This window comes from Anolis sagrei, chromosome 6 (genome assembly GCF_037176765.1).
Source record: "Anolis sagrei isolate rAnoSag1 chromosome 6, rAnoSag1.mat, whole genome shotgun sequence".
NCBI classification, from domain to species: domain Eukaryota; kingdom Metazoa; phylum Chordata; class Lepidosauria; order Squamata; family Dactyloidae; genus Anolis; species Anolis sagrei.
In genome coordinates this window covers 47,960,385-48,104,563 of record NC_090026.1, presented here as the reverse complement: position 1 = coordinate 48,104,563, position 144,179 = coordinate 47,960,385, and the positions used below count along the sequence as shown (strand labels likewise).

Genomic DNA, 144,179 nt, shown 5'->3' with positions numbered 1-144,179 from the left:
TCCAAAGAAGGAGCCTCCACCACACTCCGGGGCAGAGAGTTCCACTGCTGAACAGCTCTCACAGTCAGGAAGTTTTTCCTAATGTTCAGGTGGAATCTCCTTTCTTGTAGTTTGAAGCCATGGTTCCGTGTCCTAGTCTCCAGGGAAGCAGAGAACAAACTTGCTCCCTCCTCCCTGTGACTTCCCCTCACATATTTATACATGGCTATCACGTGGCCTCTCAGCCTTCTCTTCTTCAAGCTAAACATGCCCAGCTCTTTAAGCTGCTCCTCATAAGCAGCTCCTCATAAGCCAATAAGCAGGAATATTGCATTCAAAACACCCCTGACAGATGGCCATCCAGCCTCTGTTTAAAAGCTTCCAAAGAAGGAGCCTCCACCACACTCCGGGGCAGAGAGTTCCACTGCTGAACATCTCTCCCAGTCAGGAAGTTCTTCATGTTCAGATGGAATCTCCTTTCTTGTCATTTGAAGCCATTGTTCCGCATCCTAGTCTCCAGGGAAGCAGAAAACAAACTTGCTCCCTCCTCCCTATGACTTCCTCTCACATATTTATACATGGCTATCATATCCCTCTCAGCTTTCTCTTCTTCAGGCTAAACATGCCCAGCTCTTTAAGCCACTCTTCATAGGGCTTGTTCTCCAGACCCTTGATCATTTTAGTCTCCCTCCTCTGACTTGCTCTCACATTCCGTATATACTCGAGTATAAGCCGACCCGAATATAAGCCGAGGCACCAAATTTTACCACCAAAAAAAAAAATGGGAAAATGTATTGATTCAAGTATAAGCCGAAGGTGGGAAATGCAGCAGCTACTGGTAAATTCCAAAATAAAAATAGATTCCAATACTATGACATTAATTGATGCATCAGTAGGTTAAATGTTTTTGAATATTTACATAAAACTGTAATTTAAGATAAGACTGTACAACTGTGATTAAACCATGACACCAACCTTTTTCAGTGTAAATGTGCTTGCTCATTCTTCCAATAATAATAAAGAGAGTAAAATAATAAATGTAATAATAATAATAGAATAAAATAATGGAAATGTAATAATAACAGCAATAAGAGAGTAAAGTAATAAACGTAATAATAACAACAATAATAAAGTAAAATAATAAATGTAGTAATAATAGAGTAAAATGATAAATGTAATAATAATAATAGAGTAAAATAATAAATGTAATAATAATAATAATAATAATAATAATAATGACCGCATCTCCGTATATGAACCCACACGATCCCTCCGTTCATCTGGAGAGGCCCTGCTCACAATCCCACCTGCGTCACAAGTGCGTTTGGTGGAGATGAGGGACAGGGCCTTCTCTGTGGTAGCCCCCCGACTCTGGGACTCTCTCCCCAAGGACATCAGACAAGCCCCAACGTTGGCAGTCTTTAGGAAGAGCTTGAAGACCTGGCTGTTCCAGTGTGCCTTCCCAGAATAGGAAACTCCCAGCATTATGTCCCAAACACACTTTACCAGAGATTTAAGATTGCCTGCACATCGCACCTACCCTAAAATCTTTACATTTCACCTGTCATGTCCAGCACTTTTTAATTTATTCATTACATTTGGCCCGACCCTAGTTTTAAATGTGTCATGATGTATTGTTTTGATGTTTTACTGTTATTGCTTTAATGTTTATTGGTTTGCTTCATGAGTTTTATTGTTGTATTTGTTATGCTGTTGTCTTATTGAGGGCCTTGGCCTTTGTAAGCCGCACCGAGTCCTTCGGGAGATGTTAGCAGGGTACAAATAAAGATAATAATAATAATAATAATAATAATAATAATAATAGAGTTAAATAATAAATCATCTTGACTCGAATATAAGCCGAATGGGATGTTTTCAGCCTTAAAAAAGGGCTGAAAAACTAGGCTTATACTTGAGTATATACAATATTTATACATGGCTATCATGTCTCCTCTCAGCCTTCTCTTCTTCAAGCTAAACATGCCCAGCTCTTTAAGCCGCTCCTCATAGGGCTTGTTCTCCAGACCCTTGATCATTTTAGTCGCCCTCTGGACACATTCCAGCCTGTCAACATCTCTCCTCAATTGTGGTGCTCAGAATTGGACACAATATTCCAGGTGTGGTCTGACCAAGGCAGAATAGAGAGGTAGCATTACTTCCCTGGATCTAGACACTATGCTCCTATTGATACAAGCCAAAATTTATTTCTGGTATTTATATCCCGTCTCTTCCTTACCCCAAAAGGGGAACTCTGGATGGCTTACACAGTCAGCAATTTGATGCCGTTGCATGAACAATTAATACAATAACCATTAAACAAACCACCAAACCATTAAAATACATAAAATACATAAGCCATCAATTAAACATTTGTTACCAAATAGAATCATATCCTCATGTAAATCACCTTTCCAATCCATTTCCACTAAAGTGCTAATTTATGCCTGCTGACCAAAAGCCTGGTCCCATAGCCACAATTTTACTTTCTTCCTGAAAGCCAGGAGGGATGGGATTGATCGTATCTTGCTCAGAAGCTCATTCCACAGGTGGGGGGCCACCACCGAGAAGGCCCTGTCTCTCGTCCCCACCAGCCGCATTTGTGATGTTGGTGGGAGCAGGGGCTCCCCGTATGATCTTAAGTTACGAGATGGGACGTAGAGGCAGATGTGTTTGGACAAGTAAGCTGGGCCGGAACTGTATTGGCTTTTTTTGCCGCCGCATCACATTGTTGGCTCAATGGGAGTTGTAGTTCTATAAAGTTGTTAGCCTTCTCTGCCAAATAGTGATGATGCCGAACATGCACAGAATGACTTTCAATTACTTGGAAATTGTAGTGCAACCTTTTCCACTTGATGAAGGCAGTATAATAGCAAATCCCTTAATCTGGATTTGCCACATTCATTTCTCAGTGTCTGAAAGGCAAATTTATAGTTTTCTGAGTTGTAGTCTATGGAAGAGCAGTAAACTGACACAACTTGCAGCTGACCTCATGCAAACATCTTTATTTACCGTGGACGAGGGTTCTTTGTAGGAGCGGCTCAGCTCTTACAGACAGATTCTTACTTAATATAGAGGAAAGCAGACTACTGAATTTATGTACCATTAAATCTCTTCTTGCTCTTATTAGAGCAGGATCGCCTCTAATGGCCTATTGTTTGTTTAAACTGGTTTTAAATGTACCACACTGTGAACAAATCATGTGGTTTCAAGCTTTCCCGGTCAGTCATATGCATGCTAAGTGCAAAAGCATATTTTGTCGATTCATAAATGCCAGACATGAATGTGCCTCTAGTTTCATTTATGATGGAGGAGGGGAGGAGAGAACAACGACAAGAAATGCTTTCCGGCCGCTCTGGCTGTTTCAGATTCTCTCTTTGTGAATTGATCCTGATTCAGTCTGCAGATTCGCTTCAGAATATCCTCCAATATTTTTTGCTGAGTTTAGAAAGGTTACTTTCTCAGACCACAACTCCCACACTATCCCAGCCAACATGGTGAGGGATTCTAGTTTGATGGATATCAGCTTGCATCTGGAGTTCTTCCTGAACTCGGTAATACAGTCAACCTACATTTGTGGGTTTGACTTTTTGCAGATTTGATTACTTACAGGTTTTATTTATTTAAAACATTTATGTTCCGCCCTTCTCACCCCGAAGGGGACTCAGGGCGGAGTACATCATATACACAGCAAACATTAATGCCGGGACACAAATTGACATACATATTCATAAACATTAAAAAAACATTTATCAAAATATTAAAATACACCATTTAAAACCGTCCTAATCATCCACGTCAAATCATTGGCCTGGTCATCTTTCCTATTGCCACTTTATTTCCCTGTGCCGAAAGCTTGGTCCCACAGCCAAGTTTTTACCATCCTTCTAAAGGAGAGAGGGAGCAGACCTGATCTCACCAGGAAGGGAGTTACATAGCCGGGGAGCAATCACCGAGAAGGCCCTTTCTCTTATCCGCACCAATCGTGCTTATTACAATGACGGGATGGAAAGCAGGGCCTCCCCGGAGGATCTTAATCTCCACGATGGTTCATAGGGGGAGATGCGTTCTGACAGGTAATTTGGTCCAGGGCCGTTTAGGGCTTTATAGGCCAAAGCCAGCACTTTGAATTGTGTCTGGTAGCAAACTGGCAGCCAGTGGAGCTGGCGTAACATGGGAGTTGTATGCTGCCCCAGTTATTAGCCTGGCTGCCTCTCGTTGGACTATTTGAAGCTTCCGAGCAGTCTGCAAAGGCAACCCCACACAGAGTGCATTGCAGTAGTCTATCCTAGATGTAACAAGAGCGTGGACCACTGTGGCCAAGTCTGACTTCCCAAGGTACGGGCGCAGCTGGCGCACAAGTTTTAATTGTGCGAACGCTCCCCTGGCCACCGCTGCAACCTGGGATTCCAGGCTCAGTGATGAATCCAGAAGAACTCCCAAGCTGAGAACCTGTGCCTTCAAGGGGAGTGTGACCCCATCCAGCACAGGTTGCGAACCTATACCCTTGTTGGCCTTGCAACTGACCAGGAGGACCTCTGTCTGGTTTTGATTAAAATATTCTTTCTAGAAATCTCTAGGTTGTCCAGAGAAGAAGTTGACCACAAAGTCATGCTGGATGATCTGGAGCAGGGGTCCACAAACTTTTTAAACAGAGGGCCAGACCACAGCCCCTCAAACTGTTGGAGGGCCAGATTATAATTTGAAAAAACATGAATGAATTCCTATGCACACGGCACATATCTTATTCGTAGTGCAAAAAAAAACTATTTAAAACAATACAATAATTAAAATGAAGAGCAATTTAAAAATATAAACTTACTAGCCGTCGCCTGCCATGCGTTGTTGTAGCCCAGTCTGTGTATATGTATTGTGTGTGTGTGTGTATATGTGCATATTTGTATATATGTGTGATATGTGGTTTTGCGTATGCGTTGTAATGCATTTTTTGTTTTTTTGGCTTTTTGAGTCTCTTCTGCTGTGTTTTTCGGTGTTTTTATGAGTGATGGTCACTCGTTGGCCTGATATCTGTATTGTGCCCAAATTTGGTGTCCATTCATCCAGTGGTTTTTGAGTTATGTTAATCCCACAAACGAACATTACATGTTTATTTATATAGATTAGTATTTTAGTGGGAAGTGTGGGCCTGCTTTTGGCTGATGAGATAGGATTGTTGTTGTTGTTGATGATGTTGTGTGCTTTCAAGTAGTTTCAGACTTAGGTTGACCTTGAGCAAGGGCCGGGTAAATGACCTTGGAGGGCCATATCCGGCCCTGGGCCTTAGTTTGAGGACCCCTGATCTAGCGATTTCTAGCTAGCTGTTCTGTCAAGTTAAACAAATGTTGTTGTTTTTTTTAATCTATGTTTTTTCCACTTTTGCAGAAGTCCTGTGCCCCTCATCACAGTGACTATGTAACAAAATTTGAAAAATGTTATTGATTTGAAATTGTTATTTCCTGTTTAACTGTCTGATACTTTCTTTGAAAGTAGTTGTTATACTATAGAAACTTTTTGTGTCACAAACTATGTTGAATTGGTTGAGACTCTGTGAGATATTCAGTGAAAAGCTATAACAAAATATGCTGTAGGATGTCCAGCAAAAAAAAAGTTTTGATGAACCTTTTCCATGTTTTTATAATAGAACCAATTTGTGACATTTATAACTCAGGAACAAAAATCAAAAGTGTAATCTTGTGTTGAATCATGTGTCATGTCTACCTTAACCTTTATCTTTATTGTTTTGTAGAAATGTGCCATAAGCCTCAGTGGGTTGTAGTGGCACAAAGAGATTTTCCGGATTTTCTGGAGGCAGCGCTGATGGAATCATTCCAGGAGTTGCATGTGACGTCTGTGTAGACTGTCCACATCTCGAAGGCGTATAGCAGGGTTGGGAGGACAACAGCTTATAAACAAGCACCTTGGTGTCCCTACAGATGTCCCGGTCCTCAAACACTCTCTGCTTCATTTGGAAAAATGCTGTACTCGCAGAGCTCAGGCGGTGTTGAATCTAAAAACTCTGGCATAGACATTGAGAACTGGGAAGCCCTGGCCCTTGAGTGCTCCAGCTGGAGGTCAGCTGTGACCAGCAGTGCTGCAGAATTTGAGGAGGCACAAATGGAGGGTGAAAGAGAGAAACGTGCCAGGAGGAAGGAGTGTCAAGCCAACTCCAACCGGGACCGCCTTCCACCTGGAAACCAATGCCCTCACTGCGGAAGAAGATGCAGAGCAAGAATAGGGCTCCACAGCCACATACGGACCCACAGGGAAACCCATGATGTAAGACCATCTTACTCATCCAACGACGGATCTCCTAAGTAAGTAAGTAGGTAAGTACTGGAAGAGCACTTTGGTTTTCTCGATGTTCAATGACAGGCCGAGCTTCTCGTATGCTTCTGCAAAGGTGTTTAGAGTGGTTTGTAGGTCTTCTTCTGAATGCGCACAGATGACGTTGTCATTAGCATACTGGAGTTCTATAACAGATGTTGTTGTAACCTTGGTTTTGGCCTTCAGTCTGCTGAGGTTAAACAGCTTGCCGTCTGTCCAATAGATGATTTCCACTCCAGTGGGAAGCTTCCCATCAACAAGATGAAGTATCATAGCGATGAAGATGGGGAATAAAGTTGGGGCAATAACACATCCCTGTTTGACACCTGATTCCACCTTAAATGGGTCACTTTGGGAGCCATTGCTTAGCTGTATTTACTGGGGGAGGGGGGTGTACTGCCCTGTTGCCACTTACAAGGGGCTTCCTAGTCTCATTTGGAACTTCAGTGTGGCAGGGAGGAGCCCGATGGAGTAAATATGACTCTCGGCTTGGCTCTTTAGACTGTGACTCATTGGTGTGTATGCTGGGTGTGTGTGTGTGAAATGCCATGTGCTTGGTTAATGAACTGTTTGCATCTTGCCCTCCCCAGCTCCCACCCCAGTTGTCATCCTTGTCCAGCAAGAACAGCTGAGGGCCCTCGTATGACCCAACATCAGGGACTGTCCAAAAGAAAGGGGAGAGAGTAGGGATTCAGATCCTTCAGCTGTGCATGTCAGGTTAGGCCCCGGCTGGATGTCCTTCCCAACTAAGGGGTTAGTTGGTGAGGGCTTCCTTAAAAAAGGGAGGGCAAAGCAATGAAGAGAGAAGGGGGGGAGGGAATGAAGAGAAGCAAATCTGCAGTCAATAGCCTTTGACAGTTCTTTGCTGCTGTCTGCTGATTCTTAAAGGAGGCTGTTATCTCTTTCATGTGACTTGGATTTCTATTATAGAGCCTGGGACAGTTACTTTGTTGGACTAAATCTCCTCGGTCTCCCCAGTCAGCATGGCCGCTGGCCCCACTCCAGGGATGGAGGTCCAGCAAAGCAACTTTCCCAAATTTTGCATCTGTTTAGCTGCAGAGTACAGGCGAGACAAGATGTTCAATGAGTCCCTTGGGGAGAAAGGGCAGGTTATACATAAATAAATAGATTATTATTATTATTATTATTATTATTATTATTATTATTCTGACACAAAAACACAGTATGTCACAGTAAACGAGATCTATATGCTGGATTTTGTATCACAAAATGTCAAGTCGAATACTTCCCAAGCTCTAGGACTGTGTGATGTATTTTTGAATGATGCATGCAGATCCAAGTAAGGTGGCCTTTTGCAGTTGATAGATCGTGATTTTGTCAATGTTTATTGTTTCCAAATGCCGGCTGAGATCTTTTGGCATGGCACCCAGTGCGCCAATGACCACTGGGACCACCTGTACTGGTTTATGCTAGAGGCTTTGCAGTTTGATTTTGAGGTCTTGATAATGGCTGAGTTTTTCCTGTTGTTTTTCCTCAATGAGACTGTCACCTGGTATGGCGACATCAATAATCTAGACTTTTTTCTTTTTCACAATCATGATGTCTGGTGTATTGTGTTCCAAAACTTTGTCAGTCTGGATTTGAAAGTCCCACAGCATTTTTGCGTGTTCATTTTACACTACCTTTGCAGGTTTATGATCCCACCAATTCTTTACTGCTGGTAGGTGACATAAGTTCCAGTGAATCATTTGGGCCACAGAGTTGTGCCTTTGTTTGTAGTCCGTCTGTGCGATTTTCTTGCAAAAGCTGAGGATATGATCCATGGTTTCATAATAATAATAATAATAATAATAATAATAATAATAACTGCAAAGACTCGGGCACAAACCAGTAAAGGTGGTCCTAGTGGTGATCGGCACATTGCGTGCAGTGCCTAAAGACCTTGGCCTGCACTTAAACACAATCGGCGTTGACAAGATTACCATCTGCCAGCTGCAAAAGGCCACCCAATTGGGATCTGCACACATTATTCGCTGATACATCACACAGTCCTAGACACTTGGGAAGTGTCCGGCGTGTGATCCAATACAACAGCCAGCAGAGTGATATGTCTGCTGTGGACTCATCTTGTTGTGTTTCAAATAACAATAACAATAATAACAATAATAATAATAATAATAATGCTGTGGACTCATCTTGTTGTGTTTCAAATAATAATAATAATAATAATAATAATAATAATTTCTACTCATCCACTGTTAGCTCATCCCATCATGGCAAGACACTACACCAGTATGTGGAACAAGGAATCAGCGACTCCACTGGTTCTTGGGTTGCGTTCTGCCAAAGCCCAGAGTTCCTTCCCTGATACCTTTTTTGGGTTGATTCTGCAAGGCTAAGTGTATTGCAGTAGACCAAAAGCACAAATGCACTGTTGTTGGTTTTTTATTTTGTGTGTGTGTGTGGTGGGGGGCTTCCCTTTGTGCTGACGGAGAAATTCTGGGAGTAGTCCAGAAAACAGTTTTCCAATCTTAGGATGACAACTTAAGTTGAAAGGGCTTCTTCCTATGGCAGTGGTTCTCGGGCAGTGGTTCTCGGGCTTTAGGATTTCTGGGAGTTGAAGGTCAAAACATTTGGAAACCCACAGGTTGAGAACCACTGCCCAATGGTATGGTGCAAAGTGAAAAGGAATCCCAGATTCAACCTCTCTCATCATGTTTGCTGAGCAGAAAAACTTTCTGCATCCTATCTTCAAAAGAAGCTTACTCCTTGATATCATTATGCTTTTGATGAAGATGTTGAGAGAACTGTGAGATGCTGGTTGCGGAAACAGAGTGTCGACTTCTTCCATGACAGCTTCAGAAAACTTGTTCATCGTTGGCAGAAATGTATCCAATTGCCTGGTGATTATGTGGAAAAGCTAATAGTGGTAGTTAAAGAGCACATTCTAAGGATTATTTCTGCGTTTGATTTATTAAAATATTCCCATCCAAACCCAAGTAATGAAGGTGGAGGCATTACTTTTCATTCAACCCTTGTATATTTTTAAATATATGTTGCATCCTCATACAGTTTGTTATTTCAATTCATTTCTGTGCTCGTATCTCTTAGAACAGGGGTCCTCAAACTTTTTAAACCGGGGGCCAGTTCACTGTCCCTCAGACTGTTGGAGGGCCGGACTATAGTTTTTTTTAAAAAAAAATCAATTAAAAAATTCCTATGCACATTGCACATATCTTATTTTGCTGCGTGGAAGGGCCCTTAGAGGGGGTTCTTTCTAGCCCTCTTTAGGTAGTAATTCCAGGAGCAGAGAATGGGAAATGTTCCTATTTCTAGTCTGAACAAAATCTGGCTACCAGTATTAAAAAAAACTCTAAAATTATAACTGTAAATAAAGAACAACACTCAAACACAGGGGAACTCCAGACAAGAAACAATCAGGGCCAGCTAATCACCTCTCAACAAAGGATTCTCCCTAAAAACTGTCAGGCTATGAAATGGTAATCAAGGTGGCCAATTGAAACATTCATACCTACCTCCAACAGACAAGAGTTCTTTCTCCCACCCTGGATCTTCCACAATTTTCCTAGTTAAAGGTTTTCCTCTGACATGAAGTCCAGTCGTGTCTGACTCTGGGGTGTGGTGCTCATCTGCATTTCTAAGTCGAAGAGCCAGCGTTGTCCATAGCCACCTCCAAGGTCATGTGGCCGGCATGACTGCATGGAGCGCCAGGGCAGCCTCACTTGACTGGCTCACGCTGCCCATCGGGCCCGATGGGCAGCATGAACCTGCCAAAGGAGGAGCAGCACCACACGGCCTACTTGCACGTAAAGCACCTTGGCAAGGTGCTTTATGCTCGAGTAGGCCACACGGAGCAGCTGCCCTTGGCTGGCTCATGCTGCCCATCGGGCCTGACGGATAGCGTGAGCCAGCCAAGGGAGGGGCACTGTGTTGGGGGGCGCTCCTCCTCCGCGCGCCCGATAAGTGCCCTTGGCGGGCCGGAAGTGGCCCGCGGGCCGTAGTTTGAGGATCCCTGTCTTAGAAGGTATTGGTTTAACCTCCAATTTGCTGGTAAAACTGAATTACTGTGTTGCGAAATGATGTATGCCTAAAAAGTGTGTCAACAACATGAAATGTCTACAAAGCTCTGTTATCCACAATGCAAAACCATACCATCAGAGAGACTGAGACTGGATGAAAAGGGAAATTTGGTTTATAACTTTCTTTCAGAATTGGAAAAAGTTACTTTTTTGGGCCACAACTCCCCACATCCCCCAGGCAGTGTGGCTACAGTGGTCTTGAGAACTGGCGTGCCAGTCGGCCTTGGCACTGGAAATAGGTCAGGGGGCTGAGGCTGTAACACAGCCTGCGGAGCAAAATATGTCCGACAAGATCCCTGTGTACCATATGACTGTGTCATGTGCATGTGCTCTTCCTGGAGTTGAAGGGTTTAGCTTCTCTCTGCTCCCCGCAGTACATGACAGGGAGCTTAAGCCATCCAAGCTGAATAGCATGCCACAGATGTTGGCAACGTGTGCCCAGCTGCTGGGACTGCCGGAAACTATTCCAACTCCTCCAGGGAAAAGTGATATTGCAAGGGGGGGGGAAGGGGGGAGACAGGGAGAAGGCTAAAAGGGACGGTAGGTGGGCCAAGCGAGCCTCGGCATCTTCTCCTTGTGTTTCCTTCCCCTCCACCGTCTAAAATTTGCACGTGGCAAGAGAAATGCCAAAGGGGACAGCTATTTATAGGGGTAAGGATCTTCCGGGATGCTATGACAAATTTTATGCTCTGTTAAAAGAGATTTGCTACATGGAAAATAATTAGCTATACACAGCGCCCTGGGGGCAGCAATACCAATCCTTTACTTTCTGTTTTTTACTACATCATCTCTTGCCTTACTACATACTGCAAAACACTTGTATGTTGTTGCTTGAAAAGAAAACAATATTTTAAAAAATACAAGAATGGCTCTTCAAAAGGAAAAACATTCTGAACAGGCAACAAGGTACTGGGTTGTTGTGAGTTTTCTGGGCTGTATTGCCATGTTACAGAAGCATTTTCTCCTGACATTTCACCCACATCTATGGCAGGCACCCTCAGAGGTTGTGAGGTTGAGATACCTCTGGAAATGCCTGCCATAGATGTGGGCAAAACGTCAGGAGAGAATGCTTTTGGAATATGGCGATACAGCCCGGAAAACTCACAGCAACCCTGTGATTCCAGCCATGAAAACCTTTGACAACACAAAGAGGAACTATTTTCAATTCCATTATAGTGATTTCTTCTTGAATGATCTTCCATTCAGATAAGAGAAGTATCAACAAGTTCAGAAAAATATCTATATGATGATATGTAGGAGTGAAGTTTTACTGGGAAACCAAGGAAGGGGAGATCCCAAAATAATCCAGCCGAGTGAGGGCAGGGCATGCTTGTTGAGCATAGGATTCTTGCTGGAATGAAAATGCTACAAGGTAGTAGAATGGCATGGGTCCCATCTATACTGACGATTTCATGCAATAGTTTTATTTATTTATTTACTTATTTACAATATTTCTATCCCGCCTTTCTTAACCCCCAAGGCAACTCAAGGCAGTTTACAAATTGGCAGCAATTTGATGTATAGTATACATCGAATACAATTAATATAATAGTATAGAAACTAATTATAATATAACATACTATAATATATTGTGTATACATAATATTTATATTATAATGTAATACAATATAATACTACTACTAATAATATGATATTATAATTATATATTTTATATTACATGTAATATTACTAATAATATTACAATATAATGGTATAATACAATATAGTAATATATAATACTGATATTGTACTATGCTAATACCATAATATATTGTATGTATATATAGCTTGTAAGCCGCTCTGAGTCCCCTTTGGGATGAGAAAGGTGGCATATAAATGTCATAAATAATAATTAAAAGTATTGTATACATAGTATACAATTAAAACAATAAAACAACATTATACAATCCATACAAAACAATTAAAAGTATATAAAAACCAATGTCTTTCTGTTAATCTCATATTCCAGTAGCATCATCTAGACTGTTCTATGTTTCGTTCTTTCATAGATCCATGTTTATCTCTTACGCTGCATTTCCAAAGGCTTGTTCAAAGAGCCAGGCTTTTACTTTTTTCCGGAAGGTCAGGCAGGAGGGGACCGATCTAATGTCCCTAGGGAGAGAGTTCCACAGCCGGGGGGCCACCACTGAGTAGGCCCTGTCTCTCATCCCCACGAAACGCACTTGCGATAGAGGCTGGTTCATAAGTTTTGCTATGCAGATGATTGCATAAGAAATCATGGAACCAATTTGAGGCCTGGTTGGTGATTATACAAACTGCAGAGCAGTTGGATAAAGAGCTCTCTTTCATGTGTTTTTGTGGGAATTTGTTGTCCAGTCACTGCAATTTGAAGTTAGCTTCAAACTGTATTAAATCGTCAGTGTGGTTGAGGCCGTGGAATCTCCTGGAAGGGAGCATGGCTGACTGGCTGGAGCTCTGAACAAGGCAATCCATGTTGAATTTTTTGTTACAAGTCCTTTGTGTTCATGTGTATATTTCATTCGCAGAGTTCAGAAAAGTTACTCTTTGGCTGACTGCTCTCAGAACCCCCCCCCCCCCAAATCAGCACCATTGCAGATCATGATGGGGGATTCGTGGAGTTCCCGTTTTCCAAAATCCATGTTGTTAATAACAAAATTCCTCCAGTTTTTGCAGCCACGCTTTCTACTTTTGCTCAGCTTTGTTCCTAAGCTTGACTCGCCTGTGCTCGAATGCCTTCCCCCCTCCCTTTTCTGTTCCTTTCGCATTGCATGTGAGCTGTCTGGCAAGGACTGTCTTTTTCAATTATCTGGGCAAACAACACACAGCACTGTGCTTTAAACACTATAGGAAGAATAATAATTCAACAGGGTTTGGAAGCTCCTTGGTGTGACCCTGCTTCCTAAAACACATTCTGGGTCCTGACACTGAACAGTTCTTGCTGAGATCAAGCTCACACTTGGGCTGTTGGGGTGAACCCAGAAAGAAGATGTACACACGTTTAGAGTGTAATTCTGTGCATGCTAACCTGGGGGAAAGCTTAAGCCCGGAATACACTGAGATTTGCTTCTGAGTAAACACGCGCCTGGTCTGAAACTTGGGAATGTTATCTTATTGGAGGTCGAACTGCCAAAAATTCCTAGTCTGTGTGGATTGTCTTGAAAGAAATGCAAAGAATCCCAATTGATAAACCAGCCACATTGAAGAATTTTAGCAGTTTGACGCAAGTTTAGCTGCCATGGCTCCGTGCTGCAGAATCCTGGGATTTGTAGTTTGTTACAGTATAAGAATGAATGAAGCAGAGAGTGTTTGAGGACAAGGACATCCATAGGAATACCAAGGTGCTTGTTTATACAGCTATTGTCTTCCCAACTCCGTTGTTCCAGCAGTCACCAGCCAATCCCTCTCCAATGCCAGAGATACAGCTTAATGGTGTAACATTAGAAAATGTTGACCATTTTCTAATGTTATGTAAATTACCTTGGAGGGCCGTATCCGTCCTTCGGGCCTTAGTTTGAGGACCCCTGCCCTAGACCATGCCCACTAGGAGAGGAGGATGATCCAAATGTACTGCTTCCAAGATGCAAACGTCCTTCTCCTTGGATTTCTTTGAGAGCATCCCAATCCTTGCATATTTCCAATTTCCTATTCCTGGACTGCAACTCCCAGCGATCCTCCAGATAGATAGATTAGATGGAGATAGATAGGTAGGTAGATAGATTGATCAAGAGGACTGCTGGGAGTTGCAGTCCAAGAATAGGTAGAGAAGGAAGAAGGGAGAAAGGGGAAAGGAAAGGAAAGGAGGGGGGGGGGAGGGAAGAGGAAGGAAGGAAGGAAGGAAGGAAGGAAGGAAGGAAGGAAGGAAGGAAGGAAGGAAGGAAGGAGAGAATGAAGAAATGGCATACACACACAGACAGACAATGTTTCAAATTCAACAATCAAAATACAAGTATTTTCCCCAATCCCACCACCTCCCCATTCCCTCCTGAAACCTTCTACCCTTGACTTCTCATTACATAAAACAAAGATACAGGAAAACTATTGAATGTTTATACCTCAGTATGTTTGAGCATTTAATCATTTTTTCTTAGTCACCATCTTATACACATCTATCTGTCTAAGGTTCTCAAAAGTATTCATTTCGTTTTCATCATCATTCTGTATCTCATTTTACACTATTTCGCCTCCTTCTCCCCCCAGGAGACAATTTACTAGTCTTGCTATCTATCTATCTAAAAATGCTCTGTGCATAATGAGTACCTTAAAAACAAAAGATCCAATGAACAAAACCCCACCAAATTTGGCAACAAAACATCTCACAACACAAGGAGTGACCATCACTCAAAAATTTATGATTTTGTCATTTGGGAGTTGTAGTTGCTGGGATTTATAGTTTACTTACAATCAAAAAGCATTCTGAACTCCACCAATGATGGAATTGAACCAAACTTGGCACACAGAACTCCCATGACCAACAGAAAACACTAGAAGGGTTTGGTGGGCATTGACCTTGTGTTTGGGAGTTGTAGTTCACCTATATCCAGAGAGCACTGTGGACTCAAACAATGATGGATCTGGACCAAACTTGGCACGAATATTCCATACGTCCAAATTTGAATACAGATGGAGTTTGGGGAAAATAGACCTTGCCATTTGGGAGTTGTAGTTACTGGGATTTATAGTTCACCTGCAATCAAAGAGCATTCTGAACCACACCAACGAGAGAATTGGGCCAAACTTCCCACAGAGGTCAATGCCCACCAAACCCTTCTAGTGTTTTCTGTTGATCATGTGAGTTCTGTGTGCCAAATTTGGTTCAATCTCATTGTTTGTGGAGCTTGGAATGCACTTTGATTGTAGGTTAACTATAAACCCCAGCAACTACAATTCCCAGATGACAAAACCAATGTTTTTGAGTGATGGTCACTCCTTGGGTTAGTAGGTGTCTTGTGGCCAAATTTGGCGGCAATTCGTCCAGTAGTTTTTGAGTTATGTTAATCCCATAAACAAACATTACATTTTTATTTATATAGATTTCTTATGGTCCTTCCAACTTAGGGCAATTGAGGCTTTAGTAGCACATGATGGATGTAGTTTTGCATGATGTAAGGTTGAATGTCAGCATCAAAAACAGGAGAGGTATGGGCAGAAGGAGATCCAGGAGACAGAAGGCAGAGACATTCCACTGCATGGAGCTGGTGTCTTATCAGCAAGGCTTAGGGCAGGGAAAGAAATCAGGCTGGCTGTCCAGCGTTCCCTCCTCCCTAACTCCTTGCATATCAAGAAATGGCAGGCATGGCGTTGCGAGCACTCCCTGTCCATCAGCCTAGACTCTCCTGTCTCCTTCTGTCTATCACACTCACCGCTCCTCTCCATCTCTTGCCCTGGGGCCTCTGTTGATACCGTGGAGACACTAAGCTCAGCATTGGGTGTAAAAGGCCTTTCTGCTCAGTCTGTCAAACTTCAAAGCTCAACCAAGTCTTTGCCTTTGCATGATACTTTCACAAATCTCTTTTCAGTATGACAGTCCATTCATACACATAGAGGAGACAATGTAAAAGAAGAATCAAAATGGCAGTGGTGTTGGAGGATGGGAGGCTGCAGACAGGCAACTTTTTCTTTTTCCTCCTCTACTTTCTTTCCTCTTTTTTTAAAAACAAAAAACAAAAGCTGATTTAGCATTCCTTTACAAGAGCAAGTTGCTATTTTGTGTAGCGCTGGGGTGTGTAACTCATTTCTTGTTTATATATATGTGGAATATGGAATATTCAATGGAATATGTTTTCCTCAGTTGTTGTTGTTGTTGTTCATTCGTTCAGTCGTCTCCGGACCGTTACCATCATTCCAATGAAAGCATACTTCTCTTGTCTGCTTTCAATAGCTAAGCAGAGTTGGGTCAGATGAATACTTCGATGGGAGATAAGCATGTAATCTCCTTTTTTTTTTGTCGTATCAAGAGTGACTTGAGAAACTGCAAGTCGCTTCTGGTGTGAGAGAATTGGCCATCTGTAAGGGCGTTGCCCAGGGGATGCCTGGATGTTTTGATGTTTTACCATCTTTGTGGGAGGCTTCTCTCATGTCCCCGCATGAGGAGCTGGAGCTGATAGAGGGAGCTCATCCACGCTCTCCCCGAATTCGAACCTGCGACCGGTCGGTCTTCAGTCCTGCCGGCACAGGGGTTTAACCCACTGCGCCACGGGGGCTCCATGTAATCTCCTGAAAGGGCTAAAGAATGACCTAAAAACTTGGCTCTTCCGATGTGCCTTTGGTAAATGAACATATATTCCATGTTTTGTCTGCTCCAACTACAGTTCCATCCTCATGATGCACTTTCCCGCCACTGTCAATGAAGGTCTAACCCAGGGATCCCCAAACTAAGGCCCGGGGGCCGGATACGGCCCTCCAAGGTAATTTAGCTGGCCCTTGCTCAGGGTCAACCTAAATCTGAAATGATTTGAAAGCACACAACAACAACAACAACAAAAACAACAACAACAATCCTATCTCATCAGCCAAACGAAGGCCCACACTTCCCACTGAAATACTAATAAGTTTATATTTGTTAAAATCGTTCTTTATTTTAATTATTCCATCGTTTTAAAATATGTTTTGCACTACAAATAAGATATGTGTAGTGTGCACATTCTCCCACTACTTATCTCATCCAGGGTTTTATCAATTCTATCCTGTGCATTTGGCTCACCCATTGTGTCCTATTTCTCTATCATGTTATTTAGTAACTATTTTATTTTTTTATTTTATGTATTTTATTTTGATGTTATTTTTGCTTTTTTGTGTTTTATTTTGCTGTACTGTAATTTTGGGCTTGGCCTCATGTTAGCCGCCCCGAGTCCCCTTTGGGGAGATGGTGGCGGGGTACAAATAAAGATGATGATGATGATGATTATTATTATTATAGAAAAACACAGCCTGAACATCTCATGAGTGGGGGAAAGTGGGGGGAGCTATCTTACTCTGTTCTGGGGTGGTTAGCTATCCCACGTCCTTTCTGCATCAATGTCTGTCTTTCCCCCACTTTCTCCTGCTTTTCTCCTAAAGATGGATTTAGGGCACCATTTCCATATGCTGCAGAAATGGAGCTCCACAGAGTACTACCAGAAGTGCCCCTACATCATGTGATGGCCTTCATGGGACTCCTGTGGGACTCTGTTTCTGAAGCGCATGGAAACGGAGCTTGAAACCCATGGGATGAAGTCCAAAGAGAGCAATTGATGCCAATCACACTTGACAATACTGGGCTAGGTGAAGCAGTGGTCCGAGTCACCTTAAGGCAGCACCCTATGCTCCTGTTTAAATTAGTCCTCCACATTTGCTGGGGTTGGGGCCACAGGATCTCATGAAAGTGAAAAACCATAAATAACAATATTGTTTGCTTGTTTTTTGCTTTTTTTTAACCTTAGAGAACATTTCTCTAAGAATTTCTGTGTCTTCCAGAACAACTCTGGTCAACTTCCTCTAAAAGCTGACCATAGTGTCACATCATAGACTCATAGCGTCTCATCACATGGGTTTTAGGATAGAGCCCAACGGAGCCCATCACACGATGGAGAGCTACTTCTGGTGGGACTCCATGTTGGCTCTGTGCAAACTGTGTCTCAGTAGCATGCTAGACAGAAGTTTTGAGAACACGGATGATTACCCGTGTTCTCATTCACTATAACAAGAACAGCACAGGATCAAGCCAGGGCCAGATAGAGCCCAGCATGGGATGGTAAAGGGGTGAGGTAGGGTGCTGTCCAATGGTTTACCCTGCTGTCCCATGGATTTGCCACACTTTCACATGGATGCCCCTCTCTTAGGAGGACCATGTGATGAGGTCCTCCTTAGAGAGGTAGTCTGTCTTGGAATTTCTAATTCTTCCAGCACAACTCTATGGTCAACTACTGTTGGATGGAGCCCCCAGTGGTGCAGTGGGTTAAACCCCTGTGCCGACAGGTTCGAATCCGGGGAGAGGTGGATGAGCTCCCTCTATCAGCTCCAGCTCCTCATATGGGGACATGAGAGAAGCCTCCCACAAGGATGATAAAAACATCAAATCATCCAGCCGTCCCCTGGGCAACGTCCTTGCAGATGGCCAATTCTCTCACACCAAAAGCGACTTGCAGTTTCTCAAGTTGCTCCAGACACGACCAAAAAAAAAAACCCTCAAAAAACTACTGTTGGAAGGTGAACACAGAATTGCACTGGAAGACATAGAAATTTCTAGAGAGGTGTCCTCTCTAGAAATATTTAAATTTTCTAGTATGACTGGGATGAAAGTTGATCATAGAATGTCACAACATCGATTCAGTTAAGAGCAAAAAAAGCAGCATGTAAACAACAACAAGAAGAAAATTATACTGGAAGATGTAGAAATTTGTAGAGATAACATTTCGAATCGGATCTGTGAATCATTCAATCCACAAAAGCCAAAACTGCAAATGTGGAGGGATTGTACTATTAGATATTTAGAAAATGTAACAAATAAAAGTATTCTCTCACCAGTGTTAAGCTATTTTTAAGTTTACTGATTTTAACAGGAGAAAGAGTGACATTTAAAACTCATCGTAACAAAATGTGCTTCATTTTGAAACATGCCTTGAAGAATTACAACAAAAGAAAATGTACAAAATTATCTGCAGACAGTAATGAAGAAAAGATTTTTACTTACCTGCTAATAGCAGCAAGAATGTTGTTGTTGTTCATTCGTTCAGTCGTCTCCGACTCTTCGTGACCTCATGGACCAACCCACGCCAGAGCTCCCTGTCGGCCGTCACCACCCCCAGCTCCTTCAAGTCAGTCCAGTCACTTCAAGGATGCCATCCATCCATCTTGCCCTTGGTCGGCCTCTCTTCCCTTTGCCTTCCACTTTCCCCAGCATCATTGTCTTCTCTAGGCTTTGCTGTCTCCTCATGATGTGGCCAAAGTACTTCAACTTTGTCTCTAGTATCCTTCCCTCCAATGAGCAGTCGGGCTTTATTTCCTGGAGGATGGACTGGTTGGATATTCTCGCAGTCCAAGGCACTCTCAGACCTTTCTTCCAACACCAGAGTTCAAAAGCATCTATCTTCCTTCGCTCAGCCTTCCCTAAGGTCCAGCTCTCACATCCGTAGGTTACTACAGGGAATACCATGGCTTTGACTAGGCGGATCTTTGTTGCCAGTGTGATGTCTCTACTCTTTACTATTTTAGCGAGATTGGACATTGCTCTCCTCCCAAGAAGTAAGCGTCTTCTGATTTCCTGGCCACAGTCCGCATCTGCAGTAATCTTAGCACCTAGAAATACAAAGTCTGTCACGGCCTCCACATTTTCTCTATTTCCCAGTTGTCAATCATTCTTGTTGCCATAATCTTGGTTTTTTTTATGTTTAGCTGCAACCCGGCTTTTGCACAAAAACTTTTTATGCAAAAACCTGAAAACTAGATAGTTTACCGGCCAAGGAACTTTGGATAGACAAGGCATTAGAGATGAAGAATATGGATAGACACACTTTTTTTGTAAAAGAAAAATACTGGCAAAAGTATGAAAATGATCTGGTCAAGTTTTGAAGAATACCTGCAGTTGCAACACCCACCATAAGATAAGAAGGGAATAAAACTCCCAAAGTAAAAGTAGACAAATATTGGGAAACGAAAATTGGACACAAAGGTTAAAATACATAGACTAGATTGCAAGGAAGAAGAACGGAAGCCATCCAGCCATTTTTATTTTTAATTTTTTAAATTTTTTTACTTTCTCTTCTTTTCTTAAGTTTTCCTACTTTTCTATAAACACAATGTTCCCCCACTTTCAATGTACTCTTTTTTACTTTTTTTTACTTTTGCTACTTTTTTTTCTTTCTCTTTTTCTTCTCTTCGATCTTTTAATTTTTATCTATAACAATAAAAAGCATTTAACAAAAAAAATATGTACAAAATGGTAGGGCATTGCTAATAGGGAGAAGATGGAAGGAGACAGAGAACAGGGAATGGAAAATGTACAGGCTTTGTTTGTTTTAATGTATAGATAAAACAATCCAGTGAGAACGGACTGTAGTGCGGTACATGCCACGGTATAGGGTTTGGCAGGAAATGCATGAATAACGTCATGCAAATATATCTGATTCCAAAGGCAGAACATCTCATTATTTTTACGTATCCCCCTCTCCTGGTCAAAAGGACCTACTTCAGATATACACACAATAGAAGAGACTCTTTTATGGATTGGGTTGAATTGTTAACGGTGTATGTGTCAAAACATGTTTTTTTCCCATTTTCCTGTCTACTCTCAATCTGTTGCTTCCCTCGCTGTCTATGACATAACAGGTGGCCTGAGAATTCCTCTGTCGTGGCTTCAGTGGGTGACGCTGGAGTCTGGTGGTGGTTTGGGATGGAGGTTAGCAGTTGCATACCAGGCTGGAAGAATGGAGCCATTTCCCCCTCCCGATTTTTCCCCCTGCACAGACCCCTTCAGCTTTGCCTTTGTCTCACACTTAAGAGCCTTTTAATTAAAACCAGCCACAAAAGGCCTGGCTAGCAGAGTACTGCCGGCAGGAGAAAAAGAGGATCATTGCTATGGAAATGAATAGGAGAGGCTGTGCTGCCATTACATACTTGGCATCGCCAACCTGGCAAGTTGTGTGTGTGTGTGCACGGGGAGAGTAACCACATAGCAAAGACCCTCCTCACATATCCCAAAAAACACGAGATGGTGGTTTACAAAGCCTAGGACAGCAAGCTGCTAGCTGAGTGAAGAAACAAGCAGAATCGTGTGTTCACACAAAATGAAACCCGAGCATGCAGAAGGGATGGAACATTTTGCTTTCTTTTATTTCGAAGTTGAGAATACAGGCACAAATTGAAGAAACATATATGGAAAGCATCTAATGTGTTTTCCTTCTCTCTTTACTACTTCCCAGAAAGCTCACAATGCCGGAAAGAATGTGGGGAACGGCCCCTTTGTCTTGCTGTAGGCTAGTGATTCCATAAGCCTTCATATATATAGTTTGGAGTCAAGCAAAAAGTGGGCGCTAGAAACAATATCATACGAAAGCTGACTGGCACAACCTGGGGATCACAACCAGACACAGTGAAGACATCTGCCCATGCGCTATGCTACTCTGCTGCTGAGTATGCATGCCCAGTGTGGAACACATCTCACCACGCTCAAACAATGGATGTGGCTCTTAATGAGACATGCCGCATTATCACGGGGTGTCTGCGCCCTACACCACTGGAGAAATTACACTGCTTAGCCGGTATTGCACCACCTGACATCCGCCGGGAAGTAGCAGCCAATAGTGAAAAGTATCAGCCAGCACGTCAACGACTTAAATTAAGAAATAGTTTTCTTAGATCTACAGAGACACTCGCTGGAACACCTCAGCAAGCGAGAGTTCAAAAGTGGCAGGCTCAAACCCAGCACCTCAATCCGTGGGTGATACCAGATGAGAGACTCCCTCCTGGGCACACATAAGACTAGACGACTTGGAAGGCGCTGAACAGACTGTACTCTGGCACCACGAGATGCAGAGCCAATCTTAAGAAATGGGGCTACAAAGTTGAAGCCACGACATGCAAGTGTGGAGAATAGCAAACCACAGACCACCTGCTGCAATGCAACCTGAGCCCTGCCACATGCACAATGGAAGACTTTCTTGCGGCAACACCAGAAGTACTCCAAGTGGCCAGATACTGGTCAAAGGACAATTAATCAACTACCAAGTTTGCAAAATTTGTGTTTTTTTATCTGTTTGTTTTGTTCTGTTAGAAATGTAATACAATGGTCTGATTGCTGATGACACGATAAATAAATATAAATATAGTTTGGAGAGGACATGGAGATTATTATTATTATTTCGTATCAAAAGCATTGCATAAATTAGTATAAAACTGATAAAAATAGAAGGAGCACAGGCGGCTAAATATCTTTTGACCAAAAACGAGCAACAGCAATGGCATTGTCCGTAGCCTCCAACAATTCTTCCTCTGTACATGAGGCAGGGCATAGTGGACAAGCATACAGATGCAGAGTTGTTTGTTCTGCTCCACAGTCACACAAGGTGGGGGATTTTTTTAGGTAGTGCCATTTTGCCAGGTTGTCTTTTGATCCACCCACTCTACTTCTCAGTCTGTTCAGGAACTTCCAAGTTGCACATTCTTGGTTTGCCCCTGGAGCAGTGGTTCTCAATCTTCCACATACTGCGACCCCTTAATACAGTTCCTCATGTTGTGGTGACCCCCAACCATAAAATTATTTTCATTGCTACTTCAGAACTGTAATTTTGCTACTGTTATAAATCGTAATGCAAATATCTGATATGCTGGATTTATTTTCATTCACTGGACCAAATTTGGCACAAATACCCGATATGCCCAAATTTGAATACTTGTGGGGTTGATGTTGTCATTTGGGAGTTGTAGTGGCTGGAATTTATAGTTCACCTACAATCAAGGAGCATTCTGAACTCCACCTAGGATGGAATTGAACCAAACTTGGCACACAGACCTCCCATGACCAACAGAAAATACTGGAAGGGTTTGGTGGACATTGACCTTGAGTTTGGGAGTTGTGGTTCGTCGACATCCAGAGAGCACTGTGGACTCAAACACTGACCAAATTTGGCACAAATAATCCATATGCCCAAATATGAACAAAGATGGAGTTTGGGGAAAATAGACCTTGCCCTCTGGGAGTTGTAGTTGCTGGGATTTAGAGTCAAAAAGCATCCTGAACCCCACCAACAATAGAATTGGGCCAAACCTCCCACATAGAACCCCCATGACCAACAGAAAATACTGTGTTTTCTGATGGTCTTTGGCGACCCTTCTGACACCCTCCCGACCCCCAGGTTGAGAAACGCTGCCCTGGAGGAAGGCCCTTGTGGGGGGCCATCCTGTTGGGATTTCCTGGTTTGCTGTTGCTGGGGGGACGCCAAGAGAAGTGGTAGTTCTCATAAAACTTTTCCTTGATTTGAGTCTACTGGGAGGAGGCTGAATGGCTTTTTCAGTGTTCAACCTTATTTCTCTCACATTTAGCAGCAACTTGCCGTCACACATCAGGGGGGACAATGCCAGCTAGCTTGTAGAGTTTATCAACAGGTGTAAGTTTAAGACATCCAGTGATTATTCTGCATGTTTCATTCAATGCTATGTTCACCTTCTTTGCATGTGCAAACCTATGCCAAACAAGGCAGGCATACTCAGCAGTTGAGTAAGACAAGGCTAAAGCTGATGTTCTTACTAATTTTAGGTCTGCACCCCATGTGCTGCCAGTAAGTTTCCGCAGGATGTTGTTGCATACAGCTACTTTGTGCTTGGTGTTCAAGCAGTGTTTCCTAAATGCAAGTGTTCGATCTAAGGTGACACTGAGATATTTAGGATGGAAACAATGTTCAAGCTCTTGACCTTTCCAGGTGACTTTCAATTTCCTGCTGGCTTCACGGTTGCGTAGGTGGAAAGCCCACACTTGTGTCTTGGCAGGGTTAGGCTTCACATGGAGATGGAGTGGACAAAATCTGGGTGGCCTCAGTCCATTTCCATCACTCACTCTGCCCTATTCACTGGTGAGATTCCTCACTTGCCTATCCTTGCTGTCCCTGTTATCTACATTCAAGTCAACTCTGATTTATGGTGACCCTAAGGCAACACTTTTCTTGGCAAGACTGATTTGGAAGAAATAATGTCATTGAGGTCATCTGAAGAGGGCAGTGTGTGACCTGCCCAAGATTGTTCAGTAGGAACCTCATCCCATGCATTCTGGGCTCCTCTTCCATTCGCTTCAGAAGCAAAGTCCCATGGAGTCCACCACCTGAAGGCACTTCTGGTGGAATTCCATAGACTCTAGGTTCTTGTGGGTTTTTTCGGGCTATAGAGCCATGTTCTAGAAGCATTTCTCCTGATGTTTCGCCTGCATCTATGGCAAGCATCCTCAGAGGTAGTGAGGTCTGTTGGAATTAGGACAAAGGGTTTATATATCTGTGGAATGGCTGGGGTGGGGCAAGGAGCTCTTCCCTGCTGCAGTTAGGTGTGAATGTTTCAGCTGATCACCTTCATTAGCATTTGAAGGCTTGCCTGAGCCTGGGAAAATCTCTTGCTGGGAGGTGTTAAGATGTGCCTGGTTGTTTCCTCTTTGTTGTTTTGCTGTTGTAATTTTAGAGTTTTTTAATACTGGTAGCCAGATTTTGCTCATTTTCATGGTCTCTTCCTTTCTGTTGAAATTGTCCACATGCTTGTGGATTTCAATGGCTTCTCTGTGTAGTCTGAGTCCATAGACTCTGTTTCTGCAGCGCATGAGAATGAAGGCTGGAATGGGGGAAGAGGGGGAAAGGCAGACCTCAACAGGGATGTGGGATGACTGGCCATCCCACAAGATGAAGCTCAATGAGGAAACCGAGAAAGGGATGAGTTCCTAGATTTCTATCAAGAAGCCAGAATTCAAACCCTGTTCTCCTAGTCCAGTGGTTCTCAACCTGTGGGTCCCCAGGTGTTTTGGCCTACAACTCCCAGAAATCCCAGCCAGTTTACTAGCTGTTGGGATTTCTGGGAGTTGAAGGCCAAAACATCTGGGGACCCACAGGTTGAGAACCACTGTCCTAGTCCAATACTAGGAGAACAGGGTTTGAATATTACTCCACACTGGTTTTCCATCCTTCTGTGTTTTAAAGCTGGAGTAGACAACCTGTGATAGTAAAGCTTGGCAATGTATTTGGGTATGAGATCTACAATTTTTCAGATGTTGTTGGCTCTGGGTTCCCAAAATAACTTTGTCCAAGTTCTGGTGAGCAAACTACATATCCCAGTATTCCAAGCCACCAGCTGCCATCTGCCCACCCGATCCTGTTCCTTCCTCCCTGTTCTTTTTTGTTTCTTTACCTGCACACTTACACATACCTTGGAGAAGAGCTTAGTTATCATCCAGGATGATAGCAAATGTAATCAAAATGCTCAAGATAATGCTCCGATCATTTCCTGTGCATTAGTTCCTAGAGAAAAAAAAACAAGCACCAGGCTATTAAAAACCAAGCTCCATAACAAAGGAAGGGCTGTGTAGCAGAAAATATTATTTGGTACAACTATATTTCTATCAAAAGCAATTTTTTGAAATGTTGTGACACTGTAAAGACAAACAAACTGTATTTGGTCTGAGTTTTTGCAGACCATAGCATATGCAGGCCCAATATAGCCAAAATATATTGTTTTTCTACAGTGTAGATACAACTTACACTGGGGTTGCTGGGGGAAATGGAAGGAAAAAGGAAGAGGGGCTGACCAAGGGCAAGATGGATGGATTGTATCCTTGAAGTGACTGGCTTGACTTTGAAGGAGCTGAGGGTGATGACAGCCGACAGGGAGCTCTGGCGTGAACTGGTTCATGAGGTCACAAAGAGTTGGAAGCAACTGAACGAATGAACAACAGATACAACCTAGGAATGATGGGAATAGTAGTCCATCTCCTCCAACATCTGGAGGTTCAATTGGGGCAGGTTAATCTATATACTCATGCTTGAAAGGTATAGAACACTGATCAAGATTCTGGAGAAAAAGCCCTATGAGGAGCGGCTTAAGGAGCTGGGCATGTTTAGCCTGAAGAAGAGAAGGCTGAGAGGAGATATGATAGCCATGTATAAATATGTGAGAGGAAGCCACAGGGAGGAGGGAGCAAGCTTGTTTTCTGCTTCCCTGGAGACTAGGACGCGGAACAATGGCTTCAAACTACAAGAGAGGAGATTCCATCTGAACATGAGGAAGAACTTCCTGACTGTGAGAGCCGTTCAGCAGTGGAACTCTCTGCCCCGGAGTGTGGTGGAGGCTCCTTCTTTGGAAGCTTTTAAACAGAGGCTGGATGGCCATCTGTCAGGGGTGATTAGAATGCAATATTCCTGCTTCTTGGCAGGGGGTTGGACTGGATGGCCCATGAGGTCTCTTCCAACGCTTTGATTCTATGAGTGGTTCTCAACCAGTGGGTCCCCAGATGTTTTGGCCTTCAACTCTCAGAAATCCTAACAGCTGGTAAACTGACTAGGATTTGTGGGAGTTGTAGGCAAAACCACCTGAGGACTAACAGCTTGAGAACCACTGATATAGGTGGTTTAGGTAAAATAAAGGTAAAGGTTTTCCCCTGACATTAAGTCCAGTCGTTGGCACTCATCTCCATTTCTAAACCAAAGAGCTGGCGTTGTCCATAGACACCTCCAGGGTCATGTGGCCGGCATGACTGCATGGAGTGCTGTTACCCTCCCGCCAGAGCGGTACCTATTGATCTACTCACATTTGCATGTTTTCTTTTTTTAAAATTATTTTTATTGTGCTTTTACAGTATCATTACATAAATAAGAACAAGAAACAGGTGTTTTATAGAGAGAAAGAAAGAAAGAAATAAGAAAAAGAGATAGAGAAGAGAGAAAAGGAAAAAAAAACAGAGGAAAAAGTTTAAAAGACTTCCCAAAAATCTTTGAAGGTTGTTTACAATTTACGTTTTGATTGAGTATTTCTCTTCTGTCTCTCCGTTGGCGCTTCCTTAGGCTGATTCCTTATATGCTGGACAGATCTATCATCATTGGGATTTTCCTTGTCGAGAAGTAGTCTTTGAGCTCAGACCAGTTGGTCTTCTTACAGGTTCTATTCAGTCTTTGAGACAGACAGACCATTTGAACAATCTCAAGGACTTTTATGATCCATGCATCTACTTCTGGGATTTCTTTTTGTTTCCAGATTTTTGCAAGAAGGATCCTGGCTGCAGTGCTTAACAGGAAAAGCATCTTCTCTTGGTTTTTGTTAAGCTTTGGATTTGATATACCTAAGAGATAGATCTCTGGGGATCTGGGGAATTCTGTTTTTAATATCTTTTGGGTAATAGAACGAATGTCTTTCCAATATTTCTTCACTTTCTTACATGCCCACCATACGTGGAAGAAAGTTCCTCTTTCTTTGCTGCATTTCCGGCATGTTTTCAAACTGCTAGGTGGGCAGAAATTGGGGCTGACACACCGCTCCCCGGATCTGAACCTGCAACCTTTTGGGCAACAAGCTCCGCAGTTCAGCGATTTAACCCACTGTGCCACCAAGGGTTCCCTATAGGAGGTTTAATCTTCTAGTAATTGTAGAAACAAACTAGGAAATCTTTGCTACAACAGTAACATTGTGTGGCACCTTAAACACAAACGTATTCATTATGGCCAGAAAATATATGCCACAATGAATCTGTTAGCCTTTAAGGTGCCACAAAACGTGCTGTTATTATTGCAAGAGTCTTCTGTTGTTTTGTTGCAAGAGACTTCTCTCCAGTTTCCCATCTGGAAATCATAATACAGTGATACAACAACAATAATGTTTTCTTTTTTGGTAGTATGGCAAACCCACCAAGCATTACTGACTAGGAAGGGCAGCTCTTATGGAGCAGCTGTCTGTTTCAGTCAAGAGACAGCTTTGCAGGCGCTTTGTGACACTAGGAGTGTTGCAAAAGTGGCATTGGTTTGCATGTGTGGCAGAAGCTAAGCATATTACAGATAAAAACACCCACCAGACTTTTTCTGTAGAGCTTACATAACTGTCTCGACATGGAAAGGATGGGTTAAAGACAGTCAGTTCTCCATATCTATGGATTCTGTATCCATAGCTTTAAAATACTAATAGAAAAAAAAACCTTCATTATGCAATTCAGTATCATGGTGCAGAGGTACAGCAGTTTACATCCTGGGATTGGTAGTTTTCTGTGGCATCAGAGCACTTTCACAGAAAAAAGTATCTCACAAAACAACAAACCCCAGAATCCCATAGCATTGAGCTATGACAGTTAATGTGGTGTCAAACTACTATAATTCTGCAGTGTAGACATATCCCCCATGTGCCATCAAATACTAGCAAGGGCAAACATAGTATAGTCATCCTTCCACATTTGTGTTTTTGCCATTATTATTATTATTATTATTATTATTATTCGACAATACATTATTATTATTATTATTATTATTATTATTATTATTAATGGATTTGAGTTAAAATGTTATCTCTAGGTTTCTTTAAGTCCTCTAGTATATATATGTGTGTGTTATACTATGATATCAGCAGAGACAAATGCAAGATACTCCACTTAGGCAGAAAAAATGAAATGCACAGATACAGAATGGGGGACACCTGGCTCAAAAGCAGTATGTGTGAAAAAGATCTTGGAGTCCTCGTGAACAGCAAGTTAAACATGAGCCAACAATGTGACGTAGCAGCAAAAAAGCCAATGGATTTTGGCCTGCATTAATAGGAATATAGTGTCTAGATCCAGGGATGTAATGCTACCGCTCTATTCTACCTTGGTTAGACCACATCTGGAATACTGTATCCAATTCTGGGCACCACAATTGAAGGGAGATGTTGACAAGCTGGAATGTGTCCAGAGGAGGGTAATTAAAAACATCAAGGGTCTGGAGAACAAGCCCTATGAGAAGCGGCTTAAAGAGCCGTGCATGTTTAGTCTGAAGAAGAGAAGGCTGAGACGACACATGATAGCCATGTATAAATATGTGAGAGGAAGTTATAGGGAGGAGAGACCAAACTTGTTTTCTGCTGCCCTGGAGACTAGGACACGGAACAATGGCTTCAAACTACAAGAAAGGAGATTCCATCTGAACATGAGGAAGAACTTCCTGACTGTGAGAACTGTTTGGCAGTGGAACTCTCTGCCCCGGAGTGTGGTGGAGGCTCTTTCTTTGGAGGCTTTTAAACAGAGGCTGGATGGCCATCTGTCAGGGGTGCTTTGAATGCAATTTTCTGGCTTCGTGGCAGGGGGTTGAACTGGATGGCCCATGAGGTCTCTTCCAACTCTAAGGATCTATGAATGATGACCAAAATTATCAAAGGAATGGAAATGAAGCAGTATGAGGCATGGCTAAGGAAGCTGTGTGTGTTCATCTTGGATAAATTAGGCCAAGACGGGACATGATAGCCATGCTTAAATATTTGAAAAGATGTCACATTGACGAGAGGGCAAGCTTGTTTTCTGGAGATTCGGACACGGAGCAATGGACTCAAATCGCAGGAAAAGAGGTTCCATCTAAACACAAGAAGAACTTGATAAGAGCCATTCAACAATGGAATATGCTGCCTCAAAGCATAGTGAAGTCTAGGACATTTGTGAAGCAGAGGATGGGTGGCCACCTGTCAAGAGTAGTCCACGCTCTGGTTATAACCCGAATAGACTACTGCAATGCACTCTACATAGGGGTTGCCTCTGAAGACTGCCCGGAAGCTCCAACTAGTCCAACGCTCGGCAGCCAGGTTGCTCACCGGAGCGGGATACAGGGAGCGCACAATGCCTTTGCCTATTAGTTTTTGGGAACAATTCAAAGTGTTGGCTTTGGCCTATAAAGCCCTGAACGGTTCTGGCCCAGTTTACTTGTCCGAACGTATCTCCAGCTACGATCCACCTAGGACCGTAAGATCATCTGGGGAGGCCCTGCTCATTGTCCCCGCATCATTGTAATAGCGTTTGGTGGAGACAAGAGACAGGGCCTTTTCTGTGGTGGCCCCTCGGCTGTGGAACTCCCTCTCAAGCAAAATTAGATTTGCTCCATCCCTCCTCATCTTTCAGAAATAAGTGAAATCCTGGCTATGGGATCAGGCCTTTGCAGACTAGGTTGACCTTCTGGCAAAGCAACGGTTTTAATGGACTTGACGGACTGCTTTTAGAACTATGACTTAAATCCACGACTGTTTAACTGTTTGGATATTTTTATACTGTTTTTTATATTGTTTTTATTTAAATTGTATATTTGTGCTTTTGGTTGTTGGCACCATGGTGTGCCGGTTGTTATCCGCCAGCCTCAATTCCAAGATTCCGAGATGACAAAGAGAGGAAAGGAAAAGGCCAGGGGCTGAGTCAGAAAATTACCAATACAGACCAAACTTGGCACACAAAGCCTGCAAGACCCACTCTACATCCTACTGCAGTTTGGAGGAGGATGAACCATAGATGATGGGACTTGCAGTACCATCACTCATATTCTGAGACTGCTGTTAACCTCATCCAATGACAGATCAGGACCAAACTTGGCACATAAACCTCTCATGACCCACTTTACATCCTGGTGTGGTTTGGCCAGGGATGGACTATGGATTATGGGACTTGCAGTACCTTTGCTCAATTTTTGAGACCACTGCAACCCTCATCCAATTACCGATAAAGACTAAACTTGGCACACTGAGTCTCCGTGACGCACTCTACATCCTGGTGCAGTTTGGAGGAGGATGCCCCATGGACGATGGGATTTGCAATACCTGCACTCCCTTCCTAAGACTATTACAACTGCCAACAATGATGGATCAGGACCACAATTCACACAGAGAGCCCGCATGACCCACTCTACTTCCTGGTGCGGTTTGGAAGAATTTGGCAATGGATGATGGCACTTGCAGTCACTTCACTCACTTCCTGAGACCACTGAGACCCTCGCCAATAACTGACCAAGACCAAACTTGGCACACAGTCCCCATGACCCACTCTACATCCTGGTGCACTTTCAAGGAGGACAGACCATGGATGATGGGACTTCAAGTACCTCTACTCCCCAAGAATGCTGCAAAACTCATCTAATGACCAATCAAGACCAAACTTGGCACACAGATAACCCGGGCAGCGCCAGGTCCGCAAGCTAGTAAATAATAAATAAGAGTGTCCTTGGACAGTCCTTGGACACTCCAGGATTCTATATACACAAAAAGCAACAAGAGAGGCCACATTGGCCACTCCGAAGCTATGAGGAACATAGGTCATGATCATGATGGAACTTCCAGTACCTTCACTCACATTCTGAGACCTCTGCGAACCTCATCCAATGACTGATCAAGACCAAACTTGGCACATAGACCTCTCATGACCCACTTTATGTCCTGGTGTCGTTTGAAAAAATTTGGAGATGGATGATGGGACTTGCAGTAACTTCACTCACTTTCTGAGACCACTGAGACCCTAATCCAATGACTGATCAAGACCAAACTTAGCACACAGAGCCCCCATGACCCACTCTACATCCTGCTGCAGTTTGAAGGAGGGTGGACCATGGATGATGGGACTTCAAATACCTTCACTCACTTCCTGAAAACAATGCAGCCATTATCCAATGACCAGTAAAGACCAAACTTGGCATACAGAACCGCCATTGCCCACTTTCTCTAATAACCCGGGCAGCGCCGGGTCCCCAAGCTAGTAAATAATAAATAAGAGTGTCCTTGGACACTCCAGGATTCTATATACACAAAAAGCAACAAGAGAGGCCACATTGGCCACTCCAAAGTTATGAGGAACATAGGTCATGTGGTGATATCTCTCCAAGGCCTATTTCGGAGTCAGGAGGAGCTCCGACTCATTCCCAAGTTTGGGCTGAGAGAGTGGTCCATGCTACTAATGTTTATGGGAACCAAGCCTGGCACCTCGTCTTCGGCCGCCTCCCTTACTGAGGGAAGAGCCGGCCTTTAAGCGCACCTTGACCTTGCTGGCGGGGGACGGATCCCTCCACTTGTCGGACACGTCTCCTGCCAGGGAGAGGCATTGAAAGTGCCGAGAGGCAGAGCATGCCGAGGAAAGGGCCTGAAAAGGCAGCTTAGGGCCTCCCGCAGCGAGGAGCGAGGGATTAGGAAGGAGGAGGAAAGGGGGATGGCAGGCCTCCTTCCTAGGCCTCTTTCTCTCTCTCTCGCCCAAGGAGGGGAAGGAGTGAAGAGGAGGCCCAGGAGGAGCGGCCTCTGCCGAGGGATCCATGCAAGCTCTCTCGCTACAGACTAGGCCCCACGGCATTTGGGAGTCTTGACATCATTCCAGAGGACCACGTGTTTCCTCAACCCTGATGGATAGGATTACAGAGTGGGAAAACTAAAGGAAAAGTTGTGAAACTCACCAAGTCTAGATGGTTTCTAATGGGAAATACAACATTGTGGAAGGAAGCGTCACTATTGAACTAGGCCTGGCTGTACACTGCCAAATAATCCAGTTTCTGGATCCCTATTATCTGTTTTGAACTGGATTGCACGAGTCTACACATATAATAATAATAATAATAATAATCCTTTATTTATACCCCGCTACCATCTCCCGGTGGCGCAGTGGGTTAAAGCACTGAGCTGCTGAGCTTGTTGATCGAAAGGTCGCAGGTTCGATTCCGGGAAGCAGCGTGAGCTTCCGCTGTCAGCCCTAGCTTCTGCCAACCTAGCAGTTCGAAAACATGCAAATGTGAGTAGATCAATAGGTACCGCTCCGGCGGGAAGGTAACGGCACTCCATGCAGTCATGCCGGCCACATGACCTTGGAAGTGTCTACGGACAACGCTGGCTCTTCAGCTTAGAAATGGAGATGAGCACCACACCCCAGAGTCAGACATGACTGGACTTAATGTCAGGGGACTACCTTTACCTTTACTCGGTGCGGCTTACAAGAGGCCGAGCCCAAATACACCAGTAAAAAAGCAACAACAGCAATACAGACAATAAATAAACTCATAAACAAAGCAATAAACAGTAACAATAACACTGCGACGCATTAAAAACCTATGGCAGGGCCAAATGTAATAATTAAAATTTAAAAAATGTTGGGCATGACAAGGTGACATATAACTAGGATAGGTATTTGGAGAGAGATGGAGCGAGCAGACAATCCTAGATCATTAGTAAAGTGCGATTAGGGACATGTTGCTTAGGGTTTCCTTATTCTGGGAAGGCACACTGGAACAACCACGTTTTCAGGCTCCTCTTGAAGACTGCCAGAGTTGGGGCATGCCTAATGTCCTTGGGGAGCAAGTTCCAGAGTCGAGGGGCCACCACCGAGAAGGTCCTATCCCTCGTCCCCACCAATTGCGCTTGCGATGGAGGTGGGATCGTGAGTAGGGCCTCTCCAGATGAACGAAGAGATCGTGTGGGTTCGTTCACAGAGATGCGGTCACGCAGGTAGGCAGGTCCCAAACAGTTTAGGGCTTTGTAGGTGAGCACCTGCACCTTGAATTGGGACCGGAAAATGAACGGCAGCCATTGGAGCTCCTTAAACAGGAGGGTTGACCTCTCCCTGTAAGGAGCACCAGTTAACAACCTGGCCACCGCCTGTTGAATCAGTTAAAATTTCCAGGCCGTTTTCAAGGGTAGCCCCATGTAGAGTGCATTACAGTAATCCAATCTGGAGGTGACTAAGGCATGGACCACCCTGGCCAGATCCGCCTTCATGAGGTACGGTCGCAGTTGGCGCACCAGTCTTAGTTGTGCAAAGGCCCTCCCGGCCACCGCCGACGCCTGAGCCTCAAGTGTAAGTGATGAGTCCATGAGGACACCAAAACTGTGGACCTGTGACTTCAGGGGGAGTGCAACCCCGTCCAACACAGGTTGCCACCCTATACCCCGATCTGGTTTATGATCGACCAAGAGGACCTCTGTCTTGTCGGGATTAATCTTCAGCACACTTCAAAGTTTGCTTTAAGCCAGTCTTCAAATAACTTTCCTTATCCACCAACGTTTTCTGTTCTTAAGTTGAGGATAAAGTAATGGCTTTGGGACGTGGCGATAGGGCATTCGTATAACATGACTGGTCCAAAGAAGTTGATGGCAGAGAACCATTGCTTCAATGCTGGGGCGGGGGAAGACTCCTTTGAGTTGCGAAGCTGATTTATGACATCTCTTGATGGTAATGTAAACATCTTTAGGAGATGTCTTTGGGTTGGATGGCCTGGATCAGGGCAAGGGGCTTAGACCTGCCACTTTTTTAATGACCAGGAAGCCCAGCAGGCAGAAACCACTACCAATCAAAGTGTTCTCCAGCACTACGTGCCTGAAGTTTGAAGTGTGCTGAGTTTTGAAATTCTGGACATTATTTCAAAAAGACAAATATTTATTATATACTTGCCGTCCCTTGCCACGCGTTGCTGTGGCCCAGTCCGTGTATATGTGTTTTTTTGTGTGTGTATATATTTGTGTATCTATATAAATAAAAATGTAATGTTCGTTTGTGGAATTAACATAACTCAAAAACCACTGGATGAATTGACACCAAATTTGGCCACAAGACACATACTAACCCAAGGAGTGACCATCACTCAAAAACATTGGTTTTGTCATCTGGGCTCCACCAACAGAAAACACTAGAACAGTGTTTCTCAACCTGGGGGTCGGGACCCCTGGAGGGGTCGCGAGGGGGTGTCAGAGGGGTCGCCAAAGGCCATCAGAAAACATAGTATTTTCTGGTGGTCATTGGGATTCTGTGTGGGAAGTTTGACCCAATTCTATTGTTGGTCGAGTTCAGAATGTTTTTTGATTGTAGGTGAACTATAAATCCCAACAACTACAACTCCCAAATGTCAAGGTCTATTTTCCCCAGACTCTACCAGTGTTCACATTTGGGCATACTGAATATTCGTGCCAAGTTTGGTCCAGATCCATCACTGCATGAAGCCACAGTGCTGGATATAGGTGAACTACAACTCCCAAACTCAAGGTCAATGCCCACAAACCCCTTCCAGTGTTTTCTGTTGGTCATGGGAGTTGTTTGTGCCAAGTTCGGTTTAAATCAATCACTGGTGGAGTTCATAATGCTTTTTGATTATAGGTGAACTATAAATCCCAGCAACTACAACTCCCAAATTACAAAATCAATTCTCTCTCCCCCTCCCCCCACCACAACCCCACTAGCATTTACGTTTGGGCATATTGGGTATTTGTGCTCAATTTAGTCCAGTGAATGAAAATATATCCTGCATATCAGATATTTACATTACGATTTATAACAGTACTAAAATGACAGCTATCATGTAGCAACGAAAACAATATTATGGTTGGGGGTCACCACAACATATGGAACTGCATTAAGGGGTCACAGCATTAGCAAGGTTGAGAATCACTGCACTAGAAGGGTTTGGTGGGCATTGACCTTGAGTTTGGGAGTTGTAGTTCACCTACATCCAGAGAGCACTGTGGATTGAAACAATGATGGATCTGGACCAAACTTGGCACAAATACTCAATATGCCCAAAGGTGAACACAGAATATTCCATATGTCCAAATATGAATACAGGTGGAACTTGGGGGAAATAGATCTTGACATTTGGGAGTTGTAGTTACTGGGATTTATAGTTCACCTACAATCAAAGAGCATTCTGAACCACACCAACGAAAGAATTGGGCCAAACTTCCCACAAAGAACTCCCATGACCAACAGAAATGCTGCCTTAAGGCCATCCAGTCCAACTCCCTTCACCAGGGCAAGAAAACATAATCAAAGCCCTCCAGACAAAGAGCCATCCAGCCATAGATAGATATTATTGACCTGCGCACACAGAAATATAGTATCATAGATTTGAAAGGGACCCCTTAAAAAAGGACAATTATATGTTGCGTGTTCCAGAGTAGGCAAACCACATCAACAATGACAAAGAAACAGCAACAAATACTGTTTACCAACAAGCACGAAAAAATTACATATATTACAAACCAACACTTTCTCATTATTTTATTTTCCAGATCAACAGACTGGGCCACAGCAACGTGTGGCAGGGGACAGCTAGTATGTATATATATGTGTGTTTGTGTGTGTATATGTGTGTGTGTGATTTTGTGCATGAATAATAATGCATTTTTTTTATTTTTTGGCTTTTTAAGTCTCTTCTGCTGTGTTTTCCAGTGTTTTTATGACTGATGGTCACTTGTTGGCCTGATAGGCGTATTGTGTCCAAATTTGGTGTCGATTCGTCCAGTGGTTTTGTGGTTATGTTAATCACACAAACATTCGATTTTTATTTATATAGATTATTAGTATCACCATGATTTTTCTCTCTTAAGAAATCAAAGCAACTAATGATGTTTTTAAAAAGTAAAATTAAAAATGTACAATGTAAAACCAAAAAACATATAATCATTGAAACAGATTTCAACATAGGAGTATTAAAAATAAATAGTTAGAACTACTAAAGCATTTAAATATATTAAATTAAAATACATCAGATCTTCCTACCAGATACATCCTCCTCTGTTCATGCCCAGCGTTTATTTTTTAAATTTTAAATTATTACATTTGGCCCGGCCATAATTTTTTTAAATCCTTGTGTGATACTGTTCATATGTGAGCTATATTTATTATATTGTGTATGCTTATTGTTTTTTGTTTTATTGATGTGTTTGGGCTTGGCCTTATGTAAGCCGCTCCGAGTCCTTGGGGAGATGGTGGCGGGGTATAACTAAAGTATTATTATTATTATTATTATTATTATACATAAAATAAAAACCAGCACCTTCTGTTTTGACCCATTTTTATGTTAAGAGCAATATGACGAAGGTAGTGGTAGTTGTCTGGTAGTTGTTTTATTCTTCGGCTGCAAAAACAAGAGCAAAACGCCTTCCAGTACCTTAAAACTTACTTTATTTGACATAAGCTTTGGTGGATTACAGTACAGTCCCTGTCTCACCATAAATACATTCCCAGGTTTTGTTTTGTTTTGTGGATATTGTCTTTTTATATTGCTTATTGTATTCATATGTTTTATGTATTTCACAGTGTTGCCATTTGTGTTTTTTGTTTTTATTTTATTGTAATTTGTTGTTTGGGCTTGGCCTCATGTAAGCCGTCCCGAGTCCCCGTTGGGGAGATGGTAGCAGGATATAAATAAAGTTGTTTATTGTTGTTGTTGTTGTTGTTGTGGTGGTGGTGTCAGGAGCGACTTGAGAGACTGCAAGTCGCTTCTGATGTGAGAGAATTGGCCGTCTGCAAGGACGTTGCCAATGGGACACCCAGATGTTTTGATGTTTTACCATCTTTGTGGGAGGCTTCTCTTATGTCCCTGCATGAGGAGCTGGAGCTGACTGAGGGAGCTCATCCGCGCTCTCCCCGGATTCAAATGTCCGACCTGTCAGTCTTCAGTCTAATATTAATACTTTAGTTATACCCCACCACCATCTCCCGAAGGGGACTCAGAGCGGCTTACATGAGGCCAAGCCCGGCACAAGGGTTTAATGCATTGCACCACTGGGAGCTCATTCCCAGGTCATCTGTATCATTTTGGTGCACTAAGTAACTATCTTCCTTTCCTCTACAAACTAAAAAAAAAGAAGACTGGCTTTATTGAGCCACATTGTACTATCTTATCTAAAATGATAAGGCTATCCAGATGAATACACTTTTCCGAAATGGTCAAATACAGCCCTCTGGTGGTGAATCTCAGAAGGTGGTTAAAAAGTGGATTCTGGGTTAATATTTGAAGGAAGAAAGATACAATACGTTACCAAAAAAGCAAATGGTTGAGTCAAATACTTGATTTGAATAAAAAAAACACAGGGCTGGCCTTGTCATTAAGCAGAATAACCTTAAAGTGGCAAATACTAGATAGTAAGATGCAGGCATGTAGCCGGGGGGGGGGGGGGGGGGGGTGGTTTGAGGGGCTCTCATGGTAGTTCGCGAAAAGGCCTTTCTGGTGAATTATTTAAACTGTTATGTTTATTCATATCATGATCTGATCACCATACTCAATATATCCCATATGCATGGGGGTATTGGGGTAATGATACAAAAGGTTTGCTAGGCTAGACCCTCTTTCACTCAGACTCAGCCCCCCCGAAACACCCCCTGAAAAAAACTCAGCCCCCCCCCCCCCCCCGAATCAAAATCCTGGCTACGGGCCTGGTAAGATGCCAACCAGGGGGGAGGACAAAGCTGAAAAGGACTTAGGATGCATCTATGCCAAGTTTGACACCATTTTAACAAACTTATTTCCAAAGCATTGAGTCGTGACAATTAAAGTGGTCTCGAACATAATTAATTTTACGGTGTAGATGCACCCCTAGTACAAAAGGAGGTTTTATTAACTGGGGTATGTCTGTACATGTCAGCTCTGATTCCACAATTCTTTATCACTGGATATGTTGGCAGGAAACTGTTGCTGCCCTGCCTGCCAGTGTTTTAGTTAGTTTTAGTCATTCATGGCTCAAACCCAGCACCTCAATCCGTGGGTGATACCAGATGAGAAATTCCCCCCTAGGCACACAGAAGACTGGGCGACTTGGAAGGCGCTGAACAGACTGCGCTCTGGCATCACAAGATGCAGAGCCAATCTTAAGAAATAGGGCTACAAAGTTGAATCCACGACATGCGAGTGTGGAGAAGAGCAAACCACTGAGCACCTGCTGCAATGCAACCTGAGCGCTGCCACATGCACGATGGAGGGCCTTCTTGCGGCAACACCAGAGGCATTCCAAGTGGCCAGATACTGGTCAAAGGACATTTAATCAACTACCAAGTTTGCAAAATTTGTGTTTTTTAAATCTGTTTGTTTGTTTTGTTCTGTTAGAAATGTAATACAATGTTCTGGTTGCGGATGACACGATAAATAAATAGTAATTCTTTTCAAAAATATATCTTTACTAGCTGTCCCCTGCCACGCGTTGCTGTGGCCCAGTCTGGTGATCTGGGAAATAAAGTAATGAGAAAGTGTTGGTTTCTAATATATGTAATTCCTTTATGCTTGTGAGTAAACAGTATTTCTTGTTGTTTCTTTGTCAGTGTTGATGTGGAGAGTGTCTGGTTTGCCTACTCTGGAATATGCAACATATCATAGTCCTTCTTTAAGGGTCTCTTTCAAATCTTTGATACTATATCTGTGTGTGTGTGTGTGTATGAGAATCAGGCATGTCGCCAGGGGAGGGGGCTTGAGGGACTTCAGCCCCCCCCCCCCAAATTCTCATGGTGGTTCACGAAAAGGCCTTACTGGTGCATTATTTAAACTGTTATGTTTATTCATATGATGATCTGATCACCATACTCAATATATCCCATATGCATGGGGGTATTGGGGTAATGATACAAAAGGTTTGCTAGGGTAGACCCTCTTTCACTCAGACTCAGCCCCCCCGAACCCCTCCCCCCCCCCCCCCTGGAATCGAAATCCTTGCTACGGGCCTGGTGAGAATCATATCTATCTATCTATATTTATGTCTGGATGGCTCTTTGTCAGGAGGGCTCTGATTTACATGTTCTTGCCCTGGTGAAGGGAGTTGGACTGGATGACCTTAAGTATTTCCTGTTGGTCATGGGGGTTCTGTGTGGGAAGTTTGCCCCATTTCTGTCGTTTCTGGGTTCATTCAGAATGGTCTTTGATTGTAGTGAACTATAAATCCCAGTAACTACAAATCCCAAATGTCAAGGTCTATTTCCTCCAAACTCCATCTGTGTTCATATTTAAGCATATGGAATTTTTGTGTCAAGTTTGGTCCAGATCCATCATTGTTTGAGTCCACAGTGCTCTCTGGATGTAGATGAACTACAACTCCCAAACTCAAGGTCAATGCCCACCAAACCCTTCCAGTGTGTTCTGTTGGTCATGGAAATCCTGTATGCCGTGTTTGGTTGAATTCCGTCATTGGTGGAGTTCAGAATGCTCTTTGATTGTAGGTGAACTATAAATCCCAGCAACAACAATTCCCAAATGACAAAATCAATTTTTTTTTGAGTGGAGGACATAAATTGGACTGTTAGGTGTCTTGTGTCCAAATTTAGTGTCAATTCCCCCAGTGGTTTTTGAGTTCTGATGGTAGCACGAACTAACATTACATTTTTATTTATATAGATTAAAGATATGTACTTTTAAATTAAAATATATATATATATAAAGAGAAAAAACACAGAAATTGAATTAACTAATCTATAATTGTGCCAGTTCTTTGAGAAGTCAGATCTGGCTACGGTGGTACATCCCTTAGTTACAGCCCATCTGGATCAGTGTAATGTGCTCTACGTGACCTTTGAGGAGTGTTTGGAAACTTCAGCTGGTCCAAAGAGCTGTGGACAGGTTGCTAACTGAGGCTGGATACAGGAAGCAGACAACTTCCCTTATTGTAGCAGCTCCACTGGCTGCCACTTTGTCTCTGGGCACAATTCAAAGTGTTGGTTATGACTTTTAAGGCCCTAAACGGATCAAGTCCAGGGTATTTGGCTGTTTACATCTCCTCAGATAAGTCTACCTGGTTCCTGAATCTTCAGGAGAGGCTCTTCTCTTGGTCCCACCTTCATCGCAAGCTCGGTTGGTGGGAATGAGAGAGTGGGCCTTCCTTCTCAGGTCCCTTCCACATAACTATATAACCCAGAATATCAAGACAGATAATTCACAATATCATCTTTGAACTGGGTTATCTGAGTCCACACTGTCATATAATCTAGTTCAATGTGGATTTTATACAGCTGTGTGGAAGGGGCCTGAATGGCTGCCCCACAACTCTGGAACTCCTTGCTCAGGGAAGCCAGTATGGCCTCCTCCCTGCTATTCTTCTGGCGGAAGGCTAAAACCTTTTTATTCAGGTAGCCTTTAAAGAATAAGGTATTTAAGATCAGGTCAGGGGGTGTTGTGGTTTTAGCTTTGAATACATTTTTAAAGATTTTAACTATGAATTTTTAATACCATTGATGTTTAATTCTGTTGTAATGTTTGCATATTTTTAGATTTTGAATTGTATTTAAATGCTTTTATTGTGAGCCGCTTTGAGTCTCCTTTGTAGAGAGAAAAAGCAGGGTACAAATACACATAATAAAGATAATACAATAACATGTATCTCTCTCTCTGTGTGTGTGTATAATAATACCAAAGGAAGTATAAGCAATTCACGAACTAAAAATAGATTCAAACCAATATGTAGAAGGATGAAAGGAAAACTATTTTTGGCTGGGATAGGCTAGCACTGGTTACACCTCTTGGTACTTTGTTGTCGGTCTAGCTGAGAAGTTGTGTACCAAGTTCTGCTAAGGACCCTTCTGTTGCAAGAGCAGGAAATGAAACCCTAAGATAGCAATCCACCACACTTGGCTGTGGGAAAAAATAATCCCTTTTTATTGATGAAAAATGGTTACAAAATAGAGGAAAATGCAAAGTCAAAAAGCCACAGTAAAATTCAGCAGTCAGCAATATCCATGAATTAGATCAAAAACCAAAAGCAACACTGTAAAAACCTGGAACCTGTTAGCAATCCACTAACCGTACTTGGAGCACTAGAAGCCTCTTGGGATGTAGGCCACGGGAGACGGGAAATCTGCCAAGGTAATGCCTCAGTCTAAAAGATGACTGATCTAACGAGTCAACCCAGCGGGAGGCACTTAAAGCCGAGGAAACTGTTTCGTGACACGCCTCCAGGCTTTGAAGCCTTTGCTTCTTTTTCTCTTAATCTGGTTGACCTTCGCAGACTCTGCAATTCACTCCTGTTTTTTCCAAATCTGCCTTCTTCTATCCTCATTAAGGATCCCAGGTGTTAGCTTCTCTGGAGAGCTATCACCGCTTGGCTCTGAAACATTCTCATCAGAATGTGTAGTTTCACTTTCCAAGCCTTCCAAAACTGCAGGAGTTTCTTCTACACTGACCTCAGAATCAACATTTTCATTAGCATCAGGGAAAAATACATCTTCAGTAGCATCAGGAAATACAATCAGAGAATCAGGTTCAGGTTCACACCCAGGCTGAACCCCAACACCTTCCCCTCAGCCTAACTCTTGAGTAAAGAATTTTTTTAAAGGTATCTTTGGATTTCATAACCCAAATTTTAGAAGACATGGATCCTGAAACTTTGTGAACATCTGAAGCATACTGGTGACAGTGCTCTATCCAGTAGGCATGTGCAATCCATGGTTCTAAATGTTCTAAAGTACTTACGAAGCTAAAGTTCCAGTGGTGAACACTAGGGGGTGCTGGTGCTTTGCTTCTACAGTGCTGCTAAAGTTCTGATGGTGAAAATTTCAGAACGCAAACAAAATTTTCAAAGTTTCATCATTATTTCATTATTGGCAATTTTTATGACAGACCCAATTTAATGAAGTTTTGAAAGTTTTGTTAGAGTTCTGAAATTTTCACCACCAGAACTTTAGCAGCACTGTAGAAGCAAAGCACCAGCGCCCCCTAGTTTCACCACCAGAACTTTAGTTTTGTAAGTACTTTGGAACCATTTAGAACCATGGATTGCTCATGCCTACTATCCAGCAAATCACAACATTACTTATCTGACTAGACTCTACTTTTCAAGGATCCCACCCTTGAATTAGAAAAGAACTGTCAGATTCTACCTAAAACACCCATTGTGTAAAATAATTGAAGCTTGGAAGGCATATAGGAAAAAGAAAAGAGAGATAAATTTCTTTTTCGCATAGTATAGTGTCAACTAACCAGACACACTAGAGGGCACTATTGAGCTATCTACTGTAGAAGTTTGGCATAGACACTTTAGTCATTTATGTTTTTAAAAGTTCAACATCAGGTAACCATACAAAAAGAGGCACCACAACTGTATATTACTTCAAAGTAGCATAATCTCAAGATAATTTGTTAACCAACAGTATGGAAAAAAGAAGAGATACCTGAAGAAGAAGAGTGGTTGGAGAAAATTGCTGACATCAGAAATATGGATAGATTGACATATTTAATATCTAAAAATAAAGGGACCCCGATAAAAGGAACAGATTGGACAAAAGTAACAGAATATCTATATACCATAAATCTATGGTAAACAAATATATATATACCATAAATAAAAATGTAATGTTTGTTTGTGGGATTAACATAACTCAAAATCCACTGGACAGATTGCCACCAAATTTGGACACAATACACCTACTATCCCAAGGAGTGACCATCACTCCTTGGGGTAGTAGGTGTATTGTGTCCAAATTTGGATGAATTTTGTCATTTGGGAGTTGTAGTTGCTGGGATTTATAGTTCACCTACAATCAAAGAGCATTCTGAACCCCACCAACGATGGAATTGAACCAAACTTGGCACACAGGACTCCCATGACCAACAGAAAACACTAGAAGGGTTTGATGGGCATTGACCTTGAGTTTGGGAGTTGTAGTTCACCTACATTCAGAGAGCGCTGTGGACTCAAACAATGACGGATCTGGACCAAACTTGGCACGAATATTCCATATGCCCAAATATGAACACAGATGGAGTTTGTGGGAAACAGACCTTGACATTTGGGAGTTGTTGTTACTGGGATTTATAGTTCACCTACAATCAAAGTGCATTCTGAACCCCACCAATGATAAAATTGGGCCAAGCCTCCCACATATAACCCACATGACCAACAGAAAATATTGTGCTTTCTGGTGGTCTTTGGCAACCCTTCTGACAGTCCCTCGCGACCCTTCCCCCCCCCCCCCCCCCCCCGGTCGAGAAATGCTGCCTGAAGGCTATTCAATCCAACTCCCTTCACCTGGGCAAAAAAACATAATCAAAGCCCTCCTGACAAAGAGCCATCCAGCCATAGATATAGATAAATAGGTATGATTCTCTCTCTCTCTCACACACACACACACACATTTATATGATAGATATAGCATCATAGCTTTGAAAGGGACCCCTAAAGAAAGACAGTTATATGTTGCCAGTTCCAGAGTAGGCAAACCATACAATCTCTACATCAACACTGACAAAGAAACAACAAAAATACTGTTTGCCCACAAGCATAAAGGAATTACATATATTAGAAACCAACACTTTCTCATTACTTTATTTTTGAATCACCAGACTGGGCCACAGCAACCCGTGGCAGGGGACAGCTAGTATATAAATATATGGATATAGAAAAAAGAGAGGAGAACAAAAAAGAAGAGAGGAAAGAATGGAAAAAAGAAAAAGAAAAGATAAGAAAGACATAAAGATATAATAAAAGAAAAGGAAGAACCCACATATACGGGACCCAGGAAGTCAAGTTTTTATTTTATTTTATTTGTTTGTTTTTGCACTGTTTTGTTTTGTTATGCTTCTCTCTTTCTCTCTCTTCTATACCTGCTTACTACAATTTATTTTCTCTTTTCTTTTCCTTTGGTTATTTAGAGTTTCTTCTTTTTTGTTTTTTTCTTTCTTTTTCTTTTTTAAAGTAGATATTTCACATTGTTTTTAAGGAAAATTTTCAATAAATATTATTATTTTTAAAAAGAGCTTTTTCTTTGGAATATACATGCATGGGTTTTTTTGTGTGTGTCAGGAGTGACTTGAGGAAGTGCAAGTCGCTTCTGGTGTGAGAGAATAGGCCGTCTGCAAGGATGTTGCCCAGGAGACAACATCCTTGTCTCCTGATAACACTGTGTTGCAATGTTGGTGACTTTCAGCTAATGAACTATAATTGAATTTCAGATTTTGAAAAGTTCCTGTCCTTACTCTGTGTCCCTGAGGTTCCTGGCCCTGCTCTACAACGATAGATTCCTCAGTGTTAGACTGTTGCTCTCTGCTTGACTCAAATGCTGGGTGCAGCCCTTCATCTTCGTCCTCATTGTTAGCCCTGACATAAATTACTTGCGCCATTATTTTCAATTTATTTGTGTCAGAAGCAAATTTGGAATACAGTTATAATGTATAGAAAAACCACAATCAAAGTAAAAAACTTGGCATTATACTAAATTTCCTTTGACCAGAAGCTGGCCACTTGGAATGACTCTGGTGTCATTATAAGAAGGTCCACCATTGTGCCTGTGGCAGGGCTCAGGTTGCATTGTAGTCAGTGGTCTGTGGTTTGCTCTTCTCCACACTCACATGTCATGGACTCCACTTTGTAGCCCCATTTCTTAAGGTTAGCTCGTGGTACCATTAATTAATTAATTTCAATAGGTCACTTTTAAGCATGACTAAGTCTTGATAGTTAAAGCAATGGTATTTCCCATAGTCACCTATGGATGTGAGAGCTGGACCATAGGGAAGGCTGAGTGAAGGAAGATGGATGCTTTTGAACTGTGGTGTTGGAGGAAAGTTCTGAGAGTGCCTTGGACAGCGAGAAGATCCAACCAGTCCATACTTCAAGAAATAAAGCCCGACTGCTCATTGGAGGGAAGGATAGTAGAGGCCAAGATGAAGTACTTTGGTCACATCATGAGAAGAAAGGAAAGCATAGAGAAGACAATGATGCTGGGGGAAATGGAAGGAAAAAGGAAGAGGGGCCTACCAGGGGCAAGATGGATGGACGACATCCTTGAAGTGACTGGATTGACCTTGAAGGAGCTGGGGGTGGTGACGGGCGATAGGGAGCCGGCGTTGTCCATAGACAACTCCTAGGTCATGTGGCCAGCATGACTGCATGGAGCGCCGTTACCTTCCCGTCGGAGCGGTACCTATTGATCTACTTACATTTGCATGTTTTCAAACTGCTAAGTTGGCATAAGCTGGGGCTGGCAGCGAAAGCTGATGCCACTCCCCGGAATCGAACCTGCAACCTTTTGGTCTACAAGCTCAGCAGCTCAGCACTTTAACCCACTGCGCCACCGGGGGCTCAACAGGGGTCTCATATTCAGTATATAAATAAATATCGTGACATACACATTTTAAAAATTAAAATAAATGTATACAGCAGTCAGCTGGTGACAATGGAGAGGGGGAAAGCCTGCTAATAGAGAGGAGTAGTGAGAGCATAAGTTAACTAGAGTGAATGAACACAGAAAAGCGAGGCAACTTTCATTACATACATCCCACTCCTCTCAGTGTTCTTTTAAGATTACAAGCCATGCAAAATATATATAGATGTATTTCATGGGTGCCATGTTCTTTGGAAACTTGTTTCGATCAAGTTAATGTTAAGTCCAATTTATCCACCATGTGAATAAATAGGAGTTCTTTTTTTTTTAGCAGGGGGATCAGGATTTTATAGATGCCTAGGTGGGGCATCACCAAAGAAAGGTTCGGAACCAGTAGTCTAGATCAGGGGTCCTCAAACTTTTTTAAACAGAGGGCCAGGTCACAGTCCCTCAAAGTGTGGGAGGGCCAGATTATAATTTAAAAAAACAAACATGAATAAATTCCTATGCACACTGCACATATCTTATTTGTAGTGCAAAAAACACTTTAAAACAATACAATACAATATAATGTGAATAATAATACAATATTATAATTATATATTTTATATTACATGTAATATCACTAATAATATTACAATACAATGGTATAGTAAATTTAGTAATATATAATACCTATATTGTACTATGCTAATAATATAATACATTGTATGTATATTTATCTAGTAAGCCGCTCTGAGTCCCCTTCCGGATGAGAGGGGCGGCATATAAATGTCGTAAATAAATAAATACAGTAATTGAAATGAAGAACAATTTTAACAAATATAAACTTATTAGTATTTCAATGGGATGTGTGGACCTGCTTTTTTGGCTGATGAGATAGGATTGTTGTTGTTGTTGTGTGCTTTCAAGTAATTTCAGACTTAGGTTGACCCTGAATGAGGGCCGGATAAATGACATTGGAGGGTCGTATCTGGCCCCCGGGCCTTAGTTTGAGGACCCTTGGTCTAGATAGTTGATTGCTCCGAAACAGACCTGAGCCAGCTGATCAGGTGACTGCAAAATCCCATGATATCCCATAATTTCCTGGAAATTCAGTAGTGTTCCCCTGACTTTTCCTAAAGCATAGGAAAGTCAGGCAAAGGGCAGAAAAATAAAGATACTTGCTGGAAGTGCTCATGTGTGAGGAAGACTTCCAGGACTCAAGACGCATCCAGGTACGCTTTGCTTCATCCAATGCCTGATAGACTATGAAAAGATTAAGGTTGGAGAAAAACTAGGGAGAATTGTGTACAGTACTGCAATGACAAAAATAGTTATTGCAGTATTTATAAACAGCAGATGGCAGACTTTTACATGCAAACAGGCATTTTACTCCAACATTTTGCGTTTAAATATATATACACATTGATTAAAAGTGTTGCATTGGCCACAAGAACCTTAAGATCTTCTGGGGAGGCCCTGTTCTCGGTCCCACCACCATTGCAGTTGCATTTGTTGGGAACGGGAACGAGAGAGAGGCCTTTCCTGTGGTGGCCTCTCGGCTGTGGAACTCTCTCCCTAGTGAGGTTAAATCTGCCCCCTCCCTCCTGACTTTCCAGAAGACACTGAAATCCTGGCTTTGGGATCAGGCGTTCACAGAATAGACTGATTGTACTGGCGGAGACAAAATTTTATTTGACTGCAATTTGGATTGAGTTGGATGATGTTTTTAACTTGGCGAACTGGTTTTTAATGTATATTTGTAACTATTTTATTATGTATACGGTTGTTTTATGACATGTTTATATTGTATTGGCATTGAATTGTTGCCTGCTGGAAGCCGTTCTGAGTCCTTCCTCAAAAGTTGAAAAAGGTGGGGTACAAATGTTATCTATATAAATGAAAATGTAATGTTCGTTTGTGGGATTAACATAACTCAAAAATCACTGGGGGAATTGACACCAAATTTGGACACGATACACCTAACAACACAATATATGTCCTTCACTAAAAAAAAAAATGATTTTGTCATTTGGGAGTTGTAGTTGCTGGGATTTATAGTTCACCTACAATCGAAGAGCATTCTGAACACCAATTATGGAATTGAACCAAACTGACATACAGGACTCCCATGACCAACAGAAAACACTAGAAGGGTTTGGTGGGCATTGACCTTGAGTTTGGGAGTTGTAGTTCACCAACATCCAGAGAGCACTTTGGACTCTCTGGACCAAACTTGGCACGAATACTCTATATGCCCAAATATGAATACAGATGGAGTTTGGGGGAAATAGACCTTGACATTTGGGAGTTGTAGTTACTGGGATGTATAGTTCACCTCCAATCAAAGAGCATTCTGAACCCCACGAACGACAGAATCGGGGCATCTCTTCCCAAATAAAACCTCCATACTGAAGGCCAACCTTCACCAACTACCTTCACCATGGCAAGAAAACGTAATCAAAGTCCTCCTGTCAAAGAACCATCCAACCATAGACATAGAGAGATATATATGATTCACACACACACAGATATGGTATCACGGATTTGAAAGGGACCCCTAAAGAAGGACAATGATATGGCAAACCAGACAACCTCCACATCAACACTAACAAAGAAACAGCAAGAAATACTGTTTACCCACAAGCAGAAAGGAATTACATATATTAGAAACCATTACTTTATTCTCCAGATAACCAGACTGGGGCACAGGAACGCGTGGCAGGGGATGGCTAGTAAATAAATACATACATACATACATACATACATAAATGTAGGTTAATCATATCTAGGTTCCAGTGGAATGAATGTGTTCAGTTAGGACTTCATCACATGGGCTTTGAGAAGTGTTGGGGATCGTATGTCTAGTAAAGGAAATCATACCGCTAGATCCCCAATCGTCCCATTTCAAGTTCTGTCTTCCTATCACACATGCTTCTCTCTTCAGGTTTTCACATGTTCTTGCCGCGGTTGGAACTATCATATGGGGAATCCTTTTTCCTGCCTTCTCCATACTACTTTTTTTTAAAAAAAAAATAAATAAATCATGGAATACTTCAATATCCGAAAGCCAAGATTACTATGGACCTCATCCCATTTGGGAGGGAAAGCAGGGGAATTTTAAACCCCTTTGCCATGATAAGTCTTTCCCATGCTTTCCTCCCCTCCATTATACCAGTGTAATTATAAACTCCTTTGCCACAATCCTCTCTTGCAAGGCATTGTTTTTCTTCATTATGCCAGTGTAATTTTAAATCCTTTTGCCACAATCCCTTTTTGTAAGGCATTGCTTCCCTTCATTATACGAGGGTAATTATAAACCACTTTGCCATGATCCCCTCCTACTAGGCTTTCCTTCTGTCCATTAGACCAGAGTTATTGTCACGTTGCTAGGGCTCTGCTGTTATTTCCAGCAGAGGTGAATCAAACAAAAACCCAGTTTGATATAAAGCAATTTAATTAAAACAGCACTTACTTGCTGGCTGTTTTAATAGACCAAAATATAAAACATAAAGATAGCACTCGGCCACAGAATAAACAAAAACTCATAGCAAAAGCTACACTGTAGTCAAAGGGTCCAGTCCAGTTGACAAATGCCAAGAGTTCAATAAACAAAGTCCAAGGATCAAGAGTCTATAACGTAGTCAAAAGCCAGTCCAAAAGTTCAAGGTTCCAGGGTTCTAAGATTACATGAGACAGGTCAGGATACCGAAAATCCAACAGACCCGCGGGGGGGGGGGGGGGGGGAAGCAGCAGCATCCACCACCAAAATATGACAATTATGTCAAAAAACTACCTTAATTACTATTAATTTCAAGCTTAATTTTTTTTTGTCGTGTCAGGAGCAACTTGAGAAACTGCAAGTCACTTCTGGTGTGAGAAAATTGGCTGTCTGCAAGGACGTTGTCCAGGGGACGCCCGGATGATTTGATGTTTTTATCATCCTTGTGGGAGGCCTCTCTCATGTCCCTGCATGAGGAACTGGAGTTGCTAGAGGGAGCTCATCCGCCTCTCCCCGGATTCGAACCTGCGGCCTATCAGTCTTCAGTCCTGCCGGTAAAGGGGTTTAACCCACTGCGCCACCGGGAGCTCAAGCTTAATTACTATTAAGGAGAAAATGCAATGAGAGCAAAGTGGTAAGTAATGTGAGAGAATTGGCTGTCTGCAAGGACGTTGTCCAGGGGACGCCCGGATGATTTGATGTTTTTATCATCCTTGTGGGAGGCCTCTCTCATGTCCCCACATGAGAAGCTGGAGTTGATAGAGGGAGCTCATCCGCCTCTCCCCGGATTCGAACCTGCGGCCTGTCAGTCTTCAGTCCTGCCGGTAAAGGGGTTTAACCCACTGCGCCACCGGGGGCTCAAGCTTAATTACTATTAAGGAGAAAATGCAATGAGAGCAAAGTGGTAAGTAATGCCCCCATGTTACTGAAACGATTCAACACAGGCAAATGTATTTTTCAGTGTTAGCAATGGTTTTGGCACAGGCCAGGGGCTCAGAACACAAATTCTTGCCCATGTTCTGAATTCCATCCTTTCAGCACACTTCACCCCCATTTCAAGGATGAAAGGCAACAGATGATGGCCAGAAGTAGGCAAACGTCATCTAATGGGCTCTGTGCCATGTAGTCCTTGAAATGGACCCAAAGTGTCCTACAGTATGGAAAATGCTCCGTGTGATGAGGTCCTTAGTCTTGACTTGTGGCCCTAAAAACATCTGACTAGAAATCAGGGGAAATGAGTAGAGAGATATAGCATTACAACGCTCTGTAAGGACAGACTAATCTCAACTGCCAGATAGTCATAAAGATATGGTTAACCAAAATCTCATTCATTTTGTTACCAAATCCCTAACCTTTTTGTGTCTATGGAAATGTGCTCTCAGCATCATAACAAAATGGCTGCTGTATGTGATATGTCATAAAATGGCTGCCATGGGGTGAGATTAATCGCAAATTTTATTATTTGGAAAGGATATCCATATTTCAGAAATATGAAATATAAGATGGGTAACATGTCCAACAACTTGAGTACAATGATGAAGTCCAATTTCTAAAACGAACATTCTTTTGCAAACAGTTTTCTGATGTAACAAAACATCCATTTGGCAGAGACAAGCCAGTTAAAATGTTTGAAATCACATCTAAAATGAACATATTTCCCTATCCAATATGTATGTTGTTCTGAGAGTGTAATGCCTGTTCCCTGCTGTTCTCTCCTTCTTTCCCACCGCTTTAATCATCCCCCCTTAGTCATCACAGTGTTATCTGAAACCCAGATCCTCAAAAGTTGGAGCCTTCTGGTGCCCCGCTGAACTTCAGAAGCAAGTTTCCCACTATACACACTCCACCAATAATTGATTATAAAACATGACAACAATTAATATACTTCTAACCAATGAGGCAGGGGATGGTAATTTGTACCAATCAGAAAAAAACTAATATTTTCCAATGTCTGTACTGATACCGTTGTGTCAGCTCAGGTCCTCTCTCTTTAAAGATTTCAGCAGGGATCCCATCAGGTCCGCTGGCTTTGTTAATTTTTTTTTGTTGGTTGATGGCATTGCTGACGTCTTCCAAACTAGGCAGTGCTGCAAGCTCTTCCCTGGTTTGTTGTTGTGGGATTTGTGAGAGAACCTCTTCGGCCACATTGGATTTGTGATTCAGGAGGCTTTGGTAGTGTTCTTTCCAACATAGTGCAATTGATTTTTTTGTCCTTCAGAAGTTTGGTTCCATCTGATGAGCGTAGAGGCTGTATGCCATGGCTTTTTGGTCCATAGATGACCTTTGTGGTTTTGAAAAATCCCTGATCAGTATGGGTATCTGCCATGTATTGGATGAGCTCAAAGCCAACCTTAAAATCTCTGGCATAAACACTGAGAACTGGGAAGCCCTGGCCCATGAGCATTCCAGCTGGAGGTAATCTGTGACCAGCAGTGCTGCAGAATTTGAAGAGGCACGAATGGAGGGTGAAAGAGAGGATTATCCTACTCGGACAATGAGGGATCGCTTAAGTAAGTAAGTAAATAAGTACTGATAGTGTTGTCTGTAACTAGGGAGCTCATTCCATGAGTGGAGGGAAAGTGGAGGGAACTGCATTGCTTCGTTCCCTACCTTCAAGGCCCATCTTCCGGAATGGCCAACCATTCCAAACCATTTCCTTGTCTTTTGCCATTTGGAGTCTGGTAGCACCAGACTACGTAAAATGCATTCTGGGCTCTGTTTCCTTGCGCTGCGGGAACGGATTCCCACAGAGTCCCAATGAAACTGTCCTTACATCATTTGATCACATCTGTGGGACTCTGTTTCTGCAGTGCATGGAAACTGAGCCAGACATGGGATGAGGTCCTCGGAGGCATGTCACATTTGGGAAATTTCCCCTGACATCCTTCTTTCATCAATGAAGCAATAAACTTCTAATTCTATCCTCATCTCTGCGTGTCCCAATTGAAAACTGGCTCGCTGGGAACTAAGCCAAGTTTGGGACAAAACTAGGATACACTGGGATCAGCAGCACAAAATATGGCTTACACCAGACTTTCATTTGACTTTTTAAATGTGCTGCTTCCCATTTAATCCATGCTGCAGCGGACATCAGCTGTGTGTGTTTTATGGCTTGAAGCTGCATTATATGGTCAGTGTAGATGAGCCCTAAGACGGAGAAGAAAATAAATAAATAAAACCACCCTCAATGGACTATATCAGTGGTTTTCAACCTTCCTAATGCCGCGACCCCTTAGTAAAGGTTCTCATGTTGTGGTGACCCCCAACCATAACATTATTTCCATTGCTACTTCTTTAATTTTGCTACTGTTATGAATCGTAATGCAAATATCTGATATGCAGGATGTATTTTCATTCACTGGACCAAATTTGGCACAAATACTCGATACGCCCAAATTTGAATACTGGTGGGGTTGGAGGGGATTGATTTTGTCATTTGGGAATTTTGGAGTTGCTGGGATTTACAGTTCACCTAAAATCAAAGAGCCTTTTGAACTCCACCAATGATGGAATTGAATCAAACTTGGCACACAGAATTCCCATGGCCAAGAGAAATACTGGGAGAGTCTGTTGGACACTGGCCTTGAGTTTTTGGAGTTGTAGTTCACCTACTTCCAGAGAACACTCAGACAGTGATGGATCTGGATCAAACTTGGCACAGATAATCAATATGTCCAAATGTGAACACTGGTAGCGTTTGGAGAAAACAGACCTTGCCATTTGGGAGTTGTAGTTGTTGGGATTCATAGTTCACCCACAATGAAATAACATTCTTAACCCCACCAATGATAGAATTGGACCAAACTTCCCACACAGAACACCCATGACAAAGAGAAAATACTATGTTTTCTGATGGTCTTTGGTGACCCCTCTGACACCCCCTCACGACCCCCACAGGGGTCCCGACCCCCAGGTTGAGAAACACTGGACTATATGGACCCTCAATGGTAAATGTTTGTGTAATAATGCCCAACATCCATTGAATTGCTGTCAGCATGTTTGGATTTTTAAAAAAATATTTTGATAAATACATTTAAATTGTTTTGATTGTAAATTGTCAGGCAGAAAGGCATAGTAAACATTGCATAATACATAGTACCGTTATTCATTCTCATGGAATCCCCAACTAGAAAAATCAACATATCAATCTCCTTATCAGCCGCATTATAAGCTGCCATATCAGCTGTGCATGGTGAACATCAATCCGCACACAATGAGACCAGGAATGTTATGCTCTCTGCCAGTGATGTCTCTTTTTCATAAAGGATTTTTATACACTCTCATACACAAATTTAGACAAAAAAGGGAGAAGCAGTGGGAATCAAAACCCGCTATGAGCAAGATAGCATGACTGCCTAAATATATTGATGAGAATACATATATACATACTTGGATAATTTGTGGATTACTTTCCAATTTAAATGAATTCTCAAAATATGCCATCAGAAGGCACCAAACACTGTTAAAATTACAGTCATATTTAAACATTAGTCTAATCCAGTGAGATGAATACTACAGTACTAAGGACCTCATCCCATTTGGGGCAGGAAGTGGGTATCATAGTGTTTCATGTCATTTTAATAATTTATTCACACCCATCACACGTGATAGACTCGGTCTGTTTCTGAACAAATCCTCTGTTATTGACCTATCACATGGGGAACTGTAGTCCCCGTCCATACATCTTTCTTTCTTTCTTTTTCTTTCTTTCTTTCATTAAAAAAAAGGGAAATCTTGCAATTTCGGAAATCCGAAATCAAAATTAATGTCCTATGAAATACTGGTTACTGGTTCAAGGATTTTTTGAAGAACATCCCTATTTTTTAAAAAAAGGAAAGAAAAAAGAAAAAAAGGGGGGGGGGAAGCAACACAGTATGTCCAAATGGAGAAATCCCAATTCTACAAAATGGAAACATATAGGTACAGTGAAGCAGTGATATATCAAAATTGTGCATTTCCTGAAGAAAAAAATGAATTAAAATTTACCTTTAAAACTGCATGCAGGATGATCTATGGCAGGGGTCCTCAAACTAAGGCCCGGGGGCTGGATACGGCCCTCCAACGTAATTTACCCGGCCCTCACTCAGGGTCAACCTACATCTGAAATGACTTGAAAGCACAAAACAACAACAAACCTATCTCATCAGCCAAAAGCAGGCCCACACTTCCCATTGAAATACTAATACGTTTATATTTGTTAAAATTGTTCTTCATTTTGATTATTGTATTGTTTTAAGTGTTTTTTGCACTACAAATAAAATATGTGCAGTGTGCGTAGGAATTCATTCATTTTTTTTCAAATTATAATCAGGCCCTCCAATAGTTTGAGAGACTATGATCTGGCCCTCTGTTTAAAAAGTTTGAGGATCCCTTATCTATAGCAATAAAAGGAGCATCAAGACACATTTCAAGAATGCCCGCAATAACACCCACACTTTCACGTCACTAAAATGATCGAAAACTGATAAATCCGACAGTTCCCATCCCACCTTAAAATGAGCATCTTTAGCTGTTTCTACGCAAATAGGGAGCTCTGGAGTCGATTGCTTCCCAACTCCAAAAACCTCTGTTTCTACACAGTTTAAAGGCATTTTAAAGACAGAGTCTCACACACAGCCAGCAGAAGTAGTCTCACATTGTTGGATGGGCTCTGTGGTCTTATAAATGACTTTAAAGGATCTACTTTACTTAGGTGATCCCTTGATGATGGTCCTCCAAGAGTGGTATCCTGGGGGTGGGTCCGTAGGTGACTGTGGAGTCCTTTTCTTGATCTGCATCTTCTCCCACAGTGAGGGCATCAGTTTCCAGGTGGAAGGCAGTCCCTGTCGAGATTGGCTTGACATGCCTTCCTCTTGGCACGTTTCTCTCTTTTGCCTTCCATTTGTGCCTCTTCAAATTCTGCAGCACTGCTGGTCACAGCTGACCTCCATCTGGAGTGCTCAAGAGCCAGGGCTTCCCAGTTCTCAGTGTCTATGCCAGAGTTTTTAAGGTTGGCTTTGAGCCCCTCTTTAAATCTCTTTTCCTGTCCTCCAACATTCTGTTTTCCGATCTTGAGTTTGGAATAGAGCAACTGCTTTGGGAGATGGTAGTCGGGCATTTGGACAACGTGGCCGATCCAGCGGAGTTGATTTTTTTTTTTTGTCGTGTCAGGAGCAACCACTCCTGTTTTGAGAGAACTGGCCGTCTGCAAGGACGTTGCCCAGGGGATGCCTGGATGATTTTTGATGTTTTATCATCCTTGTGGGAGGTTTCTCTCATGTCCCCGCATTAGGAGCTGGAGCTAATAGAGGGAGCTCATCCGCCTCTCCCCGGATTCGAACCTGTGACCTGTCGGTCTTCTGTCCTACTGGCACAGTGTTTTAACCCACTGCGCCACCGGGGGCTCCCTAGCGGAGTTGATGGCGCAGGACCATTGCTTCATTGCTGGTGGTCTTTGCTTCTTCCAGCACGCTGACATTTGTCCGCTTGTCTTCCCAAGAGATTTGCAGGATTTTCCAGAGGCAACGCTGGTGGAATCGTTCTAGGAGTTGCATGTGATGTCTGTAGACTGTCCACATCTCGGCGGCGTATAGCAGGGTTGGGAGGACAATTTATAAACAAGCACCTTGGTGTCCCTATGGATGTCCTGGTCCTCAAACACTTTCTGCTTCATTCGGAAAAATGCTGCACTCGCAGAGCTCAGGCGGTGTTGGATTTCAGCGTCAATGTTGACTTTTGTGGAGAGGTGGCTGCCAAGGTAGTGGAAATGGTCAACTTTTTCTAATGTTACACCATTAAGCTGTAAACAGGGGAAAGACAGCATATGATGAGGTCCTAAATAACCTTCAAGAACACAAAAAGTAAAAGCTGAAAATAATGAAGCAATTGTGGTTGAGAAAAACTTAGTGAACAAGATGACAAAGATGAAATTACAAGGATATGTTGCAATTATAGGAAGGGAAGAGCTAAGTCATGACTCAATTTCAAGTTTACATTCAACTGTTCTATGTTATGGGCAGAGCAATCTGACCCATATGTAAGATGGTCAATGCTCTGGCAGAGTATACACAAGAATAGTTCATTGATGTCCTTTGCCTTTGCAGCATTAAAATAAATGCGCAGCAATTGCAGGAGAAAAAGGGACAGGGAGGAACCGCCTTAGTCATCCTGATTGATGCTTTGTGCCAGAAAGGTTTGAGGAAAGATGGCTCTGCCAATTTTCCTTTATCTCTCAGCAGCTTTCAAATGGCTTTATAGTTCGTAATTTTGACAGCTATGTCATTTAGGAAGATAATATATTTAAGGCAGAAAACTAAAATTAAATAAATGAAAATGAAACGGAGTTTATGACTATAATGCTTTTACTATATTGGGTAGAACATTATGCAAAAAAAAACCCTAACTACAATAAAGGTAGTTAGTCTTGTTTTTTAAAGCAGGTTTGTGGCATATTAGTGTATATTCCCCAAGCCTGTGCATGTTTACTTAGAAGTAAATCCCACTGTGTGTTTTTAAATTGAAAGTGCATGTCCTGCATTTCATCACAGATGAAAACCAGGACTTGTGCGTCCAGGAAACATCGGACTGTAAGCAAGATGACAAAAGTTATTAATGAGAGGGAACATATAAACTAGGAAAGACTGCAAGGCTTTGCTTTTGCCTGATTATACTGGGAAGGACAAATTCGGCTCTTCACCCAAGAATTTATTGCAAACTACCTTCTGTACTTCGAATTCAGTTTTTAACAATTGAAGTTACTTAAGAGCACTTAAGTTAGTCAAGGACAGGCCCGTAGCGAGGGGGGGTGGTTTTAGGGGTTCAACCCCCCCCCCCGAAATGTTTCAGATTTTTTTAAAAAAACCTGGTTTACTCATGAATTTTAACTGGTTAACCAAATCTAAGTCTATGAGATGCAAAAAATTAAGAGTCCCTCCAGAACTGTAAGCACTATCTCAAGCTAATATTGACAATTTATTCACACTGTCATTACTTGCAGCAATAGCCGATGTAGTGAAGCAACCAAGTTGGGTGGGTGTGTGTTGAATGCTCTCATTAAGGAGGCCAGACTTGGTGGAGGTGGTTGACAGGGGCGGAGCTGCGGGTTATTGAAGGTTGGTTCTTGTGGGGTTTTTTTTGGGCTATAGGGCCATGTTCTACAGGCATTTCTCCTGACGTTTCGCCTGCATCTATGGCCTATGCCTCTAGAACATGGCCCTATAGCCCGAAAAAACCCACAAGAACCTAGTGATTCCAGCCATGAAAGCCTTCGACAATATATTGAAGGTTGCTCTGCCCCCTGCTGTGCTCTTTGCTTCAGCGTGAGCTAGGAGGCAAGTTTCAACCCCCCCCCCCCGGAAATTTTCAACCCCCCCGAAATTTTCAAACCCACCCCCCCCCCACCCGCCAAAATTGTCAACCCTCCCCGAATTTTTTTTTCTGGCTACGGCCCTGGTCAAGGACACCGCTGTATACAATCCCCATTGAACTGGATTATCTGGCAGTGTGGACTCAGATAACCCAGTTCAAAGCAGATCTTATGGATGATCTGCCTCAATATTCTGGGTTATATGGCTATGTGGAAGGGTCCTTAATGTCTTTTAGGGCCCTTCCACACAGCCCTATATCCCATAATATCAAGGCAGAAAATCCCACGGGTTATCTGCTTTGAACTGGGTTTGAACTGGGTTATCTGAGTCTACACTCAGATGATGTGGGATTTCCTGCCGTGGGAAATGAGTGATAGAGTTGGACATCATCTGCGTACAGATGACATCGGACTCCAAAACTCCGGATGATCTCACCCAGCGGCTTCATGTAGATGTTAAACAACATGGGGGACAATACTGAGCCCTGCGGGATCCTACAGGACAATGGCTGTGGAGCCAAGCAGGAGTCCTCCAGCAACACCTTCTGGGTACGACCCTCCAGGAAGGACTGGAGCCACTGCAGAACAGTCCCTCCAAGACCCATCCCAGCAAGGCGCCCCAGAAGGTTACCGTGGTCTATGGTATCGCAGGCCACTGAGAGGTCCAGGAGAACCAACAGGGACACACTCCCCCTGTCGAGCTCTTTGCGGAGATCATCCACTAAGGCGACCATGGCTGTCTCAGTTCCATGTCCCGGTCTGAAACCAGACTGTGACGGATCCAAACAATCAGTTCCGTCCAAGAATCCCTGGAGCTGCGAGGCAACACAGTCAAAGGCTTTAGAATAGTCAATAAAACAGAAATAGATGTTTTTTTTTTAAACTCCCTGTGATATGGATGGATGACGACGAATAATGATTATTGATGACGACTGACCACTGTAATTATATGATTGTATTTTGCTATTTTAATGTTTTAGTGTGATTTAGAATATGATGTTTTAAAGACTGTCTGTAATATTGATGTTGGAAACCGGCCTGAGTCCCTTGAACGGAGGTGAGAAGACCGGTATACAAAACTGCTAAAAAAATAAATAAATTTCTCCATTATTCAGCGGATATTGGGAATTTGGTCTCTTGTTCCTCTGCCTTTTTGTAAACCCAGCTTGTACATCTGGCAACTCTCTCTCCATGTACTGCTGGAATCTTCCTTGCAGGATCTTGAGCATTATTTTGCTATTTTCTTGTTATTTTTCTTTCATTTTTTTAGGTTCTTGTGGGTTTTTTCAGTCTATAGGGCCATGTTCTAGAGGCATTTCTCCTGACGTTTCACCTGCATCTATGGCAAGCATCCTCAGAGGTAGTGAGCCACCTCACTACCTCTGAGGATGCTTGTCATAGATGCAGGCGAAACGTCAGGAGAAATGCCTCTAGAACATGGCCCTATAGCCCGAAAAAAACCCACAAGAACCTAGTGATTCCAGCCATGAAAGCCTTCGACAATTTCATTTTTCTGTTCTTTTGTTACTTTATGATTTGTTCTTTTCGTTCATTTCATTTTTTGCTATTTCCTTTTCCTTTTTTGTTATATATTTTAATTTATTACTTTATTATTTGGCTTTTTTTTGTTCTGATATTTTATTTTGTCACTTTATTTTCTAATAATCTTCTTTCTTTTTGCAATTTTCTTTAAAAAATTGTTATTTTTGCTGGTATTTTGTTTTTTTTAAGTTTGCTTTAGTTGTTTTGCTATTTTTTTATTTCTTGTCATATTTTCTTTCTTTTATTTTATTTTGTTTTTCTTTATTTTATGTGGTGGTCAGGGGAGCTTTTGCACAATTAAAACTTGTGCGCCAGCTGCGCCCGTACCTTGGGAAGTCTGACTTGGCCACGGTGGTCCACGCTTTGGTTACATCCCGTTTAGATTACTGCAACGCTCTCTACGTGGGGTTGCCTCTGAAGACTGCCCGGAAGCTCCAACTAGTCCAACGTGCGGCAGCCAGAATGCTAACACGAGCAAGGTACAGGGAGCATACTACTCCTCTGTTGTGCCAGCTCCACTGGCTGCCAATTCAAAGTGCTGGTGTTAACCTATAAAGCCCTAAACGACTCTGGCCCAGTTTACCTGTCCGAACGTATTCTCCCCTATGAACCATCTAGGTTGTTAAGATCGTCTGGAGAGGCCCTGCTCTTGGTCCCACGGCCTCTCAGGCGCATCTGGTGGGGACAAGGGACAGGGCCTTCTCGGTGGTGGCCCCTCAACTCTGGAACTCTCTCCCACTGGAGATCAGAACTGCCCCCTCCATTCTGTCATTCAGAAAACGGGTGAAAACCTGGCTATGGGGTTTGGCTTTCGGAGTGTGGTGGAGGCTCCTTCTTTGGAAGCTTTTAAGCAGAGGATGGATGGCCATCTGTCAGGGGTGATTTGAATGCAATATTCCTGCTTCTTGGCAGGGGGTTGGACTGGATGGCCCATGAGGTCTCTTCCAACTCTTTGATTCTATGATGTATGCCTTTGGATTTGCTATTTCCCTGTTTTCCCAATTTCCTTGCTATTTACTTCCCTCCCTTTGTGTTTTGTGGCGCTGTCGGCCTTCCCTGGGAAAAAAAGGACCCCTTCCGCCTCCTGCGGGGAGAGCAAAACAAAGCGTCAGGCGCGCGCACCCGGAAGCCAAGTGCCCGGATGAGACGCGGCGGGAGCGCGCACGCCCCTCACGCACGGAGCGGGGCCGCCTTCGTCGCAGTCTCCTGACTGAGGCAGAGCCGAGCTGAAGCAAAATGGCGGACAGGTTCTCCCGCTTCAACGAGGACAGGGACTTTCAGGTAACCGATGCTCACTGCTTCTGCGGAGGAGGGAAAAGAAAGAAAGGAAGAAAGGGAAAGGGCGTTTGCTTCCACTTTGCTTTTCGTCCGCCTTCGTTGTGGGTTTGAGGGAGGGAGGGGGGCTCATTTCAGCCTTCTCCCCCGTCCTCCCCCCATTTTATTCACTGCTTGAGTTCTCTGAGGCCTTTTCATTGACCTCCATGAAAAGGCCTCAGAGAATCCAAGCTGAGAGTCTCTAACCTACAGCATTGACAAAGCGTCTGCGGTGTCTTGTGTTTCTTGCCTTTTTATTGTTCGCCACAGGACTGTTTTTCTTCATTGAGGGCCCTTCCACACAGCTGTATACAATCCCCATTGAACTGGGTTATCTGGCAGTGTGGTTACAATCCTGCTGAATAAAATCCAGCACTGTCTGTTTTGAACTGGAATATATGGCAGTGTGGGCTCAGATAATTCAGGCCAAAGCAGATAATGTGGGATTTTCTGCCTTGATATTCTGGGATATAGGGCTGCCTGGGTTATCTGGGGCCCCTTCCACACAGCTGAATAGGATCCAGCATTGTCTGCTTTGAACTGGAATATATGGCAGTGTGGGCTCAGATAACTCAGGTCAAAGCAGATATTGTGGGATTTTCTGCCTTGATATTCTGAGTTAAATGACTGTGTGGAAGGGCCCTGGGTTATCTGAGGCCCCTTCCACACAGCTGAATATGATCCAGTATTGTCTGCTTTGAACTGGAATATATGACAGTGTGGGCTCAGATAACTCAGGTCAAAGCAGATATTGTGGGATTTTCTGCCTTGATATTCTGAGTTATATGACTGTGTGGAAGGGCCCTGAACTGCCACATATTCCAGTTCAGAGCAGAAAATGTGAGATTTTATTCAGCTGGGTGGAAGGGGCCTGGATTATACAGCAGTGTGGAGTCAGATAACCCAGTTCAAAGCAGATCTTGTGTACGATCTGCCTCGATATTCCAGGTTATATGGTTGTGTGGAAGGGTCCTTAATGTCTTTTAACTCAGAATATCAAGGCAGAAAATCCTACAATATCTGCTTTGAACTGGGGGCCCTTCCACACAGCCCTATCTCCCAAACTATCAAGTCAGAATGTTCCACAATATCTGCTCTGAACTGGGTTATCTGCGGGATTTTCTGCCTTGAGCGTCAGGGATATAGGGCTGTGTGGAAGGGCCCTGGGTTATCTGAGGCCCCTTCCACACAGCTGAATAAAATCCAGCATTGTCTGCTTTGAACTGGAATATATGGCAGTGTGGGCTCAGATAACCCAGTTCAAAGCAGATATTGTGGGATTTTCTGCCTTGATATTCTGAAATATATTTCTGTGTGGAAGGGCCCTGAACTGTCATATATTCCAGTTCAGAGCAGAAAATGTGAGATTTTATTCAGATGTGTGGAAGGGGCCTGGATTATACACCAGTGTGGACTCAGATAACCCAATTCAAAGCAGATCTTGTGTACAATCTGCCTCGATATTCCGTGTTATATGGCAGTGTGGAAGGGTCATTAATGTCTTTTAGGGCCCTTCCACACAGCCATATAACTCAGAATATCAAGGCAGAAAATCCCACAGTATCTGCTTTGAAGTGGGGGCCCTTCCACACAGCTCTATATCCCAAACTATAAAGACAGAAAATCCCACAATATCTGCTCTGAACTGGGTTATCTGAGTCCACACACATACAATGTGGGATTTTCTGCCTTGATAGTCAGGGATAACGGGCTGTGTAGAAGGGCCCTGGGTTATCTGAGGCCCCTTCCACACAGCTGAATAAAATCCAGCATTGTCTGTTTTGAATTAGAATATATGGCAGTGTGGGCTCAGATAACTCGGATAACTCAGGTCAAAGCCGATATTGTAGGATTTTTCTGCCTTGATATTCTGGCAGTGTGGGCTCAGATAACCCAGTTCAAAGCAGATCTTGTGTATGATCTGCCTCAATATTCTGGGTTATATGGCAGTGTGGAAGGGTTCTTAATGTCTTTTAGGGCCCTTCCACACAGCCATATAACTCAGAATATCAAGGCATAAAATCCCACAGTATCTGCTTTGAACTGGAGGCCCTTCCACACAGCCCTATATCGCAAACTATCAAAGCAGAAAATCCCACAGTATCTGCTTTGAAGTGGGGGCCCTTCCACACAGCCCTATATCCCAAACTATCAAGTCAGAAAGTCCCACAATATCTGCTCTGAACCGGGTTATCTGAGTCCACACTCATACAATGTGGGATTTTCTGCCTTGATAGTCAGGGATATAGGGCTGTGTGGAAGGGCCCTGGGTTATCTGAGGCCCCTTCCACACAGCTGATGTAAACCACAACAAAAACCTGACAGGGAAAAAAAACTGCAAGGCTGTCTCAGGGCCCTTCCACACAGCCATATAACCCAGAATATCAAGGCAAATAATCAACAGTATCTGCTTTGAACTGGATTATCTGATGGCCTTAGTCTACTTTGATTGGAACTGTCTTTTACACTTTCCCCCCTCTGTCCTATGCCATAATTTCTCTTAACTTCCCCATCCCACCTCATAATACTGGGGACCCTTCCACACAGCTATATAGCCCAGAATTATCAAGGCAAAAAAACCCCACAATACCTACTTTGAACTGGATTATCTGAGTCCACACTTCTATATATTCCATTTCAAAGCAGATAATATGGGTTTTATTCAGCTGTGTGGAAGGGGTCTAAGTCCTTCTACATAGCCATATGACCCAGAATATCAAGGCAGAAAATCCCACAATATCTGCTTTGTACAGGGTTATCGGAGTCCACATTGCCATGCATTCCAGTTCAAAGCAGATAATGTGGGATTTTATTCAGCTGTTTGGAAGGGGCCCCAGAATATCAAGGTAGATAATCCACAATATCTGCTTTGAACTGGGTTATCTGAGTCCAAACGGCCATATAATTCTTTGTATACATGATTGTATACAGTTGTGTGGAAGGGCCCACTGTGGGGGAAAGAGGATGGAAGAAATGGCTTCGCATTGTTTGATTCCCCCCAGACATCTGATAGATCCGAGGTTATTTTGAAATGACTTCTTCTCTCAGCAGCTCTGCCGCTCCCTCCATCCATAAAGATAAAAGAAGGAATCCTTTTGGGTGATGAGCATTTCCAAGCCCTAGCCACTAAGGGGCTCGTTGTTGTGTAATTTTCCTCTCACAGATGCAGCATAGCCCCCCTCCCCCTCATTTTGCTTATATAAAGGTGAACATACTTTGGTGCATCTTGTTTGTAGTCCTCTAGAGATCCCCTTGTTGCCTTTGGAGTATGAGAATGGGGGAAGGGGGGGAGTTCACTCAGAGAACCCCGTCTCCGCTAACCATTTAATGCAGTTTCAAACCCTTATGGAAGAAAGTGGTTTTTGTTGTGGAGATTATTATATCGGAAATCCTGCAATCCATTGGAGATCAAACCACAGAGCACTAATGTGTATTAACAGCTTTCTTTTGAATGCTTTAGTAGGAGTTTGCTGTCTGTCTGCCACAGTTTGAACTTAGCGTTGTACTGCATTAAATGGTCAGCACAGATGGCCATAATAAAAATCAACTGTATTGAGGTTGAATACAGAAAGAAGGAAGTCATAACAGAATTACTGCCATCACCCAGTTCTTTAAACCTTGGGTCCTTCCACACAGCCATATAACCCAGAATATCTAGGCAGAAAATCCCACAATATCTACTTTGAAATTGGTTGTCTGAGTCCACACTGCCATATAAAATCCAGATTATCACCTTTGAACTGGATTACATTAGTCTACACTGCCATATTTAAAGCAGATAATCCGGTTTTTACATGGCAGTGTAAATGGGGCCTTAGACCCCTTCCACACAGCTGTATAAAATCCACATTGAACTGAATTATATGGCAGTGTGGACTCAGATAATCCAGTTCAAAGTAGAAATTGTGGGATTTTATTCAGCTGTATGGAAGGGGCCTTTGAATAAAGTAAGATCCCTTCTACACTGCCATATAATCCATATCATCAAGGCAGATAATTCACAATATCTGCTTTGAACTGGATTATCTGAGTCCACACTGCCATATAATTCAGTTCAATGTGGATTTTATACAGCTGTGTGGAAGTGGTCTAAGGCCCATTTACACTGCCATGTAAAAACCGAATTATCTGCTTTAAATATGGCAGTGTAGACTAATGTAATCCAGTTCAAAGGTGATAATCTGGATTTTATATGGCAGTGTAGATGGGGCCATAGCTTGGGTCTGGGCCACCTGGGGCCCATTCTACTCTGCCATATAATCCAGTTCAAATCAGATAATCTGGTTTTTATATAGCAGCGTAAATGTGACCTAGGTTTCTTTCTATGGTGTGGAATAAAGTGATACAAGGCACGGAAAAATAAGTGGGGGCAGTTACAGGATCTGACCACATTAATGTGTAGAGGAATGAAAGGGAGGCAACCTCTTTCCTTTTAAAAGCAGGTGGCGGTGTCCCAAGAAATAAAGTTTCCTTCCCTCCCCCCACCACTTTGACACAAAATGAACAGTGACAGCTGAGGAACTTTAGTCACAATACAGCTAGGATGGAACAGTCTTCCATCATTCATTCAAAGCATCTACATGAAGAGTTGTCTCTGTTATGTCTCCTTATAAATGATCTCCCCTTTAACATTTTCTGGAAAAGAAGAGTAATTGAAGAAGTGATCTTTGAGGTATAATTGCCCGCTCTGCCCATCCATATTAGGCAAGGCATCCATCTCTGCAAGAGCTTGTGAATCATTCTTGTTACTTCTTTTGCTCTCCTTTTTATCCTGAATTGATTTTTTGCAAAAGGTGGATTTGAAAACTCAAAGGTGCAACTTAAGTTTTATCCATTTTTAAAAACTAAGGAAGCTGCACTTGGCATGCAGTAATAGGTGATCTGATAGTTGGTTTTAGATAGTTACGTCCTTGAAGGGTGAGGAATAGTCATAATCAGAATTGCATGTTGTGTAATATAGTTGAGTCTTGAGAAGAGGCATGCGAATTATCTCTTGATTGGCATTTGCTTGCAGCCAGCATAAACATAATTAATTCCTTTAGAAGTAACCGCATGCAAAGATATTCAATTACTTTCTTTCAAATTCCAGCCTCTTTCAGAAATCAGCTTTTGTTAGTATGTTGTGGCATATTATCTCTGTTTAACATACTGATTATGAGTAAAGAGTCTGATCACTGGATTAAAGCATTGACTGTTTCTGGAGTCTCCTAAAAAGCACTGCATTACTGCTACATATCTGGATAACAGAAATTTGGGTCAAGGGATGAATATTCACTGGCACTCGTTGATATGTGTGTGTTCTAATTGTCAGGTTGCCGCTCCTTTTTTAAAGCTGTGTGAAAATAGCAGTCTTTTCTGCAACCCGATTAAGAGGGATTTAGGGATCTTCTAGGTAACTGGGACAGTACATGGAAAATGCAGTTTAGCTTAGATAATTTTAAATAAAAATGTTTGCAGGCAAAGATTTGCCAATACAAATGGAGTCATTTTGAAGGGTTGTCTGCAGTAGTAGGATTCTGTTTCTGAATTGGTTTTGAATGCGAAAATTATAGACTGAGGTTTGGATAGGCTACCATTTCTATAGCTTTTCTCTCTGCCCTTCACTCTTCCGCACTGCTTGTTTTCTGGAGAGGTAATTAGAAAAGCCAAGGTGTAGTGGTTTGAGTGCTGGACTAATAATACTGGGGGACCAAGGTTTAAATCCCCACTTGGTCATGGGAACCCACTGGGTGACCTTGAGCCAATCACTCTCTCAGCCTCAAAAGGAAGGCAGGGGCAAATATCCTCTGAACAAATTCTGCCAAGAAAACCCTATGATAGATTGCCTTAGGATTGCCATGAGTCAGAAGAGACTTGTAAGGTACACAAGAAGATGCAAGATTACCTTGTCACAGAGGTATGTTTTTAAATATGGTGTTTTAGTTCAGATAACTTGTAGGATATACATTGAGAGGCTGTAAGGTTAACCCTTGCTGAAGGCAATCAAATAAATTGTTCAAGTTTAAGAAGGAATTTGAGTAGAACTTCCATGTGGGGAGTACCCATAGAATAATTTGTAGCAGGGCTGGGAAAAGTGAGACCTTTCAGATAATAATGTCTCCTGCATTTGCCATCCTTTGGGGACCCCTCCCCCCAGCACCAACTGCCTCTCTGGGCCAGAGTGAAGAGAGGGGAGGCCAGGAGACAATTCCACCTTGTCTCCTGTGCTGTTCTAATAATATGTTATAATATAATGTATAATATATTGTATATACATATAATATTTATAATATTGTAATGTAATGCAATATAATACTACTACTAATAATATGATATTATAATTATATATTCATATTACATGTAATATTACTAATAATATTACAGTATAATTGATATAGTGCAATATAGCAATATTTAAAACTGATATTGTACTATGTTAATAATATATTGTATGTATATATACCTTGTAAGCCGCTCTGAGTCCCCTTCGGGGTGAGAAGGGCGGCTTATAAATGTCATAAATAAATAAATAAATAATGCAGCACAGTCCCCATTATTTGCTGTGCAGCCTGAAGAGACACTTCTCCACTCTGCCTTAAAATTGATGGACAGTAACTTGTCAGGTGTCATAATATTAATACTGTTCAGATTTTTGACTCCAAGGTCATCAGTTGTGTTGTGTTTTTCCCTTTAAATGTAGTATTGTTATGGAAATAGTACACCTAAGCAAGAGCGTTTTTAAACATAAGTATCTGGAGTGGAGTGTGTTCACACACTAGTCTCTTAAGTACCTTATTTTGCCACTTCTGTAAAGTGATAATGTAATTGTGGATTCTCTTGAAGTCCCTAAATAAAAGAAACAATTATTGTGACTGACTTTTATTCATGCTGTATCAGTAATTTTAGTTTGGCTTTCTTAAGCTTTCTAACTGGTTTGCTGCATTTCCTTGAAATGGTACCTGGAAAATAATACACTGGACTGTTTATTGTTTGTTTAGCCTTACGGTGCATTAAAACAATTCGATAGAAAGATCCCATTGTGACTGTTGTGGCAGGGATATATCAGTGGGATATGAAAGATATGCAATTCCTTACTGCTTGACAATGTTCCCAAACTCTCCAAGAAAAATCCAGTTCACCTACTGGTAACCGTTGCTCTCTTAAATAAAAGTATTTTTATTTCAGATGTCTTCACATTCCTGACTATCTGCAAAGACTATTAGACTTTAGTATATGCTGATCAGACTGTGATGTCCTGTAACTGCAGTGCTCTGCATGCCTTCAGTAAGACCCCCCCCCCCCCCAAATGCATACAATATGATAGATCAGTAAAACGGAATACAAAGAAAGCGATTAGAGTGGGGAAGTAAAAAGTATATGGTGCTGGTATGACGTAAACAGACACCACATGGTGAACATTCTTTTGTTGGTGTTCCAGCATGAAGAAAACTATTTCCCCAATAGCCTTTTGCCATGCCCAGAAAGGGCCTCAGTTGACAACAAAATGATTCATATAGGACATGAAAATGCAGGTGTCTTTCAGTTGTCATGGTTTCATTTAACAAAGCACATTTGATGCCGAACTTGGTACTATCAGCTTCCATTTACTTCCATGGATTTACTTCCAAATTTACTTCCATGGATTTCACCACCCCTGGCGTCACACCGTTTACTGTGCCTTTTATATAATGAGCCTTGGGCATCCAGTGATTTTGGTATCCATGAAAGGAAGGGATCTTGTAGCCAAATCTCAGCAGATATTGAGGGCTCATTGTACTTTGAATTTGGACTGGAAGTGGACTGGAAACATATGAATTTAACAAAGCCACCACCATGATAAACTCATGTCACTCAGTCCCAAGTAGATAAGAATGATCTGTGATATACTGCAACCGGGTTTTATCTGTTAGTCAGAATTTAATAACCATAGTATAGTAGTATCTCTATTTGTGCCCTGCTTCCTCCCAGTAGCTGTTCTAGATGTTTTTCTTTAGAATTTAAAATAAAACAAGCACTTATATTTCAGTGTATTTTATGTGAAAAGCCTGGATGAAAGTCCCACAATAATCTGAGGGAGACCTGTAATAATGTCTGTGCATGCGGCAGAAAAATAATTTTGTGAAAACTGCATAAAGAGAGGAGTGAATTGAGTAGTACAGAATGAGGATACTTAAGAACAAAGAGTGTTTATTCACCAAGTAAGCACTTTGTTTGAGATCTTTGAATACCTTGTTCAGATAGGATTGCTATCGGTACTGTCACCTATCTCGGATTTTCCATTCATACCAACAAATATCTCCATATACTTTAGCTTTCATGTCATTATTTCTTCTTGGAAAAAGGACAGTGATTGGTGTGCATTATATATGCGGATATTAATTGCTGTTTTGGCATAAGAAAATGAAAGCAGTGGAACAAAAATTATTAAAAAATGAAACATATTTGTTGAATTACTTGTGTGTTTTGCAGATTACTCGTTACTCATGTATTTTGTGAATGCAAATTAAAAATTAAAGCCCTTCCAACCATGACATCATGGTTGGATTGCTCTGCCCATGAGTGTCTTGTTCAGCTCTTTCAGAAACAGATGAATAAAAGTCTCCTATGTTGTAAAGTAGCTCTGCCTCATTTCCCATTATTTTACTCTGTGAATGGATCTCGCATGGGTCTTTCTCTTCCTTCACTAAAATCATAGGTTTGCATGATAATTCTGTATATATAGTAACATTCATTCATATTCTTGTGGTGTTCTTGCCTTTTTCCTTCATTTTGTCTTTCTCTTTTCTCTTCATCCCTTTTGATTTTTTTAAACAATATGTAAAATAATAAAATGTGTTGGCAGCCCCCTTCAAGCAATGGCAGAAATCAAAATATTATACTTCTATCCTACTCCTTGTATCAACTGCTTCTGAATTCAGACAATGATGTTTATAATGAATACGTACCTAATATTAATACAAACAATTTGAACATCTTTCATACATCATCTCAGTGTTTTTCCTTTTACTCTAAATCAATAATACTGCATTTCAACAGTTTTTTTCTATAAAATATCTTGTCATATTTCATCCTTCATTTGATTTACTTATATATTTATTTATTTATCCATTCAAGTTATTTCACCAATCCACCCCGTTGCATAAAAAACTTTTTTATTTTAAATCTTCCAAAGCTCTAAGTTCCAAATGTTGCCTATTCAAAGATCACTAACCTCCTAAATCTGCCTTTTTAACCTTTAGGAATGTGGTTTTATGAACCTTGCAAAATGAGCCATTAAAACTCAACTAACCTCTCTGCCTTTCCTTTGTGTATTGAAGATTATACATGACTTAATATCTTAGGAGCAGTTTCATTTCTAGGTGAAGTCTCTACGATAGATTAGGGAAGAGAGACTTTTGTTCTCTGAAAGTGACCAGACACATGAATGTTTGCTAACCTGCTAATTGCTGCCCAAATTCAACTGCTAACCCCAACAAGGGCATGCTTGCTGAATCTGAGATTTTCTTAACTTCTAATTTACTGTTGCATTGTTTCTGTGGGTTCCTCTAGTTGGAAGTAGTCATGCTGCCCTAGAGACAAACTACATTGACCTGTAACCTGGGTCTGATCCAGCATGCCAAATGTTGGATTGGCTCTGGGTACAGTGCAGGTAGAAATCTCTACTACTCAGTGGCATTGAATGTGGATTGTTCCATTTCGAACTGACCCAGCTGTTCCTACAGACTAAATGAAAAAAGGTCTGAATTCTGGCATAGAATTCGGACTTTCCCCCCATTTCGGCTAACATGGGGCAAAGCTGTGTTAAGGGCATCTGTTACAGATATTTTGGTTCTGCTTTTCCTGTATGGCAAGGGGTTGGACTAGAGGGCCCATGTGGTCTCTTCCAATTCTATGATTCTAAGGTTGCTTTGACAAAGGGTGTCATTTGGCTGCCATGGGGCTGATCCACCTCTTCACCCACTTAGAAGCCCCCAGTGGGGCAATGGGTTAAACCTTTGTGCAGGCAGGACTACTGACGGGTAGGTGATTGGTTCGACTCTGGAGAGCAGAGAGTCTGTCAGCTCCAGCTTCTGCGGGGACATGAGAGAAGCCTCCCACAGGATGGTAAAACATCTGGGCATCCCCTGGGCAACGTCCTTGCCGACAGCCAATTCTCTCACACCAGAAACGACTTACAGATTCTCAAGTCACTCTTGACATAAAAAAACCCCACTTCAGTGGTCAATGAACATAGGCCTTAGTTTGCCTTGTGATTGTAGTGTAGCCTAAATCAGTTTTATTGGGGTTTATATTTGCTATACTTGTATGCCGCTGTTTCTCAGCCTAGCCGGCGACTCAACGCGGTTTACAACAAAATACAACAGTCAACAGTATACAATTTAAAACCATAAAAGCATAATACACAATATTGGCACATCCATAACAATCCAATACATCTCCTGACTAAAATCGTCATCCAGTTTCGTCGTCCATATTACCAATCCTTTAATCATTACATTCATTGCACCGAATTAACCAAATGCCTGTTCGAACATCCAGGTTTTTAATCTTCTTCGGAACACCATCAGCGAGGGGGCTGATCTTACCTCCATGGGAAGGGCGTTCCATAGCCGAGGGGCCACCACAGAAAAGGCCCTGTCTCTCGTCCCCGCCAGCCGCACCTGTGAAGCAGGCGGGATAGAGAGCAGGGCCTCCCCAGAAGATCTTAGGGTCCTGGTGGGCTGATAGGCCGAGATACGTTCGGATAGGTAGGTTGAGCCAGAACCGTTTAGGGCTTTAAAGGCCAACGCCAGCACTTTGAATTGAGCCCGGTAGCAAATCGGCAGCCAGTGGAGCTGGTGCAGCAGAGGAGTTGTATGCTCCCTGCGCTCCGCTCCTGTTAGTATCATGGCTGCCGAACGTTGGACTAATTGGAGCTTCCGGGCCGTCTTCAAAGGCAACCCCACGTAGAGAGCATTGCAGTAGTCTAAACGGGATGTAACCAGAGCGTGGACTACCGTGGCCAAGTCAGACTTCCCAAGGTACGGGCGCAGTTGGCGCACGAGTTTTAACTGTGCGAATGCTCCCCTGGTCACCGCCGAAACCTGGGGTTCCAGGCTCAGCGATGAGTCCAAGATCACACCCAAACTGCGAACCTGCGTCTTCAGGGGGAGTGCGACCCCATCCAACACAGGCTGTAACCCTATACCCTGTTCGGGTTCTGGAGTGGTCCAGTCTGTTCCTTGATTTGACACCCTGAGAGATTTTCCTTTTTCATCTTTTCTTTGTGCATGGTACAAATATCAGAATCCTCCCACTTTATGTTCTTATATGGAATTTAAAACCCAGAGAACAAAAGGTTCTCTGAGAAGGAACAACGATTGGACATTTATAATTGTTAAATGGTCTATGTCAGCTTCTGGTGGTAGATTTCGTGCATAAAAATAAACATAAAAATAATGAGGTATCTTGGAGATGAGACTCAAGTCCAAACCTAAAATTCATGTATGTTTCATATACACCATGTACACATAGTCTACATATAATTTTATGCACATTATATTTATTAATATTGTGCATGAAGCAAGGTGCAGGCAGTCTCTGTGTTATAAACATTCGATTTAAAAACTACTCATAGTTAAGAACGGGGCTGAGACAACAGGAAGTGGGAGAAATCTACGCCTTGGAAGGGAAATTCACTCCTGAAAGAGTTATCTTGTGGAAAAAGTGTCTCCATTGTATCTTTATCATCGATCCTTGTTTCTACTCCAAGCCATTTTTTAAAAAATTCCAATTATCATAGAGATAGAAAGTGAGGGAAAGTCCTCTGAACAGGGTCACACACAGCAAAACAAACACCACAAAATATTAACCCTTCCTTATGCTATCAAAAACTTACCTTTAGTGATACCTTTAGTTAAGAGTTTAATTTGTTCCATGACTGAGCTTTTAACTCAAATAGCTCTTCTCCCATTGAAATGCTATTAATCTCTTCTGGTCCCCTGACCCCCCTATTTTTTATTACGTGTTTTTAAATAAGAAAATGTACTTTATAAATAACAAATAATTTATCAATGCACATTCACACGGAACAGTAAAAAAGAAAGCTAAACTTTTAAATGGTCGAAGCACAAAGAGGTGGCAAGGAAGCATATTTGAGGCAACAAAATGTGTGTTGGCCCGCGTAACAGCAAGGGAAAACCTGCATATTCATATGGAGCAATAAAAAAGGAAAGATAAACTTTAAAATGGTAGAAGCATAAAGTAATGGCAAGGAAGCACAAAGTACAAAGTGAAGAAGCAAAGCATCATTTTCTTTATACTGTACTCTTTCCAGCCTCCTTCCCTCTCTTGCTCTCTCCCCCTCTCTTCATGAAGCCAAACATACCAGGAATAAAAACCAAACAAAATAAACTAATTGAAAGTTTCTCAAAGTGGACTTAAGCAAAGTAGACAGTCCCCCAAAGTGAACAAGAGTATGAGGCCCAGAGGCTGCTCCCTAAAGCCCTGTACTCCCACGCTAGCACTCCCTCTGATGGTAGCACCTACTCTAGTGCTCCCTCTAGCACTAGCTCTTAACTTAAAATGCTGCCTGTATGTCAAAGCAAAACCAGGGCCAAGCAATGGCTGAACTCAAAATGCTCTTAAGTTGGGGTGCTGTTAAATCAAGGTTTCACTATATATGTCTTTAGCTGGAGTTATTAAAAATGTACCTGTTACAACTTGCATACAAATTCAACTTAAGAACAAACTTGCAGAACCTATCTTGTTTGTAACTTGGGGGCTGCCTGTACATTGAATAATCAGAAAGCAAAGATGCCACTATCTCAGCCACCAAGAATTCTTAACCTGTAATACATAGGACAGCTATTAACTAAGTTAAATCTTCATCAGCAGAATATAGATCTGACATTTAGATTCTCTCTGTCTTTAGATGGTTCAGTAATGCCTAATTGGCTTTTTGCCTATAGCTTTTGGGGAAGGAGAACAACTATGAAATATCCTTGACTATAAAAATAAAAATAAATTTTGTTTTATGTTCAGGCTGCGCATTGCGGGCTCCATCCCAGAAAGGTGCTCTTGAATTGTTTAGTTTTCTCTGTGCTTGTAGATTTTATGCACAAATATCTGCAGTGTCAAGCCTTATTCTGTCCCTTTCCTTTGATCAGGCTATCTAGGAAGAATGTGTAGTAATATCAGAAGGGAGACCTGTCTCCAGCTGCAATATTAAATTATAAATTGCACATGTTTTTCCTCAGATCTAGGAATGAAGATTGTACTCCTGCCAAAAGTAAAGCTTTTGTCACTTTTTGATGCAATCCTGTTAGACAATGAGAAGCTAGAATATTTTACTGTAATTATTCATACCATAACAAATTCTAACAACAGTATGATTGAAGAGTCTTGTCTGTTTTTCTGATAAATCATCTTTTGCAATCCTCTTCTTATACATTCTCATTTTGATTAGAAGACCAAGCAGCAGAAGCTTTTGAAGCTCAGAATGCTGTACTAGTTAAATATTAAATGTAGGGCAGTCATTCCCTCTCTACCCAGAACTGCATATTCATTGTTTTAGTGGTCTTCAATGGGCTATAGATAAAATCAGACCAAATATCCCTTTAAAACCCATATTGCAGTTGGATTCTGAACATCTTGCAGTGATTGGTCCTGAACCATCTCAAGGGCATTCAGTAAGCTGGAAAGAGTTTGTTTCTCCTCTTTTTGTCAAAGGAGTGGAATTGTTTGTGTCTGTCAATTTAGTAATACTGTTATGATCTCATAACTCTTATAGCAGATAATGATGACCACATTATAGATATTGTGACCCTAGATCAGGCATTGGCAAACTTTGGCCCTTCAGGTGTTTTGGACTTCAACTCCCACAATTCAATAGGAGCATAGTGTCTAGTGTCTAGGTCCAGGGAAGTAATGCTACCCCTCTATTCTGCTTTGGTTAGACCACACCTGGAATATTGTGTCCAATTCTGGGCACCATAATTCAAGAGAGATATTGACAAGCTGGAATGTGTCCAGAGGAGAGCCACTAAAATGATAAAGGGTCTGGAGAACAAGCCCTATGAGGAGCGGCTTAAGGAGCTGGGCATGTTTAGCCTGAAGAAGAGAAGGCTGAGAGGGGATATGATAGCAATGTATAAATATGTGAGAGGAAGCCACAGGGAGGAGGGAGCAAGCTTGTTTTCTGCTTCCCTGGAGACTAGGACGCGGAACAGTGGCTTCAAACTACAAGAGAGGAGATTCCATCTGAACATGAGGAAGAACTTCCTGATAGTGACAGCCATTCAGCAGTGGAACACTCTGCCCTGGAGTGTGGTGGAGGCTCCTTCTTTGGAAGCTTTTAAACAGAGGCTGGATGGCCATCTGTCGGGGGTGATTTGAATGCAATATTCCTGCTTCTTGGCAGGGGGTTGGACTGGATGGCCCATGAGGTCTCTTCCAACTCTTTGATTCTATGATTCTATAATTCTAATTCCTAACAGTACCGGCTGTTAGGAATTATGAGAGTTGAAGTTCAAAACACCTGGAGGGTCCAAGTTTGCCCATGACTGCCCTAGATGTATTCTTCTCCACAATACTGTGGTTACAGATCCTTTCTTTCTCAGTTTGCTTACTGGAGCAAATATTTTAATTAATTGTATTTATATTCCAGTATTCTGCCCCATTGTGCTTCATATAGTCTGAAGTGCAATATCCATTAAAAATTTTAAAACATATTATAGTAAGCAACAGTAAACCTCAAAGTAAACCTTCCAATAGCCTTAGAGTCAAGAAGGGATATTTTAAATTGTTTCACCACTCTTAGATTTATGAGGGCAAATATTTCAAAAAGGCAAATGCTCATCCTGTTTCAAATAATGATATAGTATGGGTGTCACTCTCAAGAAGTCTGTGTTCCCCAAAACTGCTGTCTCTCCTGCCAAGAGAATGCAGAACAGCATCTACATCAAAACTGATAAATCTTGTGGAAGATGATAGCTGAATATTCAGAGTATCACAGCACTTAAGTATGTTGTTATATTGATTTCTGTCTTGCCCTTTTCCCAATTCTGGACTTAAAGCAGCATGCAACAAATTAAAAACAGGATATAAAACATTAAAACAAAATTAAACAATAAAAAATCAAAACCAGATCCATACAATACATGTTTCATTAGAAACACACTCATGCACATACAAGCACAGTAATTATATCATCCAGCACATTGTTTGGATGGGATGAGTGTTGTATACTTATCACATGCCTGTTGAAATTAAAAAGCCTTTACTTCTATGCAGAGAAGAAACCAGGGAGGTGTTAGTCTGACTTCTATGGGAAGATAGTACCATGGTTTGACAGCAGCTACTGAGAAGGCCTTTTCTCATGCTCCCATCAAATGTCCCTGTCAGAGTGATAGGAAAAAGAGAAGGATATCTCCCACAGATTTCAAAGCATGGGTTGTTTTGTAAGGGAGAATATTATCCTTCAGATTCCTGAGACTGAAGTGGATATGGCTTTATAGGTCAAAAGCAGTACTTTTGCTTTCGGAAGGAGCAGAGAATAGACAGGCACCTCCCTTGTTCCTTTCAGTAGTAGAGGTTAGTAGCTTGCATGGAAATACAGTTTTTCCTCCAAAAGCTCCCGGAGGTTCTCTTATCAAACCTTTGGGAATGTGGAGGGTCAATTATATTACTAATCTGTTTTGATTTCATGGTAGAAAGACTCAGGCCACTTCTTTGGGCTGATCAAAACTTTGACTGATATCTGTTAGAACTTTATGCTTTCATTTAAAAAATCAAGTTTCCTATTTGCAACATAATTTTTTCTGAATCTGAGTGCATCTTTTTTGTTGGTTAAACATATTAAGGATCATCTAAATAAGATGGCTATTTCACTGAGAAGTATAAAGTAAAACTGCTGATTGTAATTTAGCACAATAAGTGTCATGAGATATGGAGCTGATTGTGAAATAAATGTATTTGTCTTTAATTCTGTACAAATACAAGAGTATTAAGTGGATCATGTGCTTGAAAACATACTTACTGGGTTGTGAATTAGTTTCCTAGATGTTTCCAGAAACAAGAGTGGGAATTATTTGTGTGTGGGGAGGAGGGGGGAGTATTTTCCATGAGTTATAAAATAAATATCCTGTCTGTTTGGCTGATGGTCATAAGCATTCCTATTTTGGCAAGGTAATAGATACAATACATGACCTACTGTATCACTTCCAAAGTGCTTGACTTCAGAAGGAAAATACTGTTCAGAGTTGTAATTTTATTTTTGTGTAAAAAATTCCTCATGGTATAGTTAACATAGTTTTAAGAGTAATGCAGAGTTTAACATTGGTGTTTGAAATCAGATTTCATTTTGAGTTAGCTTAACCTTTAACAAAATAATTAGTTTTTATTTTTAGATTATTATAGTAATTTTCCAATAATTATTTAAAATTAGGTTTTTTTTAAAAAAAATCTGACTAAATGGAACAACACATTGTACATGTCTTCTGTCAGCTCTGTTTAATATTTGGATGGGAGGACAAGGACTACCAGATGCAACGAATACTAGTTGCTGTAGGTTATATTTCAGAGGAAGAAACTGGCAAAACCAGCTGTAAGTATTCCTCGCCTGACAAAACCTTATGAAACTCACAGGGTTGCCATAGGTCAACGATGACTTGAAGGCATGTACAGACAAAAATACTCCGTAAGAAGGACAGAGGTCTAGGGATAGACGGAGCATCCAGAAAACATGAGTTATGCAAACAAGCTGAAAACAAGAGTTATGCTGCTGTAACCTGCCTAGAGCCACAAGGAGAGGCAGATAAGAAATAAAATTATTATGAGCTGTACTCAGTTTAGTTGGAAATTCTGCCATTCTCTCCAAATGAAAGAGACTGTTATTCATAGAGAGAATTCCATTGAACTCATGGCATGTGGCAGTGGAGTGCCCTGCCTTGCCAGACTGGTTTCTCCAAACAGTCGCAACAAGGGGTATGTACTTGGCCTGCCTGGGTTAGTGTGAGCTGTAAGGGTGAGTTTAGTGTACAAGGGGAAGTTCATTTTTCAGTCTAAGACTGGTTTAAGTATGATATTTAAGCCAACAGTTGCTGGGGGAATTGAGTGAGCAACTGTTTCTGCATTCCTACTCAAAAGCATTTGTGTGGTGGCATAGCTCGTTATGTTATACCTCTGTGGAGAAGAGGATCAAATCAGGATAATCCACTCAGAAATATGATGATCATAGACGGAGGAATCTATAAGGCCTGTATTTTACAATGAGTTGGTCATAATAATGGCAATGTGTTACTAATAAGCAACCTTCCATGTTACTTTCTAGACTGCAGTAGCAGTAAGAGGTACTTTTGGGGGTGATCAGAGCAATATATACCATGTTCCTTTTAATAAGTAGTATTTCCACTCCTGACACCAAGTCAGATTATTGTTATGAGTTAAATTTGACACCCTTTTTATGCAACACACACTCTAGCATAGAGTTACATGCTTTCCTGAAGGGAAAAAATCTGCAAGTTTCAGTATGTCCTCACCCCACTCCCAGGCCAGCACCACATTCAGTGCCAGGCTTGGGGAATTCAGTGACTGTATATTCTGTGGATCTACATTCTGTGGATTCTTTAGTCGCAGTCTCCAGATGTTAATCAAATGTATGATTTTTCTCCCCTTCTGCACCATATAGGCGTTCCTGCTCATTAAACCTAGGACTTCACATCCAACAGGCAAATTATGTTCTTAGGACAATGCTATCTCCTAACTGAAGATAGATCCAATTGGGACCATGAATGGTAGTATCAATATGTGGCTTGACTTACTTATCTGAGTTAGCCAGATGTATGACATTACTTTTCAAGACAGTAGCTTTTATGGAACAAATGGCATGTGTTGTTGAGGTCTTAGAATTTCATAAGTGCAGGAAGCATTCTAGCCCCCTTTGTTTCTAAGGATTTCTGTTAAAGTTCTATTTTGATTTACATTCTTACCTTGTCCAGGAATTAATTCTTCAGTAGAAACTTAAACAAAAATGGAATGCTGTCTGTGCAGACCTTACATCTTTCTTTTGTTTAAGGCATTTCTTCTTTTTCAGGGCAGATGGTCACACTGTCTGGGCTCAAGCTATCCATCATCTTAGTTTTCCCAGAGACACCTGAAATTCTATATAGCCTCAAAGGTTATCTGGGAAAATGAAGATGATTGGTAGTTAGAACTTTTTATTTAATTTATTATGGAATTTACATTGAAGCTTTCTCCCAAGATGGGATTCAAGGCAGCTTAAAAATTGTTCTGAGTTGTCTTCCTGCCTAGAATGTATGATCAAAGCAGTTGTTCCTGCAGAGATGTCGCTGACAACCTCACAGGTCATTCAATTTTACCCCCCTTCCCCCTCAGTAGGAGAAATGAACTGATTTCATATAGTCTGCATGATGGAAGGGCACAGTTAACTGCCTTAACCAGGCCAGAGTAGGGAAACATCTAAAGGTACAATGGGCGGTGTGTGCTATTGTTATTTTGTGCTTTCAAGTCAGTTCTGATTTATTGCAACCCTAAAGCACACTTATAATGAGGATTTTTGACAGGGTTTGTCCAGAGAGGATTTTTCCTTGTTTTCTGAGGTGAGAGAACATGACTTTCCCAAGGTCACCCTGTGTGTTCTATGGCTAGGTGGAGATTTGAACTCATCTTCAGAGTCATGGTCCAACAACCAACCACTGCTCCATGCTGGCTCTCCATAGAGCTTTCAGTGGTTTAGTGAACATGATAGGTTCTTTAAGTTTGTTCTTAAGATGAATTTGTATATATTTTGATATAGGTATATTTTAAGTGTCACATTATTTTAGTTTTGAATAGCATTAGGGAAGGATTAACACTCCTGTAACATTTATTTTGCTGTTTGTGTTCCTGCTCAGAAGATTTCACCTCACTTTCTGTCCCTGTGACAATTGGATTTGAATTTTCTTGCTTTTCATGGAAACAGGAATTTCTGATAAAACTTAAATGGCGACACCATTTTCCCACGATAACTCATACAGGAGTGAATGTCTTTTTTCTCTCACTTCGTGTTGTCTCACTTGTTCGCAACTAGAAGCTCAAACCTTTCAATGAAAGAACTGGACTGTTCATGAATTTCCTCTTTTTCTCCCTGCCTTAATTAGAAAAGGGCATTCTTAACCCACAGTGCTCTCCTCTTGTGACACTAATAGATAAATAGAAAGCCAGATGACTTACGTTGCTGGAAGCTTTTTAAGTTCCCACAGCACTTATCTTATCCATCTCTTGAGTAGTCTTCATAGCTTTTATGAGAATCATGCTGTTACTAAAAGAGTTGTTTAAAATGTAATGTAAAAACTATTAGAGCTGCTAGAGTTCAATGCTGGACTCCTTTTGGGGGGGTTGCAAAATTGAATTTAGGTTGCTTAGAACTCTTGAGAGATGTGAGAGATCAAGAGAACACAACACTTTTTTTGGCCCTGAAAAAGAAGAAAATCCTTAAACAGAAGAAAGGGGACATCATTCCAGTTTATTTTGGGTTGAAAATGACACAAAGAAGGCACAGTTTAACATTTAACAGCGTAAAAGTGGGGGGTGGGGGTGGAGGTGCCCGAATGTGATTTTCAGTTGCCAAAATAAATAGAAAAATGTCCTTGATATTTCTGTGCCCACATTTGGAATTATTGTTAGCTGCCTTGAGTCCCCACAAGGGGAATGATGGGGTATAAATAAAGATGATAACAACAACAACAACAACAACCATGTCTGCTGACCTCTATTAGCCAATGCACCTAAAGCCTATAAGTAATGAAGGCTACACATTTAGTTTCTGATACACATGGACATAATCTAAAAACAAGTTGCTGTCCTTTCCCTTTTTGCAGTTATTCTGTTGTGATATGTTGTGAAAGACTTGGAAAGATCTCAGGACTCTGGATTGTTTAGCCTTCTGACAATGTGATACCTAGGAATTGGAAATATGAATCCAGCCCTGGCAGAAAATCCATTTAAGACATGCCCTTAAAGAGATACATACATAGAGTAGGTATATACACAGACATATAGGTATACTTTCCTGTTTTGATAACCTTGCATGGAGGTAGAAATATTAAATAGGGCAGATTGCCACTGCTCCTTACCTGCTTCTGCAGCTTTAGAAATTTCTACTAATGCTTCATGCCAGACCAGAGATAAAAGCAGCAAACTGGCATGAAGTCTGTTTCTGTGAAGGAGGTATGAATTAGTAAAAGCATTTGAGCCCTTTTCCTCAGTAGCCCTCTTCCATTTGCACATCTTTTAGGCACTTATTTTGTCACATGCATAGACTTTATAAATGTGGTAATACCCAGACTTGTTTGTCTTAGTACTTTGTATTGAACTGCTTGTCTTTTTGATAAATTTTCTGTCAAAAAGCAGGAATGATTGCAAATTGCAATGTTCACCTTTTTTGTTAGCTAGATAATTTGGAGGAAAAGTGAATGTTGTAGTCAGGTTCTTGTAGCTTCAGGGTTATTTTTATTTGTCTACAGCTGAAGCTGCATACATCCTTTCTACTATAATGTGTAAATTTGCACCATGCATTTGCACGAATAGCAGGAATTATTTTTGTGTTTCATTTATTTGAATTCTTAAGATAATTTTTTCATGTATAACAATTGTCATTTCTGGTAGTTACAAATAGTGACCAGGCCAGCAAAACCACTGAATTTAACTTAGCAAAGGCAGTGCTATTCTCACAATATGCTTAGTAATCTGTAGTAACTGTTTTGAAACCTTTGGCTACCATTTCTAATTGGAGAATATTTGCTCATAGCCCCACCCACTTACCCCCGCTGCCTCTGCAGAACACTTAGCACCATCACATTATTTCACAGTTGTCTGATCCCAATTTTAAAGTGCCTGTGCCAGCCATGTACACAGAGCAGAGATGGAAATCATGTAATGTGCCAGATGTGTTGGGCTGCAAGTCCTAACACACATCGCTCGCTTATCCAATTCTGAAGAACATCTGGCAGAGCACATGATTCATACCTCAGCGCAGTTTATCAATTCTCCACATTGAACATGTGAAGAGATTATTGCTTTCTGTCACTTTTTTAGCTTTGTTTGAAACATTGTTCTTTATTTTCCCCTTAATTTCTTTCAAATGACAGCTAATGGAAGAAGAATGAATATACAAGTATCAAGCTGTAATAAAAAGATACCGATGAGTCATCTGTGCTTACTGCAGAACTTTTTTCAGTCTCAGCAATCTTGCATTGTGTTAACTTGCTGGTCTTGGCTGAATCTGTAATATATGGAAACCCTCCTTTTTGTCAGCTTCTGATTTATTCAGCTATTTCTGCGCCCATTGCTTCTTATCATATCTCAGTAGGAGATTCTTCATTCTTGAAATATTGTGTTTTTTGTTACATGGCAAGCTTGCTAAAATGTAAAGGCGGTGAGCAATCCCTTTAGGCAGTCAGAATGTCAACCATGCTTATTTGACATACACATGTTCCTCTTAATGATTATTAGCCCGTGAATGGGTTATTAAATTTCAAAGTATGTATTCCAATATTATAATTCTCAAATAAATATTTGTGTTTAATATCCATATTTTTTATTTTCAGTATGTATATACTATATTTAATTTTCAGACTGGGCAACCTCTTCCTCTCTATAGCTTCTTGGTGTTTGTTGTGGTCTTCTCAAAAAGAAACAAGTAAAATATGTAACAATGTGACTATTAGGTAGATTGGAAACTGGTTAACTGACCAAACCCAAAGGGTACTTACCAATGACCTTTCTTCATCCTGGAGAGAAGCGACTAGTGGGGTGCCTCAAGGTTCTGTTCTTGACCCAGTGCTATTCAACATCTTTATTCAATGATTTGGATTCTATCCAATGACTTGGGTGATGAAAAAGAAGGCATGCTTCTCAAAGTTGCAGATAACACCAAATTAGGAGCAATAGCTAATACCCCAGATAAGACTGAAGGAGTCCTGCTTCAGCCACTGAAGAGCTGCTACTACAACTAATACACTGGCTTGGTAAAGGATAATTTCCTAGATTCCAGCCTTGCAAATAAAATTTAAGAAGTATCAATTCATCTCCCTTTTGCCTTGAATTTTTCTTAATTTTTTTCTGTCTTGAACTCTCAAAGAGAGAGAGAGAAATGGAATAGGCAGACTGCCAGTAGCATTGTTCTTTGTTTCTACAGCACAGACTAATAGCTGCTGACATCATAAATCTGAGAGAAAGAGCAATATTGAGAGCAATATTGTGGTAAACAGGAATACATGATGATTGTGGAGCTGTCTTTGCTACTTCGTCTACTCTTAAAGTCAACCACAATTTAAGTCTTAGTTATTAGGAAATTCTTATATCTCCCAAGACAATAACTAATCACCTGTCATATTAGATCTCTGTGGGACCTGAAACATGCATAATGTAACTTCGTAAAATAGAATTTAGACTCTTCTGGTATCCATATCACTTTTTTCCATTTCTGAAGTATCCCATCAGTCTGTATCTTAATACAGACAGTCTCAGAGTTTTGAACAAGATAGCTTTGTTCTTAAGTTGAATTGTATGTAAGTTGGAAAAGGTACATTTTTAAGTGTAACTCCAGCCTTTAAAAAAAAATTTGGATAGCACAGGGAAGGGTGAACAGTCTATAATGTTTATTATGTTGTCTATGCCCCTGTTCAGAAGATTTCACCTCACTTTCTATCCCTGTGACAATTGGATTTTGAAAATTATGGATTCTCATGGTAAAGCTTCAGTAGAGACACCTTTTTTACATGCCAACTCTTATAGGAGTGAATTTCCCTTCCTAGGGGTGGATGGCCTCTCACTTCCTCACCCATGTTTGTAACTAAGAAATGTATGTAAGTTGGAGGTTTTTAATCCAGGGACTGCCTGTAGTATGTATTAGTTTTTGATCCTCAGTCTTGCTTTCCAATGAATCAGATCAGTCACGTAAATATGTGCTTGATCCAAATGATTGAAGGCTGTTCGTGAAGAAAACCTGAACCTGGGATTTCCAAGGTTCTGAATAGTAACCCCCCCCCCCCCCACACACACACACACACTTCACTTTCAAATCTTTGTCAATAAATTCAATCTTCTTAAATGTTGAACATTAGCAGGCTGTGGAAGAGATGCTCACTAGATTTTGGTATCACAGATGTTAGGAATTTTGCCACTGCTTCACTTTTTGGGAAGGCATGACCTTCTATATCGTAGCCTTTTGGAAAAATGATGCCATAACCTTTTGGAAAATGGCATTTACCATAACCTTTTGGGAAATGGAATTTCCCTGAGAAGCGTTAAAAACTTGCTTGAGTCAACCTTCTCCTTAGTGGTAAATATCCACCAGCATTCATGCAAGGCAATTAGGTTTCTCAGCTGTTAAACTGATATACCCATATATCTGTTTGAACTGTTAGGGACAAAGATATGCCAATTCACAAACACACACACATATAGCAGAGTTTCAGAAGTTTTGTTTCAGTTGCCCAAAAACATCTACTACTACATCCCTTAAAACATCGTGGTTTAAATCATGCTCTCAAAAGACAAAAATAAAGTAGTCTTTGTTAAAATAAAATAATTGGTTTACTCACAAACTGAATGTATTCAGCATACAGGTACTTTGCATATTAATCCAGTTACAGATAGGATTTGAAGTAGTTTCTCTGTGTAGGTAGCATAGGGCATCTTTCTTATAATCTTAACAATCCATAATCTAAAGCATCTCTCTGTTCTGAGAGTCTAATACAGTCTGTGTAGTTTGAAAGTCCAATGGTTCCTGAACTGTACTGTTTCTACTGGCGCCTGAAAACATAGTGTTTCTACATTGAAAGTCTAATGGCTTCTGCCTTTCTAAAATGGAGTTTGAGTCCTGAATAGTCCCAGATCTGATCACATGGTCTGCATCCCCTCCCACAACACAGAGTTAAAGAAAACTGCATACCAACACACACATATACAATACAGTAAGCAATCTGAATTATATACATAATTCAGTTAGTGAAGGCTTGAAGAAGGTTGCTATTTCCAATATCACTAGATATAAACCAGTGTACCAGCTAGTTATTTTGAGGAAAAACATGTTGATACAATATTGGGGACCTTGGGTACCACACCTGCAGCAACTCACAAAAGGCCACTAAATGTACCAGAGCCACCTCCTATTTGTAGCTCATGGGCTGGTTATGAACTAAGAATAGAAACTTAGTGAACTGGGAATAGGCAACATTCTCCCTCCAGATATTTCTTTACTTCTGCTCCATGATTCTACAACATTGGTTCCATTAGCCAGGAGTGGTGGCATTGTAGGACAAAATTCTGGAGCATTATAATTGCCCATACCTGTTGAAGACTGAAGAAAAGAACCAGAAATAATGAGTTTGATTTTTTCTAAAGTTTTCATTGTTTATTTTAAGCGTGGACTATCAAATATGAAGATGGGGAATTAGGCTGGAAATCAAGGATTTTGGTCTGCCTGGATTCCCTATCTTTATCTTATATAACATTTGAGATTGCCCTAGGCATGGTCCACATATTCCGCCAATGTTTTCCCTGTGCAGCACAGATGCTAGAAATCTCATTGCCTACTACATCATTTAAAAAACAAACACACACTGATATCCAGAGGATACAAGAGTCTGTTCTTAATGTGAATTGTAATTACACAGATGGCTGGAGCAACTGATTTTTTTTAAAAAAAATCTAAACAGCATGTGAGTTGTTTTGTTTTTCTAAACTGACATGGAAATTGTTGACGTGATCATACAAACGTTTGAATCTGCAAACCTCTCCACTTACTATAGGAACAATTAGCAGCAGCTTACATATTAAAAGTGCTGAATTAGTCTGCTTTCAGGGAGAACTGTTATCAAAATGAATACATCTATGTTGAATATATGGTACACCTAGAGTGAACATTGCTTCATTTATTTCTCTTTAAGACAGTTAATGTTGCTGAGTGATTTGATGTCAATAGTTCAACCATAAAATATTTAATATCTAGTAATAGCCTAAAAACTCAGGCAAAATGAAACAGTGGCAACCTATTGTTGTTTATTATAGTTTGTTATTCTCATTTTAGCTGTGTGTTCCTTCATTAACAACTTTTGATGGCTTCACCACACTGCTTACATATGTTCTGGTTTTCATCTGGAAAATGTAGGAGGGTGCTTAATGATAGGCATAAATACCCTAAAGCTGACAGATCCTGTCAGATCTTGGAAGCTAGGAGGGGTTACACAAGATTGGTACTTTGATGTGAGACTGCCATTGAATACTAGGTGCTATAGGCTATATTTCAGAGATAAATTTGAGAAAACCACCTCTGAATATTCCTTGCCTAAGAAAACCAAATGAAATTTATGGGGTCAGCCATAAGGTAACAGGTAAATTGAAGGCACATAAACACACAAAGCCAGCAGAAGAAATGATGGAAATGTGATGAGTTCTTACTTGATGCTAGTTTAATCATGAAAGCTAGCTCAGATGTCTGGGATAGATTTATATTAAGGATCTGGAATAATCTTGGAAATGTTTAGCAACACTATTGAAAATGGTAGGGTGAAGCTTCCATTGTATCAGCGAAATGAAAATAACAAATCTTGACAATGTAGCACTGATATAAAACTATAGCTTGATCAGTTGAAGGAATGGGTTTCTAAATAACTGGGAAACTATGGATTTTGATTGTTTATGGATCTTAATCAGTTTTAATTGCTTGTGTCCTATAGAAGAAGTAATGCTTGATTTTTCTCTTGCAGGGTAATCACTTTGATCAGTATGAAGAAGGCCATCTGGAAATTGAGCAGGCATCTTTAGACAAACCTATAGAATCGGTAAGCAATCACTTTTGACTTTCAAGCCCCCAGTAGGCCAGATAGTGCTCACGTGTTCTTTGGAAGTTCCACTAGCCAATTCCGATCATATTTTTAGAAGAAAACTGAAGGGTGTGTGTTAATATATTTGGATGTATTCCATTACTTTTCAAGTGAGGCAAGTCACTATCTCGTCTAAGAAGTTATTTTAAACAACAAATAGGAAAATCTAATTCTTATTAAAAGATGGCAGCTTATGTTGTCAAATGCTGAATACAACTCTTTTGAGTATATAGATTTGGTGGATAATATTTGATATATTTGATCCTCTTTAGTTGAAATTCTCTTTGGCATAGGCATGGAAAATACACAATAAAAATGTTAGCATTTGGAAGAATGTAATATAAATAAATGGCCTACACAGAATTTTTTTTCAAAGTTACCTATAAAGGGACAAAAAGGGAGGAGTTACATTTTGCTCACTTGCCCATTTGCATTTCAAGCATGTCAGCTTTTCTTGAGATACATCTATGCTTGTTCTCCCCAATACTGAGTAGCAGCCATTTCTGTAGCCAAAACATGTATTTGAGATTCAGCATTTGCATTGACTGTAATCTCATTGGAGTAGTCATTGAAAAGGAAATGAGATTGATACTTATGAGAAGGCTGTGGAAATGAAAACAAAACATGGAGAGGATGAGCATTTTAGGACACAGCATGGGTTAACAAAGTAATATTTTTGGCATGCACAGTTCCCAAGACTATTTTGAGATCCACAATGGTGTGCAGTGTCTTTATCTGAAAAAGGAACCCCCCCCCCCCAAAAAAAATGTCAGTGTGGAAGAAGCAATTTTGCCATGTTGTGATCCCCCAGACCAGGGGTACGGCCCTCCAAGGTCATTTACCTGGCCCTCACGCAAGGTCAACCTAAGTCAGAAGCGACTTGAAAGCACACAACAACAACAATCCTCTCTCATCAGCCAAAAGCAGGCCCACACTTCCCACTGAAATACTAATAAGTTTATCTTTGTTAAAATTGTTCTTCATTTTAATTATTGTATTGTTTTTAAGTGGTTTTTTTGCACTACAAATAAGATATGTGCAGTGTGCATAAGAATTCATTCATTTTTTTCCAAATTATAATCCAGCCCTCCAACAGTTCAAGGGATTGTGACTTGGCCCTCTGTTGAAAAAGTTTGTGGACTCCTGTCCCAGACTGTTTTAAATTCAGGGGAAACCTTTTTAAAACCAGGAAGTAAAACTTAACAAGAGAGTTCTGCGGGGAACATTTTTAAGGACAAAAACTGGAGAGGTGGTTCAGCCCTCCATAAGGGGGGCAGTGACCCCACCAACCCAGATCTGGATTGGTAGATATATTTAACCTTTAAACATGTCCTGTTTGGTTCTGTCTTTGGACTTGTATGCCACATCCTTCCTTGGCCTGTACTCTTGAGCATTCATAGAGTCCCCTGCGCTTCTGATTTTCTGTTCTTGTAAGCAGTATTTCAGCCATGTTGGCCTTGCCAACATCTCATAATTATCCTTGCAGTTTTCAGTATAGCCACACTGATGACATATTTACTATGATAGGAAAGCTTGGCATTTAGTTGGCATTTTGCACTGTGGTATCCAACATGCACAAGAGGCCCCTAAAGTAACAGTTTTGAAGATCAATTGACTCTCCTTGGTCAAATCTAAGTGAATCTAACACAGCGGGACTTCATGCAGTCCTGCTGTATTGTTAACATATTATTACATCCAAATTAAAGAAGTGTATCTGTAGGCTAGTACTTTAGTATCACATGTGAAGCAGCTTTGTGAGTCCTAATATCTTCTTAAAGAGTCTTGGAACTTCTGGATTCCTTAAAATAGTATACTTTCCTCACTTTGTACTGCTGTTAAAAAGTCAGCATGAATACGTTTGCCTTTAGGGGAGATGGGTCGGGGTATGGGCCTTAGTGAGGTGATAATACCAGAATTACATGAGAAGGTGCTGTCAATACTAGCAATACTTCTGTCCAGTCAGTGCTAGCAATAGTTCAATCCAGTTATCTTGAGATGGTCAAGCATTTTCCATAACACATTCTCCTTTGGCCCTTGTTAGAGAAATACCCACTACATTTCTCATCTCAACACAAAAGCCAGTGTTCCATCATTGGGCTACATAGCTTGCCCTGCTCAGCAGTAGTCTCAGCTGTGAAGTTAACCCAGCCTTGTTAATGTTTGGCCTTGAGACTACTGACTGTAGACTGTTCCCAGTACCATTGCATTTGTGAATGCTTTTAGAGAACTCTAGTGTTAGGAGAAAAGCAATATATAAACATATAATTGCTTTCCTTTGTAGTAGATTGGTGTTTGTGTGTGCGTATTTGTGTGCGTGTTGAGCTGTTCTCAGAAATTTACACAACTTGGGGTGTTCGACATTTTTTCTTCCACAGCAGTTGGCCCAAATTAGCTAAGCAGCCATGACCTGGTTTGTATTTGCACGGTCTGCATTTATAATTTCTTTTCTAGGGTTTCCTCTCCTTTTCCCTTCTTCTCTTCCCTCTCCATCTCTTATTTCTGTTCTTCTGGTCCAGTGAACACTGCATTCAGTATCTACTGTCTTATTGTGCTGGCATGATGCTAGAATTAGGCATGGCGGTCATTGATGACACATGAAATAATGCTGCAGAGGGGGTGGGAAGGACAAGAGTGATGCAGCTGCACTTAACTCTGCTGAATTATTCAGTCTTGTTTGTGCACGTACATAGAGAGACATACAGACACACTCCAATTGAAATGCAAAGCCAGTTGCCCTCTGTGCAAATGTCATGGAATAGGTAGCACTGAGGCAATGTTGGAGACATTGCTACCAGGACAGTTGCCTCAGATTTGCAGCAACCTTATGTTTTGTGTCATGAGTAGAACTCTGTCCCTTTACATAGCCAAGAATAGGAAGGCCCCATTTAAAGGTTGCCTTGTTAATGTGTGATCAATGTAAGACCTAACATTTTGATTCACACTCACAAATTTATGTGATTTGAGTTCAGAACTCTCCCTTCTATGAATAGAGATTTTTTTTACAAGAAATATGCGGTCTATTTAGTGTGAAAAATGCTTTATCCTTGATGAGGTTTTGTTTGTTTTGTTTGTTTTTGCAACAACCTGTGTTTCTTGTTCTCATAATTAGTTGGATCAAATTTGGCTTGTTAAAACTTAATTATCTTTAAAATGAATTGGGGAAGCTGGTTGGATCTAGAAAAATGACTAATTTTAGTAGGAACTTAATCTAGATCCAGTCCATTCTCCTTGGATTTTCTCTTATATGAGAACTTAGTTTAAAAAATAGCAAGTAGGGCAACAATTATATAATCTTCATATTTCCCTAGTCTAAAGCATTGCAGAGTGCATCTTAAACTAATTTTCTGAATAGTTCAGCTACAGTTACTGTAACCATTTGACCAGATTGAATAGACTTGATCAAATGACTGGTCAAGGTTTTTTTTGGGGGGTGGGGGTGGGGGTGGGGAGGGTGCTTTAAGTATTACTTTATTAGAACATGAACAAAGATTTTGGCTTTACTTTGGTTAATGTGTACTTTGTAACTGTATCTTGCTCGTTGTTTTTTCAGCTAGTAACTTCAGTTCTTTCAACAATTTTTATTTTTTCTATTTATTTATTTCAACCCCATCTTTCTCCATCCCCGAGATTCAAGGCTTCTTACAAAAGCTACTAAAGATACAGTTTAAAAAGTACACATTGTACAAAAGTTAAAATGCAAGTAAACTATAAATAGAATTGAATGCAGTTAAAAGCATTCTCATTTCAAAGAAAAATAACAAATGTGTAGTTGTATGTCCCTTACAACCAGTTCCATTTTTGGAATCAGCAGGGGAGATATACTCAGAAACAGATCTAACATTTGAGGCACCAAAATACATCCTGGCCAGTGTTATTCGTAGAGTTGCATTTGGGCATCATGGTTAGTTGGCCAGTTTGCTGAGCCCAGTTGCAAAAGAAGACATTAAATCTTGCAAATGCATTGAGAGGTCAACCACTTTTACAAAAAAAATTGAAGAATTCTTAAATCACTCATAGTTTTAACCTAGTAAGTATGCATAAAACCATGCCTGTGGATTTATTTTATAAAGGTGGCTTTTTGAAAAGGTGGTTTTTTAAATGTAGCTCAATGTATATTTTCTCAGAAATAAGCCATCACTCAATGCAGTAGGACCTGCTCCCAATTAAACGTGTACTGGATTCTCTGTTTTAATGCTAGGGAATTGATTAGGAAGATGTTATATGGAATCTCAACAACTCTGGACAATGTTTTGAAGAGTTTGTTTTTTTCAGTCTGGATAGAACAGCTGTAAGCTGATTTGCGATCTACAAATCAGCCAAAGTAAAATCTTTTAAAAGGCCTAGTGTTAAAATCTTCTCTGATCACAGTTCTACCTCTCATAGTTGTAAAATAAGGACATATAGCATTTCTTCCCACCTTCAGGAAACTATATAACACCAAATACAGCCTTTTATTTTTCAATGCTGAAAGATAGTTTTTTTCTTTCCAACAGCAAATAAAATACAATTTTCAACTGGAAATGTAAAGTGGATTTACCACAAGGGCTTAACAGTAGTAAGTAAAGCCTTCTAAAACATAAGTGGCTTTAAGTTTCTAAAAAGCTGTTGTGATCTCTTCTTGGATCTAGAAGCTATATAAAGCCCAAGGGGAAGCATAGATTGAAACCTTTTTAGGGAATGTTTTTGCTTGGGAACACAGTTGAATTCACACAGTGGCTCTGCAGCATTATCTTTTGGAGGGGATCCTGACTTGTATTGCTACAACATAGAGCTTGAAGGAGGGTGGTAAAGGCTGGTTGGGAGTCTACAGATCACAGCACTTAAAGAACACAAGATAGTTTCAATTTTTCTTCAAGAGCTGATGTCCATACCCCCCCCCCCCCGGGCTTTAATTCAAGCTTTTGTTTTAAAGCTCTTCCCCTTCCCAACTACTATATCCTGTAGTCTGAAGTTTGGAAACGGAATCATGGCTGCAATTCTGGTAACTGGAATGAATTCCTCGTGAGCCATATACAGAACTTAGAGAGCCCCTATGTCATTACCCGCCTGCCAAAATTCTTTCCTTTTAACAGTTATTTCACAGAGGAAATGAATTATTCCATATTCATTAGACCTTTGCATTTCTGGGACCTTGACCCATCTCTAGATTTTTCAGGCTAGCTTTGGAAGTTAGACTTCCATCCTCTTGTGTGATGTAAATTTCTGTGACGTCCCTTAGAAGGTAGGTTGAATAAGACAAAAACAGCAATTCACATTTAAAGTTCCCAAATGAACCAAGCATTAGAAAATACCCTTCCTGAAGAAGTGTTTGGGGTGTGAAGAAAGGAATGTTAGATTTAAGTCTTGTCCAGATGAGAGATGTGAGTAAAACTGATATGTTATTGGGAATATAGCTGCAGAGTCCACACCTTGCTTAGGACCAGCCCAACTTGGAAACCTGTTAAGGATGAGGCAGCTACTTTGACTTACTAAATTGTGAAGTGAAACGTAATTATTTCAGGATCTGCCAGTAGGTTTAATGGGGGAGGGCTGCAGAGATGCAATCCAAGTATGTGGGACCATTCTTAAAGAAAAGAGTCGATTTGGTCTTGATTTTTAAAGCGCCTTGAATATTTCAGGCAAATTAATTTGGGTCAGTTCAGTCCAGGCTCCTGAGGGCCAGGGAGAAAAAGAAGAGGTGATCATCAGTCACTCAGGCAACTTGGTTTTTGCCACGTTGCTTCTCTATATTGATCTGTGGACTCCCTTTTATCCAAAACATGTAACTTGACAGGGCTGCCAATTTGACATTTAGCAGCAGCCCAGAAGTTGCCAAGCACTATAAATACTGTGCTTTCCAGAGGCGCTGAATGATGTAGCACTACTCTTGGGGCTTTTCTCTCTTGTCTTCATTGTGTCATACGCAGTAAGCTCAGGTTCTTGTTTTGGGAATCTTTTCTTCCCCTTTTTAGTTCCTTTTTTGCCTCCTCTTTTGCATGGGATCACTCTCCGTAGCACCTAGTCTTTCAGCTTATGGATTCCTTGATGCACAGTCAGCATTCCTTATGGAGCCACTCAAGAGATGACAGCACTTCCTCTCAGTCTTTTTTGGTTGGGGTACGAACCAGTTTAACCTGGATTGTGTATTTGCAAGTTATTTCATTGTTTCTCATCCCTCAAATTGTAGCCAGACTCCCACTCAGGGTATGCTACCTTAAGGAAGTCTTAGCAAAGCAACTATATACCCACAGCCTTTTCTATAAAAACTATTGTATTTCTTTTCTCTGGGCACTTCTAGACAGGCCCTATATTCCAGGATCCGATCCCAGGTTTTCTACTTTAAACTAGATTATATGAGTCCCCACTGCCAGATAATCTGGAATAAACAGAAAACCTGGGATGAGATCTTAGGATATAGGCCCTGTCCGGAAAGGGCCTCTGAATGTGCATTGTATCTCCTGAAGAGGTGCATGAAACCAAAAAGTCTCTGTGTTATTTTGTAATCATGTGATGGTTACAAGCTGGAAGCTGTTGGTTTAATTTGAAATTGTTTCACACAAAGTCTCTTAAGTGGCTTGGTAAGTCTGCTAATGTGTATAACCATCTTCAGTTTTTTCTCTTTCCCATGCCCCCTTCTAATGTTTGTTTCTCTTCCCCCTTTCACTATGTCAGCCACAACACTCTTAAACTCCCAGCTGGTCTTGTATTTATTTTATGCTTTCATTCTTTTTTAATACGTACATTACTTGCAAGCAGTGAATTGAAAACAAACGAATTGAAAAGAAAAACAAATTATCATTAGTCGGTTGGACAGTTTCTTACTTTGTGTTACATTTAACTGTTCTTTTGACAGCCCAGTTTTTAAAGCCAGGTTCGTATGGAAATGCTTTCACTCCACCTGCACCGCTTTTGGAAATAGCATAACGGCTTCATTTGTCTGTTTCTTTTTTAGTGCATTCATAACACAACACACTTAGCACAGTGTCTCATCTGGGTTGTAACCATTTCCTTTTGGAGGAGTGGGGGGTACAAAGCAGCTGTTTTCTGTCAGAATTTCTGCTCAGCCATACTTTAGTGGACCCAAAGTTGCTGCATTTTCAATATTAAAATCCGCTTAACAGTTTTGATATAGTTTTGCAGCATTTTATTGCATATTTCCCTTTTATAGAATGACAACAAACTTTCTATTGACCGTTAGCACAGTAAAAGTATAGTCCTACACATCTCTGTTCTGAAGTTCTAGTCAGAAATGTTCCTTAAACTGTGTTGTCTGAGCCCTCTTTTCTGTATATTAGCTGTTCTGTCACTGCTCAGTAACCTAAATTTTAGGTACATCAGTGATTTATACAGAAATAGGTTATTTAAGATGATAAAAAGTAACAGTCACTTTTTTGCAACTATTTAAAAGGGGTTTCCCCCCTGTAATTTATCACTTTCTGTTCCTTGTCCAAAAGCTAACTACTGTATTGGAAATATATTTCTTTCTTTAATAAGAAGTTGCTCTTTTTTCTAAAAGTTTGAGCCACAGATCTCAAAGTCTGTTTCAAGAAGTGGAATAAACAATTCAGAAAAATAGCTTCCTTTGTCCACTGAGGTGGCTAAGACAACAAAACAAGTAACTCAGAGAAGTGAAGAGAAGGATTATTATTTGGCGCTACAAAGTATAATAGTAAATCCAAAAGCTATTTTCGGTTTCTAGACAGCTAACCTATTCTTAAACTTGATTTTTTCCCCTTGCCCTCATTATTTCTCAAGATTTTGCAATATACTAAAATATAGACTATACAACATAAGAGTCGATACTGTTTTTTTGAGGAAAGAAGAAAAGCAACAAATTGCTTCAAGAACAAATAAGTATATATTCTTTAGCTTCAGTGCCACTATTAATAGTGGCAATATGTTATTCTTTTTAATTTAAATTCCAGGTTTGATCCAGGACAAGTTAGGGACACTACCATAAAAAAATCATACATATAAAAAGTTAATCCTTAGGCCTACTCTAAAGTAGGATCCAAATACAGTTACTTTTATTTGGATTCAAACAACCTTTTTTTTCAAGGTATTGCTTCTTTTTTAAGAATGCTATCCACAAAAACTCCCCCCAGTTATTTCAAATAACATCCGACAATGTGATGATTTATTAATGCATTTATGCAAGTTTTGGTTTTCTACTACATGCTTTTTCATGACCCAGGTTTTTAGTTGCAAAGACAGCATAAATAAAACCCAGTCAGAAGCATAGTAACAGCTCTTTTTTAAACCCACTTTTACAGGTTCCTATATTGTTCAGTTTATTTTGATATTCTTGAGACTGTACCACCTTTTTCACAACTACATTTTCCAAATGGTGCATGAGGAAAAAACATTTTGTAGAATGGGAAACATTTTAACAAATGTCTGTGATCTGCCTAAATAAGAACAGAATACAGACGCTTCACACAAACCTTCTGAATGAAGGTATATCCCCATACATTTTTGCCTGATACACAATTAATATCCTTCCCTAAGTGCACTGTTTGACAACCCAGTGAATGTCTAAAAGAAACTACATTTTATGGAACTGACTCCAAGAAGTGTCATGTCAGCTGCTATAATGTAGTGTAGTTCAGTTCAGGCTTCTTCCCTTAGTACTCCGGATGTAATAAAAATGCTATTTGTGCTTTTAATTTAACTTTAAAAATCCATTAGATGTCACACTTCAAATGATACTTTTAATGAATAACAACCATTTCTCAATACCATTTTCAAAATTGTATATAAATCTTTTAAATAGTGAACCCTTATTTTTCTTGTTGGTTAGTTCAGTGTAAATGATAAGCTAAACTTCCCTAATCTTATAACTTCCATATTCATTGAACTACAATTTCCACTTGTCCCCAGCCAGTAAGTTTATTAACAAAGCATAGATTTGAATTAGGCTCCACTCTGGAATGAATAAAGGTACTGACTGTTAGGTTTTTTGGATTACCAGGGCGATTTCTTCCTCTTTTCCCAAAACACATTTTTGCAGAGGTATCCAGAACTAGTGTTTACCTATAAATAGAAGCTCTGAAATTTTTCTTTGGATATACAGACATATCCAAATCTCTCTGTGAAGTTGCATCAAGGATAGTGTAGGAAAGGAGAGCATAAGGAGCATGGTGAGAGGTATGAGAGATATATACTCTTCCCTTTTCATTCTCTCCCAGCCATTTTCTTTTTGAGTTTGGATAGCTCACTGGATAGAGGATGTATCCAGTGAATTAAAAGATATGCACAAGAATGCAAACTGGAGATATATATGTCAGGGGGAAACGAAGCTCCACATTGTTCCTTCAAATCTTTTCTCTCCTCTAGACTTATGTGAAGTTTGAAACTAATTGTTTCCCCTTAAATTTATGATTCCAACCTTATAGCTATTCTAGCTAGTTTGGAATTTAAAGTTTTTGAAGAATATTATTCCTGAAGGAGAAGAGTATCTCTGAACATCTGAGGAATGCAGTTTTAAAACTTTGCTTGAAAGCAGTCTTATCACTTGTTTAAGGTTAACAGCAAGACACCTAGGCATGCTTGAACCCTGATATCTTCCATATTAAAAATGCAGCACTTAAAGCATATTATGAAACCTTTTTTTTTTAAAAAAAAGTTAATATTAATGTAAAAAAGCTGGCACTGAATTGCTGCATCACTTCCCCTCCGCTTACATTAATTTCAATCCATTTCGGTTTTCTTTTTGAAAGATGAGACATTATGCTTGTTGTGTTTTCTCCCTACATGCACTAATGGTTCCTTGCTGTTTTAACCTGTTGCTAGGCCTGTTCCATTCTAACATCTTAGTATTTCTGTTAGCTTACATGTGAAATGCATCACCCAGTCTGTGCTTGAGCTCATTTTATATATATATGTAAATATATATTTATTCCTTTTTAATTGGTTTATACTTTCAATTTGTTTTGTGTTTTTACTAACCTCACTGTATTTTTTCAGTTTCATAATTGGCTGCATGCTATTATGTATGTGTGTGTGTATGTATATGTGGGTGCACACACATAAACACACACATATATAAAATTATTTTTATTTTTGTTTTTTAAAAAAACCAATCAAGTCTAGCCTGGATTTTGCTCTGATTGTGTTTTGGTTTCTAGTGGTGGGGGCAAGTCTGACACTTACCTGCTTAACTCGGTCTCTTCAAAGCCTGACACACAAACAAGATTTTTTTAATAAAAAAATAAGACTAAATACATCATTAGTTTTTCTTTGCACAAATCAACTGGTGCCTCTCTAGGTGATGGATATGATTGTATAACTAGTTTGATTTTATGCTTTTTAAATGTCAATTTTTGTTATTTTCTCCCACATTGCTTTTTTCCCTGTTATGCACAAAAGTTGCCCAGCACACCATCAGAAAGTGTGATGACCCTCCCTGAAACCCTGTTCCTGTGGAAAAATCTTGCCAGCAGGTGTTTTTTTTTGTTTTGATTTGATTATTTTTATGTAAATATCTTTTCCCTTTTACTGGGCCTATCTTGCCCATGAGTAGTTTTTATTTTATTTCTTTTGCATGCATATATGTAGAAAATTATCTTGTTCATCATGTGTTTAAATGTCAATGGAAGAGAAGAATATATTATTGGAATATTTTTGGTTTGTTTCTCTGTTCTATCTGTCAGGATAATATTGGACACCGTTTGCTACAGAAACATGGTTGGAAGCTGGGCCAGGGCTTGGGGAAATCCCTCCAAGGTAAGTAAGACATTTGATAATTAAAAAGTATATATACTTTGAGTTGCATTTCTAAATGAGATTACTCCCCTCCCTCTGCCCTCCTATTGCACCCATTCAGTTTTACATTTATCATATTGCACCCAGCCCTTCCTCATTTGCACAAGCCCAGCATGGGTCTGTGATACGAAATGTGGGTATATGCTGGGTTTTATTTATGGCAAGTTGAAAGTTGTGTAATAAAAACAAGAAGAACAGAATGGGTGGACACAGTTTATAATGGGAAATCTGTGCATTATCATGCTGAAAAAGATGACTGGCAGTTATACCACAATGATTTTGGTTTTCTAAGTGTTTCTTTTACTTAGTGCAGTGTTTTCCAGTTTGGTTCCCTAGAACCTGGTGGACTATATTTCTCATTATACCTGGCCATTCAACCTCTCTTGTATTTGGAAAACTATATATGAACCATGTAACAGGTGGTCTTTTTTTTCTTTTTTTTTAAAAAAAATCTTCAATGTGCTTGCAGAAGGAAGCATCTCAGTGAACTTGACAAAGATGTGGGTGTGTTTCACATTGTACCTGACTGAGCAATTACAAAATTGGGGAAAGGGGAATTGAACAGTTCTTGACTTCATATGGGAGGTTGTACTCTGTCAGGAGCAGTTCAGATTTCAGATTATGCTGTCTTGATTTTATTTGTAAAACTAGAAGTTTGGCTTAATTTAAGCAATTATTCTGTGACCAGAAGCTGCCGCATTTGAATCCCTCTGTGGCTTCCTGCTTATGGTGGCAGTTTTGGGTGTTGAAATGTTAGTCCTCTGCTGCTGAGAACGATATGCATTTGGCACCTACTCTGTCTTAGAATCTTGCATACACAGGTCACCCAACAGTTTGAGAACTGCCAACTTAAAGTGTTGTCTTTAGCATTTTTCCTTTGCTCATTTGAACTTCAAAGTAACTCTTGTTAGCTTGCTGTATTTATACATTACTGGAGATTGAAGCTGCAGCTTGGTTTATCATGTAAAATATTTTCAGCTCTTGCTGTGATATATGCCTGTGAAAAGCATATATTAAAATTATGCTACATTGAGTATCAGTTAAAGAAAACCTTCTTTCTCCTCACACCCAGCCTCTTGCAGTTTCTTAAAAGAGTGAGCATGCATAGAATATTACCTTAGGGCCCTTCTACACAGCCCAGTATCCCAGAATATCAAGGCAGAAAATCCCACAATATCTGCTTTAAACTGGAATATATGGCAGTGTGAACTCAGATAACCCAGTTCAAAGCAGATATTTTTGGATTTTCTGTCTTGATATTCTGGGATATAGGGCTGTTTGGAAGGGCTGTTAGTGGTATAATTGCAAGAAAGAGGATGTATTGTTGATGGTAATTTGTTTTCTCTATGGGAAAATTGCCTTGGTGTCTTCTTTTCATTCAGTTGCCTTCTTCAACTGGCCTGTCCCCAAAGCATGGGCTGGTGACACTGCATAACAAATAATTAACAACATCAAAGCAACTCAGAATTCTTAATGCAATTACAGTAAATTACTCAGCAAAATTAGTCCTTTTCAAGGACACATAGGGACATGCTCAGTGACTTTACTAACATCAGTTTGGAAGGAATAGCTCAAATATGCTTAAACCTACAGATCTATCTTTAAAACATTACACTTGGTGCCTCCCTACTACAGAGCGTAGACTTACTTGCCAAGGTGCACCATAATCATAAGTTGGAAAAAGTCCTCTGATTGAGGTCACAATTCTGTTTTGTCCAACCAATGAATGCCCCCCCCCCCCCGCCCATTTTTACTGTGTTGCTTCGTGCAGATGGGCAAATTGAAATTGGATTAATCTTTATAGTTAACAGCTAACATACCTCTTGCCATTATTCTCAGCTAATGAGGTTGGTAAGTCAACCTCAATCTTCTAACCTATTTCCAGATGTTTCCGTGTGCACATTTTGGGACATTGTAATGGGCTAAATTAGTGCACCCAATACAGTAATCACTCTGTTGATCCCAAGGCAGAGTAACAAGATCAGCATGAGTAGCACAAAGTAGATAGTACCAAAACTGTGCACTTGAAATGCTGAGATATTTCTTGGCGAACTATAATTTCAATTGAATCTCTCACATCTTAATTCAGTAGAACTCCTTATCATTAGTGATGGTGAAATGTTTATACTTGCAGACATGCATTATAATAGAGTATTTAGATTTTTGGCAGCTGTATATATGCATATCTTCTTTCATGTTATGTACTCCACCTCTGTAAAGAACACTTAGTACCATTTCATAGTGTTACTTGTGTTTTTTCTTCTTCCTCCCAACTGTTGGAGCATATGTATTTAAAATGCTGATACCAGTAGGCTGGAAAGGCAGACTTGATGCTGTCTCCCAGTCCTAGTTAACATGATGCTTCATATCTTTGTGAGGGCTGCTCTTTTTAAAGATGCTCTTTCCAGATGCACGTTCCTTAGTTTTAAATACAAAACCCTTTCTCAAGCAAAGAAAAAATATGACAGATTTTCTTCTGTTGCATCTAAGTATTTAAGTTCAGACTTCCAATGAGATCACTGAATTTTGAATGAAAATGTTCACAAGGCTTAGAAGGATTCACAGGAGATCTGCACAGTCATTTGATTACCTTTCAGTCAAATTACTCTGATGATGACATACATGCAAGAGGTAAATAGCATCCAAGGCTCCCAAATTATCACTCTTTCTCTAATTTGTTGACTTTGTGAGTGAAGCAACACTAAGTAAGTTTTACTCCCACACTATTTTTCCCAAAAATTCCAACCACATTCAGTCATATGAGGCAGATTGAGTGGTTTTTACACTGATTGTGTGTATGTTTTCTACATGCACCAGAGCAGATAAACATACTGCAGAGGACTGCCTTTGTCTTCCTGTTTTGTAATGTTCTATCCAAGAACAGTGATTCAACCTTTTCTAAAAGGCAGAATAGAGCAGTTTCAGTAACTTAGCAACACTTTGTCTTTGTTAGTGAAGATGTAGCAAAATTGAAATTCAGTGAAAACATTTGCTTGAAGATTTTGTAAGTAGTTAATAGATAACTGATGCAGTGGGTCATTCCCACCCCCTAAAACAGAATGTCTTAGTTATTTGGAGGCTCAATACTTATCTCAATAGTTGCTTTTTCTGGCGGCTGAAGTCACATTTATAGATGGCATACCTTAGTAAAATGCTCTGTAGCTTCTCTTGTTCCTCCACCAAGCAAAGCCACGAGTGATATAGTTCTCCTTCATGGTTTCTGTGATTTACACAAATGTGTTTATCTACACCTGCGCAGAGCACTTACACAAAACTTTATAGGTATATATACCTAGTTGCTGCCCAAATCTCTAGTTCCTTTTTGTCCACTGTGCCATTAGCACCAATAAGAACTTCTAATGGTTTTTCTTTCTCAATCCTTGACCTATTCTTTATAGTTTTTGTGATACTAGTTTGGCATTTTGACTTTGTCTTTGCATGCTCTGTTATGCTATTTCCTTCAGCTTCTCTGCTGAGGTCTGTTTACTGCATCTGATCAAAACCAGGAGTGATGCAGTTCTTCATTGCAAGGTTGTGGGTGCAGGGAAGGTTATGTTAGTTAACCGGCACTTTTCTACTCCCAGGCTGCCTGTGGCCTGTTCAGTTCGCTTTTGCTTGGGAATAGACAGTCACTTCAAATTTCTTCCCATATTTTATGGACAGGAGGGAATCAAGATATAATTGGTCAAGTAGGTGGAATGCCCATGTGAAAACAAGAATTTGTAAGCTCTTGAAGACACAAATAAAAATTGGGATTATAGGGAGTATAGAAAAAGAAGGCTGCTCTTGTGGATAGTGTTGATTAATCAGAATAATTTGTGCAGAAAAGATTGTGACTAGCATATACAATCACATTTAGAAGTAGGTGCTAGACAGCTTAGAAGGTGCAGTCTTCATAATGAAGCAGACATGTGTAGTTGTTGTTGTAATAGTACAGTAGGTAAAAGGGGCAGCAGTGGAATGAAAGGAAAATCACATTAAGTTGGAAAATTTAGAGAGAGCTCACATACAAAATGGATAGTGAAGCCAGAGAGATATAAGGATTTTGAAAGATCAGTGTAATGCTAATAAGACAGATAAGTGATCACACTGTTCTTGTTAAATTGGAGGCTACGGTTTGATTAGTATTATAAAGAGCTCTTGCTAGCAGTGGAGAACCTCAGCCCTAGCTGTCCCTGTTGTTTGGATTTTTCAAACATCCTTGTTGCCTTCAAGATGTTTAATGTATCTACTGTCTAGTATCTTATCTTTGGGGTGAACACTAGCCAGCACTTTCAGATAAAAGCATAAATTCTTAGTGGTAGAAAGAAATGGTTTTAGGTGGAGATAAAGCCACAGAAGCTTCAGCATTGTATGCCTCTACCCGCCCCCCCCCCCCTCCTCTAATTTGGCATGTATAGCTAGCAGTGAAAATTCCCAAGTTCTCATTTCATCCAGCTATTTGGTGGTGGAGGGCTCCTTATTTATTTATGTATTTATTTATTAGCCTTTCCTTCGAAACTATGCCATGTCTTATGGGGCGGAAGAGTACACTAAGGGCTCCTCTGAGCCTTTATGAGACTATGATATGCACACTGCAGATCCCAAACAGGATCAAGCTTATGAATGACAATGTGAACAACAAACCCATCAAGTTATTCCTGAGGTGATAAAAATTCATTCAGTACTACCAAAAAACAGTATCTGATCTGATTGACCAGAAAGTATATGAGCTGCAGGCCAATCATGTATCTAGTGATGTCATTGACCAGAAAGTGTATGAAATCCAGGACATCGATGGAAACAGCTGGACCAAGTTGACTAACTGACTGAAAAAAGAATTTATACTGAAGCATTAATATAAACATGCTAGAATCATGTTTATATTACTGCTTATCTATACTCTTTCTTCAAATATCTGCAGACCAGAAAGTATATGAGCTGCAGGCCAATCATTCATCTAGTGATGTCGTTGACCAGAAAGTGTATGAAATCCAGGACATCGATGAAAACAGCTGGACCAAGTTGACTGACTGACTGAAAAAAGAATTTATACTGAAGCATTAATATAAACATGCTAGAATCATGTTTATATTACTGCTTATCTATACTCTTTCTTCAAATATGTGCAGACTGCATACCTGTTGGGGTCTACTTTTCCTTCCTACTAGAATCTTAAGGGGGATAAACTAGAAGCATGTGCTTGTGCTCTGTGAAAAAGATTTGCATCCCATAAGTCGTCCATCTAGTAAAGCTAAAGTTAGATTAGATAATAAGCAAATTTGGTGACAAAGCATTTCCCTTTTATTTTTGTAACAATTTTGAGTAACATAGCAACAACAATTTTTTTTCTGCTGAAAATCATTGATCAATCTGTAAATAAGACCATTATTCCTTTTGCCTGTCATTACATTAAACCAGTGTTTGCCAACCTGTGGGTCCCCAGGTGTTTAGGCCTACAACTCTCAGAAATCCCAGCCAGTTTACCAGCTGTTAGGATTTCTGGGAATTGAAGGCCAAAACGTCCAGACGGATTCACAGGTTGAGAACCACTGCATTAACCCATCCCACTTCTCACTAGATCACTGAAGGCTTTGGTTAAAGACTCTGCAAAACCTTTAAGCAACGCCTTCAGTGGTCTATTGAGCAGTGAGTACTCTTATGTTAAAGGAAATGCACTGGGGAGCAGATATCTTTCTGCTTGATTCCTGTCTCTGTAAGAGGATAGATTTCTTTTTACAGATGGAAATGGAACCATTTGTTAGAGAAAAATGTTACCCCAGTGACTTTATATGCTGACTTTTCTTCAATTGTGTGGAGGAAAAAGTGGTGAAAGCCCATTTTTTGACTTAACTTTATAACTAAAAATTGTGCAGAGTCAAGAGAATCTTGCACATTTTCTGCCTTATAGAGTTACCACCTTCAGATTTTTGAGGAACTATCAAGGAGATAACACTGTTCACATATGTCAGTTAAAGTTAGAATAAGAGGCAGTGGGTGCAGAAAGATAGATCAGGTTTAGCACAGTGGCTAAAGATCAGGCTGGGAAATCCTCAATTTGTATCTTACTTTGACCTGATTAGATAACCACCTGGAAACACATTTGCTTGATATCATTACATTCATACTGTAGAATATAATGATATGGATCATATATAATTTTCCCTTAATATTTTTTAAACTCTGAAGAAATTACAGTTGTTCTTAAGAGCAGGGCTTAAGGACTTAAGAGCTTTTAAAACTTTTTCCACTTGCGACCCCTTTCTGCATAGAATATATTTTGTGATCCCAAGTACATAGGTATATGAAATAGTTTTAAAAATCAAACATTTACTGATAAGAATTCAGCATTTGCAAGGCTCTGCTAAACAGGCTGTGGACTACAGTTGAAGCATTGCAGAGTCTGCTGTAAACCTTGTATGTTGTCGCTAATAGATTTGTGTAAATAAGTGATGTTCAGAAGTCTTTTTATTATTATCAAAATTTTCACAACCTCAACACCGAGCTAAGGGGACCCCATTTAAGACACAGTGTTCTAGAGCTGTGTTTCTCAAACTCTGCTCTTCCAGATGTTTTGGACTTCAGCTCCCACAATTCCTAGTAGCTGGTGAACTGACTGGGATTTCTGGCAGCTGAAGTCCAAAACACTTGGAGGAGCAGAGTTTGAGAAACACTGCTCTATAGGACACTAGAAATCGTAATGGTTAGTTTCGAGCAGATCTTGTTATACATTAAAATAACCTTCATGACTAGATGTCTGAAAATAAGAGGAAGAAAGATTCCTTGTGGTTTAAATAGTTGAAACATGCGTCTTGCTCGTGCAACAAGGGACCAATTCTAAAAACACTCATTTCCACACATCTTTCTGTAAGAAAAATAATTCTGCACGTTCACAGCCTACACACTGGTTCCAGCTGAGCTGCTGTTGAAAGAATCATGTGTTTGGTGCCAGCTGGGCTGGTTCTTCTGAATTGTTCTGCTCTTGGTATGTATAGTAGGGGGTCTCCTATTTGGCCTTTCCTGTGTTCTTTGTAATTCTGTTATTCAGTTTTCATTCAAGTGTATGAATTCATCCCTGATAATTTGGCATTTGTTCTTTTGAGATATTTCATCTTGTAGGTAGAAATGAGCCACCCTGCGGTACATATCTGCCAGCCCAAATGTGCTGTTTCATTCATATCTAAAGGGCAGTCCACAGTAGCGGCCTATTTTATTCCTGCACCCTACTCACCAGAAGCAAACCATCTCAGTTTACAATTGTGTGGTTTAGTTAACTCTTTCCTCAAAAATTAACTTCTCAGAACTGAAATTTTGGGAAGTGGAAAATAGATTTTTTTAAAAAATCTACCCCTTGAATAGAATTCTTGCTTGAGAAGGGGTTGCTAACTGCTTTGAGTCACCTAAGGGCTGAGAAAAACGGTATATAAATGAAGTAAATAAATAAACCTGAAATGTTGAACATCCATTTCCATTTCTTTTGTACTTTAAATCTAATGAGCACTTATTTAATAGGCCTGGGTAACAACACAAAAATTTGTTTCTAAAATCGATTTGTAATTGGGGGGGTTTTTTTTTGTTTCGATATTTAAAATAATTACAAAATTTTCCAAAAAAAAAAGTTCGGTATTTACGAAATTTCGTAAATATTTACAAAACATTTTGTAAAGATGGCGCCCTTTTTTTTCAATATTTTTAAAATATTTTTTAAATTTAATTATTAGTTTAGTAGAATAGGGAGGAGAAATTAAAATTATTATTAAGGAGGGAAGGCAGGCACTCACTCTGGCGGGCCCTTTCGCTCGCCGCTCGCTCGCCGCTCGCTCGCCCCTCTCGCTCGCTCGCTCAGCTGGCGCCGAGAGAGGAGAGCTCCCAGCAAGCATCGGCAGGCGGCCATCTTACGTATTTCCGAAATGGACGGAAATACAAAATTTTTTGGCGCCTGCCGTTTCGATATTTAAAAACACTTCCAGTTTAAAAAAAAAGTTTTGTAATCGTTTCGTAATTCAAAAATTAACGAATTTTTTAACGAATTACGAATTAACGAAACGAATTGACCAGCCCTATTATTTAACCCTAGTTTTTCACAAGTTTCTTTAACAATCAGATGGTCAAAAACTAGTTTCTTCAAGATCAACCAATTACTGCATTAGCACACCAATCTAAACCATGATTTAGCCTTATAAGTATGCTTTTCTATCTTCCCCGGAGTGGTTTTGGTTGACTTCAGAAAGTTTTTCACTTATTTTTGTTGTTTACTAGCTGCAGCTTAGTGTAACATCTAATAATCAGTGGTTTGCCTTAAGTTATGGTTTGTGAAGCCAGTTTAGTGGCAGCTAGGGTTTGGATGTATGCCAAACTCTAGCTAATACAATGGCAGTAACAACTCCCAATCTTCTGGGAGCTGTTACAAGAAGGAGGTGAGGGAAACACTGAGCTTGAGATTTGCAGAGCAATACTTAGTATGTGTTGCTAAACCCCATAGTCTAGCATTATAAGCAGATGCAGTCAAGTATGACATCTCAGAGGTTAAAGCTGTCATATCCAATTTTAACAAAATCCGTTGCTTGCCAAAGTAGTGGATCTTAGAACGCATCTCCTCCTATGAGCCTACTAGAACTTTAAGATTGCCCAGGGAGGCCCTGCTCTATGTCCCATCTGCACTTGGGAGGCAATCTATAATACTACATTTGAGTCTGGTATTCATGCACAGCTCTTTATTCTGGACTGAGACTCTTCCCCCTGAACACCACATGGCTGATTAGGTTTGTCCTTGTGGCAGCCAAAAGGATCAATGCCTTTGGTTCATCAGATCTTTCAGTTGGTGCTTGAATTCATACAGATCTACATGGCATCATTGGTATCATACAGTCCTGGGATAAAGGCTCAGTAACCAGTTTAGCAGTGCTCTGTTACATCTCCAATGTGCTCATCTGGCACCTACTTCAGTGCTCTTTTAGCTCTCCACAAAAAAATTCTGTATTCTCACAGGCTTCTAAAATGCTGTAACTTCTTTTTGTGCTGTGTTTAATTGTGGCTTCTTATCTTCTAGATTTTTTTGTATTATTTGCTGCTTGGTGGTTTTTTGTTTTGTTTTTTGTTTTTCTTTTTTGCTCGTTTCACTCATTTTTAAATGTCTGTGATTCCAAATTGTTTTTAATATTTTCTGTACGCCATTGAGAGAGCGCAACTTATTGTTCTCTGATAGATGAAGAAAATAAATATGGTAACATTCTTTTTTTCTGACATGTGACTACTCATTTTTCTTTCAATCACATTCTGCAGAGGAAATATGAAAACAGAGGAATTGACACCTGCTAGGATTTACCCTTAGACATATAGTCTGCTTTCCTTCTCCATCTCCACATATCTTAAATTATCTTTCAGTTACACATCTTAATTACAGGTGCTGTTTGAGGCATATGGTTTGGACTTCTCTTATGCTTTTGTGTGTGTGTCCATTACATTTTTTAAAATCCACATAATATTGTTCAATCACACACACAAAGAAAAGTAAAAAGGGGAATAGAGGTAGTAGAGCTCTGGTTAGTAAATTAGAGTTATATAAATCTCACTGAAGAAGCGGATGGGGGACTCACACACACAAAAACTATGTTATACAGGGTGAGGCAGCATAACTTCCTTTTTTAAAATGTGCGCCATTCAGTCGGTTGAAGATGTAGAGGAGCGCTAGTGGTCTCGTTCGAGAAGCAGGAGTATAAAGTTTTGTCCTGACACAGTTCAGTCGCCATCATGCGTTGGAACAGTGAGGAACGTGCTTTTGCCATTGAGGCCTACTTTTTGGGTGGATTTGGAGTGGCCGGCCAGCTCTCCAGATTTGGCCCCTTGTGATTTTTTTCTATGGGGTTTTTGAAATCCCGTGTTTATGTGAACCATCCGAGGACCCTATAAGATTTGAAGACCAACATCCAGGAAGAAACTGCCAACATAATGCCTGCTATGCTGGGAAGAGTCATGACAAATGCCAGAAATCGGTTTACTCAGTGTATGGAGAATGGGGGACGTCACCTACCTAATTTGATCTTCAAAACTACATAAAACAAAACTTTAGGTATGTGCCTACATTATAAAAAAAATAAAATTTTCTGATTCATACAATGGGTTTTATTAAGTTTTGAAAAAATGAAGTTATCCTGTCTCACCCTGTAGTTATTACATCCATATCCTCCACGCAAGTACTATTATACACATCATCTAAAATTTTAAAAGTTATCTAGCTATGTAAAAAAAACCTTTAATAAAATTTTATGTTAAAAGTTTTAAAAGTTCCAAATGTTCTCTATAGCAAAGCAGACACATTCTCTTGTCACTCGATGTTAAGACTTCTCATATCTTCTCATATTTGGTAGTCTTTCAATATTCTTTGGACGTATTATTTTAATTGTAATTACTGCCATATAAATCCATGGGTGGTTTGTTTGGGTTTTTTGGGGTTTTTTTTTTTTTTTTGACAGTATGAAGTCCTTTTGCACCCTTGTGGTTTCCCATCTGCCCTGAATGAAAAGTTTTCAATGGCATGGAATAATTTTCCAATGTTTGCTGTAAGAAACATCCTTTGTGGTATTTTGTATGAGTGGCCGTCATTGTGGGTCTGTTTACATTTGCATAAATAGCAGTAGGGGATAGAAAGCAGTTTTAGACACTTGAGTTGTGATGATTAGACTACTGCAGGAGAGACTCTGGTAGCACAATTTCCAAGTGCTGCTATATTTTCTCGGGAATTTGGCAGGATCAGTGTTAAGAACAGATTTGTCAAAAGTAGTGGAAATAATAAAGGGAACATATCGGTTGTCAGATTCACCTTGTATTTAATCTCTCTGGCTAAGATCAGCTTGAGGCCTCACCAACATAGGGGAAGGAAGACTTCCTGCGACCTTTATGTACAGCTCTGATTCCTTGGGAGAAGAGGAAGATCATGTAACATTGATGAAAGAAAGTGCCATCTGCTCATTCCATCTCTCCTTTTGCTAAACGAGATATTGCCAGGCATTGCTTATGTATCTTTGAACATCACAAAGATAAATAATTATTTGTTCCCCAGAATATACAGTTGGGGCTTATGTATTTTGTATGAGATTTCATTTCCTGTGGCCACACACAGAAATATTTAGCCCTGCATATCCAGCTAGAATATTTGTACATCTGAGTCACTTATTGCACTGCCACAGTAAGTTAAGATTGCAGGTCGCAGGTTTGAATCCAGGGAGAGTGCGGATGAGCTCCCTCTTATCAGCTCCAGCTTTCCATGCAGGGACATGAGAGAAGCTTCCCACAAGGGTGATAAAACATCAAAACATCTGGGCGTCCCCTGGGCAATATCCTTGCAGACGGCCAATTCTCTCACAGCAGAAGCAACTTGCAGTTTCTCAAATCGCTCCTGACACGACCAAAAAAAAAAAAGCTAATGATATTTTTGGGAATGTTTAGTAGTATACAGCCTTCATTGCAGAACAGGAACTTCTTATATTATGGCACTTTTTTCATGACACCACCAGGCTAGATAGAGGAATATGGTTATCTGAATTTTCTGAAGAGTGTCTTTCTTTCCTTGTAAGTCAGTGGTTCCCAGCCTGTGGGTCCCCAGGTGTTATGGCCTACAATTCCCAGAAATCCCAGCCATTTACCAGCTGTTAGGATTTCTGGAAGTTGAAGGCTAAAACATCTGGGGACCCACAGCTTGAGAACCACTGTTGTAAATAGTTATCACAAGGATTGATTAAGGATGGACAAATCTGTCAAGTTGGATTCTACTCGGGCTTTTATTTTGATAGCAATAATGCTCCACTCTCTATCAATTCAATTCACCAAAGTTTTGGAAATATTTTATCCACATTCCTCCTGTTGTGTGCATTTTATATGCAGTTTCTGTAGCTTGTGTGATTTCCCCGGATACCTGTTTTGTGCACACTTTCTGCTATTGTACTTATTTTTATGTGAACTTCCCTGTTATATGTATTTTTATCCCAAAATATCAAGCAGGAAATCCCACATTATCTGAGTGTGGACTCAGATAACCCAGTTTAAAGCAGATATTGTGGGATTTTCTACCTTGATATTCTGGGAAATAGGGCTGTGTAGAAGGGCCCTGGGACTAACAAGGAGACACTTCATCCAGGGAGACAGATGAAATTTTAGTCAATGAGAATGCAAGAGTTAGGAATACATATTTGTACTGTGTTTTGATGTGGTGCTTAATCTGAATGGTCAAGTTCACTTTTGATTCTTCTTTCCTCCATGATGATCAGATTGCAGTTGTGATCAGAAATGTTTTTCCATACTAGAAAAAGTGCACATGACTACTACTTCATCTGTGCTGGACTGAGGCAACTAGTTCTTTGTTTCTTTGGAGAGTTTTGGAATCTATAGCTGGTGCAATATACAGCTGCCAGAGTAGTTTGGGATCATACTATTTGGGACATATTACTCTAATGACAGCCTGCCTATACTGGGTTCTAGTTTATTTTGGAATGAAGTTCAGAGGGTTGATTATCACCTTCAAAGTTTCAAATAAGTTGAATAAAATATTCAGAGGGACACATGCTTCCATACCAGAGGGACACAGTTCTTCTCACCAATGTGAAAAATAAACAAAGGAGGTTCTCTGCCACATTATGATCTGAGACTGATGATATAGCTTTATTTTGGTAGTGGAGCATAGACTTAGGAATTTGCCTAGGCACTTTCTTGTTGATTTTAGAAAAAACAACAAGCCTGATGTAGATTGCAGTTGGTTACTTTCATTGGTGTTCTGGGTGCATCTTTTGTTTTATCTTCGGTGCTCATTTGTAAACTTCTTGCTATTACTGTATTTGCAGATTTCCCCATACAAAACTAAACAAGGAATATTGATCATTGATCACTTTGGCAGTATAATTTATTTGAAGATAGGTTTACAATGTTAGCATTTTTTCCTCAATATTTGAATTTTAGAGTTGGACATTTGAACTTAAGTCATTAGGGGATAGTGCAGATGGAATATAGGATCCATGATGGATGTGTTGAAAGGAACCGCTGTTCATATATATTTGAAAGAAAATCTTATAATTAGGCATGTTTTTTCTTTGTGAAAATGAAAACTAGGAACCTTCCATTTTTTAGCAACTGTCCAGAAGAATTTCATGTTGTTGCCAAGGCAACTAACCATATATTGCATTAGAGCTACCATTTAACCCTTCATTCATGAATTTGTTTGCAATATTAATATGGCTTGGGACAATACTCAGCCTCACTTCATCGCCACACTCTGACAGTTCAGCATTGTACCCCATGGCTGCTTTAAACACACACACTCCAAATATCAGGAGACTGGCTTTTCCACTTATCATGTATTCCTTAGGTAAAACTTTACATCGATTGCTCTCTTTGCACTTGATACAGTTGCAGCCATACAGTCCTAGCTAAGAACACCTCAAATTTTATTTTTAAATGTACAATTGTCCTCTCAACACAAGGCAACAGCTTTTCATTGTAAGTAAAAGACTCAAAACCCTCGTGGAAATGAACCAGCGTTGCTTCTTGTTCACTGCTTCTGCAAGAAGGGTGGGTCGGGTGGAACTCTTAAATGCCACTGTCATTCGCCCCCCTCCCCATCCTCCCCCTCCCCTCCATCCGCCTACTGCGTAGGGCCTGTTTTCTGCCCCTGACAGTTTTCTGCCTAACAAATGGTGTTTCTTTTTTACAGCATAATGATCCGGGACTTGTTGTGGTGATGGTAAACTTAGTGGTAATTTTTATTTTTCAGACTGAATTTACTTCTTTTTTTGTCATCAGAGCACCAAATATGTTAGGCTTACTTTTCTCTGTTGTAGCCTTCATCTTTTCTGCTTGGTCTTTTCATTTCCCTTTTTTTCCTTTCCATTTCTTCATGCACTCTTTTGTGTCTGATCCTTGTTCATTGAGGGTTTAATGCTCAGAAGGGATGTTTGTGTTAGAATTGCCAAAAAATTGTGGAGAATCACTTCAAATTTCTAATATTGTCCAAACTTGATTCCCCCTCCCTTCCCTTTCTCCAACATGTGGTGGGTGTTAGTAGTTGCTATGGAGATTTTATAGCTAATTGAAAACTGAACACTTTGACTGCCTTAGAAAGCAAAAGTACTGATACATTCTTTATATTATGAAAGAGTGTGCTGCAATCATAAACATGGGTTCATCTCCTGAAGAAACTAAACATGGGCGAGGGGCATATTATCATTTAAATAAACTACCATAAATTTGGTCCTTTTGCTCAAAACTGCAGTCACTGCTTCTAATACCATTGGGCATAAAATCCATTTCCTCCATCCTTGTTCCTGAAAATGTGTGTATAACTATATAAAAGTTACATTAGGGAAAATGCTATTGAGTAAATGACTAGTGTTTCCGGGTATGAAGCTCTTAGACCAGACTTCCAAATTTTGAATGTATCAAAACTGACTTTATTTTTAAAAAACCTCCTTGATTTGGAAGCACATTGAAATTTATTCCTAAGTCAATATACCATATGTCTCAGAGAATCTGGGGTTGGTTTTATCTTCATGTTCATGGAATCTCATATGCAACAAATTCTTCAAGTCTTTAAAATAAACCCTCTCGCAGTAATTTTGTGAGGATGCCCAGAATTCTTATCTTATAGATAAGGAGCGGAGAAAAGGCCACACAAATCCTTTGACTTAAGTGAAGCATGAACCCAAGTCTCCAAGTACAACACTGGCAGCTGGACCACACTAGCTGCCATAAGTTAAAAATGTGTTGATGAGTAACTTTTTCAGACATGGGTTCTCTAAAGCCACACCTTTTGTGCCGCATGGAGTGACTTTAACAATCTAGTCTCCTTATTTTGGCACAATTCAAGCTTGGACTTATTTTGGCCCAAGGGTATATAATATATGTGTATGTGTGTATAACAAAGACAGAAACTATTATTGACAACAATTCCCCACCAAGACCAATAATAAGGGAAGTAAACGTTCTGTTTTTTCACTCAAGGTATGCACCGGATAAGGTAAGTAGCTCCTTTTTTCCAGTGGCCTTACATCACAACTCACAGCGCATGTTGTGATGTAAAAATAAACACCCCCAAAGGCTGTGATAGTCAAAGTGCTCGTCTGCCCCATTTTGCTTTGTTTGGCTGGTTATGAGTGAATTAAAAATACATACGGAATCTTCAGCATAGTTTGATTAGTTTCAAAGTCAGTTTTCTTCGCAACTAGTCCTTTTCACAGCTTGCAAGTAAAAGATAGGGCCAAAGCTTCGTGACAGAATCCAAGAGTATTATTGGGGAATTGGTGAACGCTTTATGCCTTATGCTCTTCCGAAGAGGGAAGAATTCCAATTTCACTCTCTTGAAACTGTAGGTCTAAACTACTTGCTTGGCATGCATTCTTGCATTTTTAATAAATGTAACATTTCTGATCTCCAACCAAGATGTTCAAGAAAACTCAAGGTTTTATTTACCTCATAAATATTGTCTCTCAGTATCTGAGAGGCGATAGCTTTTCTCTCCCTCCCCCCTCCCATTTTTTAATCTTGTGGTGTGTGGGTGTTTGATTTCAATATTAAGTTCCACAAACATCAGAGCTGAGAACTTCAAGCAGCAAAGGATAAGACCAGGGCAAGTCTGGCACCTGAGATGTGGCAGCTTGTGATTGTAAGCTGTGAGAATGGCTTGTGTTTGGTTCTCTGTAGCTTTCTGGTCTCTGCACTCCAAAGGCAAGATCTCTAACCAACCCAAACCCAATGTGTACAAAGCGACTCACCAGAGGCTGATATTCTTCTTCAGCCACCCATCTGACCAGTCTTCTTTCCTTACAGGTAGGACAGATCCCATCCCGATTGTTGTCAAATATGATGTCATGGGCATGGGACGGATGGAAATGGAGGTAAGAGGGCCCTTCTATAGATACTTTAGGCATTGTAGAAACAATTAATAAAATGTTTTTATGATTTTTTCTTCTTTTGGAACAATTCTGATGACAGCTGGTGGCTTTAATTTCACTTGGTTTAATGGCAAAACAATTAGTAGCACAGTTTTGGGTGAAATGAGTAATACTGACTCATTACATCAAACTGTTGCTGGGGAAGTCTTTTTCTTTTTACTTTCCTGTATTTTTAATTGATTTCCATCTTTAAATGCACAAAACCCTCAAGGCATGTTACTAAGAAGTCACATAATGCAATGCTTTTAAATGAGTAAATAACAACTAGCAATAATTATTTTAAAGTAAACCCAATTGCCTCATTTTCAAAGTAGTGAGTTAAGTAAACATGCTTTAGGCTAAGTGTTCACAGTCTGGCCCTCCAGATGTTTTGGACTTTGGCACCCCGAATAAACATTGGTCAACCTGGTTGAAACTTCTGGGAGTTGAAATCCAAAGCATTTGGAGACCCAGAGTTTGACAACACTGCTTTAGGCCAACATTTTCTTAAAATCGTGTCCTTCACGTTTTTTGGTTAAACATTATATGGAGGTTGTAGTTGCAGAGATTGGGCACCAGATTGGAGAAGTTTTCATTAGCTTCTAAAAATACAGTACTTCAGTAGATAGCCATCCCCTTGGTTATTTTTTAAGATCTTGAATTAATCCCTACACTAATCCAGAAGAAAAGACACTATGTGTACATTTTGGCATCAGTTAACAGATCGGTGTGTTGAATTACAGCTTCAGTTGCACATTTATAAATCCAGTGAAATATGCTTGTGCTTGTTTTTTGTGGACCAGAGTTCTCTTGTACTTAAATTAAATGCTTACAAGTAGCGCAAACAACATCTAATGTGTAACTGTAGTGTTTAACTGCAATTTAGCTACTGTTTAAAGACATCTACTTTAAATGCTTACTGATTAGTCACTCAGTGTAGTCGGTTTCAGGTATCTTGGGGACTTGTATGAACTCAGATGGATTTTCTAATACCTTTCCCTGCAGCAGTACACCTTCTTTTAAGAAGCAACAATTTTTTAAAATCTTCATCATTTCCTGTCCTTTGAGCAGTCAGAATTAGTTGCATGATGTTGTGGAACCTGGTCAGTCCCCTTGAAAGGTGTTCTCTCTAACATGATCAGAAATACTACATCTTAGTCTCAGAGATGCAAACATCTCTATGGGATTAATACATGCACATTTCTACAGAACATTGACCAAAACTGTAACAGCCTAGCACTTGAGCAGAAGATGCCACCATTCAATGGGGAATGGCTGTTTTTTTTTTTTCTTCATTCTAATTTTAACCCCTTCAGTTTGCTGAATCTCACTATATCAAATTCTACTGAAACATCAATATCAAACCCCAAAACTGAGTGAGCAAAGGACCATGAAAACCTTCCTATGGATGCAGTCACCTAAATTTTAGTCCCTATTGGTTTGCTTCTTATCTTTCCTAATAAAGACAAAAGCTACACCAACTTTTATTTCAACCTCAATTTCTCCTGAATTCATGATATAAATAAGATATAAATAAATAATTTTGTTTTTAATTCATAGACTGTTGTCTCTGTGTTCAAAGTTTCATTAAAGCTTGGAAACTGAAACCCAGCTGCTGGTTTTGCACTGCAGTTTCCACTATCTTTCATTATGTCCCAAATGAAGCTCCTGCCAACTCTTTGTGTCCCAATGAGATCCTTTCCAATGCATGCTTTTTTTACATTCATTAGATTTTGGAGTCAGATTGAACAGATTCCTGTCTCATATCAGGAGATTTCAGGATGTCTTAAAAATATAGGCTGAAAGTAGCAAGAAGGTATACATAAGTAAAAAAAAAAAACCTATAAAACAACAGAGTGAGTTCAAAACAGGTTATAATTTTTAAAGATTTTAATACCAGAAATAACAGATTTAGTTGGAATTATTCATGCTTATCGGCTTTGGCAAACAGTCGAACTTCAACTTAGTGCATACATGACAAGAATATTGGCACCAGTTGGGCCTCGAATATAATCATCATCATCATCATCTTTATTTATTTTCCGCCCTCTCTCACCAAGGGGACTCAGGGCGGATTCCAAGGAGAAAGCATTCCACAGTTAGGGTGTCACAGCTAAGAGAGCCCTCTTTCATAACTCAGTGTAGTGTTGCCTTCACTAATGGAACACAGAATAGTGCCCCCCCCCTCCCCCGCCAGCAGATCTTAATTCTTGGACAGGCACGTATGGGGACAACAGTTTTCTCAGTCATCATCATCTTTATCTAGCCTTTCTCCCAATAGGGACTCAAGTAGCTAACAATGACATGACACAACCCAATAAAATTTTAAAACAAGGCATATACAAAAATTGAAAACATTAAATATTTCTATCACAAAAAGTTAAAATATTATTAAAAATAAAATAAAAAACAAAAAATACATTTAAAAGCTCAACGCTCCCATCCCCCAAATCCCACCCATAGCTTCCCCAGCAGCCTGCCCATCATCATTCTCTGAATCAGGCCTGCACAACTTGGGTCTTGTAGAGGGTCAATATTACAAAAGAAAAACATCTTCACGCCACTACTCCCTCCTCCCCTCCCTGACAGGAAGGCACGCATGAAGGGGAAGCCCGCTCTTTTGTCAGCCTCGCTGTTCCCTTCTTCAAGGGTACCATTAGGTAGAGTTCATTACAGTTACTAATTGGGAAGTTACCAGCATACAGATTACTGTGGCTGGGTTCTGTCTATCCAAGAAAGGCCATAGCTGGTGCAGTAGTCAGAACTGGTGCCAAGTACTCAGAACCAGAATCTACTTTGGTTTCTAGTGATAGGCATGGATCTATGAGTGCTCCCAAGCTATGTGTCTGCTCTTTCGGGGGATGTACAATCATATTCAGAAAAGGCTGTTTACCCAGTTACTGAACACAAGAAAGTTTAGTCCATAAAACTGTCTTATTTGGAGTCAGCTTCAGTTTATTGGCTCTCCTACATCCTATTACAGCATCCAGGCACTTGTCCAGCATCTGTACAGCCCCGATGATGAAAGGAGAAATAGGTCTGAGTGTTATCAGTGTACTGATGCCACCCCTCTCCAGACGCTCTCATGATTTCCCCCAGTAGCTTCATGTAAATAATGTCTGAACACGAATCTTCTAGTGCTACTGTTTGGAACCTACTTTTTATGTAGAAGTGGAATAACCACAGAAATTTTCTCCTACACCCATTCCACAGAGTCAATCCAATAAGATACTATGGTCAATGGTATCTAAAGATCCAGGCTGTTTGACAACATAGCACTGTTCCTGTCATGCCCCTAGAGCAAGTCATCGATCAGAACAACTAAGCCATTTCAGTGTCATACCCTGGCCTGAAATCAGACTGAAATGAATGCAGATAGTATTGAGAACAGTTTAAAGAAATCTATTAATTTATTAGATATGTTAAATAATAAGATTACTGCACGAACAAAGACTTGCAAGGCTGAGTCTTTTTAATAGAAGACACAAAAAGCATATAAAATAACAATCTCTTTTGAGAGAATTCTGAGTCATCTATTGGAATTATGGGCGGATTCTAGAAAAATAAGAGGAAGCATTTATCTGTCAGTTTCTAGTTAATTTATGGATATTTTAAAGTTGAAAATAACTATGAGAATCTTCAGAGCAGTCTATATTTGGGAGAGAGAGATGATCCACCACTTATAAGTCCTTAATATAAGTTGTGTGACATTTTATTTCCTGGTGAAACTTTGTAAAAATCTATTTAAACTAAGGGTAAGAAATTTCCAGTAGTGGCTTAAGGATGGCATAGGTAGCGGAGCCATGGTGAGAGAAAGGAAGAAATAGAAATTTCTGATTGAAGGCCACATCCAATTCCCCACATTTCAGACCATGCCACCTGTTTTTACAAAGATTTCCGTGACTCTACCCAGTGTCTCCAAGGTAGAAAAGCAGCATCTTTGGAGAAGAACCTGTTCAGCAAAGACGGTCTCATTTATCCCATCCTAGTCCTTGCAGTAGTGCTCACTGTTAGGATTGTTCTATTAAAATTGGATCTCTTCTGTATACAGGCAACTTATATGAAAACATCACAAAGCAATAATTAGAGCATATACTTTTTACACAGGACCTTTAAATTCCACTCGCTCACAATTAAATCTCAGCTAAAGGGCTTTGGAAAGACCTCTGCCTGAGATCTTCTTGAGCTGCTTCCAATCTAGCAATACTGACCTGTAATGAGGAAGCTTGAAATATCCATATTAAAGCAGAGATGGATAAACTGTGGTCTGCAGGCTGCATATAACCCCAACTTCTTTTTGTGTGTGACCCTTAAGCCACTGAATTACCACCACTAAATAATCCCCAGGAACACCATCTGAAGCAGCATTTCTTTTGACCTTACCACACTGGCTAAAAATTGGACCAAAACCCCAAATGCAGAAAACAAGTAGACTAATGACCGATTCCAGGTTCTACTTTCATCTGAAAATATAGCAATGTGATCTGTTGGTGAGAATTTCTCCCTCTCACAGTTCCCTATCCTGTGTTAGATTATAGATAATGAATTTTCTGAGTCACTGTTAGGAGTTCCCCAGCAAGAATTACTACACTCTTACATATGGAGTTCACAATTTGAGGATAAGGTGAAGGGGCTTGGGCCAAATTGAATGTATTTATGCTATACATTTGGTATTTGAGTAATGCACTGTATATGTAACTAATTGCTTTATCTCCTTTTTGGTGGATTAGCTGGACTATGCTGAAGATGCCACGGAACGAAGAAGAGTTTTGGAAGTGGAGAAGGAAGATACCGAAGAGCTAAGGCAGAAGTACAAGGTACTTCTGTTGATGGTTAATTGAGGAATTTCTGGAAATGTTGCATGCTATACTTGTTTCCCTTCAACGGAAGCATATTTCTGTGGACTAAAGTACCTCTATGTGGACAGTATGTATGTAAGAGAGGCGGGAGAGAAACGGCTGTTTGCTAGTGAAGCACTGGCAAAACTCTGGACATTTTAGTCCCGGCTGGAATTTGGGATACTTTATTTCAAAAGAATCCTGAAATAGTATGTGCTGTCAGGATTAATTTAGTTTATTTTTTATCTTAGCTGTTGAGAGACCCTGAGTATGCACTCCAGTTTGGTATCCTTCTGTCACGTCGCGAATTAGCAGAAATCCCGGGGAAACAAAGAAGAATGTGGGAGGCTGAAAACAGTCCATCCCCTTGGTGTGCTATTGGATTTATGATGCCTCACCCTCACCCAACCCTATCCATCCCAACCCACCTCCTAAGGACAGGGCTGCTGTGTGAATGTTCACAGGACAGCATCCTGAGGCAGGCGTGGCAGAGACATTGATGACTCCCGCCTTCCACATGCCCACATGTTGTGTGAGTGTTCAAAAGGATGCCATATCTCCTTAAGATGGGACACCAGGGTGGCAGTGATGACTCACCCACCTCCTGAAGACATGGCTGTTGTATGAATGTGCAAATGCTCTGGGCTTTGGAAAAGGGGTAGTGGCAATGGAGTCTCATACCCAGGCATGCATTCTTAGTGCTTGCTGTGAACCAGGGAGGGGGGCACTGATCTACTGTTCAGTATTCACAGTTTCCCTGCTTTTGCAGAGTTCCTGTTCCCCTAACGCATGCAAATGGAGGACCAGCTGTATTTGTACTCCTATTTGTTCTCCATTACTCCCAGTTTCTCCTGCATCTGGCTCACAAGTAACATCAGTTCTAGTTGTTGTGCATTGAGGTGGTACAAAATAATTTATACAGAACAAATGAAAAGGATCATAGTTTCACTAGTGAGTTAAGGAGGAGCAGCTAAATAAGACTTCAATAGTACAAGATTCAGTGCTGAATGAAAGCCTTCCATGGGCATTTTTGGCTGCAGGCTGGAATTTTAACAGAGTTTTAATACCTTTTGCTGTTGCAGGATTATGTGGATAAAGAAAAAGCTATTGCCAAGGCACTTGAAGATCTTCGAGCCAATTTTTATTGTGAGCTCTGTGATAAGCAGTACCAAAAGCATCAAGAGTTTGACAATCACATAAATTCCTATGACCATGCCCACAAACAGGTAAAAAGACAGGCTGTCACTTTGTGTGACCTGGTCGTCTTGTTTGCATGATGACGATATTGTGTTCTCATTCAGCCTTTTAATTTATTTCAGTGTCCTTCCCTTCCCCAACCTCTTTCTCCTTCTTCTTTCCCTTCCCCAACCTCCACCAGCAGTGATGTCTTCATTGCACTTGGTTCAGTAGGGTATGCTGTTAGCAGCTGAAATTAAGCCCAGTATCAAGTGTCAGGCTTTTGTCACTTGTAGGGAGACATGAGGAAACACAGGAAAAAGAAATGTGGAAACTGTGCTGTTTCTTTGAAAAAGATATCCTCATCATGGTAAAGGCTATGAGGAATGTTTCTTGTACTCTAAATTTGAGCAGCAAACATTTTGCAAGGCTGTTATTTGTAAAATGGGCAGCTCATGGCACAGAACAGAGAGTTTGTTCATGGATAAGTAAAGCCATTTTGCTCTTGCTGACAACTCAGTAAATTGTTTGACAGGTGGGAGCCTGCTCTTTTATTGGCTGGGTCCTTAATCTGTCACTATAAACAGGTTCCAGGACAGAGGCTTGGCTCGGTCCCAGCTTGCAAATATAGAGGGGGGAGGTAAAAATTTCAGTCTTCCTACTAACTGTGTTACTTTCTATTGCTGACATTTTCTAACATTTTGAAATGTTGACAGTTTTAATGCTATAATGACTTTTGTGTTGGTTTAACATTCTTTCATCTGCTTTGGGTTTCTTTTTATAAGAGAGTAGAATGATATATTTGCATTAATAAATGTCAACAATATATTGCTTCAGCTTAAAGCATTTCATTTTTAAAACCACTGTGATGAGAAAATGGAGGGATGTAATATCCAGTGAAATCAGACTCCAAAGAAGAATCAGTGAGATGAAAAAAGTGTGTGTATGTGTGCATGCACACACACTTTGTAGTAGGCAATGACAGGAGGTCCTATAGATCAGTTATCCATTGCATCCAGAACACTCTACATCAAAATCAGATGGTATATATATTTTTCAATTCAAGTTAATGGATCCCCAAAGGGACCCCAGGTTAAGAACTCCTGCTATATAAGGTTTGAGTTCAGTGTTTTACAGTGCCAGAAAGTAATTAATTGCACGATAGAGGATTTCAAGGTAAGAATGAATTTTTATAATAGCTGAATTAGTACAGACTCGTTTTCTCCAGTGAAAAAATGGATAGTCTGAACCTCAGGTCAGAGTGCCCACAGCCAGTAATAAAAGCTTATATTGTTTATAGTTCAGTTTCTAACATCTGTTGTTTAAACCATTCAGACTTGAGAGAGCACATGTCAAAATAAATATGACATTTGGACTGGCTGTACCTATGTCCTATCTCATTATAATGCATCTTCCTTGAAGTACTAGTAGCCCAAGATTAATTGCGGCTTAAAAAACAAGATAACAGTTTAAAACTGACATGACTGGAACAGATCATGTAACTAACACTGACATCTTTCTTCCTTCAATAAGGTTTAGTTTTCTAATGAGAACATTGCATACCTTCTGGTACTGCTACTGTGCCTTTAAGTTGCTTGTTGACTTATGGCAACCCCATGATTTTCATAAGATTTCTGAAATATAGCCTGTAGTGCCTGGTATTCACTGATGGTTTTCCCATCCAAATGCTACTGGTGATTCAGATAATTCTTGTTCTTTTTTGGCCACGTATTGTAGATACACAGGAGAGTCTGATGGTGATGGTTATATTTTTGTAACAAACTGAGAGAGACTGAAAGATAATGAGGACAAAACAGAGCACTCAAAATGCAGTATTTATTGGGCCAGTTCCCTGTTAATTGGTGGAAGCAACTTCATGAGTTGTATTAGAACTGTTTAGGCTTTTAGCCATACAGAACAAAAACATAGACAGTAATACATGATAAGATAATGACTGTGCTATTTACTACTTGATCCGTAGAATCAGTTTCTCATAAATACAAGAATAATACGTTCTAAGTAGAGATTAATTGAAGGCATATGTGCCCAGATTTCAAGAGAGAATCCCCATTTTGTTAGGGATTCTACTTGATCTGTAGAATCAGTTTCTGATAAAAAAATAAAATAACATGTTGTAAGCAGAGATTGTGTTAATTGGAGGCCTCTGTGCCCAGATTTGAAAAGAGAATCTCCATTTTGTTGAAGTTTTTGTATATTCTTTCAGTGAACTATTTCAATGAACTTTGGGGTACTTCTTTGTATTTCATACTAGTTGTATTTTCAAACCTTTGAGGACTCTCATAAAGTGAAGGAAACAACTTGACTTAAAATGAAGATCAGTTTAGAAAACATGCCTGGTCAAAAGGCAAATTCAGAGTAAATAACTACAAGTGGAAGCATTATTCATCCCTAAACGGTGCCTGACTTAATCCCTCTTCTGCTTTCCCCTCAACACTCTGCTTCCTCTTCCCGTCATACCAACAGTTTAATTTGACCTGTTTGCTGTACTGGTGTACACTGCAAATGGTCAGCATTCTTTTTGATCCATAGATGTCAGTCAACAATTACTTAATATCCCGCCTACTTACCAATGGATTGTCAGATCACCTGCATGCACACCTGCCTTTTAATTCACTGTCCACTTTTGATCTGTCAAAGAAACAAGGTTGGGCACCTGAGTAAATCCTCTTTTGAAACATGGAGTAATTACCTTACTTGTTAGCAAACTAAGCTGACCTTGGAAGAGTTTTAATCAAATGCAGATGGATTCGACATTATTCTTTAACTGGAGCATTAGCCCAATATGCATACACCTCCCCATCCCCCACTGCAAGACAAATAAAAAAAACCAAAGCATCCCAATACTTTTCTTTTGTACTTCTAATAATAATAATAATAGTAATAGTAATAATAATAATAATAATCTTTATTTATACCCTGCCACCATCTCCCCAGTGGGGACTTGGAGCGGCTTACATGAGGCCAAGCCCGAACAACAAATTACAAAAAAAATAAAAATAAAACCAAAACACAACCGAAAATGCAAACAGTAAACGGCAACATCTTAATAAAATATAACATGTAAATACATAACAATATAAAGTTACAATAGGCGCAATTACAATGACAGTGGGCGGGCTGGATGTAATGATTAAAAGAGAGACTAATTAAAACTAATTTAAAACTCGGGTGAGTTAAAAAGAGACAGATTATTTGTGGAGGAGAGATCATTATAGCGGGGATTGAGGAATCAAACTTTCCCACAGAGGGGGGGACAACGTATACTCCAATGACAGAACGTTGAGGCTAAGCAGTAGTGTGGTATTGTATACCTACTCTCCAATGGCGCAGCGGAAGAGCCAGGTTTTAAGATCCTTTTTAAAGGTTTATAGGGTAGGGGCTTTCCTAATTTCTCCAGGTAGTGAGTTCCAAAGTTGGGGGGGGCACAGAGGAGAAAGCTCTCTCCCTTGTGCTTACCAGGTGAGCTTGTGAAGCTGGTAGGGGCAAAAGAAGAGCCTCCCCAAATGAACGGAGGGCCCAGGATGGTACATGGAGGGAGACATGGTCACGAAGGTAGGCTGGTCCCAAAGCGTTTAGGGCTTTGTAGGTGATAACCTGCACCTCGAATTGGGACCGGAAAATAAACAGCAGCCAGTGGAGCTCCTTAAACAGGGGGGTTGACTGCTCCCTGTAAGTTGCCCCAGTTATTAATCTGGCTGTCAAGGGTATGTGGACATTTTCATCTTGTTTTTAGGCTTCTGTGTGTCCAATTAGGCCCAGAGAGCTCTTTTTTCAGAACAGGAAATAATCAAAATTCATTTCCAGTTACAAGGAAAGCCATTTTATAGCCTAAAATGCCCTAGGGCAGTTCATCATGTGGGCAAAATTGACACCCTATGGTGCCCTGAAGACCACAAAATGTTTCTAGGCTGCAATGTGCACATTCCTGATTTACACAAAGAAACATAAAAGAGGAACCAAGTTAAAGTAGAAATTAAATTAAATTTATGCTATAATAGTGATGTTGGGTTTCATAATAAAGTAGCCGCCTATTTGTATGAGAATTCTCTCAGATGTTTTGCTGAATTAAAGAACTGCAAACTCTTTATTCTAACTTTCATTTGAACTAAGGGTCAGAGCGAAAAGATGCATGAAGCAGGAAGTTCAAGTTTTGCATGTTTCCCTCATACGATAATGGCCTTGTTCTTAAAGCTGGATTTTGAGAGCATTAGAAGCATGCATTCCATGTTTGTCTGATGTCATTGTGGCACCAAATACTTCTCTTTTAGATTTTGTGGGCCAGTCCTCTTTACTAATATGTGCTTTTTAATGAGCAGAAATATTTTCTTCATTGAAAATTGTCCCCCGCATCATATGTTCACAGGCAGATGGCATGACCACACTTGATTTTAAGCCAAACTTTTCCATCTTCAGTATGTTGGGGTTTGTGTTTTTCATTTTCTCTGCCGATATGATTTGATAACCAGTTCGAAGACAACAAATGCCAACCAAATGTCATCTTTGACTTGGTCTTAGTTCAATGCTTACCAGGATTGATTCAGAAGTCACTGAACTGTTCCTCAAACGTGATGCCACAATGAGCAATGTTGCCAGAGGAATCAAATTAAAATAAGCAAAACTCTCAAAGTGCCCTTTCATGCATATTTCTAACCTATTTTGAATTTGTACTAGAAGTATGTGCACTTACGTGATATGGGCTTACACTTGCTAGTTGTTCCCACACACGATGTCAAACCATGGAACTTGGAGCTAAGGATGCATCCTACGTCATTTTTCAGCTGTCCTGAGACCACCGTACAATAAGAGGAATGGCAAGCACCATTTGCTGGATAAGCAATTAGAAGAATTCTGGTAGAAGAAATGTCAAAGCAGTTTTGCTCACTGTGCAGTTGATAAAGCTCCTGTGTAGCCTCCTGTGACAGTATCTGAAGGATTAAATAGTCATATTGTGCCTATGTGACTAAAGCAATTGGGTAATTTCAGGGTTTTTTCTTGACCTACCAAAACACAATACAGTCAGGTCCCTACATGTGCTGGGTTTAGGAGCACAGTACCCCCATGGATGTGAAGAAACGTGAATAAATAAATTGATATTGACATCTAAGACTTTCTAGGTCTTCCAGCACAATTCTGTGGCCAGCTTCCATATTGGGAGGAGCCACCAGTGGCACAATGGGTTAAACCCTTGTTCCGGCAGGGCTGAAGACCAGCAGGTTGGAGGTTCAAATCCGGGGAGAGTGTGGATGAGCTCCCTTTGTCAGCTCCAGCTCCCCATGCAGCGACATGAGAGAAGCCTCCCACAAGGCTGATCACAGAATCACACTGAAGGACCTAGAGATTCTTAAAGAGATATTGTCTAGAAATCTCTTGTCAGAAGTGTCCAAACACTTCATGCTGATGACATGCTTTTTAGACATCATCATTTTGAGGCAGAGCAATTTGGTTTTATTAACTAACCAAGGGTTAATCCAACTCCTTATAATTTTTTTTCCATGTCAGGAATGACTTGAGAAACTGCAAGTCGCTTCTGATGTGAGGATGTTACCCAAGGCACGCCCAGATGTTTTGATGTTTTACCATACTTGTGGGAGGCTTCTCTGATGTTCCTGCATGGGGAGCTGGAGCAGAAGGAGCTCATCCGCGCTCTCCCCGCATTCGAACCTTCAGTCCTGCCGGCACAAGGGTTTAACCCAGTGGTTCTCAACCTGTGGGTCCCCAGGTGTTTTGGCCTACAACTCGCAGAAATCCCAGCCAGTTTACCAACTGTTAGGATTTCTGGGAGTTGAAGGCCAAAACATCTGGGGACCCACAGGTTGAGAACCACTGGGTTAACCCATTGCGCCACCGGGTGCTCCTCCTTATAAATGATATGGACACATACATAAATTGTAATAACAAAATGCATGGGGACACAATAAAGCTCGTGAAAACTTTTATCACATATATTTAAATATATATATATGATGTATTGCTTATTTCACAAAGGTTCAGAGGTTTCTTATGTTCACGTGACACATTGTGCACAGCAGCTGACACACTAACGTGTTACAACACAGATTTAGAAAGCTCTGCTCAGCATGAGGAAGTTGGCCCTGGAATTACACTGGAGGACCTATCAATTACTAGAAAGTAAATAGTAATCAAATTGGCAAAAACTCAAAAACGCAAACATGGAGGGAGGACTGCATAGTGGGCCTTTGATATCTGAGGTTTGTTCCAGGACACCTCCCCTGTCAAGGATACCTAAATCTGTGGGTTCTCTTGTCCCATTACATGAATAGTGCTGTAGGATGATGGTGTTTTACATGAAGTACCAGAGCTAACGTTTGCTTTCTGCAATTTTAGGGAATGTTTTCTCGTCATGGTTGGTTGAATCCATGAATATGGTGAACCAACTGTAAAGTAATATATGCAGCCTACATTGAGATGCAGTATTTTATTGTGCCTGAAGGACCAAACTTTGACATGAACAATAAGAATTAAAATCTTGCCTCGGTAATGAGATTCACAACTATAAAGTATCTGTATCAGCAAGCTGATCTGAGAAGAAAACAAGAGACTATCATGTGCAGCAACTTGAGTATAGTAGACAACGAATGGCTGTTAAATGAGACAGCTATGCTGCCTGAGGCTTGCAGTCATTCCATACTGCCTGAGATGCTCACCTCACACTTGTTTAATGAGAATTTACTACCTTAATTCAGTGTGTGAGGTTTTAGCTGATTTTAGTAGCTATCTCTTCTTTTTTGTTAGCTAGCTGTTAAATCGGTTTTACCATGATTTGTGACAATTATATGAATTTTTGAAACAGATCAATTCTATAATGAACAGAAATAATGTGTTAATTATTTGTGTTGTGTTATTGAATACATGTAACGAGGTTCCATGGATTGTGGCTCTAGTTCCAATAATCATTGTTTAATAGACTGACAAATTCAGTCCTGCCTAAATCCAGTAGACTTTATCTCTAATTAAAATACATTTAAGATGGAGTATCAATTGCCATTAGACAATACATACACCCACGTATATATAAGTCCTGCATTTAGTTGGATATATGCATAATGAATTATAAAAACGGTAGAATTTCACCTTAATACCTAAATAGATTGTTTTCCTTTCCTTTTCAAGTGTAAAGTTAAGCAGTCTCATCATTGTTTCAAGCAAATGGCAACAATGTTTGAAAGCTTCTATTTGGTTCATGTACAATTTTTGACTTCGTAGTTTATTAACTATTCTTAAAATAATATATATTACACTGGCCAACACACATTTTGATGCCTCAAATGTTTCTGGGAATATTTGATCTGTTGATTCCAAAAATGGCGCCAGTTTTCCCTTATCAGTTCTAGTTTTTGAGACCCAGAACATATGCTATATATAAGTCTTCATCTGCTCTCTCATATAAAATCATGATATCTAAGAAACTAAATTTGATGCAGGTTATTCAGTACAATTTTCTGAATCATTGTCCCCAAACAACCCCAGAAACAGTCCAAAGACCCAAGACCCCTTCTACACTACTATAGAAAATCCAGATTATCTGCTTTGAACTGGATTCTATGGCAATGTAGATTCATATTATCCAGTTCAGATCAGATAATCTGGATGATCTACTTTGATAATCTGGATTATATGGCAGTGTAGAAGTGGGGGGAAGGGCTGTGTTGTGGTTTAAGAGCCCAAACAAGCCAAGGCAAGTGTCTGACACTGAAATACTCAGTTTGGTTTTTGTGAGGACCAAATCAACCAGGAGCCATAGCACAGTGCCTAGGATTAAATAATTTACTTTTTATAAACATTTTTTTTAAAAAAATACACTCTCAGAGATTGTGAAAAGCAGATAATTTCGCATAAACCATCCACATCCTTGCCTTGAGCAAGGAGTTTTTGATGCTTTGGTGGTTGTTCCTATTCCACTTACACTTACAAAAAGTGACATCCAAGAAACCTAGTCATCAGCAGCTTTGCTCAGGTTTTGCAAACTCATGTCTGTATCTTCCTATATTGAGTCAGTCTATCCATAATGTGGTCTTCCTTTTTTCCTTTCAAAATTCTAGTTTTACTATTCAACGTTCCAAAGAAACCATTAAATATAATGACAACAAAAACACACCTCAGACAAAACAGGTACATAACATAAGAGCATTAAAAACCAAGGACACCACACGAAAACAATAGAAAACATCTATCAAATGTTTGGATCAAAGGGTTTTAGTATCTCCAAAAATAGAACAGTAAAGAGCTTAGTGAACCTCCCTGGGGTGAGGAGTCTGCAAGTATTCTTGCACAACAATACTTGTCTACAAGAGGGAGCAGAGAATTGTACATTTTTCTCCCCTTTGCTGCTCCTTGAAGTGTGATTTTTCTGAGACCTGAGCAAGCTTTTAAATAAATTGACAGCAGAGAGAACAAAGTATTTTTATTATTGTACCCTTTCAAGGAAAGGGTGTTCATAGTCCCACCTTTGGAACAAGTCTTCCTTGCAGTCAATTTAACAGCTTAACAAATAATTGAGTCTGCCTGACTAGAAATCCACTTGTTGTCAAAGTTGGGCTTCTTTTGCTCCGAGGACAAGAGCTTCAGGGAAAGCTTGAGGCAGAATCGAATTGCTGTGCAGAGCTCACTACTCCCTCTGCTGGGACCTTGCTGTTCTTAATCTTTTGTTTCAAAATGATTGGGAATGTTCTTATGAACAGCATATCTGAATTACAGAAGATATCATTCCCTGTTCTTGTATACCCTTACAGTTCCTGGAGACTCTGGATGGTGAAAAGAGCTCACCTGAGGGGAAGATGCCCTATCTGTTGGTGTGCTAGTAAGGGAAATTGCTGAGCCCTAAATTTTAAAAATTGAACTCTGAAATCTGTTTATATCCTTTCAATAATTTCGCAGTTTTAATTTGTGAGGCTGATCAATTCTGGTACAATCCTCAAATGTGGTATAATGTTCAGTTTTCAGGATGTCACATTTTTAAAAAGAAGATTAAAGACAGTATGTGAAATGCTTTAATAGGCTAGAATTTGCTTACCAGAGATAGTTTTGCATGCTGTAGCTCTTAAACAATGTGCCTGCAGGTTTTGGAAACACTGTCCCGTGACCACCCCACACCCCGCTTCAGGATTCATTCATTCAAATCAGATATTAGGAATGCTTTGTCCTTTGTTCACATTTCTCAAGAGAAAAAATTATATTAGATAACTAATATAATTCATCTGGAACCCAGCAATACAATGGAGTCCTCCATATAGTGTGGATCCATGCTATGTTGGTTCTTGCAGATTAATGCATATGTTATTTTATTGAATTTATGTATGTGTACAGCATCCACATGACCTTGGAGGTGTCTACGGACAACGCTGGCTCTTCGGCTTAGAAATGGAGATGAGCACCACACCCCAGAGTCAGACATGACTGGACTTAATGTCAGGGGACTACCTTTTACCTTTTTACGGCATCTAATTGCTACCTAATCTAATTGCTGGGTTGCAGCTAAACATCAAAAAAACCAAGATTATGGCAACAAGAATGATTGACAACTGGAAAACAGAGGGAGAAATTGTGGAGGCCGTGACAGACTTTGTATTTCTAGGTGCAAAGATTACTGCAGATGCAGACTGTGGCCAGGAAATCAGAAGACGCTTACTTCTTGGGAGGAGAGCAATGTCCAATCTCGATAAAATAGTAAAGAGTAGAGACATCACACTGGCAACAAAGATCCGCATAGTCAAAGCCATGGTATTCCCTGTCGTAACCTACGGATGTGAGAGCTGGACTTTAGGGAAGGCTGAGCGAAAGAAGATAGATGCTTTTGAGCTGTGGTGTTGGAGGAAAGTTCTGAGAGTGCCTTGGACTGCGAGAAGATCCAACCAGTCCATCCTCCAGGAAATAAAGCCCAACTGCTCACTGGAGGGAAGGATACTAGAGACAAAGTTGAAGTACTTTGGCCACATCATGAGGAGACAGAAAAGCCTAGAGAAGACAATTATGCTGGGGAAAGTAGAAGGAAAAAGGAAGAGGGGCCGACCAAGGGCAAGATGGATGGATGGCATCCTTGAAGTGACTGGACTGACCTTGAAGGAGCTGGGGGTGGCAACGGCCGACAGGGAGCTCTGGCGTGGGCTGATCCATGAAGTCACGCAGTGTCGGAGACGACTGAATGAATGAACAACAACAATTGCTACCTTTCTGTGAAGCCACTCTGCGTCCCCCCTGTCTGGAGTGAGAAGGGTGGGATATAAATGTAGTAAATAATAATCAAATAATAAATTATAGCCAGAACATTTATTTGGGCCCAGAACCAAAACAAGTGGAGCTTTTGTAAAAAGGGAGTAATTTGATATCCGTAACCAGCACTGCTCAGTAGTCTGGCCACAGTATTCTGAACAAATGCTTCTGAAAACTTTCCAGAGACAGCCCCAGGTAAAGTACATTGTTGTTGTTTATTCGTTCAGTCGCTTCCAACTCTTTGTGACCTCATGGACCAGCCCACGCCAGAGCTCCCTGTCGGCCGTCACCACCCAGCTCCTTCAAGGTCAAGCAAGTCACTTCAAGGATACCATCCATCTATCTTGCCCTTGTTTCAGCCCCTCTTCCTTTTTCCTTCCATTTTCCCCAGCATCGTTGTCTTCTTTAAGCTTTCCTGTCTTCTCATGATGTGGCCAAAGTACTTCATCTTTGCCTGTAATATCCTTCCCTCCAATGAGCCCGACTGCTCATTTATTTCTCTTTATTTCCTGAAGTATGGACTGGTTGGATCTTTTTGCGGTCCAAGGCACTCTCAGAACTTTCCTCCAGCACCACAGTTCAAAAGCATCTATCTTCCTTCGCTCAGCCTTCCTTATGCTCCAGCTCTCATATCCGTAGGTTACTATGGGGAATACCATTGCTTTAACTATGCGGATCTTGGTTGCCAGTGTGATAGCTCCACTCTTCACTATTTTATCGAGATTGGTCATTGCTCTCCTTCCAAGAAGCAAATGTCTTCTGATTTCCTGGCTGCAGTCTGCATTTGCACTAATCTTTGCACCTAGAAATACAAAGTCTGTCACTGCCTCCACATTTTCTCCTTCTCTTTGCCAGTTATCAATCAGTCTTGTTGCCATAATCTTGGTCACAGCGGTTGAAAAAGGATGTGACAAAGGCACCTGTCACTATGACCGAGTCAAACATCTCAGGTACACAGACACAGTTCATCCCCCAGCCTCAGATGTACAGGTGTATTCTTGGCCAAAACATGGGCATACAGGTTGAGGGCTAAATCCAGGTTTATACTGAAACTATAAATTCAAGTCTTTAAGTAGAGTGCAGCCCCTTACAGTGTTACTCTCTGGTTCAAGTATAGTAATGGCATCAGGCACTGGTTTAGAACAGCTCTTTTGGATTTAGATTGAATTCGAGACAGAGTTGAGTATCATTACCATACAGTATGCAGGGCAAGGCAGAAACCCGAGCCACCACGAAGTATAGCAAAACTCAACATACTAACCCTATTCTTGTTCCCAGGATAGATTGTTCAACAAGGCTCCCAAGGCAGTTTCTATCCCATAACCAGATTGAAGCCAGATATAAATTGATCTAGATAAACAATCTAATTCTAGAACTCTTGCAGCCACCACATACTTTGGTATCTCTCCCAATAATACAATACTAGAGACTGCTGTACTGATGTTATCTAGGAGTAGGAGGGCTTTTTCAGCAGATGCCTCCTGCCGGTACAAATTCTAAACCTTAAGAAATTGCTGTTTTCAGCTAGAAGGCTTGTGAAAGAAAGGAAAATAAATATCTAGCCCTGCTTTGTATGCATTATTTACCCTTTCCCTTCTATTTGCTATCTGAAGGTCCTTCCGTTTCCTTCTTTTTGCTGAGAATTTTTGATTGTAATGCTTGTAAGCTACTAGTCTGAAGTATTTTGATACAGAGTACTCTCCCACCAACCGAAAGGCTTAAATCAGGCTCAAGTTTCCTGTTTTTAGAATTTGTGCTTATGACCCCAGACTCTAGCAAAGAGATTGTGTCCAGGGACTCTAGTGAACAGCTAATCCTTTCTCAGATTGCTCATATTTCGCATACTGAGATGAAAACTGAGATGGCATTTCATTTTGAGCTTGACTTTCCTAACATGGGATGCTTCACCAAGGCAATGTTGTTATGTGTCTTGAAGTCAGTTGATGACAGTTCTAATACAGAGTTTCCTTGGTGAGATTTTTTCAGAAGAGTTTTGAGATTGTGATTAACCCATGGTCACCAGTTGGATTTCCATAGCTGGAACCACTCTTGTGTGGCTCAGACCTGGTTTATTCGGTCAAATGAGCTTGCTCAGATTTTAAAATATGCAAGGGAGTCACTTTTCTCTATTCTGCTACTTCACAGACAGAGTTGGTATGAATCCCACACATTGGAACTCTCTTCTTAGAAAAACTAGGTCTTCTTTGTTATCCTTTCAGAAGCAAACTAAGCTTTTTCCAGCAAGCCTTTGAAAAATGATGTTAACAAAAAAGAGCTCTTTGTGGTGTTCTACTGTTTTTAACCTCTGCTTAAAAGCACGGTTTTAATTTTATTACTTAAAACCATGTATGTCTTTATTGTATGCTTAAGTCTATTTCACTATGAATATGTGAATAGTAATAATTTCTAATTGTTGTGAGCTGCTTTATATCTCAATCACAGAGATAAAAGTGGGATACTGTAGTGAAATTGCTAGTCTATGTTAAAGTTTTGGTGTATAGCTCTATGTTTACATATGGCAGATAAGGAAGAATAGGTACAGACAGCAGAGATAGGATTCATTTGCATATGTGAAGCCGATTGGTCATATGCAGATTAGCGTAGGCCCAGGATTAGAAAAGGCTGCTAGGCCAAAATGACTGTTGGGGGGAGAGAGAGCTGAACATTCCAAAGGGGCGGAGCCAAGGTTCTGAAAGAGGCAGTTAGAGTGAGAGAGTTTAAAAATGACAGGAATCTGTGTGTAAAGAGAAGAGTTTTTTTTTGAGTGCCTGTTAGAAATAAGCAGTTATGAAGATGTGTTAAAGACTTCTAATATAGAGAAGCAGTTAGTTAAATAGAGCTCGAGTTTTAAGGAACATAAAGAAGGCTAGTGTTGCCTGAGTCAGAATATAATTCAGCCAAGAGTGTGTAAAGCAAGTAACATGTTTGTGAATGTGAAACATTGAAAGTTTATTCAGAAAAGTAAACCAAGTAAATGATACTGACTGTAAGCCTCAAGATTGCAACAAAACACAAATGTAACCACAAGTGTTGGAGCCAGAAGTTATAAATAAATTGTGTTACTTCGTTATATACAAGAGTGTTTCATTGCCTGTGACATAAAGCACAAAGGTTTAACAGCACACAGAAAGTCCCAGCCAATATAAAAGAAGAAACTGAATCAGTATAAGGCAACAAAGAGGTTTTTAATAAGGAAATAGTCTCTCTCCCTCGCTACAGATACAAATAAACATAAACATAATAATAATAATAATAATAATAATAATAATAATAATATAATTGACTTTTTTCATACTGTTCTTAAATGCGATTTGGAATGCTTTCTTCACAGCCAAATCAATGTGCTCGGACAGGTTTTTCCAAAAAAATCTAGTCTGTCACCATTCTTCAGCAACCTGAAGGTAGCAGGATGAAAACTGAACTAAACCATTTTCTTTTGCTCTCAGTTTGTGTATATGTGTTCAGGTACACAATCAGCAGAACTCAGTATTAAATTAAGAATCACGGTCATGGCAGTCATTGTGGCATCTTGAGTGGTGATTCAAGGAGTCTTTTTGACTTGGTCTATAGGGCATAATCAGTACAGTTTACTGCAATTGCTCTTTCTTGAAACCAGATTGGAATCATTGGATGTTTTAGCTGAGAATATACACAGCTCTGCTAACTATATTCAGCTACTACATGCATAAAAAATCACCATGCAAAGAGAACTAATGTTCTAACTTAAGGAATTGTGTGCCTGTCAAAATGAGACTCAAAGCATGCCCACCCCCAAAAAGACCTCTTGTATCATCAAGTAAAAGGAGCGCAGCCCTATAATCATGTCACCCTTCAAGGCAAACCCCTTCAGATAAGAACAAGTTGAAGTGCTCTTTACTCCCCACAGCTTGTTGAGGTACTAAGCAAAAAAAGCATCCTCCTGGCCCATCATATGTGAGCTATAATTTTCTTTAATGGTAGAGCTTTGTTATTCATTTGGTGATTATTATAAAGGTTTCTGGTGCTGTCTTCCCATACTACTGTTGTTCTTATTCATTCTCATGAAGATTGGGCTTTCCCAGGTGTTTCTGCATGGGTGTTCTTAAAGTGCATCAAGTAAAGTAGGGGTGAGCAGGATTTGACCTACCTGAGTTTTTTATGCATAGCACCAGAGAATCATAAACCAAAGGTTTTAGCTGCTGTCTCCTGATTGTTTTATTTCAGACATTTCAGTCCTATCCTTCAGTTTAAATATTTTCTTTACAAAAGCATGAATATGTACTGCAGATTTATAGAACTTGGCAGAGCTCAGTTTGGAGTTCCCACATTAAATAAATATGATTTCATAAGGTGTTGCTTTTGTTATGTACCTTGAAGACATAAACCAAGGGGGACCAGCAGCAGACACCATCAGCTACCAATAGGCAGTCTTCCACCTTGACTTCAGTTCACCCCAGCCATATTTATTTTATTTATTTCCTATATTTATACCCTGCCCTTCTCCCTCCGAAGGGGGACTCAGAGCGGCCTAATAAAAGCATCATATGATGCTAGCGTCATCAAAACAACTACATTTAACACCTCAAAAAATTTCAAAATGCTATAAAAATGCATCAAACAAATGTTGGAAATGTGATCAACAGATTGGGACTTTTTTCATATCTGGTGGACTTGCCCAAAAGCCAAAGAATTTTGGATTACGATACAAAATGGAATACAAAAGATACTGAAAATACAAATAAAAAGAGAACCAGAGTTTTTCTTGTTAGAAATGCTTGATTTCGAGGGAGAGAGAAACAAAGAAATGTTGTTTAATTACCTGACTACCGCAGCTCGTATTGTATTTGCTAAAAACTGGAGACAGAAAGAAATACCCCAAAGAGAAGATTAGTATAACAAAATTCTGGAGATAATGAATATGGATGAACTAACCTATTGGCTAACACCAAACCAAGGAATTCCAAAGAAACCTACCAATTGGGACCCGGTAAAAAAATACTTTAGACAATGGAAAATAGAAATCATTTATTAAAAAGAGTAAATCACAGTTAAAAAAAAAATAAACAAGGAAGAAATGCCGTAGAAAATTTTGGGTTGGAAAAAGTACTAAAGACCTTCAAAGACTAGATAGACGTCATTTTTAATCCATTTTTTAAAAAAATATTATTATTATTTAATTTTTTCTTAATTTTTTTAAAATCTTGGTTTTTTTCCTTTTTATCTTTTTTTCCTTTTTCCTTTTTTCTCTTTTTTTCCTCCTTTTTCTCTTGTTGGAGGGGTCTTGCACACCACAGGGACAAGTTCCCCAACTCCCCCCCCCTTATTTTTTTTATTTTTTCCCTCTTTTTCTTTCTTTCTTTTTTTCTTTCTTTTTTTCTTTTTCCTCTCTATTCCACTTTATTTCCTACTTTTCTATCTCCTCCACAATATTCCCCCACCTTCCATGTAACTATATAACTTTTCAATAAAAAAATATTTTTTAAAAAAACCACAGTACAATCAAAATATTAAAAATTAAAACCACAATTAAAACAATTAAGACACATCAATTAAAATCGAAATCCAAAAACCAGTCCGGGTCAATTCATTGCCATAAGTTGTGTGATCATCTTCCACTTGCTGCTCACTAATCAAACGCTTGGTCCCATAATCAGGTCTTGATTTTCCTTCTAAAAGACAAGAGGGAGGTGGCCAATCTGATATCTCTAAAGAGGGCGTTCCATAAGCGGGGGGCCACTGCTGAGAAGAGGCTAACAGAGCTCATAGTGACTCTAAAATAAGCCTATAATTGGGTTTTCTTGGTAAATTGTGTTCAGAGAGGGGTTTGACTTTGCCTTCGAAGGCTAGAGAGTGTGACTTGTCCAAGGTAACGCAGTGGGTTTCTATGGCTGAGCTGGGATTTGAAACATGGTCTTCACAGTCATAGTCCACTACACCATGCACTTAAAAAAAACCTTGCAAGTTATTATTCAGGCAAATGTTAGCATATCTTGAATTCTAGAATCCACCCACCTTGATCTCATTTTTCAAAAGTGATTGATAAATGCTCCTTCCAACGTGTGATCTTCTCACACTCCTAGGATAATTATTAATTGGATTTTAAGCCTTCCTTTCTATCACAGACAGTTCACAGATGTAAGCTTTGAATATCTGGTGACTCACCCTGCCTTGTTTTTCCTGGCAAAACAAAGATTTTCCTTGTTTTGTCTTTCTCCTCTTTATGAGGTTACTATGTAGGGGAACCTTGTACCCGCCCAACAAGTTGCTTTGACAGACTCAAAAGTGATACAGTTTGACATTACAAATGTTTAATAAATAAAATGAAGAATGTTACTTAGACCAGGGCTTCTTAAACTTTAACTCTTGGACCCCTTTTGGCCTGATACTTTTTTTGTGATCCCAGATATATAGGTATATAAAATAGGTATAAAAATTGGATATATACTAGTAATAAATCTGCATTTGCGTGACTTGCTAAACAGGCTGGTTTTTTATTTTGGTGAAATGCAGCTGAAACATTTTCTGCAGAGTCCACTATAAACATTGCACAACAGGAGGCCCCGGTGGTGCAGTGGGTTAAACCCCTGTGCGGGCAGAACTGAAGACTGACAGGTTGCAGGTTCGAATCTGGGGAGAGGCGGATGAGCTCCCTCTACCAGCTCCAGCTCCTCATACGGGGACATGAGAGAAGCCTCCCACAAGGATGATAAAACATCAAATCATCCGGGCGTCCCCTGGGCAACGTCCTTGCAGACGGTCAATTCTCTCATGCCAGAAGCGACTTGCAGATTCTCAAGTCTCTCCTGACACGACAAAAAAAAATTGCACAACAGATTCATGTAGACTCCTAAAGCATCCACTAGGTCAGGGTTATGGGTTTCCAGGTGTTTTGACCCACAACTCCCTGAAATCCCATCCAGTTTACCAGTTGTTAGGATTTCTGGGAGTTGAAAACAAAAACATCTGGGGACCCATAGGTTGAGAACCACTGCTGTAGGTAATGCTCAGAAACCTTTTTTCTGTTACCAATTTTTGTGACCCCAACACTGAACTAAGGGACCCCATTTGGGATCGGAACTCATAATTTAAGAAGCAGTTGACTGTAACAATCATAATAAGATTAGGCTAGCAGCATATTTACATTCTAACATTCAACTAAATGTTACAGATTTAGGATGCAAGGTGTTGAGTCAAATTAGAGTTAAAACTGTTAAGAATGCAAAAGGCATGTGTCAAAGGCTGCTGTATGCTACACCTGAACACAACACAGAATTTAAACAGTTTGTGTGCCAGAAACATAATCAGATAGCTTTGTCTTGTCCCTGTCTTTGTTCAGATGCTGGAATTTTACTACCAGATTAATTATCAAATGCTATTCTTTTTTAGCCTTTTGGTGTATGTTTGTTTTAAACTGAGCCTGATTTTTAAATTTATGTATTGGAGTGTAGTCTAACAAAATGGTCTTGAATATTTCTAGTATCTTAATATTAGTCTTTTCCCCCCTTATTGATCTGTTGGCGAGTGCTTCTTGTCTACAGTGTAAAATAATTACTGTTCTAAAAATTTTTCTGGGCTTTAAGCTGTTGTGCATCTATCCCATGAACATGGAAAGTGGCTGAATAATGAGCCATACCTTTTGACCCTTTAGCCCAATTTTATTTGAATTTCCAGGGTCTTCAGCAGAAGCCTTTCTTTTAATTCACATACATTATCTGGAGATGTTAGATATTGCATGTAGGACTTTCTATTCTAAAAGTGTGTACTCCACCACTGAACACTACGACATTCTATTAACTGTCTGATGGAAAGAAAACTATATTTACCTTACTCTTCTCTCCTTTTCCCATTCTTGTTTTGCTACAGAGATTGAAGGACCTCAAGCAAAGAGAATTTGCTCGAAATGTTTCATCAAGGTCCCGAAAAGATGAGAGAAAGCAGGAAAAAGCCCTGCGACGTTTGCACGAGTTGGCTGAGCAGAGGAGGCAACCTGAATGGTAAGTGGTGATCTGCTATCGCTATGGAGAAAAGTGGCTGCCAATCAACAATTCGATTAAGATAACTTATGGATATACATACTATTATCCTTTTTTCTTTTTTTCTTTTTTTTGGTCTTAGTCATCCTCCATTCACTGAATTGCAGACTTCTGCTTGATTTTTTTGGTAAAATAAAATGTGCAAGTCCGACACACACACACCTAAATGGTATTTTCTGGCCCATTGACTGCCAGTTTCAATTTGGGTCCTCAAAATACTATGCAGGAGTTAAACAAATTTGTCCAAATCCAGAAAATCTGGTGAACGTGTGTAGACTTTATTTGAACTTTCACCCTGGAAGAAATTTTCATGTAAACTCTATATATGTATAAGATTTTTGTTAAGCATTTAATGTTAACTGCTTTCTTGAGAGTCTTTGCCCTGTAACCATGCAAACTAGAATCTCTGACATCCGATTTTTTAAAAATCAGACTTGCTAGATAACAATTCACTAATTAAACATTCCAATATGTGCAGAACTGTTCATTAAACTTCTTTGATTTTTGCCCAACTTTTAAAGCAATTCTGTGGAAGATAATGAAAAGCTGCATTGGCATGAGTGAGTAAAATATGAAGGTGGAGATGTTGATAGCCAGACTTCCTAACTATTAATTCTTTCTTTCTCTCCATTTTCATTCCTCCAGTGCTCCCGGAAGTGGACCTATGTTTAGAACAACAACTGTGGCTGTTGATGAAGAAGGAGAAGATGACATGGACTCAGCAGCTCCCAGTACATGCTCTTCCTTCTCACCAGCTTCTGGGCAAGTTACTGGTGTGACCGTTGATAAGGGCATTACTTACACCAGTGGGCAATCCACCAGCAACACTGCACCTGGCCAGGTTCTTGTTCAGATGCCACAGGCTGTCGGTTTGGGGATTAACCCTCTTAAAATAGGTGTGTCTTTCTCCTTCGCCAAAAAGGCCCCTGTGAAACTTGAGTCAATTGCCTCTGTTTTCAAAGACCACGTGGACGAATCCAATTCTCCTGAGGATGAAGTTAAAGCAGATGAAAAAACACATACAGATACTTTAGCAAAAATTGGAGAGATAGAGGGGACAAACAGCCCTGACAGTAAAGGAGACGAAGAAGAACAACAGCCTGACAAAGATGGGACAGCTCTAAACACCACACTGTCCAAACTGAAGAAGATGAAACGAGATGATGGGCCAGTGGCACTAGAACCAGAGTATTATCACTACATCCCTCCAGCTCACTGCAAAGTAAAGCCCAACTTCCAGTTTCTTTTGTTCATGAAGGCTACAGATCAAGTTGAAGCAGAGGCTGCGAGTAAGAAAATGACGTGTGAAAGGAAACGGAGCAATTCCCCCAAACTTAAAATGGCAAAAAATGGTGAGAAAGCAACAGTAGCAGAGTGTGTTGTTGATCAAAAGGAGCAGAGTCCTGCCAAAAAAAGCAGTAAAACAGAAGATAAAGACCCTTCAGAAGATTCAAGCAAGCAGGAAGCCAAGCAGCTCAAGGAAAGTGACCCTGTGGAGGTAGAGGTTGCTAAAGAGAGTCCCCAGCCTCCAACAGCTAGTAAAGAAACCACAGATGGACCTAAGCATTTAACAGGGCCCTTTTTCCCAGTACTGAGTAAAGATGAGAGCACCACCCTCCAGTGGCCTTCAGAACTGCTGATCTTTACTAAAGCAGAGCCTTCGGTATCATACAGCTGCAATCCTTTGTATTTTGACTTTAAGCTGTCTCGTAACAAAGACACTAAAGCAAAGGGGGCAGAAAAACAGAAACCAGCAACAAGTCTTTCTAAGGAGAAAACACAATCTACAGAAGAGGGTAATGCAAGCAAGAGCAAAGAGGCAGATCTAGCTACCAAGTCTGCTACTTTGTCAGAGAGCAAGTCCCTGCCAGGGTGCAGTAAGCAGGAGTCCAACCCTTTGAGCACTGGCAAGGCAGAAGGGCCAGAAGATGGCAGCAAAGGCAATGTCATCAGTCGCAAAGTGGGGAAGTCCCACAAACACAAGAAGAAGAAGAAGCACAAGAAGTCCACTAAGCACAAACGTAGGCGTAAAGGTGAGGCAGAGGAGAAGAGCAGAGAGGGAGACCTGCCAGAAGATAAATCCAAGAAACGGAAGAAACACAAACACAAAAAGAGCAAGCCTTCTTTTCCCACAGAAGCTGAGCGACCACAAGGGACTGAAGATGCTGGCTGCTCCAAAAAAAGAAAGTGCTGCCCTCAAGATTCTCAGCGGAAGTCTAATTCTACTGAAGAAGGCAGTTGTAGCAGTAAGAAAGATGACGGTGGCACCTCTTCCCAAGATCACAGCAAAAAAACCAAGGGGGACCAGCAGCAGGCATCATCGGCTACCAAGAAGCGGTCTTCCACCTTGGCTTCCGTTCACCCCAGCCATAGAGGCCGACAGAGCAGTGGTGGTTATGAAAGTGATGAGGACTCCTGTCACAAGCATTTTAGGCAGAAGTCGGCATCACAATACAGTGATGATTATGACTCTGGCAGTGACTGTTCCCGAAGCCGCTCAAGGTCAGGACATCGACATTCCTCTCGCAGATCATCTCAGAGGTCATACTCAACAAGCTCATATGCCTCCTCTGACAATAGCCGATACAGCCGACGTCGGAGCTACTCAGAAGACAGCTACAGTGACTACAGTGACAGATCACGGAGTCGTACCAAGCGCTCTCATGACTCAGAGGATGATTCAGACTATGCAAGTTCCAAACGCAGATCAAAACGGCGCAAGTACTCCTCTTCAGAAGATGACTACAGTCTGAGTAGAAGCAGGTCCCGGAGCCGAAGCCGGAGTCGAACCCATGCCAGGGGAAGATCTAGGACAAGAAGTCGGGGCAGGACGCGCAGCAGCAGCTGCAGTCACAGCCGGAGCAAGCGGAGGAGTCGAAGCCGAACCGGACACAGTTGGAAGCGGAGCAGAAGCTACAGCCGGGAACGCAGCAGGAGCGCAAGAAGTCTTTCACAGAGGTCCCTCTCAAGGAAGGGATCCCGTGGTCATGAAAGCCCTAGTGAAAGAAGATCTGTGCGGCGAGACTTCATCCGGTCCAAGATCTACCGTTCACAGTCCCCTCACTATTTCAGAGGCAGGCAAGTTGAAGGATCTATGAGAAAGGAAGAATCAAGAAGAGAGGAAGCAACAGGAACCAGCAGTCACCCCCAGAATAGTGGCAGCTCTAGCTTGGGAAGCAACTGTAATCCTGAGGAGAAGAACTCAGCCACAGCCAAACTACTTCTGGAAAAAATCCAGTCCAGAAAGGTGGAGAAGAAGCCCAGCAGCAATGAAGATTCCCTTGCAGTTCCTCACAAAGTTGGGATAAAGCTGAAGGATCCCCCACAGGGCTATTTTGGCCCAAAGCTCCCTCCTTCTCTTGGCAACAAGCCTGTTCTTCCATTAATTGGAAAACTTCCCACAGTCCGAAAACCAAATACCAAGCCTTGTGAAGAGGCTGGACTAGAAAAAGTAGAGGACGTAGAGATTTCAGAACTGGACGAAGCAACCCCTGGCACTGGAGAGGTGGTCCTGGCAAGCCAACCTCAAGTGGAGGAGACTCCAGAAACAGAAACAACAGACAACCTTCCAATTGATCAAAAAACAGAAGAGGTGGCCACAGAAGTGGCTCCTGTTCCTCTTGAGCCACCGGCACTCCCAGAGTGCTATGGATCTGGAGACATGGTTGTGGCACACAGCTTCCTCCCTGATCCAAATGAAGGTGAAACTTTAGAGCCTCTGGACACTGGAAACCCACCTGTGTCCATAGAAAACAGGATGGTGCCTTTGGGGCCAGATGTCGAGCACTTTCCCAGCTACATACCACACAGTGGGGAGCCTAGCATCAGTGGGGAGCCTGAGGGCAGTGAGGACTCTTCCTTGGCACCCCTGGAGAGCCAACCCATTACCTTTACCCCAGAGGAGATGGAGAAATATAGCAAACTTCAGCAGGCCGCTCAGCAGCACATTCAGCAGCAGCTCCTTGCCAAGCAGGTCAAGGCTTTTCCTGCCTCAGCTGCACTGGCTCCGGCCACAGCTCCTGCCCTGCAACCCATCCATATCCAGCAGCCCACAGCAGCTGCAGCCACCTCCATTACCACCGTTCAACATGCTATCCTGCAGCATCATGCAGCAGCAGCTGCTGCAGCCATTGGGATCCATCCACACCCACACCCCCAGCCTCTTGCTCAAGTCCATCATATCCCCCAGCCCCACTTAACCCCCATCTCTTTGTCCCACTTAACCCACTCCATCATCCCAGGGCATCCTGCCACTTTCTTGGCCAGCCATCCCATCCATATCATCCCTGCCTCCGCCATCCACCCAGGCCCCTTCACTTTTCATCCTGTCCCCCACGCTGCCCTCTACCCAACTCTTCTAGCACCCCGGCCAGCGACGGCTGCCGCAACAGCACTGCACCTTCATCCTCTTTTGCACCCCATCTTCTCAGGACAGGATTTACAGCATCCCCCCAGCCATGGCACATGAAGGGTGTGAGAAAGAAGCAGTCTCACTGGTGGGGAGGGGAGAAGGAGGACAGTGGCATGCCTGTGCGTATCCATGTGTCTTGCTCCCTGAAAAGCAACAGCCTGAGAACAGCCAAAGAAGGGGACGATGGGGCAGGAAAAGGCAGACTCAAGATAATTGGTCTCTGGAAAAGGGGGAAAGTTCTGTTGCCAGAGATCCGCTTGTAAGGAGCTTCAGGGCCTTGTACATCCATGAAGATGGCTTACTTGCATCTATATGAATATGAAATTCTTTACCAGGTGGGCCCACTTTTTAAATTTGCAATTATCATCTATTTTTTCTTTCCACTCTAAAAACCAAAGTGGATAATATCTAAATTATCTTGCCTTCAATACCCGTGTTTAATTTAAATTGTGAAAGCGGCAATTGGATTTCACCTTCGATGCTCAACCGAACAAAAGATCCAAGAAATATCCAACTTAGACCTATCTCTCTTGTCCTCTGCTCCCATGTTCAGCAGCTTGCTGAGAATCAAAGCAGGAAACAGCAACCAGTTTCCAACATCAGGCAAGCTAGGCAAGGCTGCCCTTGTCCAATGCTGCTGAGAGAGAACACAGAGCGATCCCTCTATTAGTCCTTGAAGCAATATAATGTGCTGGAGTCCTGTGAACATCTTCAACATGACTCTCTGACTTGTATTCTTTACTCTGTAATATTTGATGGTTCCTTATTAACTTATGATTTTTTTTTCAGAAGAAAAACGTTTTTAAAAATTGCACTGAACTCTGTAAATGTACAATGCTGCTTTTTGTAGCTCCTCTGAAAAATGTTCCATATTGGTAGTCTACTGCAATAACACTTTTTAAAGTCCGTTCTTTGAGTGGTACTTGTTCAGGTGGCTTTGGTTATCTATACATTTTGATGTAGTTGGAAAGAAAACCTGCATCAGAATTTCAGAGCTTCTAGTTGTGGCTAGGGGGTCATACTTCAAGCATGTAAATTTCAAGCTCTGTCTCTCTCTTTTTTTAATTTTATGTACTATAAAATGGAAAAAAAATCATTTTAAGGAGGAAATGTGAGAAGAATAAGCAAGAAGCAGTGATTTGGACTCCCTTCTGTATTATAGCTGAAGAACTCCATCCTATGTCACTTCCAAGAAAATAGGGGTTAGTGTGGCAGCTAAGGTGTTCGCTGCATGCTTTAGCAGCACCACTAGTTTGACCAGAATAGCCAGTTGGTCCCATAGAGCAAGAAGTTGAATTTTACTCTGAAGGAAGGAGTGAGTCTCCCTCATTGAACACCCCAAAATCTAGCACTTTCCCCAGGATTCAAACCACTCATTCTGAGCTGCTGAGAGAACATTGCTCCTAGGTAGGTGTGTATGTGTGTTTATGTTAAGGCTCTTCATTTTCAAATATGTGCCTTTTTATGTTTAGGAAATGTTTTGGGTGCAGTGGTTTTGGTTTGAATCCTTTTCTTTATTGGGATTTTCTTCTAGAGCAATGAGTTGCCCAGTCCTCAGAAGTGTCCCTTTTTCACTTAAGTGGCAAATGCCTTTTTGGGAGAGAATGAATTTCCCTGTTTCCACTCCCTAAGATAGGACCTTCATTAAATAACAGAGGAGGTTCCTACCATTTTGGTTCGGTGCAAAAGAGGTTGGCTTCTGGCAAAGTGGCATCCATACCAGAGGGGCACTGCTATTTTGTGTCTTAAGAACGTGGCTTCCATTCCCAAAATTTGAAAATAACCACTTTTGCCTCTTACCCTGAAATTCCTAGGCTCTATACCACCCCGAGCTTCCTTACACTTCGCTAGAAAAAAGTCTAGCACTGGAAAATGCTGCTCTGACAAAGGGACTCAGTTGTAGCTGCTGTAGATATTCAACAAGTAACAGTATTAATTTCTCAGTACTTGGTTCCCTTGAGGTTCAGAGTGAAGGCACGGCACCCCGGCGGGCGCAGGAAATTGGACTTCCAAGAGAGTGCTTACAGAAATGAACACGCTCTTACTTCAGTATCAGCAGGCTATATTTAACTTTGTCACATAAAAGTATATATATATATAAATATATATACATGCTGTAAAAATGAGTAAAATAAACTTTCTAATAAACTAGTAATTTGGGGGAAGTGTGTGTGTACTTGTGTTCCAAAGTATAAGATTCAAGTTGCGCATCTCCGTGACACAATTTTCATGCCCGGCTATCTTTTCACAGATCCCATATTGATTTTCTCTTGGGATTGAGCTAAAACATCGTTCCATTAGTTTTAATTATGTTTAGCCATTTCTGACTTCATCTATATATATAAAAATGCTCTGTGCATAATGAGTACCTTAAAAACAAAAGAACCAATGAACGAAATCACATCAAATTTGGCAACAAAACGTCTCACAACACAAGGACTGACCATCACTCAAAAAATTATGATTTTGTCATTTGGGAGTTGTAGTTGCTGGGATTTATAGTTCAGCCACAATCAAAGAGCATTCTGAACTCCACCAGTGATGGAATTGAACCAAACAGAAAATAATGGAAGTGTTTGGTGGGCATTGACCTTGAGTTTGGGAGTTGTAGTTCACCTGCATCCAGAGAGCACTGTGGACTCAAACAATGATGGATCTAGACCAAACATAGCATGAATATTTCATATGCTCAAATATGAACACAGATGGCGTTTGGGGGAAATTGACCTTGACATTTGGGAGTTGTAG

At 40.6% G+C, this 144,179-nt stretch overlaps 1 protein-coding gene across 6 annotated transcripts; it reads left to right on the top strand.

Moving 5' to 3' along the window:
- The first annotated feature begins 60,106 nt into the window (after positions 1–60,106).
- Positions 60,107–143,591, top strand: GPATCH8 (G-patch domain containing 8). 6 transcript variants are annotated; one of them, XM_060781216.2, is made up of 9 exons: positions 85,988–86,068; positions 92,943–92,960; positions 96,742–96,814; positions 111,818–111,833; positions 112,643–112,710; positions 117,477–117,563; positions 118,667–118,810; positions 136,851–136,981; positions 137,666–143,591. In XM_060781216.2, exons 5-9 carry the CDS (start codon positions 112,684–112,686, stop codon positions 141,486–141,488), a joined length of 4,212 nt encoding a protein of 1,403 aa, XP_060637199.2. In that variant the 5' UTR covers positions 85,988–86,068; positions 92,943–92,960; positions 96,742–96,814; positions 111,818–111,833; positions 112,643–112,683; the 3' UTR covers positions 141,489–143,591. The 6 variants fall into 6 exon arrangements, with proteins under 6 accessions (XP_060637193.2, XP_060637197.2, XP_060637199.2 ...); XM_060781213.2 differs by adding an exon at positions 88,486–88,520 and having other exon boundaries at positions 111,818–112,710; XM_060781210.2 differs by lacking the exons at positions 92,943–92,960; positions 111,818–111,833 and adding an exon at positions 60,107–60,230 and having other exon boundaries at positions 85,994–86,068.
- The last annotated feature ends 588 nt before the right edge of the window (positions 143,592–144,179 follow it).

What these genes read in the sequence shown, in the direction of transcription:
- GPATCH8 (XM_060781210.2), top strand. Translation starts at nt 60,186, where the DNA reads ATGGCGGACAGGTTCTCCCGCTTCAACGAGGACAGGGACTTTCAG. An exon ending in TAGACAAACCTATAGAATCG is followed by an intron (nt 86,069 to 96,741) that starts GTAAGCAATCAC and finishes TCTATCTGTCAG; the next exon opens with GATAATATTGGACACCGTTT. An exon ending in AGCTAAGGCAGAAGTACAAG is followed by an intron (nt 117,564 to 118,666) that starts GTACTTCTGTTG and finishes TTGCTGTTGCAG; the next exon opens with GATTATGTGGATAAAGAAAA.